A 144,179-nucleotide genomic window follows, 5' to 3' on the forward strand; every position below is an offset into this window, starting at 1 on the left:
CTCAGGAAAGGAGCTTATCAAGGCATCAAGCTCATTGATGAACTCTCCGAGGGAACCTGGAGGGCGATAAATGATAAGGATGTTAAGCTTGAAAGGGCTGGTAACTGTGACAGCATGGAATTCAAAGGAGGCGATAGACAGATGGGTAAGGGGAGAAAGAGAGAATGACCACTTGGGAGAGATGAGGATCCCGGTGCCACCACCCCGCTGACCAGAAGCTCTCGGGGTGTGCGAGAACACGTGGGCAGACGAAGAGAGAGCAGTAGGAGTAGCAGTGTTATCTGTGGTGATCCATGTTTCCGTCAGTGCCAAGAAGTCGAGGGACTGGAGGGAAGCATAGGCTGAGATGAACTCTGCCTTGTTGGCCGCAGATCGGCAGTTCCAGAGGCTACCGGAGACCTGGAACTCCACGTGGGTCGTGCGCGCTGGGACCACCAGGTTAGGGTGGCCGCGGCCACGCGGTGTGAAGCGTTTGTATGGTCTGTGCAGAGAGGAGAGAACAGGGATAGACAGACACATAGTTGACAGGCTACAGAAGAGGCTACGCTAATGCAAAGGAGATTGGAATGACAAGTGGACTACACGTCTCGAATGTTCAGAAAGTTAAGCTTACGTTGCAAAAATCTTATTGACTAAAATGATTAAAATGATACAGTACTGCTGAAGTAGGCTGGCTAGCAGTGGCTGCGTTGTTGACTTTGTTTGAAAGTGTAGCTGGCTAGGTAACCTCGATAGCTGGCTAGGTAACCTCGGTAACTGGCCAGATAATTAGTCTAAACTACACAAATGTCTTAGATAGAAGGACAGCAAAGACAACTATGTAGCTAGCTAACACTAGCTAGCTAACACTACACTAATCAAATCGTTCCGTTGTAATGTAATAGTTTCTACAGTGCTGCTATTCGGTAGAAGTTGGCTAGCTAGCAGTGTTAGCAGTGTTGACTAGCAGTATTGACTAGGTAGGAGAACGGCAGCGCGGCGGACGAAAATAGCTGGCTAGCTAACCGAAAATTACTCTAGACTCCACAGTTATCTTAGATACAAGGACAGCAAAGACAACTATGTAGCTAGCTAACACTACACTAATCAAGTCGTTCCGTAGTTCCGTTGAATGTAATAGTTTCTACAGTGCTGCTATTCGGTGGCTAGCTGGCTAGCTAGCAGTGTTGCATGTGTGCACTTAGTTTGTTTTAGCTTCACTTTTGTTCGTTTAGTAAGTGTTTGTTTTTCTTCATTAAAGGAAGATGTCTTTTTTCCACGCTGCGCCTTGGTCCACTCATTCGTCTCATAACGATTGTGACATAGACAGAGCTATGGATGCAAGGATTGACAATCCATGATATCAAAAGTATTGTTTTAACCATGTTATGAGGCTATACAGTGGTTGTTTACATTTACAATGTTTACAAACATTGGAGAAAAACAAGCTTATATTTTGGGTTCTCATGGAGTGTGACAGTTAAATTAGGCTCATGAGGCATTTATAATTTATAATTCTTCAAGAACCAATGGATATATATATATAATTCATAAATCCAAAAATGGATGTAGCAATTACAGATTGAAACTTTAAGTCTATCAAAACGATGCGAGTTTAAGCATGTGTCCATTAGGCCTATGGAGTTATTTATTTTATCAGCATGAATTAGATTGAGCAATAATAGCCCCACTTTTATTCCCTAGGCTGGGATCCGCACTATGCTGCTGTTGCAAGAGTGCATTTTTCCCTGGCTGTCCACTGGTTTCAAAAACAATGATTGACAGGCAGCTTCAACTTCTTGAATTGAACCATCATTGAGTTCAAATACACATGTAGATTTGTAAACAGCCACCAACAACAACCTCAATCCGTGAGGCGCAAATAGCTAAATGAGAGCAGCAGTGTGATTCACATCAATGCGCTATGTAGATATCAATAATAAATCATATCCGTGTGACCGTAGGCTACACCACTGCTGTCATCCTTACCTCCAAGCGTTTATTCAAGTTGGATAATATTTGGATGCCAACAGCAGTCGTACCATTAAAAGACATAGCTTGGACTGTTGCCTACAAAAGCCTATTCCTGCTCTTGTCCAGAAATTGATCAAACACATTTGGTGTGTCACAGTGGTCTCTGACTTGTGGTCAGACTCGCTCAGGTGGAACAAACTTAAACTTGCACCTTTTTTCAATGCTAATTTGAATGTCAATAAGAAAGCAGAGAAGGTCAAAGAATTTTTCGCAAGCATCCTTTCTGAATTTAAAAAAAACCTCGAAGTAACCATCTAGTTTTTCAAAAGTATCAGTAATCTGATTACAATATTTGTGATGGTAACGGATTACAGTTCCAATTTTTTTGTAATCCCTTACATGTAATTACATGTAATCCGTTACTCACCGACACTGCTTGGGAGCCAGGCCCACCCACTGGGCGGCCAGGCCCAGCCAATCAGAATGAATTGTTCCCCACAAAAGGGCTTTATTACAGACATAAATACTCCTCAGTTTCATCAGCTGTCTGGGTGGCTGGTCTCAGACGATCCCACAGGTGAAGAGCTGGATGTGGAGGTCCTGGGCTGGCGTAGTTACTAGTGGTCTGCGGTTGTGAGGCCGGTTGGACGTACTGCCAAATTCCCTAAAATAACGTTGGAGGCGGCTTATGGTAGAGAAATCAAATTAAATTATCTGGACACAGCTCTAGCGGACATTCCTGCAGTCAGCATGCCAATTGCACGCTTCCTCAAAACTTCAGACATCTGTGGCATTGTGTTGTGTGACAAAACTGCACATTTTAGAGTGGCTTTTTATTGTCTTCAGCACAAAGTCCCATAAGTTGGTAAAGGGTAACATACTCAGCATTCTTATATACACTACCGGTCAAAAGTTTTAGGACACCTACTCATTCAAGGGTTTTTCTTTATCTTTACTATTTTCTACATTGCTGTTCTTGCCATAATATGGACCTGTCTTTTACCAAAATGGGCTATCTTCTGTATACCCCCTACCTTGTCACCACACAACTGATTGGCTCAAACGCATTAAGAAGGAAAGAAATTCCACAAATTAACTTTTAACAAGGCACACCTGTTAATTGAAGTGCATTCCAGGAGACTACCTCATGAAGTTGGTTGAGAGAATGTCAAGAGTGTGCAAAGCTGTCATTAAGGCTATTTAAAGAATCTCAAATATAAAATATATTGTAATTTGTTTAACACTTTTTTTGGTTACTACATGATTCCATATGTGTTATTTCATAGTTTTGATGTCTTCACTATTATTCTACAATGTAGAAAATACACTGCTCAAAAAAATAAAGGGAACACTTAAACAACACAATGTAACTCCAAGTCAATCACACTTCTGTGAAATCAAACTGTCCACTTAGGAAGCAACACTGATTGACAATAAATTTCACATGCTGTTGTGCAAATGGAATAGACAAAAGGTGGAAATTATAGGCAATTAGTAAGACACCCCCAATAAAGGAATGATTCTGCAGGTGGTGACCACAGACCACTTCTCAGTTCCTATGCTTCCTGGCTGATGTTTTGGTCACTTTTGAATGCTGGCGGTGCTTTCACTCTAGTGGTAGCATGAGACGGAGTCTACAACCCACACAAGTGGCTCAGGTAGCGCAGTTCATCCAGGATGGCACATCAATGCGAGCTGTGGCAAAAAGGTTTGCTGTGTCTGTCAGCGTAGTGTCCAGAGCATGGAGGCGCTACCAGGAGATAGGCCAGTACATCAGGAGACGTGGAGGAGGCCGTAGGAGGGCAACAACCCAGCAGCAGGACCGCTACCTCCGCCTTTGTGCAAGGAGGTGCACTGCCAGAGCCCTGCAAAATGACCTCCAGCAGGACATAAAAGTGCATGTGTCTGCTCAAACGGTCAGAAACAGACTCCATGAGGGTGGTATGAGGGCCCGACGTCCACAGGTGGGGGTTGTGCTTACAGCCCAACACCGTGCAGGACGTTTGGCATTTGCCAGAGAAGACCAAGATTGGCAAATTCGCCACTGGTGCCCTGTGCTCTTCACAGATGAAAGCAGGTTCACACTGAGCACATGAGCACATGTGACAGACGTGACAGAGTCTGGAGACGCCGTGGAGAACGTTCTGCTGCCTGCAACATCCTCCAGCATGACCGGTTTGGCGGAGGGTCAGTCATGGTGTGGGGTGGCATTTCTTTGTGGGGCCGCACAGCCCTCCATGTGCTCGCCAGAGGTAGCCTGACTGCCATTAGGTACCGAGATGAGATCCTCAGACCCCTTGTGAGACCATATGCTGACACATGCACATTTGTGGCCTGCTGGAGGTCATTTTGCAGGGCTCTTGGAGTTACATTGTGTTGTTTAAGTGTTCCCTTTATTTTTTTGAGCAGTGTAGTACAAATAAAGAAAAACCCTTGAATTAGTTGGTGTTCGAAAACTTTTGACCGGAAGTGTACTTCTTATATATACTCGCTCATCTGAATAACATATATTTATTTACCTGGCCAACAACTGCATGTGAGCTATAATCAGAGAGAGGGGAACCTGATGCAGTAGACAACCTCTGCCTTCACTAAGCTGGGATTTTTCACTTAGTGCTGACATCATAGTTTGGGAGGTCTCCTTTTTAGAGCGCATTGTACTTTCCTCAGTCTAGACATAAAATAATGTGGTATTTGTTACATGTGTACTGTTATTATGTACAGCGTTAGGCGGTGTTTACACAGACCAATTATGATATTTTTTTTCACTAATTTAGCTTTTGACCAATCAGCTCTTCTGCCCATAATTGGAATTGGGCTGCCTATGTAAACAGAACCTTAGACTTTGGCCAACGGTAGGCCTAGGCCTTTATATACTTTTTAATATTTACCTGTAAACCATGATAACATGGGAGATTATAGCCTTGCAGTCCACCTTTTTGGTGTTTTGTACCTGTCACACCCTGATCTGTTTCACCTGTCTTTGTGCTTGTCTCCACCACCCTCCAGGTGTTGCCAATCTACAACATTATCCACAGTGTATTTATGCCTGTGTTCTCTGTTTGTCTGTTGCCAGTTCGTGTTTCCTGAAACCTACCAGTGGTTTTCCCTTGTTCCTGTCTGCTCTAGTTCCTGGTTTCTACAGGCTTCACACAAAGAGTTGCCTGTATTTTGGGACTACTGGTCAGTTCCTCTCCACCTGTCCACACAAAAAAACAGGCTCACTGGTAGGAGTGAGTTCTCTGGTGGGCCATACGGATAACTTTTCCTCTCCCCTTACTCGCACCCCTTTTCATGCCATTTTGCTGTGGGAGAACCAGTCAAAATCTCTTTAAGGACGCTATCCTGGCTTCCGAGCTGGACATCCCCACTCAGCCCCTCTCCATTCCCATGGATGTTAGAGCACTGGATGGGCGCTCTATAGGCCGGGTCACCCACAATACCACCCCCATCAACCTACGTGTGTCAGGGAACCACAGCTAGTTGATCCAATTCCTGCTCATTAAGTCTCCACAGGTTCCCGTGGTATTGGGATTATCCTTGCTCCAGTGACACAATCCCCTCATTGACTGGTCTGCTGGTGCCGTCATGGGCTGGAGCCCGTTCTGCCACGCCCATTGCCTGAAGTCAGCGCAGCCTGCCCTGGGACGTCTTCCTTGGGGCTTGGCAGTTGCCCCGGACCTCTCCGCCATACCTGCAGTGTACCAGGACCTCTGGGAGGTGTTCAGTAAGGCCCGGGCCACTTCTCTTCCGCCGCACCAACCATATGACTGCAGGATTGACCTTTTCCCAGGCACCACTTCGCCCCAGGGACGACTGTACTCTCTGTCGGGTCCAGCAACCAAGGCTATGGAGACCTACATTGAGGACTCCCTAGCTGCAGGGTTCGTCTGTCCTTCTGCCTCCCCTGCCGGCGCAGGGTTCTTTGTGGAGAAGGACACCCAAGAGCACGTGCTCCACGTCCGATAGGTTCTCCAACGCCTCCTGGAGAACCAGCTTTCTGTAAAAGCAGAGAAGTGCGAATTCCATCGCTCCACCATCCCCTTTCTGGGTTACATCATCGCTGCAGGGAGTGTACAGATGAATCCCGGAAAGGTGAGAGCGGAGGTGGATTGGTCCCAGCCTACGTCCAGGGTGCAGCTGCAATGTTTCCTGGCATTGCCAACTTTTATCGCCACTTTATCCAGGGTTACAGCACCCTGGCATCCCCCCTGTCTGCACTCACCTCTCCCAAGGTTCAGTTCACGTGGTCCCCAGCTGCTGACCGGGCGTTCCGGGATCTCAAACACCGCTTCACCACAGCTCCTATCTTGGTTCATCCTAACCCATCCCGCCAGTTAGTGGTGGTTTCCGACGCTTCATATGTTGGAGTGGGGGCTGTCCTGCCCCAGCGTTCTGCCCTGTACTTCAAGTTACATCCCTGCACCACCTTCTCCCACCGCCTAAATGCCATGGAGAGGAACTACGATTTGGGGAATCGTGAGCTTCTCGAGGTGAAGATGGCATTGGAGGAATGAGGTCGACTGGCCACAAGAACCTGGCATGTCTCTGCATATCTCTGCTGTTCGTCTTCTGTTGCCCCGTACCCTCCATATGCATCCCACTTTTCATGTTTCCAGAATTAAACCCATGTCTCACAGCCCTTTGTCTCCTGTTTCCCCTGAGACTGCCTGCCATTCTGGACCTTTTGCACCCTATCTGGATTACTGACCTCTGCCTGCCCTTTACCTGTCGTTTTGCCTGCCCCTGAACTAGTAATACATTGTTGTTACTTTGACACTGCCTGGGTGTTATAGTACTAGTTTCTGTCTTTGTACAAAGCCATGGCCTTCAAGCTAGGGAAGATGGCAAAACATTTAATAATAATAACTGGTTGGACTTACATGGCACTTTTCTAGATACCCAAAGCTCTTTACAGTGTATGGTGAACCTTACCCCACTTATATACTCTTGCAATAAGTGCCATGGGATTTTTAGTGACCACAGAGTTCAAACACCCATTTAAAGTCCGATCTTACCTTTTTATGAGAAATTCCAAATGTTAGTAATTCAACATTATTAAATCAAATTCATGTTGTAGAAGTGTATGGTATAAATTACCGGTAGCGGTGCGTGGATAAAAACACTAGGTAAGCCAATCCAGAAAAAAAGCCATATTACAACCTGTGTTGTGATAATTGCATTATTTGCTCTATAATTACTTCATATGCCTTGTACTTCACATCGTTATATATAGGCCTAAGGCCGAGACAATAAGAAGACAGTGACATTCAACCACATTTGTTTCATTACAAAAACCAGAGAGTAACATCTGTCCGGGGAAGTCCACAAAACATATTGCGTCTAACAAACACATGACCTACAGCATGGTCAAGCAAGGTAATGTTTCCAACATTTTCGGACTACTAAACAACTATTGATTTAGAACCATTTAACAGGAGCTGCCTCCATTATTCCAGCACCATTTCAACTTCAACATTTCAATATCGAATCACCTATGCTTAGTCTAATACACTGATAACTAAAAAATACCAATCAACGTAAGCTAAATATGATGTGGCTGTCCATGGCACTGATTTCTCTGTGTGTGTGTGTGTTTGTGCAAGTTGAAAAAACATGTTCACTCTCCCTACTTAGAGAAACGCCAATGCCATCCTCTTTCATATTGTTTAAATGGTCTATGACTCATCCAGTCATAGACCATTTAATGTCATACAGTACATGCTTTTATTTTTCGTTGTCCTAGGCTACCTGGGAAAAATATTTGCTCTAGCATAACATCCATTCATGCGCAAGGTTAGCTAATTAACCTTAGCCTTCTACATCTAGCTACATATTGAACTTCCATCCTCTCAGGCCAGGGGCACAACAATGTATGAATTAATGGCTGGATCAGAATCGCCTTTATAATCATTGGTCAATACGGATAATTAAGTAAAACCAAATCCCTATCCCCATCCATAGCTAATTTTAAGAAAGGGCCAATTTTAACTAGCCACCGGAGGATCACAAAACGAAATGCAACAATTCAAGTTTTTCTGTCAATGACGTATGCTCTCAATGGGATTTGATAGGATTGACGCCAAATCCAACCTGGCTTCCCTTGACCCTTTTTTTTGGTGCGCCAGAACCATTCACTGTTGAGCTACATTTTCTTAGAAATATAACATTGCTCTGTGCTTCTATAAGCATGCTCTTCATATAGGCTATGGGTAATTTGATTGAGACCACACTAAATAGCCTATAGCGCAGCTAGTATTGTGCGCCCAGCAGAGAATCACAGATGAGGAACAGCATCTGGAACACATCGATATATAGCCTAATAAGCAACTAATTATAAAACACTGAGAAATATTGACATTTAAAAACTACAATCTGTCTCCTGAATTAGCCTAGTGCACATATGCGCCTAGCTGGCGAGCTGACTATGTTAGTTTTTGTCCTCATTGCCAAACTTGATAAAAACTGCACGCTCAACTTCAAAACTCCGTTGCTAGTTATACAATCATGTAACTAAGAAATTAGCTTGAAAGTAACTTCAATTATGTATTGTTTTATTAAATAGTCATTACTGGGTCAAGATACACTACATGACCAAAAGTATGCTCTTCGAACATTTCATTCCAAAATCATGGGTATTAATATGGAGTTGGTCTCCCCCTTTGCTGGTATAACAGTGCGCACTCTTCTGGGAAAGCTATCCACTAGATATTGGAACATTGCTGTGGGGAGTTGCTTCCATTCAGCCACAAGAGGCTAAGGGGCCTAGCCCGAACCATGAAGAATAGCCCCAGACCATTATTCCTCATTCACCAAACTTGACAGTTGGCACTATGCATTGGGGCAGGTAGCGTTCTCCTAGCAGTCGCCAAACCCAGATTTGTCCATCGGACTGCCAGATGGTGAAGCGTTTCCACTGCTCAAGAGTCCAATGGCGGCGAGCTTTACACCACTCCAGCCGATGCTTGGCATTGCGCACGGTGATCTTAGGCTTGGAAACCATGGAAACCCATTTCATGAAGCTCCTGACGAACAGTTCTTGTGCTGACAGTTCTTGTGCTGACGTTGCTTCCAGAGGCAGTTTGGAACTCGGTAGTGAGTGTTGCAGCTGAGGAAAGACTATTTATACACGGTATGCACTTCAGCACTCAGCGGCCCTGTCTGTGTGTAAGAACCGATGCAGATGATGAGAAGCAGGTACAGGAAGTGAACATTTAATTAAGAACAGACATGGAACAGAACAGGAACAGCGTCAGAACAAGGTAACAAAACGACATACGACAATAAATGCAGGAGCGGGGAACAGGGCTAGGGAACAGACAGTTTTAGGGGAGGAAATACACAGGTGATTGAGTCCAGGTGAGTCCAATGAATTGCTGATGCCCATGACGAGGGAAGCAGGTGTGCGTAATGATGGTGGCAGGAGTGCGTAGTGCAGGGCAGCCTGGTGCCCTCGAGCACCAGGGAGGGAGAGCGGGAGCAGGTGTGACACTGAGTTTGTATGGCCTACCACTTCGCAGCTGAGCCGGGGCAGCTCTAGCGAGGTAGAAATTTGACAAACTGACTTGTTGGAAAGGTGGCATCTAATGACGTTGCCACGTTGAAAGTCATTTCAGCACCGGCCATTCTACTGTCAATGTTTGTCTATGGAGATTGCATGTGTGTGCTCAATTTTATACACCTGTAAGTGAGGAGTGTGGTTGAAATAGCCGAATCCACTAATTTGAAGGGGTGTTCACATCTCTTTGGCCATGTAGTGTATCTGTCATAAGACGACGGTGGGCAAGGATATCATTGCTACTTAACACGGATCCAAGTTCAGTTTTGAGATCCAAAGGTGTCATTAGCGTAGAGTTAGCTGGACATATCTGACTGGTCTTGGAACTGTGGCAATGGGTAGCCTCTCTATCCCAACCTCTGTGATATGTAGTGTTTTTGCCAACACAGCCATATATGTAGAGAAGGGGGTAGCTGCAGTATGGGCGAGTGGGTGTGTCGAAAGGAAAGTAGTGGGTGTGTGGAAAGGAATGGGTGTGTCAAGTGCTCTGCTATAGGTTAGAAGGTTTTGATTGAGCTGTGTTTTTTTTCTTTTTCGTTTCTTACCACGCAACTACTGTACATTGAGCTCATCTACTCGGAGAGTTTGGACTTCTGTTTTTAAGCCAGAGGATGAGTCTAAGTCGTATTTCACTGTTAGTTTTACACAAATAGTTTAAAATATTCAGTTATAAAACTGACAATTGTTTATTTTTTATTAAAACTTCTTGACGCACGGATCCCATTAGCGGGATCATTTTCGTAAACAACCGCTGAATTGTAGACCGCCAAATTCCCCCAAAATTGCTAAAAATATTTATATTCATGAAATCACAAGTGCAATATAACAAAACACAGCTTAGCTTGTTGTTAATCCACCTGTCGTGTCAGATTTTGAAAATATGCTTTACAGCGAAAGCAATCCAAGCGTTTGTGTGAGTTTATCGATCACTAGACAAAACATTAAGAACACCTAGCAGCAATGTATATTGGTCACGAAAGCCAGAAAAGCAATAAAATTCATCGCTTACCTTTGATGATCTTCGGATGTTTGCACTCACGAGACTCCCAGTTACACAATAAATGTTCCTTTTGTTCAATAAAGATTATTTTTATATCAAAAAACCTCCATTTGTTTGAAGCGTTATGTTCAGTATTCCACAGCCTTAGGCAGGTCATCTAACGTTTCCAAAACTGTCAAAATATTGTCTGTGAGTATAACAGAACTGATTTTGACAAAAATTCCAAAAAGTATCCGTAAAAGCTTGAAACTATGTCTAAAGACTGTTCACACCATAAGGAAGCCATTGGAAAAGGAATCTGGTTGATATCCCTTTAACTGGACGAAAGGCAGGCAATGGAACAGTGATTTTTCAAAATAAGAGTCACTTCCGGGTTGGATTTCCTCAGATTTTCGCCTGCAAAATCAGTTCTGTTATACTCACAGACAATATTTTGACAGTTTTGGAAACTTTAGAGTGTTTTCTATCCTACTCTGTCAATTATATGCATATTCTAGTATCTGGACCTGAGAAATAGGCAGCTTACATTGGGAACGTTATTTTTCCAAACATAAAAATTCTGCCCCCTAGCTTCAAGAGGTTAAACGTATTTATGATGGGTGTAGGCCTACTGTTACTTCATGCGTTGTATGCATGTACTGTCGTGGAACTATACAGTCAATCATATTTCTCAAATACCGGAGCCTGTGAGTTCAAATATACTTTTATTACAGCATAATAAAAGCCGAGCTGGTTCATGAAACAACTAACTTTCCAGTCTTGGCACATACTTCTAAAATACTTTTCCTCCTTACGTCACACCCATAGTAACTCCGCTTAATGACTCATCCCCTCTGGCATTTAGCCACCGTTATCTTATTGCCTTGCACTACGTTTAGTTTGGTTTCATATTAGTGCATGGAAACTGTAGAGCCACACAAATAGTTAAAAAATACAAACATGTCCCCTCCTTAAGACAGGTTCATGCATGCATGTTTACTGGCTAAAGTTAGAATTTAGCTAACCACGGTTGATGGTCATCAGCTATCCTTTAGCTCGAAAAGCTATCGCCAGTTTTGTTCAACGCGACTCAGACCAGAACATACCGGACCTATTTTTCTCTCCATATCCCCGGATTTCTACCGCAAGCTCTGGACATCTGATGTTTGCTCCGGGATTGACGTAAGCCAATTATTCCGGAGCTAGCCAGCTGAAGAGTTCCATCAGCCACTCCTGGGCTACAATCACCTATCCGGACCCGTTTTACTGCCGATGCGGAGCCCCACCGGGCCTTCACGACTGGACTACCGACGTTATCTGCACGAGGGAGTTATCCAACTGGCCCCTCCGTCCCGACGTTACCTGAACGCCCATCTGCGGCCCGCTAATTGTTAGCTGTCTAATCGGCTGCTATCTGAATAGGTCTATCGAACAATTTTTCTTGGGTCACTATAACTATATCTATTTTGCCAATTGGATTGATCCCCTCTACCACACGGAACCCACTAATCTACCAACGGAAACGCACGAGGTGGCTAAAAAAACAGACCTCCATCCTATGCTAGCTTGCTACCGGTGGCCCGGCTAGCTGTCTGAATCGCCGTTACCCCAACCAACCTCACTACTAACTGGACCCTTATGATCACTCGACTAAGCATGCCTCTCCTTAATTTCAGTATGCCTTGTCCATTGCTATTCTGGTTAGTGTTTATTGGCTTATTTCACTGTAGAGCCTCTAGCCCTGCTCATTATACCTAATCCAACCTTTCAGTTCCACCACCCACACATGCGATGACATCACCTGGTTTCAATTATGTTTCTAGAGACAATATCTCTCTCATCATCACTCAATACCTAGGTTTACCTGGACTGTACTCACATCCTACCATACCTTTGTCTGTACATTATACCTTGAAGCTATTTTATCGCCCCCTCCTTTTACTCTCTGTTCCGGACGTTCTAGACGACCAATTCTCATAGCTTTTAGCCGTACCCTTATCCTACTCCTCCTCTGTTCCTCTGGTGATCTAGAGGTGAATCCAGAGCCTGCAGTGCCTAGCTCCACTCCTATTCCCCAGGCGCTCTCTTTTGATGACTTCTGTAACCGTAATAGCCTTGGTTACATGCATGTTAACATTAGAAGCCTCCTCCCTAAGTTAGTTTTACTCACTGCTTTAGCACACTCTGCCAACCCGGATGTTCTAGCCGTGTCTGAATCCTGGCTTAGGAAGACCACCAAAAATTCTGAAATCTCCATTCCTAACTATAACATTTTCAGACAACAAAGAACGGCCAAAGGGGGCGGTGATGCAATCTACTGCAGAGACAGCCTGCAGAGTTCTGTCCCACTATCCAGGTCTGTACCCAAACAATTTGAACTTCTACTTTTAAAAATCCACCTCTCTAAAAACAAGTCTCTCACCGTTGCCGCCTGCTATAGACCACCCTCTGCCCCCAGCTGTGCTCTGGACACCATATGTGAACTGATTGCCCCCATCTATTTTCAGAGCTCGTGCTGCTAGGTGACCTAAACTGGAACATGCTTAACACCCCAGCCATCCTACAATCTAAGCTTGATGCCCTCAATCTCACACAAATTACCAATGAACCTACCAGGTACCACCCCAAAGCCGTAAACACGGGCACCCTCATAGATATCATCCTAACCAACTTGCCCTCTAAATACACCTCTGCTGATTTCAACCAAGATCTCAGCGATCACTGCCTCATTTCCTGCATCCGTAATGGGTCAGCGGTCAAACGACCTCCACTCATCACTGTCAAACGCTCCCTGAAACACTTCAGCGAGCAGGCCTTTCTAATCGACCTGGCCGGGGTATCCTGGAAGGATATTGACCTCATCCCGTCAGTAGAGGATGCCTGGTTGTTTAACCTGTTTGGGCTGCAGCCCGACACCGGTACACTTATGACAACATCCAGCTCAAGTGCAGGGCGCGAAATTCAAAAGATATTTTTTTTAAATATTTAACTTTCACACATTAACAAGTCCAAGACACCAGATGAAAGGTACACATCTTGTGAATCAAGCCAACATGTCCGATTTTTAAAATGTTTTACAGGGAAGACAAAATATGTAAATCTATTAGCTAACCACGTTAGCAAAAGACACCACTTTTCTTACTCCATCAGTTTCTTACTCCATCAGTAGCTATCACAAATTCGACCAAATAAAGAAATAAATAGCCACTAACCAAGAAAAAACTTCATCAGATGACAGTCTGATAACATATTTATTGTATAGCATATGTTTTGTTCGAAAAATGTGCATATTTCAGGTATAAATCATAGTTTACATTTCAGCTACAATCAGAAATTGCACCGAAAGCAGCCATAATATTTACAGACACCAACGTCAAATACCTAATTACTCATCATAAAACATTTCTGAAAAATACATAGTGTACAGCAATTGAAAGACAGGCATCTTGTGATTCCAGACAACATTTCCGATTTATTAAATGTTTTACAGCGAAAACAAAATGTAGCGCTATATTAGCGTAGCCACAATAGCCAGAAACACTTGGGCGCCCACGACCAGTTCACATGCACGACAGATATTAGAAATAGCATCATAAAAGGTTTCTTACTTTTGGTGATCTTCCGTCAGAATGTTGGACAAGGTGTCCTTTGTCCAGAACAGTCGTTGTTTTGATCTGGAACGGCAAATATCCCTCTTCATTTAGCATGCACCCTAGCCGAGTGGCACGGATCTCTCCAACGACAACAAAGTCAGAGAATGGAACACGGCAAAACTCCCGAAAAAATTTCAATAATCTGATTAAACTATATTGAAAAAACATACGTTACGATGATATGGTCACATGTATCAAATAAAATCCGAGCCGGAGATAGTTGTCGTCCATAACGGCAGCAAAACAGAAGGCAATCCCACTGTCCAAGTCGCGCGCTTCAGAGTACCGGAAATGACGGTCACGTCATACAAAGAGCTTTTATTCCAATTCAGATGAAGATAAACACAAAATTTCTTCTCTCACAGCCTCTTGACACCCAGAGGAAGGCGTATGAAGTGTACGTAGACTCTTACGTATCATGACCATGTATAGGCAGGAAGTTGAACAGAGCATATATTTCTGACATTCCACTTCCTGGTCAGGAAAAGTGCTGCAGAATGAGTTCTGTTTCACTCAGAGAAATAATTCAAACGGTTTTAGAAACTAGAGAGTGTTTTCTATCCAATAGTAATAATAATATGCATATTGTACGAGCAAGAATTGAGTACGAGGCCGTTTGAAATGGGCACTATTTAACTGGCTACTCAATACTGCCCCTTGCAGCCATAACAGGTTTAAAGAAAATGCCTTCCTCACCATCTTAAATAAGCATGCCCCATTCAAGAAATGTAGAACCAGGAACAGATATAGCCCTTGGTTCTCTCCAGACCTGACTGCCCTTAACCAACACAAAAACATCCTATGGCGTTCTGCATAAGCATCGAACAGCCCCCGTGATATGCAACTTTTCAGGGGACCTAGAAACCAATATACACAGGCAGTTAGAAAAGCCAAGGCTAGCTTTTTCAAGCAGAAATTTGCTTCCTGCAACACAAACTCAAAAAGTTCTGGGACACTGTAAAGTCCATGGAGAATAAGAACACCTCCTCCCAGCTGCCCACTGCACTGAAGATAGGAAACTTTGTCACCACCGATAAATCCACTATAATTGAGAATTTCAATAAGCATTTTTCTACAGCTGGCCATGCTTTCCACCTGGCTACCCCTACCCCGGTCAACAGCACTGCACCCCCCACAGCAACTCACCCTAGCCTTCCCCATTTCTCCTTCTCCCAAATCCAGTCAGCTGATGTTCTGAAAGAGCTGCAAAATCTGGACCCCTACAAATCAGCCGGGCTAGACAATCTGGACCCATTCTTTCTAAATATTATCTGCAGAAATTGTTGCAACCTCTATTACTAGCCTGTGTAACCTCTCTTTCGTGTCGTCTGAGATTCCCAAAGATTGGAAAGCAGCTGCGGTCATCCCCCTCTTCAAAGGGGACACTCTTGACCCAAACTGCTACAGACCTATATCTATCCTACCCTGCCTTTCTAAGGTCTTCAAAAGCCAAGTCAACAAACAGATTACCGACCATTTCGAATCCCACCATACCTTCTCCGCTATGCAATCTGGTTTCAGAGCTGGTCATGGGTGCACCTCAGCCACGCTCAAGGTCCTAAACGATATCTTAACCGCCATCGATAAGAAACGATACTGTGCAGCCGTATTCATTGACCTGGCCAAGGCGTTCGACTCTGTCAATCACCACATCCTCATCGGCAGACTCGATAGCCTTGGTTATTCAAATGATTGCCTCGCCTGGTTCACCAACTACTTCTCTGATAGAGTTCAGTGTGTCAAATCGGAGGGCCTGTTGTCCGGGCCTCTGGCAGTCTCTATGGGGGTGCCACAGGGTTCAATTCTTGGACTGACTCTCTTCTCTGTATACATCAATGATGTCGCTCTTGCTGTTGGTGAGTCTCTGATCCACCTCTATGCAGACTACACCATTCTGTATACTTCAGGCCCTTCTTTGGACACTGTGTTAACAACCCTCCAGACAAGCTTCAATGCCATACAACTCTCCTTCCGTGGCCTCCAATTGCTTAAATACAAGTAAATCTAAATGCATGCTCTTCAACCGATCGCTGCCTGCACCTGCCCGCCCGTCCAACTACTCTGGACGGTTCTGACTTAGAATATGTGGACAACTACAAATACCTAGGTGTCTGGTTAGACTGTAAACTCTCCTTCCAGACTCACATCAAACATCTCCAATCCAAAGTTAAATCTAGAATTGGCTTCCTATTTCGCAACAAAGCATCCTTCACTCATGCTGCCAAACATACCCTTGTAAAACTGACCATCCTACCGATCCTCGACTTCGGCGATGTCATTTACAAAATAGCCTCCAATACCCTACTCAATAAATTGGATGCAGTCTATCACAGTGCCATCCGTTTTGTCACCAAAGCCCCATATACTACCCACCACTGCGACCTGTATGCTCTCGTTGGCTGGCCCTCGCTTCATACTCGTCGCCAAACCCACTGGCTCCAGGTCATCTACAAGACCCTGCTAGGTAAAGTCCCCCCTTATCTCAGCTCACTGGTCACAATAGCAGCACCCACCTGTAGCACGCGCTCCAGCAGGTATATCTCTCTGGTCACCCCCAAAACCAATTCTTCCTTTGGCCGCATCTCTTTCCAGTTCTCTGCTGCCAATGACTGGAACGAACTACAAAAATCTCTGAAACTGGAAACACTTATCTCCCTCACTAGCTTTAAGCACCAGCTGTCAGAGCAGCTCACAGATTACTGCACCTGTACATAGCCCATCTATAATTTAGCCCAAACAACTACCTCTCCCCCTACTGTATTTATTTATTTTGCTCCTTTGCACCCCATTATTTCTATCTCTACTTTGCACATTCTTCCACTGCAAATCTACCATTCCAGTGTTTTTACTTGCTATATTGTATTTACTTCGCCACCATGGCCTTTTTTTGCCTTTACCTCCCTTATCTCACCTCATTTGCTCACATTGTATATAGACTTATTTTTCTACTGTATTATTGACTGTATGTTTGTTTTACTCCATGTGTAACTCTGTGTTGTTGTACGTGTCGAACTGCTTTTCTTTATCTTGGCCAGGTCGCAATTGTAAATGAGAACTTGTTCTCAACTTGCCTACCTGGTTAAATAAAGGTGAAATAAAATAAAAATGTAGGACCATAGCAACAGTCCTTGGCACTTTATAGAAATAACCAAACATGTCATCCTTCTAACTCCTCTGAAAGGGACACCTATGTTCTGGAAAAGACCCAAGAGGTGTAATTATAGCAACAGTACATATTAGGCCATAACACAGTTACAGGAATAACCAGTCGTGTCCACTTCCCAGACAGGTGCATGTCTAATGGTGTCTTATGAACCAGAGCACAGATAGAGAGCCCTAGTTTTGCTGACTATCCTGAAATGTATAATGGCCACACATGTTTTGGAAAATTCTCAATAGTACTTACTGTAACTCATACTGATATTGGCCACTAGGTATCTACATTCCACGCTGTTGCCGGACAGTAGTGCTTGTTAAGAGTGAGAAAAGGGCACTTACTCGTAGTTGGAGTTCATGCCCTCCCCATTGAGTAGTAGACTGTATGTAGGCTATGTGTCAAGGTGACATCTAGATGGTTATCCCTATTAGTTCAATCGAGCACAGGATTAACTGAATGACAACAGAAGTAGAATACCAAATGGAAGTTTATTGAATAGTTTGGGGTAGACCTCGTCTCAGAGGATTGCTCCTCAGAGCCAGATGCTGATGACAGGTTGCCCTGTGCTGGGCAGCTGGCACCGAAACCCCCCCCCCAACTGGGAGAACAGGGATCTGATGACGGGCCTTCAGGTTATATATGCTGGTGTTGGCGGAGAGGTGGAATGTTGTTGGAAGACTGTTGCTGCAAAACAAAGTGAGACAAGGGGTGAGCTGACATACAGTATAAATACTCCCCTAGATTTATGCTCATTGGTTGGCAGAAAGGGAAGTTATAATTGCACGAGGGAGCCCATAGTTTACTCAGCAAGCGTGGTGGAAATGCCTTAGTGTGCCATGCTCATTGGCTGAAGTTAATAGGTAAATTACATTCTGCCCACTTGCTAATGGTAAAGAAGAGGAGAGGTGAGACGCTATCCTGAAAAGGTAACATTATTAACACAACCATATAAATACCTGCTTCGCTGATGGGGTAACATGGACACTCCTATATCAATACATGCTATGCTTATGAGGTACCATTATAAAACATTACTATGGATACCTGCTATGCTAATGAGGTACCATAATAAACACTACCATATAAATACCTGCTATGCTGATACGATAACATAAAAACTACCCTATAAATACTAGCTATACTGATGAGATAACGTTATAGACACTACCTTATAAGTACCTGATATTCTGATGAGGTATCATTAAAACCACTAAAATACAAATACCTGCTATGCTGGTGAGTGAGATAGGAAGTGATGTGAATTAATGAATGAAATGACGATCCATTCTGACCATCCTTACTGATTAACTTTAGTAACTACATGTATTTCTTGTGTTGGCTGATATCTTATTTGAAATAAAACCGTGTAAGAGAAAGAAATGTTCACGTAAGCTATCGCCGGCGACATGACAGTGATACCCAGTAGGAAGCACTTCAAGTCGCCAGGCAGGCCGTAACAACACCGGTGCACTGATCGCTGGCTCATCGACTCGTTGTGCAGCCTAATCAACCACGCAAAACGTTCTTGAGTGGCAACAAATCTGCACAATTAGCTGATTCTCTTTCCATACACCCCCGGTCGCCATATTGGGCTGCAGCTACCCATACTTGGATATGTACACAGTCTTGTACCCAGGGGTAAAAGTAACTGGCACGGCGACCAGGCAAAATAAATAGTGGGGGTACGCCGTACTGGTAAAACAAGTGCCTATCAAAATAATTCGAACAAAATGTCAAGTAAAATGTACGCTATTACACCACTTTTATCATTACCGCATGTCAGAGGGATGAAAAATTTCGAATTTCGAATTTTTGGGGGATTTAACACATTAATGCTTATCATAAAAAGAAGTGATGCAGTCAGTCTCTCCTCAACTCTAAGCCAAGAGAGACTGGCATACATAGTATTTATATTAGCCCTCTGATTACAATGAAGAGCAAGACATGCCACTCTGTTCTGGGCCAGCTGCAGCTTCTTAATAGGGAGCGCTGTTTTCACTTTGGGAAAAAATCGTGCTCAATTTAAACGGCCTCGTACTCTGTTCTAGATCATACAATATACATATTATTGTTACTATTGGATAGAAAACACTCTGAAGTTTCTAAAACTGTTTGAATTATATCTGTGAGTAAAACAGAACTCATTTGGCAGCAAACTTCCAGACAGGAAGTGAACATTCTGAAAATGGGGCTCTGTGTCAGGGCCTGCCTATTCAACTGGCTTATATTTATGGATCTGTATGCACTTCATACGCCTTCCACTAGATGTCAACAGGCAGTAGAAGGTTGAATGGGGTGTCTAGCTTGATGTGAGGCCGAATGAGAGCTTTTGGAGTGACAGGTCCATTCTTTTGTCAGTTTTCAACGGCGCACAGGGGAACTCCACATTGTCTTCTGAAATGCGTTACGTATACACGACGAAATGCTCCGGCTCTGATTTTATTGGATACATATGAGAAAAACATCATAAAGTAGGATTTTCAACCGAGTTTGACCAGTTTATTCGACGTTTATTGGGAATTTTGGAATTTTTCGTTCCAGGCGCAACGATTTCTTGGACACGTGAGCTCCACATGGCTAGCCAAAGTTACTAATTCGACAGAAAAAATGGACATTCTAAAACCAAACAACGATTTATTCTCGAACTAGGACTCCTTGCACAACATTCTGATGGAAGATCATCAAAAGTAAGAGAATATTTATGATGTTATTTCGTATTTTTGTGTTTTATGTTGGCTCCAACAAGGCGGAGAATTGTAGGGCGCTGTCTCATAATATTGCATGCTGTATGTTGTACTAAAGTAATTTAAAAAAAAATCTAACACAGCGGTTGCATTAAGAACCAGTGTATCTTTCATTTGCTGCACAACATGTATTTTTTAGTAAAGTTTATGATGAGTTCTTTGGTTAGATTAGGTGACTGTCCAAAATATCTCCGGACATTTTGGTGCATTGTGGCTACGTATTCACAATGTAAAACCACGATTTGCAGCTCTAAATATGCACATTTTCGAACAAAACATAAATGTATTGTATAACATGATGTTATAAGACTGTCATCTGATGAAGTTGTCCAAAGGTTAGTGATTCATTTTCTCTCTATTTCTGGGTTTTGTGAAAGCTATGTTGGCGGTGAATAAATGGCGTTGTGTGTTTGGCTATTGTGGTGAGCTAATATAAATACATATTGTGTTTTCGCTGTAAAACATTTTAAAAAACGGAAATGATGGCTGGATTCACAAGATGTTTATCTTTCATTTGCTGTATTGGACTTGTGATTTCATGAAATTATATTATATGATATCCCTGTCCCGTTAGGCTAGGCTATGCTAGTCAGCTTTTTTGATGAGGAGGATCCCGGATCCGGGAGGGTGACTCGTTAGAGGTTAACTAGGTCTTTCTTAGCAGCACCTGACCACATGGCTGGACAGTAATCAAGATAAGACAAAACTAGAGCCTGCAGGACTTACTTTATGGAGTGTGGTGTCAAAAAAGCAGAACATCTTTTTATTACGGACAGACCTCTCCCCATCTTTACAACCATTAAAACTATATTTTTTGACCATGACAGTTGACAATCTCAGGTAACACCAAGTAATTTAGTGTTCTCAACTTGTACCAAATACAATGCTTTTAATTTTAGAGATGTTCAGGACCAGTTTATTAGTGGCCACCCTTTCCAAAACTGACTGCAACTCCTTGTTAAGGGTTTCAGTGACTTCATTAGCTGTGGTTGCTGACACGTATATGGTTGAATCATCAGCATACATGGACACACAGGCTTTGTTTAATGCCAGTGGCATGTCATTGGTAAAATAGAAAAAAGTAGAGGGCCTAGAGAACTGCCCTGCGGTACCCCACACCCTACATATTTGACATTAGAGAAGCTTCCATTAAAGAAAACCCTCTGAGTTCTACTAGATAGATACACCTGTTCGTCAAACATCTCATTCCAAAATCATGGGCAGTAATATGTAGTTGGTCCCTCCGTTGCTGCTATAACGGCCTCCACTCTTCTGGGAAGGTTTTCGACTAGATAATGGGACATTGCTGCGGGGACTTGCTTCCATTCAGCCACATGAGCATTAGTGAGGTCGGGCACTGATGTTGTGCGATTAGGGCTGGCTTGCAGTCTGCGTTCCAATTCATCACAAAGGTGTTTGATGATGTTAAGGTTAGGGCTCTGTGCAGGCCAGTCAAGTTCTTCCACACCGATCTCAACAAACCATTTCTGTATGGACCTCACTTTGTGCCCGGGGCATTGTCATGCTGAAAGAGGAAAGGGCCTTCCCCAAGCTGTTGCCACAAAGTTGGAAGCACAGAATCATCTAGAATGCCATTGTATGCTGTAGCGTTAATAGTTCCCTTCACTGGAACTAAGGGGCATAGTCCGAACCATGAAAAACAGCCCCAGACCATTATTCCTCCACCACCAAACTTAACGGTTGGCACTGTGCATTCTCCTGGTGAAGAGTGATTCTTCACTACAGAAAACGTGTTTCCACTGCTCCATGGTGGAGATCTTAGGCTTGTGTGCAGCTGCTCGACCATGAAAACCTATTTCATGAAGCTCCTAACGAACAGTTCTTGTGCTGACGTTGCTTCCAGAGGCATTTTGGAACTTGAAAGTGAGTGTTGCAACCAAGGACAGATTATTTTTTTATGCGCCACACACTTCAGCACTCGGCGGTCCCGTTATGTGAGCTTGTGTGGCCTACCACTTCGGGGCTGAGTTGTTGTTGCTCCTAAACATTTCCACTTCACAATAACAGCACTTACAGTTGATCGGGGCAGCTCTAGCAGGGCAGAAATTTGAGATGTGATGGTATGGGGGTGCTTTGCTGGTGACACTGTCAGTGATTTATTTAGAATTCAAGGCACACTTAACCAGCATGGCTACCACAGCATTCTGCAGCGATACACATTCCCATCTGGTTTGCACTTAGTGGGACTATCATTTGTTTTTCATCAGGACAATAAACCAACACACCTCCAGGCTGTGTAAGGTCTATTTGACCAAAAGGAGAGTGATGACCTGACCTCCACAATCCCCCGACTTCAACCCAATTGAGATGGTTTGGGATAAGTTGGACTGCAGAGTGAAGTAAAAGCAGCCAACAAGTGCTCAGCATTTGTGGGAACTCCTCCAAGAATGTTGGAAAAGCATTCCAGGTCAAATCAAATCTTACTAGTCACTTGCGCTGAATACAACAGATGTAGACCCTACAGTGAAATACTTACTTACGAGCCCCTAACCGACAGGGCAGTTAAAAAAAATACAGATAAGAATAAGAGATAAAAGTAACAAGTAATTAAAGAGGAGCAGTAAAAAATAACAATATATACAGGGGGGTGCCGGTACAGAGTCAATGTGTGGGGGCACTGGTGACAACAGAGGCGGCAGTGGTGTGGAGAGGGGAGGGCAATGTGAATAGTCTGAGTAGCCATTTGACTAGATAATCAGGAGTCTATTGGCTTGGGGGTAGAAGCTGTTTAGAAGCCTCTTGGCCTTTTGGACCAAGACTTGGCGTTCCGGTACCGCTTGCCGTGCGGTAGCAGAGAGGACAGTCTATGACTAGGGTGGCTTCAACACTGAGTAATGGCACTCAAGCTGCTTGATTTGGATTACAGGCACATTTTGTCTGAATTTAAGGCCTGTGGATCTCAAGCCTAAACCTCCTGCACCCTGCTCTCTGCCCCCACTCATTTGGGCTGCTCAATTGGCCTACTCAGTTATTGAAGGTGGATTACTGCCATCTGCTGGAACATAAAAATACTGTCGCTGTACTTCATTACATTTCCACTCCTGTAAATGTACTGTTGATCATAAACAGTCATATTTAGTATCCATCAAAGCAACATTCGCAATGCAAATTAAGGGCATTCCATTAATTTGGACATTTTCTCCGTACTTGAAGGGTGTCATTTCCAATGCTACCGAGTTGCAAACACTGATTGGCTGGTGAGTGTTGAGACATTATCTTCTCTGTATCAATCTGAAAATCCAGAGGTATTTGGGAGTAGGTCCTCTGTTATCCTGGTCAAAAATATTCTGGTAGAAAATTTCCATTACTGTATCCTATGGGAGCAGCCAGAACATTTTGGTACAGAAGTTGAAAATAGGTGTAAAAATATGACTGAGTTTCCGAAACAGGGGCACAAATGAGCAAGATTTACTACCAAAAAATAGCAAACATACCACATTTGTACACTTTGTTGAAATTAAGAGATGGAATGGTGTGTTTTACTTTGTTTAACCCAGAGCCAAAAAAAACTACTGGCAGCGTGGGTTTGGTGGGATTGGTGCCAACAGCAAAGCAACTTCCCCTAATGTATCATGGCGAGAAAGACAGAGCATGTGGCAGTGGAGGAATCATTCAAATTATGTGAAAGGGACGCACTATTCTAACACACAGGTAGCAAGTAAATAGCCTGAAGTGGACACCAATTTAGAGGCAAACTATGTGAAAGTGTCTAGGAGTCATCTATAGGCAATATACCACACAACATGACAAAGAGACACACCTTGAGATCATCATGCCAAACAGGAAGTGTAAAGTAGGTGCTTTCCTTGAAAGACTGGGAAGGAGAGGTGAGTCTCAGCCGAGGTCCAAGCATTCTGATATGTTCTGTCCAGTTGTCCCTCAAACAGAGCTGTAGGTGCCATCACCCAGCCTACTGGCTGAGTGAGTGAAATGTGAGCATGGCAGAGAGAGAAAGAGAGATCATTGCATCACTGTTCAGCATTTTATTTAAAAAATGGTGTAATACTGTTCTAGAGTTTGATTGTCTCAGCATGGCAGGGTACTGCAGGGTTAGAAAGATATGCAAATTGCAGTCATCAGGCCAGGCTTTTTGCTTCTCATCAGGGTGTTGTAGGAGGAAGTAGTGTAGGACCTTGAGAGTTTCTGGATAGGGCTGAGTGACTGGACTGTTGGAATGGTCCTGTGAATGAGAGAGGAGAGAGTGTAGGGGGAATCCGTAATCAAGTAATATCAGACTGGATCTGTAAAATTGATTATCAGCCCCCTGAAAGGTGGTATGTATACATTCAGAAAAGAAGGTCAATTGTCCTAGCGATTCATGCAGTATCCTCACACATAGCCTTTTCTATATCTGCCTTTCTGTAAGCAGACAAGGAGGTTTGTGAATTCTACCCACACCAATAAAAAAGCTGATTTTAAAAACTTACTGCATTGGCTGATGTAACTGAATGAAGTTCATGATGATCTGTTCAGATGCCATACTGTGCTCTTCTCCTGCGGGCATATTATGAACCCACACACACAATATCAGCATTGAATGTAGTTTAACTGGATATTGTTGTCTTTTATGTGAAAGAAATACATATGCAAAGGCCCAGACAGGTAACCATTTACAGTAACTGCAGTTAATTATTAACCTACTCAGTTAATAAGCACCAACATCAGCCAGCAAGAAGATCTAGTGAAGTTAGCTGCAAAAAGTAATGTAGAAATATCACCTTTCTGCAGCAGGTACACCTCTGGCTGGGCAGCTTCATCTTGTAGCAGGTTGAGGGACAAATTGACTTTCACTAGCTAGCATAATGATAGACAGAAGCCAAGTAGGGCTGGCTAGCCAGCCTGCTAGCTAGTCGGTTAGCCAGCTTACTAGCTAGTCAGTTAGCCGGCTAATGCTAACGTAAACTCACTCACTTTTGTACATTGCCTTGGTCCGTACAATTTACCTTATTTTAGCGCCCCAAAAACATAATACTTCCAGATCAACTGTAATGTCAATACCATTGTAAAGCACAATTTCTCCCCTTTCAAACAGAATCAATTACATGACCCCACGCTGCCCGTTTCTGCATGATTCAAGAAGGCAATGAGCCCCGTCGGGTCTTTTTAAAAATGGCGGGTGGGGAAGCGAAACTAAGCGTGATAGTGAGAAGGAGAGATGTTGTGTTCGAAAACTGCTTTTTTTCACTTGATCTGTCCAACTTATCACCTTATTGCCTCTAAAATGTAAATAAAACACTATAAAGAGTTTATATAATGTGTCATTACATACCTATTTGAAGGTTTGTGTCGAATTTGAATCGGGTTTTTAGGGCGGTGCTAAAGTGATCTTAGAAGTAAACAGCGGCTTTGAGAATGATGATCGCATGCAATGATGACGCAAAAAATTACTATCCCCCTTACCCCCGTCACTGTCCATTTCTTGTTTTTAAAGGATGAGAGAAGTGCTACGCCTGGTGGAGAGAGATTGTAAGACAGAAATATTTGCTTTATGCGTGCTGTACGTTACGGCATGACACGTCACGATGTAACGGAGGGTCCGTTTTTTTCTACTTTTCTCCAATACTATAGAGCCATTACCATGTCGATCAACGCTTGAATAGAAACGTAGTTCACACCCCCGATTTTGAAGTCAACACAGTCGCTACAGTCCCATTAGTTTTCTTTGTAGCCTCGTTTGAATGTTGCGATTGCGCACATTTGTATGGAATGGGGTGAGTTTACGTTAGCTAGCCAGGTAGTGCAAGCCAACTTTGTTCAGTTGTTGTTGAGTTATACGTATTTATCTTAGCTAATGTTCCAATTTGTATCATCCTGTCACACAATTGTCTAATCCAACATTGCAGCTTAACCCAGACTGTAACCAAACACCCATTATGCACAATCAATATTCTATTAGAGGGCATGTACTGTATGAACAGAATGGAAAACAAAATATGGGATATATTTTGTCGCTATTTGTTTTCTGTTAATCAATGCCACATTTGCACACCATAAACGAGAAAACTAGTTGATTTCCGATTTTCATTTATAAAATTCTGAAACCAAACACAATACATTACCCATTTTTCCACTGATTTGAATGGAATAACCAATGAATGGACAATACACAGACCTTTCCACCAGACACTGGAAGATGAATTCCCCTTTTAGCAGGACAATAACCTAAAACACAAGGGCAAATCTACACTGGAGTTGCTTACCAAGAAAAGAGAGAATGTTCCTGAGTGACAGAGTTACAGTTTTGATTTAAAATCTACTTGAAAATCTATGGCAAGACCTGAAAATGGTTCTCTAGCAATGATCAACAACCAATTGTACATAGCTTGAAGAATTTTGAAAATAATAAATGGGAAAATGTTGCACAATCCAGGTGCGGAAAGCTCAGAGCCTAACCCAGAAAAACTCACAGCTCCCAACAGTGATTCTACCAACTATTGCCTCTGAGGTGTGAATACTTATGTAAATTAAATATTTCTGTATTTAATTTTCAATAAGTGTGCAAAAATGTCTAAAAACATGTTTTCACTTTGTCATTATTGCTTATTGTGTGTAGATGGGTGATATTATATATTTTTTATACATGTTTAATTCAGGCTGTAACGCAACAAAATGTGAAATAAGTCAAGGGGTATAAATACTTTCTGAAGGCACTGTAAACCTTTTTTCTCCACTTCCTGTCTGAATGACGTGCCCAAAGTAAACTGCCTGTAGCTCAGGCCCTGAAGCCAGGATATGCATATAATTGGTACCATTAGAAAGAAAACACTTTGAAGTTTTTAGAAATGTTAAAATGATGTAGGAGAATATAACACAATAGATTTGGTAGGAGAAAATCCAAAGAAAAACCAACCAAAATCTTTTTTTGTTGTTGAGAGACCGTCCTCTTAGAAATGCAAGAAAAAGGTCATATTGAAAATTAGCTCCCTAGATGCAATTCCTATGGATTCCACAGGGTGTCAGCAGTCTATGTTCAAGGTTTCAGGCGTATAACTTCAAAAACGCATAAGAAATATCAGTTTTAATAGAGGGACACATTCTTGGAAATTCGTGTTTGCGGGCGCCATGAAGACATTATGCACCTGCTGAAATCGGTTTCCTATTGAACATACTTCTTTCCAAAATAAATATTATAATTTGATGACATTTTAGGGTATCTGAGGAGTAAATAGAAACTTATTTTGACTTGTTGAAACAAAGTTTAGCGGTAGATTTTCAGATTCCTTTCTCTGCGAGTTCAACGAGTGGATTACTCAAATCGATGGCGCCAACTAAACTGACTTTTTGGGATATAAAGAAGGATTTATCTAACAAAACGACACTACATGTTATAGCTGGGACCCTTTGGATGACAAATCAGAGGAAGATTTTCAAAAAGTAAGTGAATATTTAATCATTATATGTGAATGTATGAAACCTGTGCCGTTATGGGACACCTAGCCCTAAGCACTGTAAGATAGAAAACAACTGAAGTCAAAAACCTAAAGATGGTTAGGTAAAGATGTAATCTCTTCATTTGTGTCCTATTTCCTTCCCATCGATGTATGCTCTAGGGCCCACATAGTAAGTTCTCTTTCCCTCCTTGTGGGCGCTCTCCACAAGAGGCCAAAGAGCGGCTCTGGCCTTTTTGTCCATTATGGTTAGATCCAGCAGGTGGAGGGGGGGGGGGGGGTATTTTACTCTGCTAATAACAGGAGTAATAAAGGACTTTTCTGATTTTTTTTGTATTCTTTGAGGAGAGCTCTCATATCACATCTGACATAGTCGTCATCATCATGGCAAACCTTCAGTTGGAAAAATATAAAATGATTGTTGCTAGGCTACCAGTTACAGTGCTTATAGCTTGCGGATTGATCACACCTTTAAAAATTATGCCTAGTGTCTGCAAGAAAGATATGGATTTAATATTTGTCAAATTATTGTGCATGTCCTCAAAACTCAAATAAGCATCAGGAATTGTTCTTATTTAGCATATCAATATCCTGATATGGACCTCAGTCACGCTTCCTGCCATCCAGGACCTATATAAAAGGCAGTGTCAGAGGAAAGCCCATAAAATTGTCAGAGACTCCAGTCACCCAAGTCATAGACTGTTTTCTGTGCTACTGCATGGCAAGCGGTGCCGGAACGCCAAGTCTAGGACCAAAAGGCTCCTTAACAGCTTCTACCCCCAAGCCATGAGACTGCTGAACAATTAATCAAATGGCCACCGGACTACTTACATTGACGACCCCCCCCCCCAACCATTTGTTTTGTACACTGCTGCTATTCGCTGTTTATTATCATGCATAGTCACTTTACCCCTACTTACATGTACAAATTACCTCAACTAACCTGTACCCCACACATTGACTCGGTACTGGAACCCCCTGTATATAGCCTCGTTATTGTTATGTTATTGTGTTACTTTTTTATTTTTATTTTTTACATTAGTTTATTTGGTAAATATTTTCTTAACTCTTCTTGAACTGCACTGTTGGTTAAGGGCTTCTAAGTAAGCATTTCACGGTAAGTTCTACACTTGTTGTATTCGGCGCATGTGACAAATAAAGTTTGATTTGAAATGTACATAGAAGCTATTCCTAAGGATGTGTCTGAGACTCCTTTTGTGTCTGTACAGGCAGACGAGACCACTGACATCTCCTATAAATCACTGATGGTAATAGTGCTGCGCTACATGTTACCGGACAACAGTGTGTGTGATAGGGTTTTGTAGAGGTGAAGGACAAAACTGGTGTTGGCCTTTCCAACACCATCAAACAAGTCCTAGCGCCACTGAATGTCAAGGAGAAGCTGATTGTACAAACCTACGACAGAGCAGCGATGATGAGTGGTAGTGTACGTGGTGTCCAAACACTACAGAAGGATTTCGTTTCGACCACAGAACTCCAGTGTGCTACCATGCCAAGGCCTGTGGGCAACCAGGAGAAGATGAAAAGGAAGCTGCTCACTGTCTACCGGCATCCTGAGCTGCACACTGGAAACACAGCACTTTCTTTATTGAAATCACTCTATGAGAACAACCTGCAGGAGGCCTTGTCGATGACACTCCGATGACAACCGCAGAGTCAGATATAAACTTTTCCACCCTTAAAAGGATAAAAACCTTCATACGCAACTCCATGGGACAGAAAAGGTTAAAAGCATTGGCCTTGCTGTCAATCCAGCATGACTTCATCCAGAGAATGCCAGACTTTGATGACAAAGTCATGGAGAAGTTTGTTCACAAGAAGGACCGCCATGTCAACTTCCTGTTCAAGTGAGCACAGCACAACAATGGTAAGTCCATAAATATGTCTAGTATGCTGCTGCATAAGTGATGTAATATTCCAGAGATTTCAAATATACTGTAGCTAAGAAATCATGCAGCGCCGTGTGTCACAATCTCAGATTTTAGAGAAACAACAAATGTCGGTACATATAAGTGTCTTATATCAGCTGTAAGCTTAAATTCTTGTTAATATAACTGCACTGTCCAATTTACATTAGCTATTACTGCGAAAAAATGCCATGCTATTGTTTGAGGAGAGCTCCTAACAACAAAACACTTTTTTCACCGCAATAGGTTTGATAAATTCACCTCTGAAGGTGAAATGTGTACTTACATTCTGAAATCTTGCTCTGATTTATCATCCCAGGGGTCCCAGAGATAACATGAAGTGTCGTTTTGTTAGATAAAATCCTTTTTCATATCCTAAAAAAGGTCCATATAGAATGCACGATCGATTTTGTATTTCCACTCGTTCAATTTGCAAAGAAAGGAATCTGTGAAAATCTAACCCTACATGTTGTTTCAACCAGTCAAATTACGTTCATATTTATTCCTCAGAGATCCTAGAACGTAACCAGACTTCACTATATCATTAGGAGTGTAGTATATCCTGTAGGACACCAACTTTGGTCAGGGAGCGACACCTTCATGGCGTGCCGATGACAAGGGCGGTCTTCACTTGATTGACTGTAACTTTGTCAAATAAGCACCAATCGGAGTCAAAGCTAGCTATGAGCTGGGCTTTACGGGAGTATTCGGAAACCCCGTATCTGTCGCACAATTTTGCTGCTAACCTTGTGCGAAAGCAAGCCTTTTCCTTTTGGACAAAAATTGCAAGAACATGGAGAGTTATGAAGTTATTAAAACTGGGTGTTTTGCAAATCTTGAACTTACAATGTGGCTACTAATACTGGAAAAGCTAAATCAAAGTCCAAGTATAAAAAAAATGTAATGTAAATGTGTCCTTCACGATTTCCTCAAATGTACCTGGGTGAGTTGACACTAAATGTCATGTAGCTTGCTCATACTTCAAGTTATCAGTCTGAAACACAATCGGAATTACAACCAGAGTGATGGCTAGATTTGGGACCTTTCTGTTGCATTTCAAAGATGGTGGTAGAAAAAACAAATAGAAAAACTTTATTATTTTTTTGCATTTTCTTCTACCAGATCTATTGTGTTATATTCTCCTACATTCTATTCACATTTCCACAAACTTCAAAGTGTTTCCTTTCAAATGGTACCAAGAATATGCATATCCTTGCTTCAGGGCCTGAGCTACAGGCAGTTAGATTTGGGTATGTCATTTTAGGCTACTTTTTTTTTTTTAAAGGGGGCTATCCCTAAGAAGTTTTAATTTAGCCTACTGTTCGGACTTGGTGTACAGGGAGAATACTATAAGAAGGCCCATTTTCTGAATTACGTTGCTGTCCATTTCAAAAGTTCTGAACGAATAGGCATATAGCCTACTTTTCGGACTTGGTTGTGCACTTCTAGCCTATATCCAGTTTTAGAGAAATGTAATAATTGAATATTGTAACAGCTTCCAATCCTAAAAAACTGAAATGAGTTACCTCGTGTTCTATGGGGAAAATGAATGTGGAAGGAATAGGGCTTTGGGATAACCACCAAAAATAAGGTCTGAGGTTAACACAGGTGTCACGCCCTGACCATGGTTTGCGTTGTTTGTTTCTATATTTTGTTTGGTCAGGGTGTGATATGAGTGGGTATTCTATGTTGTATGTCTAGTTTGTCTGTTTCTATGTGTTTGGCCTGATATGGTTCTCAATCAGAGGCAGGTGTTTCTCGTTGTCTCTGATTGTGAACCATATTTAGGTAGCCTGTTTTGTATTGTGGGTTGTGGGTTATTGTTCCTGTTTTATGTGTACTTGTGTTCACGTTACGGGACTGTTTCGTCTTCGTTTGTTTGTTTGTTTTTTTGTTTTTGTTTTGTTCAAGTATTCTATTAAAATGAATACTCACCACGCTGCATCTTGGTCCTCCTCTCTTTCGCCCGACGAAGATCGTGACAGAATAACCCACCACAACCGGACCAAGCAGCGTGGTAACGGGCAGCAGCAGCAACAGCAGCAGCGGCCGAAATCTCAGGACTCCTGGACATGGGAGGAGATTTTAAACGGAGAAGGACCCTGGGCTCAGGTTGGTGAATATCGCCGCCCCAAAGCAGAGCTGGAGACAGCGAAAGCTGAGAGGCGGTGGTATGAGGAGGCAGCACGAAAGCGCGGTTGGAAGCCCGAGAGGCAGCCCCAATAATTGATTGGGGGGGAACACGGGGTGTGTGGTTAAGTCAGATAGGAGACCTGAGCCAACTCCCCGTGCTTACCGTGGAGAGAGGGGGACCGGGCAGGCACCGTGTTATGCCGTGAGGCGCACGGTGTCCCCGGTGCGTAGGCAGATTCCGGTGCGGTACATAGCAGCGCCTCGTATCGGCCGGGCTAGAGTGGGCATCGAGCCAGGTGCCATGAAGCCGGCTCAGCGCATCTGGTCTCCAGTGCGTCTCCTCGGGCCGGGGTACATGGCACCAGCCCTACGCATGGTGTCCCCGGTTCGCCAGCACAGCCCAGTGCGGGCTATTCCACCTCGCCGCACTGGCCTGGCTATGGGGAGCATTCAGCCAGGTAGGGTTTGGCAAGCTCGGTGCTCGAGACCTCCAGTGAGTCTCCACGGTCCGGTCTATCCGGTGCCTCCTCCACGTACCAGACCTCCGGTGGCAGCCCCACGCACCAGGCTGTCTCTCCGTTTCCTTCCTCCAGGTGCTCCCGTCTGTCCAGCGCCGCCTGAGCCGCCCTCCTGTCCAGCACCGCCTGAGCCGCCCTCCTGTCCAGCGCCGCCTGAGCCGCCCTCCTGTCCAGCGCCGCCTGAGCCGCCCTCCTGTCCAGCGCCGCCTGAGCCACCCTCCTGTCCTGAGCCGCCCGTCTGTCCTGAGCTGTCCGTCAGCCTGAAGCTGCCAGAGCCGCCCGCCAGTCAGGAGCTGCCAGAGCCACCCGCTAGTCAGGGGCTGCCAGAGCCGCCCGCCAGTCAGGAGCTGCTAGAGCCGCCCGCCAGTCAGGAGCTGCCAGAGCCGCCCGCCAGTCCGGAGCTGCCAGAGCCGCCCGCCAGTCCGGAGCTGCCAGAGCCGCCCGCCAGTCAGGAGCTGCCAGAGCCGCCCGCCAGTCCGGAGCCGCCCGCCAGTCAGGAGCTGCCAGAGCCGCCCGCCAGTCCGGAGCCGCCCGCCAGTCCGGAGCCGCTCCTCAGTCCGGAGCCGCCCCTCAGTCCGGAGCCGCCCCTCAGTCCGGAGCCGCCCCTCAGTCCGGAGCCGCCCTTCAGTCCGGAGCCGCCCCACAGTCCGGAATTGCCCCTCAGTCCGGAGCTGCCCCTCAGTCCGGAGCTGCCCCTCAGTCCAGAGGCGTCCCTCAGTCCAGAGGCGCTCCTCAGTCCAGTGGGGCCTTTTATTAGGGTCCTCGGTCCAAGGTCAGAGGCGAGGGTCGCCGCTCTAAAGAGGCCAATGAAGAGGGCAATGACTATGGTGGAGTGGGGTCCACGTCCCACGCCAGAGCCGCCACCGCGGACAGATGCCCACCCAGACCCTCCCCTATAGGTTTAGGTTTTGCGGCCGGAGTCCGCACCTTGGGGGGGGGGGGGGGGGGTACTGTCACGCCCTGACCATAGTTTGCGTTGTTTCTTTCTATGTTTTGTTTGGTCAGGGTGTGATATGATTGGGCATTCTATGTTATATGTCTAGTTTGTCTGTTTCTATGTGTTTGGCCTGATATGGTTCTCAATCAGAGGCAGGTGTTTCTCGTTGTCTCTGATTGTGAACCATATTTAGGTAGCCTGTTTTGTATTGTGGGTTGTGGGTTATTGTTCCTGTTTTATGTGTACTTGTGTTCACGTTACGGGACTGTTTCGTCGTCGTTTGTTTGTTGTTTTTTTGTTTTTGTTTTGTTCAAGTATTCTATTAAAATGAATACTCACCACGCTGCATCTTGGTCCTCCTCTCTTTCGCCTGACGAAGATCGTGACAACAGGCTTAGGAGATCTTATACGTTTTGTTCCATGAGATAATTAATATCAGTCAGTTAACATAACCTTTATGAATTATGAAGCCTTTGTGCTTTTTTTGATTACATCAATGCTTCAAAATTCACAAAAATATATTTAGCTGATGGAGATTCTCATAGAACAAAACTTCTAAGATTTCCTTAGCCTGTATTTACCACAGACCATATTTTCTGAGTTTATCTAAAAACTACAAAAAATGTATTTCCTGATAGGCTTTGTCCCACAAACCATAGCAGAGTTAGTGTTTACAAAAATACGCCATTACTATTTTCCTCTATAGTAGTGTTGTATTAACTAGGCTCTATGCCCCTGTCCTATGTGTGTATGAACCAGTGATGATTCACTCACCCCCTACGATATGTCAGCTGACCAGGAGAAGAGCTAAGCTGCCCTGACTCGCTACCCCCGAGACTCTCTAGTGGGTAAGATACAATATACAGGTCTCTCCATGGGTGGGAGATGGACATTTTAGCGTATTAACGCTCTATTTATTTTACTGACTTGTTGAATGATTGATCCATTCATCCTTCCATCCCTCTCGCTCTCCCCAGCCTTCCTCTCCTCTGAGGACCCAGTGAGGGTGGAGCTCAGTCAGAGAGCTGTCTACAGCTAGAGAGGTGAGATGTCACACATGGTTTAGATTACAAATATTTATATCCCCTTAGCGAAGCGTTTCCCAAACTCGGTCTTCAGGACCCCAAGATGTGCACGTTTTGGTTTTTGCCCTAACACTACACAGCTGATTCAAATGATCAAAGCTAGATGATTAGTTGATTATTTGAATCAGTTGTGTAGTGCTAGGGCAAAACAACTAAACGTGCACCCCTTGGGGTCCCGAGAACTGAGTTATGGAAACCCTGCCTTAGCGGTTCATCGCGTAAGCAAAAGGGAATATGTTCCATTATCTATGTTAATTTACATCAGTGCAAATTGTTCACTGATATTCATGTAATTTCTCACCCCTTTTCACTTTATGAAAGTTTATTTACCCTCAGGCACACACATTTGTTCTTTGTTATTATGAAAGTAATTTGTTTAGAATGTACTTTTCCACACTCATCCACCCCATCTCTTTATATTGCTTATGAATATTCAGTGGCCTGATTGCGTCCAGACCGTCAAACTCCGAACACAATGCCCATAAATACCCAATACCAAGTCCTGGCAAATCTGAACCTAATGTGAGCAGAATGTGACTTTCGTGCGTCCAGAACTAATGCAGCTTGGCGTGATCGGATGACAGAAGTCGCATTTAAGTGCCGGGTGTAACAGAGGCCATAGATGAGCCCTATCCATTACTTTGACAGTTTTATATAATATAACTAAATGTGTTTATTTTTGTGTTGCAGGGGCAGCTGTGGGAGACCACCTCAACCATGCCCCTGGTAGAGCAGGGGCTGGTGTTTACCATGCCACCTTCAGCAGGCTTGAAAAGTGGTACTGTTTGTCTTTGTTTGATCCATTTGTTTGTTTCATTTTTCAGCTGTTGAATCCTTTGAAGTGTTGCTGATTTCCAAAAATGTAATGTTCAACAAAAATACATTGGATTGGTTGAAAATACTAAACTTATATACCATGCACAAACTTGACATACTGGTTTTCATACTAAGATGGACCAAGATATGTGTTGTGTGGATTGGATATGTGATTTGACGCAGGCAGTGAGAAAAGACAGCCTGCTCAGGTACTCCCTCTCCTTCCCAAAGGCCAAGAAGGGTGGCTACACAATTCAGCCAGTGAAGACTAAAACCACCTACGGTAAGATTTCTTTATATTCTATCAAGTCATTTAAAAAAAAATTTAAGTCTACCAATATTGCTGAAATTCCTGTTTATTATTTGTGTCTTTACAGACTACGCAGCCAAAATAGTTAAAGCTATGGTTTGGCCCCCTGGAGGAGGAGTCAGACCCCAAGATCCTGGAATCACCTCCACCACTCTGTAGCCAGTTTCAGCATCCCATGAAGGACCAGGCAGTGAGGGAGTATGTACGTCGTTTTAAGGCTGCTGGCACACCATGAGCACCTGTCTTCACACATTTTAAATGACATTCGAGTCATTTAGCAGACGTAGTTCTCCAGACCGACTTACATTAGTGAGTGCTAAGATTGTTTTCTTACTTTTTCATACTGGAATTTCGAGTCTTCGGCTGAAATGTAGCAGTTTGCACTAATCGTACAGTGGGTGCAGTGATGTCTTTATTGATTCGTCTGGCTTTGTGGATGGTTCTGGATTTGTGGAGTGATGAGATGCCTTGGCACTTGACACTGCAGACCTTGCTCGAAATGTTGACTGTTTTGTGAATTGTTGGTGTTCGTTATTGACAGTGAACCATACCAGTTGTAGCATCCTGTCCTCGTCCCTTCTACTTGTCCTGCCTGTGTGACTGAGCCCCTGATTCATCAGGGAGTACCTCCACGTGTGGGGAATGCTGATTGGTAATATGGTGTCGTGGAAATTCACAACTAAGGACTCAATCTCAATATAAATGAATCAATCTTTATTATCACGGCCGGAGAGGTTCACAAACTCAATCCAAGCTTATTAATGAAAACACTGAAAAGGGTGTTCCCTCTCAGTCCTTTTATACTGCTATACAAACAAGTCATATAAGCATGATATACATTATTCATTATTAGCATTGGTTCCTGCATGTGACTGAACAATGTTATGGGCGTACTGCCAATTGGTCTGAGGAGGAGGTCACATTCACCTACACGAACCAAGGAGATGCTGTTTGCAATTCAATGCTAGCTCTTCAGACAACATTTTCCCCCACAATGACTTGCTATTTTGCTACTGAGAATACACATCTGCCAGAGTAGATCTGTACCTGCCATTTGTTTTTTTTGTTTTTACACAGAGTTCCCCCTCTGCTCATGTTTACTACCCATTACTGAGCTGAGATAATTGGATAAAAGTAAGGAGCACTTTTATTCTGTAACAGGACATTGGGCTCCTTGAGCCTTCTCACACCAATCGCTGCACGTCTCTGCTGCTGCGCCAAGCCTTCAGTGGAACTTGTTCATCCATAAAGAAAATGTTTTAAAAAAAAAATAGATACAATTATTGTATTTCTAAATGTTAGTTAATATACAATAACAATAAAAATATCATTATTATGGGTACTGTGACCACTAAGTGAAATGTGACAGACCAATGACTAAAGTGATGCACCAGTATTGGTATAACCTATATATTTAAAAAACTTAATAAAAAGGTAAAACGTTCTTGAATTATTTTTATGGTACTTGAATCCCATATAGGGCATGTTATCCTAATTTGGGAACCTATTTCTTATCCCATTGACTGCACACACTGGAATTGGCACATGGTTGTACCACCCCAGATAGCCCCAATTCCAGCTGATGAACTGCCTGAAGGCAACTGTCTGAACTTTATAAAAAGGGAAAAGTGTACTACTATTGGTAGGGGGAGTGGTGTAACATTATTTGATTTCATTATTGCATTAGATTTGTGAAGATTCTATTTATAAATGAATTAACTTGTGTTGAGTATGGATTGTCAGGTTCTTGGGTGTAATCCTGCCGGTATGTATTGTAGGCTGTGTGCAGCACATTGACATCCAGACAGACCGTGGGGAAGCTAGAATATTGCTTTATAAAACCCTCTCCTTCCTCTGTCATCGTGGACCTGGTATTCCTGACAGCACACAGACTCCATGGCTGTTGGCATGGCAATACACCTGCTGCACGAGCACCTACAACAAGTTATTTTTACATGATTCAGCCGTAGTTATGAAGGACGTGACATTATAGGGTGTATTCTCAGTAGCAAACTAGCTAGCCATTTTACCAATAAACAATCCCTACATGTGGAGCTGCATCCTACACTACAAGTTCAGCACCAGCGCTGGTCTTCACTGATGTAAGGTTAGCTGGCTAGGCTAGCTAACTGGCTCAAATGGCTAATGTTAACTGGTTGGCTAAGATAACGTTAACTGCATATAACCTAATGGTTAGATGTGGCTATGTATTTCCATAAGTTTACTTTAATGTAACTGTTAGCTAGGTGTTGATAGCACTTCATGAGTTGGCCAGTTGCTAACGTAATGTTAGCATGCTGGTGTAACGGTCTTTATATGTACCACAGGAGAACCAAGAAATGAAGAGCGACACCACGGCTGTCTTTTTGGCTTTCATGTTGATCTGCAGTAGTATTGTGAAAGACAGGACAGGAACACATCAGTCTCCAATGCACCATGTGACAAGTTGTTCTTTCTCTCTGTGTTTTTTTCGGACACAAATCACATTCATACATTCACATTCATACATAGTATAACATTATAACCAGTCCTTAATACAACGAATGTATAATCTTAATTCTTAGACAATATAACCATACCTGCAATAGTATTGTGAAAAGACAGGACAGGAACACATCAGTCTCCAATGCACCATGTGACAAGTTGTTCTATACAGGAGCATGAAGAAAGGTAAAACACATATCCTGTCTCACATCCCCAATACATTGCTAGGTGATTTCAGTGTTGACAGTACCAAAATACAACAACTCATCTACAAAAACACTGCAACACAAACAAGTTACAGCGTGAAATCGCCTCTATCTCATTCAGACCTTAGAAGGCCAAAACTACATCTCCCATAATGCAACGCCAGCACGAGTCGGCAGCTCAGCTAACCGTTTGCATCACAGAAAGGCATGCTAGCTAGCAACAGCAGCACTTTTAGCACTCTGTAAACTATATTAAATAAAACTCTGAAAGTTACATGTTTCAATAGTCTCACACTCCCTTATAATAATATCTACAGCATTAACCTTGGGATGTTTTATTTATTTCACGTTATGGACTTCTACAAAGGATAATCTGCAGCACATACCTTTCTCAGTGTTTTCTCGGACTGAGTCCCGTTCGGGTAGTACCAGGGTGTTAGTAGGGGACGCAAGCACCCAGATGAAATAAAATACATTTAATGAAACAAAACCCGAAGATGTTAACATCATTCAGCTACTGTAGCTGCCTACCTAACATCAACAGGCAGCACCAGTAGCGCAACAATTAAAAATAGACACAAAAAGTAAAGCTCCTGGCGATCATAGCGATCTGACTCCCTCCCCCCTTCTGTCTGAACTTGGAATATTCCTGTTCACGGGCTTTGGCCACTGACCCTCAACCTGGTTGTTCTGTTCTGCGTTGTGTACAATTCTAATAATTTGAAGTTTGATGGAATAACCTTTTTAACTCTCCTACACTGGTAGGGCTAATGTTAGCAGGCTTGTAGGGCTAAAGTTAGCAGGCTAGTAACCTTGCAAGCTGATTTGTAACAATATATTCATCAATTATTTGCTTGTAAATTGGCTGAACATATATTGAAATCAGTAGTGATGAGTGCAAACGATTTAGTTTAATTTGAAGTTATTTTGGTTGGAGTTTACATTATAGGGAATAGAATGGCTTGCCGGGTCCTCCATATTACATCGCCCCACAGAAAAAAAATTCTGGCATGACTTAGGCATTCTTCGGAATTCTGATCAGTTTTATGTAATAACTTGGAAATTAGAAAAAAAGTGACGTGTAAATTTGCAAATGGACTTTTAATGCGTATACTAATGCAAATCAATATGTTACGTGGTTGTGTTTATGCTACCTACACTTTAACGTTGATGCTTTACATGTCACGGAATATAGCTAAATGTAAGGTTTTTGTTGAGATCTCTCTATGCGTGTGAGTGAGTGAATATTCAGAATATTCGAGAAATACTCAGCACAACACTGGAGGGCAAAGCCATTGTGGCAAGCCTCGAGAGGTTTGGAGAAACGTGAGTGTTCTAGTTACTTAATTAATGACAGACTTGTCTTCAAGGATGCTTGGTGCACCCAAGGATGACACCACCGTCCTTCTACTGGTTTCCTTGAGGAACGCTTCAGGAACCTGAGAAAGCAGCTTTAGAGACCAGGACCAGCTGCAGCAGCCGCCGAAGATGACAGACCAAGCAGGAGTCCTTACTTGTCTAGTAAATGCTTCAGTATATGGATATATGTACACACACACCCTCCCGAGAGGGTAAGATATTAATAGACAGACAAGATCGTCTGTGTCCATTCTGTTGTTGTTATCGAGAGCTTTAATTGATTCAAATAGATGTAATGATATTAGGCCACATTTTAGTTTGATCGTTTCCTAGATGGGCTACAGCAGTGATCACCAGTGATCTCCAAGGCATTCCTGGTTGATCACCAAACAATTATTATTTTTAAACTACGATAAAGCCTTGCATTTCTATTTTTATTTATTTGTCTCGCGCTGTTGCCGATAGGTGCACTCGATTCAGCTGCCCTAGGCACCGGGTAGGCGAAGTGTTTCCATTTCATGTTTCTGAAGATTCAAATTCTGCCTTCCCGGCGGTCCAGGAGAGCAAACCAAGTGCACTATATGCCTATGCAGGCCAATCGGTTGGCCGTGTCAGATTACCAATCGGTTGGCCATGTCAGATTACCGTGTCTGCAGTAACGTAACAGGCCTAAAAGAAAGTTAAGGCAAAGTTGATACTGTGAGATTTCAAAACCATGACTAGAGAGAGACTGTCAAGAAATACAGCAACGACCTACTGTTTTTATAAGTGAGGTCATGTTTAGGTTATTACTCAGCACTGTCAACACTTTTTATTCAACACTTTTATAAGCCATAAAACGTGCGTTCTTCCTACATCCACTGGTGCTATAACCAGCACTGCAGTTGTAATGAAAGAGTAGGAATGTGTCGACAGGCTTGCGTTGTTGTTATTATTAGCGCCTTGGGTCTTTTTTCATATCAAGGAATATTTCACTTTCTCTGTTCATAGGAGCAAAACATGAATTTGTGCATGAGGCAGAAATAATGCGGTGCAACGAGAGTTTCTCCATCAGCTGGAAGACTTCCCTTTTTGGTCAGTGTCAGCGGAGGAAAGGGAGAGCAGAGTAAGGTTAAGAGGCGGACCCTCAGTCTGCTGCTCTCTCCCTCAACTAAGATTGACCATCAGAGGCAGGCACCATCAGCCCAGTAAAATAAAAATGTGTGTATTTGACAAATAAAACAGATGGTATACAAAATCAAATCAACCCCCCACAAAAATCTACTAAAATGTAAGGGGGTGAGTATAATTTGTGTAACGTTCCAACAGGAATCTGTTCCAAAAGCTTTGTAAATAACAAGGTTGCCAACAAACAACGCATACAACGTTGTATAGCGGCAGAATAAGATACCAGGTAGGTGAGTGGGAAATTTTGTTGAGTTTTTCACTCATCCACATTTATTCTGAAAAATGTCTGTCCTCACTCTGGTAGCCTCTGGAAAAACATTAAGAATGAGCTACGTGTTGATTTGATGCCTATTCGGCAGCTAGTTAGCTAGGTGAATTGATCATGCTACTTTGTATGCGTTGTTTGTTGGCATCCTTGTTATTTACAAAGTTTTTGGAACAGATTCCTGTTGGAACATTCCACAAATTCTAGTCACCCAATGTAAGGCTCTGAAACACAAATGAAAAGCTCAGCTTTGGACAGCTAACAAAGTCTCAAACTTTCAAGAAAAGAAAGGTCAACGCTTAGTTCAGTTCTGAATCCAAGTAAGAAGTCCAATTAATCCAAATGGGAAAAAATGAAAATAAGGGTTGATCTTACCAGTACAGTTGATCGGTTCAGAAGAATTATCCAAAGGAAATCCACAAAGCCAAAACCCCCCCAAAACAATGAATGGACAATGGAATTAGCCTTCCAAAACATTGTTCTTTCCTGGTGGTGTCAGACAATCCACAGAAAGGAAAACCTCTTCTCAATGCTCCAATACAAGTCTGAGACAAGTCTCACCTGTCCGGCATCAAAGAAAACTAGGTCTTCTAACTAACAAAAGTTCCCTAGTCACCAAAATCTTCTTATTCTTTAAAGTTTTATGGGAGACTACACCTATTGGTGTTTTGCTGCCACCTAGTGTACCGGGTATTAAAAAAAAAGAAATCCATTGTGGGAAGAGGGGCGGGGGACCAGACACCAAAATCTTTCTTCTCCCACCTCTCTCCTGTCAAAATGCCCACCCCCCCCGGACTTGACACACCCACTTCTTCTTCGGTGAGGGTTAACGGCAGTTGGCATCCAGGAAGGTTGCATTACCGCCCCCAACTGAACTATAGTATAGATCCATACTAAATGGGAACTGAATTATAGATATATATCCTTTAATGACTCTACCAACTAACCCGATACTTATTAAAACCAATCACTTTATTGCACTACTTTAACCCTATCTGATCCTATCCCAGGCCAATGGCTGAGAGGACGGGACACTACCAGTCAACACACTAACTCTTCTGAAGTAAAATCTCATACCCCTAAGTACTTTTCTGCAGCTGCCACCACATCTATTTTGTGTGATTTGTTCCATTTCTGCAGTACAGTTGATAACCATTGCTATGAACGCTAAGAAGGCGACCTTACTGAAGCATACAGTGGCTTGCGAAAGTATTCACCCCCCTTGGCATTTTTCCTATTTTGTTGCATTACAACCTGGAATTAAAATAGATTTTGGGGGGATTTGTATCATTTGATTTACACAACATGCCTACCACTTTGAAGATGCAAAATATTTTGTGTGTGAAACAAACAAGAAATAAGACAAAAAACTGAAAACCTGAGCGTGCATAACTATTCACCCCCCCCCCCCCCCCCCCCCCCCCCCCAAAGTCAATACTTTGTAGAGGCACCTTTTGCAGCAATTACAGCTGCAAGTCTCTTGGGGAATGTCTATATAAGCTTGGCACATCTAGCCACTGGGATTTTTGCTCATTCTTCAAGACAAAACTGTTCCAGCTCCTTCAAGTTGGATGGGTTCCGCTGGTGTACAGCAATCTTTAAGCCATACCACAGATTCTAAATTGGATTGAGGTCTGGGCTTTGACTAGGCCATTCCAAGACATTTAAATGTTTCCCCTTAAACCACTCAAGTGTTGCTTTAGCAGTATGATTAGGGTCATTGTCCTGCTGGAAGGTGAACCTCCGTCCCAGTCTCAAATCTCTGGAAGACTGAAACAGGTTTCCCTCAAGAATATCCCTGTAGAATATCCCTTTAGCGCCATCCATCATTCCTTCAATTCTGAACAGTTTCCTAGTCCCTGCCGATGAAAAACATACCCACAGCATGATGCTGCCACCACCATGCTTCACTGTGGGGATGGTGTTCTCGGGTTGATGAGAGGTGTGGGTTTACGCCAGACATAGCATTTTCCTTGATGGCCAAAAAGCACAGTTTTTGTCTTATCTGACCAGAGTACCTTCTTCCATATGTTTGGGCAGTCTCCCACATGCCTTTTGGCCAACACCAAACGTGTTTGCTTATTTGTTCTTCAAGCAATGGCTTTTTTCTGGACACTCTTCCGTAAAGCCCAGCTCCGTGGAGTGTACGGCTTAAAGAGGTCTATGGACAGATACTCCAATCTTCGCTGTGGAGCTTTGAAGCTCCTTCAGGGTTATCTTTGGTCTCTTTTGTTGCCTCTCTGATTAATGGCCTCCTTGCCTGGTCTGTGAGTTTTGGTGGGGGGCCCTCTCTTGGCAGGTTTGTTGTGGTGCCATATTCTTTCCATTTTTTTAATCATGGATTTAATGGTGCTCCGTGGGATGTTCAAAGTTTCTGATATTTTTTTATAACCCAGCCCTGATCTGTAGTTCTCCACAACTTTGTCCCTGACCTGTTTGGCGAGCTCCTTGGTCTTCATGGTGCCGCTTGCTTGGTGGTGCCCTTGCTTCGTGGTGTTGCAGACTCTGGGGCCTTTCAGAACAGGTGTATATATACTGAGATCATGTGACAGATCATGTGACACTTAGATTGCACACAGGTTGACTTTATTTAATGAATTATGTGACTTCTGAAGGTAATAGTTTTTTTTTTCATTTCACTTCACCAATTTGGACTATTTTGTGTACGTCCATTACATGAAATCCAAATAAAAATAAATTTAAATTACAGGTTGTAATGCAACAAAATAGGAAAAACGCACAAGGGGGATGAATACTTTTGCAAGGCACTGAATACACATCAATCATGGCCTATCCCTCTGTGCTGGCACAGATCTACTATTCACAGGGGTCCTCTCACAATCCCTCACCCTTGACCCATCCTACTCTACTTTCTTCACTGCCTCAGCACACGTCACCTTCTGCACTACTCTGACTCGAGCTACCTCAATCTGATTCCTCTCACACTGGACACTTCCGATCCCCAGTAACATGTGCACCCTTACAATTGACACACACAACTTTTTCCACCAAAACTACATAATCCTCTATCCCATGCCCTCCTGCACACTTCCTACATCTTGGAATCTCCCTCCAACACACTGCTGTGACATGACCATGGAATGTCTGTGTATGTCTGTGTATGTTTTGTAGCCTAACATTACAAGTGTGATTATGAGATAGAAAGAGTGATTTTTTATGAGAGAAGAATGGATAAAAAAAATATATAAACACATGAGTCGCTACAATACTATAGTTATCCCGTTTCACATTGGATTTATTAACTAAAAAAAGGTTAAGACGTTTTTAATTTTGGTGCCGCTCTGCACACACAAGCTTATTAGCTAGCTCATCCATTTCTATGAGCTAGCTCATCCATTTCTATGAGCTAGATCTGGTCCTACTCTGGGACGTTCCTCCATAGTAGCTGCTCCTCCGTAGGTCTTTTAATTATGTAATTCGGTGAAGTTATGATATTCTAATAAAAGCAAAGATACTGATAAGGTTTCCCTTTTGTCTGTGGTAATAGTCTAAATGTTGTGATGCCCAGCGCTTCAAGGCCCAGCTGCATCCCTGTAGCAGATAAAAGTGGCCTCTCACTAAAACCAACAGCCTACGATAGCCATCTACTGGCTGTGGTTAATCTCTGACACACAGGTGAACTCCTTTTACAGGTGAACTCCTTTTCTTTCCTAAATCCCTTTCCTCCTTTTCTTTCCTCCTATCTAAGCTCCCCTTCCTTTCCTCCTTTTCTAGCACCCTTTCCTCCTTTTTTTAACTTGATCCCTTTCTTTAATCATGCTAGCTCCCTTTCCTTTCCTACTTTACTTCCCTCCTTTGCTTTCCTAGCTCCCTTTCCTCCTATCCTGTCCTCCTTTAATATAACCATTTCCTTCCCTAGTTTCCTTTCCTATCTTCCTTTATTTCTTTCCTTACCTAGCTCTCTTTCCTCCTTTCCTTTTTCTCTTCCCTTTCCAAGTACCTTTTCTTATCTCCTTTCCATTCCTAGATCCTTTCCTTTCCTCCTTTCTTAGCTTCCTGTCTTTTCCTAGCTTCATTCCTCCTATTCTTTCTGAGCTTCCTTTACATGCTCTCTTTCCTTACATAGCTTCCTATCCTCTACTCGTTTACTAGCTCTCTTTCATGTCCCCCTTTTTTTTTTCCTACTATCCTTTCTGAGCTTAATTTCCTTTCCTCCTTTCCTTTCAAATCAAATCAAATCAAATCAAATCAAATTTTATTTGTCACATACACATGGTTAGCAGATGTTAATGCGAGTGTAGCGAAATGCTTGTGCTTCTAGTTCCGACAATGCAGTAATAACCAACAAGTAATCTAACCTAACAATTCCACAACTACTACCTTATACACACAAGTGTAAAGGGATAAAGAATATGTACATAAAGATATATGAATGAGTGATGGTACAGAACGGCATAGGCAAGATGCAGTAGATGGTATAGAGTACAGTATATACATATGAGATGAGTAATGTAGGGTATGTAAACATAAAGTGGCATAGTTTAAAGTGGCTAGTGATACATGTATTACATAAAGATGGCAAGATGCAGTAGATGATATAGAGTACAGTGTATACATATACATATGAGATGAGTAATGTAGGGTATGTAAACATTATATTAAGTGGCATTGTTTAAAGTGGCTAGTGGTACATTTTTACATAATTTCCATCAATTCCCAATATTAAAGTGGCTGGAGTTGAGTCAGTATGTTGGCCGCGGCCGCTAAATGTTAGTGGTGGCTGTTTAACAGTCTGATGGCCTTGAGATAGAAGCTGTTTTTCAGTCTCTCGGTCCCTGCTTTGATGCACCTGTACTGACCTCGCCTTCTGGATGATAGCGGGGTGAACAGGCAGTGGCTTGGGTGGTTGTTGTCCTTGATGATCTTTATGGCCTTCCTGTGACATCGGGTGGTGTAGGTGTCCTGGAGGGCAGGTAGTTTGCCCCCGGTGATGCGTTGTGCAGACCTCACTACCCTCTGGAGAGCCTTACGGTTGTGGGCGGAGCAGTTGCCGTACCAGGCGGTGATACAGCCCGACAGGATGCTCTCGATTGTGCATCTGTAGAAGTTTGTGAGTGCTTTTGGTGACAAGCCAAATTTCTTCAGCCTCCTGAGGTGGAAGAGGCGCTGCTGCGACTTCTTCACAACGCTGTCTGCGTAGGTGGACCAATTCAGTTTGTCCGTGATGTGTACACCGAGGAACTTAAAACTTTCCACCTTCTCCACTACTGTCCCGTCGATGTGGATAGGGGGGTGCTCCCTCTGCTGTTTCCTGAAGTCCACAATCATCTCCTTTGTTTTGTTGACGTTGAGTGTGAGGTTATTTTCCTGACACCACACTCCGAGGGCCCTCACCTCCTCCCTGTAGGCCGTCTCGTCGTTGTTGGTAATCAAGCCTACCACTGTAGTGTCATCCGCAAACTTGATGATTGAGTTGGAGGCGTGCATGGCCACGCAGTCGTGGGTGAACAGGGAGTACAGGAGAGGGCTCAGAACGCACCCTTGTGGGGCCCCAGTGTTGAGGATCAGCGGGGTGGAGATGTTGTTACCTACCCTCACCACCTGGGGGCGGCCCGTCAGGAAGTCCAGGACCCAGTTGCACAGGGCGGGGTCGAGACCCAGGGTCTCGAGCTTGATGACGAGTTTGGAGGGTACTATGGTGTTAAATGCTGAGCTGTAGTCGATGAACAGCATTCTCACATAGGTATTCCTCTTGTCCAGATGGGTTAGGGCAGTGTGCAGCGTGGTTGCGATTGCGTCGTCTGTGGACCTATTGGGTCGGTAAGCAAATTGGAGTGGGTCTAGGGTGTCCGGTAGGGTGGAGGTGATATGGTCCTTGACTAGTCTCTCAAAGCACTTCATGATGACGGAAGTGAGTGCTACGGGGCGGTAGTCATTTAGCTCAGTTACCTTAGCTTTCTTGGGAACAGGAACAATGGTGGCCCTCTTGAAGCATGTGGGAACAGCAGACTGGGATAAGGATTGATTGAATATGTCCGTAAACACACCAGCCAGCTGGTCTGCGCATGCTCTGAGGACGCGGCTGGGAATGCCGTCTGGGCCTGCAGCCTTGCGAGGGTTAACACGTTTAAATGTTTTACTCACCTCGGCTGCAGTGAAGGAGAGCCCGCAGGTTTTTGGTAGCGGGCCGTGTCAGTGGCACTGTATTGTCCTCAAAGCGAGCAAAAAAGTTATTTAGCCTGTCTGGGAGCAAGACATCCTGGTCCGCGACGGGGCTGGTTTTCTTTTTGTAATCCGTGATTGACTGTAGACCCTGCCACATACCTCTTGTGTCTGAGCTGTTGAATTGCGACTCTATTTTGTCTCTATACTGGGACTTAGCTTGTTTGATTGCCTTGCGGAGAGAATAGCTACACTGTTTGTATTCGGTCATGTTTCCGGTCACCTTGCCCTGGTTAAAAGCAGTGGTTCACGCTTTCAGTTTCACGCGAATGCTGCCGTCAATCCACGGTTTCTGGTTTGGGAATGTTTTAATCGTTGCTGTGGGTACGACATCGTCAATGCACTTTCTAATGAACTCGCTCACCGAATCAGCGTATTCGTCAATATTGTTGTTGGACGCAATGCGGAACATATTCCAAACCGCGTGATCGAAGCAGTCTTGAAGCGTGGAATCAGATTGGTCGGACCAGCGTTGAACAGACCTGAGCGAGGGAGCTTGTTGTTTTAGTTTCTGTTTGTAGGCTGGAAGCAACAAAATGGAGTCGTGGTCAGCTTTTCCGAAAGGAGGGCGGGGGAGGGCCTTATATGCGTCGCGGAAGTTAGTATAACAATGATCCAAGGTTTTACCCTACGGCTGTGATTATAATCGAAGAGAATTCCCTTGGTAGATAATGCGGTCGACATTTGATTGTGAGGAATTCTAGATCAGGTGAACAGAATGACTTGAGTTCCTGTATGTTGTTATGATCACACCACGTCTCGTTAATCATAAGGCATACACCCCCGCCCCTCTTCTTACCAGAAAGATGTATGTTTCTGTCGGCGCGATGGCTCCCTTTCCTTCCTTTCTTTCCTAGCTTCCTTTCCTCCTTTCCGAGATACCTTCCTTCACTATCTCAATTTCCACCTTTCTTTTACTATTTTCCTTTCCTCCTTTCCTAGCCCCCTTTCCTCCTTTCCCTTCCTAGACCCCTCCTTATACACCTCTCGCTCTCGTCCCCACCAGTAGAATCTTGCGCCATGCATTTGTCTGTCCAACACAAAACACTAAACCTGCTTTGGAGCAAGCTTCTCTATCCACGCTAATTGGTGGGTTCATTTAATAAGCCTGGCATAAGCTTGGCATAATGGTTAAGGTGTTGGCTTGACAGTTGCTGGACCGGGGTTCAAGTCCCAGTCGGGGCTACCATCTGAATTCGCTACATTGGTATCGGAAGTGGGATGGCGTCCGTCAGGCCATCAGAGAGTTGTTTAGGCCTACACGTGAGGGACTTGGTATAGAGAAGTGTGTGGACACGCTCCCCCAAAGGGTAAAGGAGCGACAATAACCCAAAAGCTAGCGACCATGTCAAGAGATTCAGATGTCTTGCCGTTACATTGGTGTCGGAAGTGGGATGGCTACCATGAGCCCATCCCACTTCCGCTTCTCTATACCAAGTTGCTCACGTGTAGGCCTACATGCTTCTCCGATGGCCTCACAGACGCCAATATAGCGAATTAAGTTGCTGGCTTGACAGTCGCTGGGCTGGAGTCCCGGTCAGGAATTCACAACACTATGTTGAGAGGAACGAGAGAGGAACGATATTAACCTTTATTTTTGGGTGGTTCGAAACAGTTCAGAACTTTATTATGCTGGTCGGAACATGAGAACGGAACAAAAAAACTGCTTCTGGTCAGAACCAAACGATAGAAAAATGATTTTGGTTCCAACCAATCGTTACAATATTTTCCTTCACAAGCCCAAAATTTAGTCCCGCCCTACCCGTCCCGTGTCATTGCCTCGCTACCCAAACTCCTTGCTCCGGCCAAATGCTATGCCATGCCCACGGACGTTAGTTTCTTCTAACGTTTCTTCTTCCATTCTAGACCGTCTGATTGGTCCCAGAAACCGATGGGCTGAGCCAGAGCAGGAATACACGTGGGTAAAGTGGCATTTTTAAAATTCGTCATTGTCATTGATACTCTGATTGCTGAGACATGATCCAATCGCTGATGTATTTTTTATTATATTGAATCAAATATTGCAATCAGACATCATTGAGTTCAAGAATTGACATAACATAAAATACTAACATGACAACATAAAATAAAATGTGACAATGACAGTGATTCAGAAATTAATTTGTTATAATATTGGACTGTAGACATTTCAGAGACTTAAATAAAAACAATATCAAAAACACTTTAAAGCAGGGGGTTGATTTAAAAACATTTCGTTTTGTGGATATCCAATTTACCAACCAAAATCATGACATTATTTAAACATTTCAAAGAATTCAGAGGTTTTACTCAGTATGTACTCCTCCATATCCAACATGCACAAATGTAATGTGAGGTTGGGCTGCCATATCTCTCAAAAATCTTATAGTGTACAAACAACTGTAAAAAAAAAAATGTGTCAGCGTTTCAGGATAATCATTGCAGAAGCTACACTTGTCATCAATGTCTGTAAATCTTCGCACCATTGTGTTGGAGGAGTACATATTGTGCAAAATCTTTAGGTGCACCTCTCTTATCTTATTAGAAATACAAAATGTAAAGGGACAAAGCTAAGCCATTCGCCATTGAATGTGTGGTAGTTGTGAATTCCAAAAGGATTTCCCTCTTGGTGAGATCTTTCTTTTGCTATAAAAATATGATCTTATATGTTTTTTTGTACACTTGGGACTTTTGATATCAATACCATTAATACACAGACTAGGTTCTACTCTAAATGTATCTTGAAAACACATATGACTTTTCATTAGCTGGGAAATATCTGAGGGAATAGCATTAACCACAGAGCGATAATCTTTGTATTGAACAGGAAAGGCTTTGACTCTTGAGAAAACCTCATAACTTAACATTTGGCCGCCTCTAATGAAGATGTCACTTACAAATATTATATTTTTCTTTATCCAATGTTGCATAAAAAAAACATTTTGTTTTTAACAGTGATATATTTTTTCCCACAGAATAGCTTAATGAGGTGAAACGTCAAGCACAAAACACAATTTCCATGCCATAAGTGCTTGCTGATAAAATGTTGATAATTGTAAACCCCAAATGTTCTTAAAATGAGGAATAAAGAATCATAACGATTCAGAAGATTCTATGCATTTGTTCAACTACTTAATCTTAAAGGTATTATTCATATTCACAAAATCCAGGTCTTTGTTTTGTACAACATCCCTTATTTTTACATCACCACAAACGACTTAATTGATGGCAGTCTGACTGAAGTACGTAGCGAACGATAGAGCAGCGGAATAACTCCGTTTCAGCCAAACCGCGTCAGTCAGTAGTCTTCGTGCATCACAAACAGTAACCTTGAACTAACTACAGCAACTCGCAGTCAGAAATAACGGTGGAGTGACCACACTAGGGGTGTGTTCAGGTCCATTAAATGTTTGCTACGTTGAGTTACGTTTTGCACTGACACGTTTCCCCAAAACGTTCTTCAACGTTCTTGAACATACTTTACGTACGTTTTCTCCATTTGGTGGGGGTCCATGCTATTTGGGATCCTTGGGACATCTCTACCCAATTGAAGTCGAAATGTACAATGGTTATGGTTAGGTAAGGTTTATGATTAGGGTTAGGATAGGGATTAAGGTTAGGTTTAGGGTAGGGACGGCCAAAGGACAGCGCTAACGGTTTGGTGGGTGTGCCGGGGTGTGGCTTGAAGGAATGAGTGACGTATTCAAAGGCAGCTGCCATGCTGATAGCGTTCTCCCACTCCTCACGTTTTTTTCAACTGATCGTTCAGAACAACACAGTTTACGTTTAATTGAACGTTCCACACTGTTTTTTCTGTGGCCTACTGAACACGGTGCACAGATCCACAAGGACATGATCGCCGCTGTTCTAAAAAAGACCCATCTACGTCTTCTATAGAACCTAGGCTTTCGTACGGACATCACTAGGGGTAAGGTACATTTTGTTATTGTATTCATTTATGATTGGTTGTAACGGTCCATGTTTACGATATGCTTTTCGTTACATTGTCTGGGACTGTATTTGGGTTTTACTGTAAATTAGCTCACACATTGTTGCCGGTAAGCGATACAGATAACTTTCGCCTGTGTATAGCCCATGTAACCCGAGCCTCCTGCATCGCTGGCACCGCTACTGAAGGGTGCTAATATTGAGTTTTAGCATACGCCACATATCTCAATCCGTTTTTTTTTTTACACACACACAGCTTATGTTTTATTATTTTGTTTAAAGGCTAGAAATAGGAAGTCGTGGCGATTTCTCGAGTTTGGATAATGATATCACATATACCCCCACCTCCTCCCCCTCTTCCCAAAAAGAAAATAATATAAAATGAGTTGTAAAATATTCTTCTCCACCCCATGGCTTCACAGGCCATATGAATAATTGGTTAGCAGTAGCCTATGAGGGCCTATTTATGCAAGGCGAGAATTTACACCATAGATTAGATTTATACTGTATAGCCGAGTTTACTAATGGCTTTGAGTTTGTCTATCCTGTCTAGAGGGAATGGTTTATGGTTTTGGGGGAAAGTTTTGTGACCTATTATGTGGTTTTGAAGTTGAACAAGGAGAAAATTCGGTTCTAAGGTCAGCCAATAGGCTCAGCAGTTTGCATTATGCAGTTTAGTAGTAGTAGTACTAGTAGCAGCCTATACGATTTGGGATTTCCATTGTACAAGTTATTGTTAAAAGATGTCTGACGTTGTGTTTTTGTTAACATTTTAAGACCTATTGTTACAAGTTAACCCCCTGATTCTCTCAAAGTGACCCAGGAGTCTAATATTTTCTGCGGTGTTTTTCCATGGTCCTTATGAATAACTAATGAACCCATCTTGGACAGGATGTGTTATCCTGGGGACTGGGTGTGAACTATCCAGACATGCATGTCTCCCAAATGGCACCCTATTTCCTATATATTGTACAATTTTTTTTTTTCCTTCTTCACCAGGGCTCTGCTCAAAAGTAGTGCTATATATAAGGTATTTGGTTCCATTTTGAATGCAATCATAGTCTGTTTTGGGCAGTCCAAGTGACTCCAGTGTGTGTTAGAGATCTGCAGAGTTTCCTGTCAGGAAGAGCCAGACATAGGATAAGGCCCGGGCAGCCAGGCCAGCTCACTGTGGTGACAAGGCGAACAACTCATCTAGGCAAGGGAGGAACCATTTTCTAAAAATGAGCTAAAGACCCGCCCGTAGTTAAATTAAACCCTCATACAGTTATTTCTTTGATAGAGTATGCTGTTTGGTACAGTTGCATTACTTAACCACCCATTGAGACTTCATATAGAGTTGAAGTTATGAGTAATATAGACACTTCAGGTTCAATAGGTGAATGTTTACGTCGCCCATCCTTCTTGCCGAGGTACATTCAATATTTCCATGAGACCCAGGAACTCCTCAAAGAAACAATGTTGTGATTGGCAATTAGAGATGTTCGTAGTACTGTATAGTCTCCACAGTGAAATTATGAGAATCTGTCTGACTTTCAGACAAAGTTGTATGCTGACCAACCCTGGTTAAAGATGGTGGTTTGTTACTGGCACGGTCTAATTTAAGATTAAATCAAAAAGTCCAAATCAAATTGTATTTGTCACATGCGCTGAATACAACGGGTCTAGACTTACCGTGAAATGCTTACTTATAAGCCCAATGTTGAATTTTTTTTCAAGTAAGAAAACATTTGCTGAATAAAAATACAATTAACTAAAGTAAGAAAAAAGTAACACACTAAAATAACAATAACGTGACTATATACAGAGGGTACCGAGTCAATGTGCAGAGGTACAGGTTAGTTGAGGTAAATTTAGGTAATATGTACCTGTAGGTAGAGTTAAAGTGACTGCATAGATGATAAACAGCTAGTAGCAGCAGTGTAAAAAAGGGGGTCAGTCCAAATAGTCCGGGTAGCCATTTGATTAACTGTTTAGCAGTCTAATGGCTTGTGGGTAGAATCTGTTAAGGAGCCTTTTGGACCTAGGCTTGTCGCTCCGGTACCACTTGCCATATGGTAGCAGAGAGAACAGTCTATGACTTGGGTGGCTGTAGTCTTTGACCATTTTTTGAGCCTTCCTCTGACACTGCCTGGTATAGAGGTCCTGGATGGCAGGAAGCTTGGCCCCAGTGACGTAAAACAGTGCAGCTGTGTTATTGTAAGTACTAAAATATTTAGCTGTAGCTCCCTTGAGACATGTTTTGATAGAGGTTGTTTAGTGCTGAAGACTGTGTATACACATTAATTAAGTGATTCCATACAAACATTTGTATCTAAAAGAATAATTGAGAAATAATTAATAAAAATTGGCATATTTAAGACATTTTGGCCTTACCCATGCCTCCTTTAAGACTCCATAATGTTTCATATGTAGGTGCTACAAAGCAAAAATGTGTGTTATATGAAGAGCTCTATTCTCATGTCATCTGACCATTGATAAATGGCATTAGCACTTGGATTGGAACCAGTGCTATGGTCAGATGACATGAAAATTGAGCTCTTTGGCCATGCATACAAGTGGTAGGTTTGGCGTTGGAAAACAGAAGCATATGCATAAAAGTACATCATACCTGTGGTGAATCTTTGATGTTATGGGGCTATTTTTGCTTCCACTGATCCTGGGGCCCTTGTCAACGGCATAATGAACTTTACCCAGTACGTGGACATTTTAGCCAAAAGCCTGGTTGCCTCTGCCAAGAGGCTGACACTTTGCCGAAAGTGAACCTTCCAGCAAGAAAATAACTCAATCCGTAAAGAAATGGTTAATTGACCACAATCTACATTTTGCATTGGCCATCTCAGTCTCTGGACTTGAACCTCATTGAAAACCTGTGGTTTGAAGAGTTTAGTCCATAAGAGCAGACAAAGGATATCAAGGATCTGGAAAGATTCTGTATTGCGGAATGGTCTAAGATCCCTCCCAACATGTTTTCCAATCTCATAAAACATTTTAGGAAAAAGGCTGTGTCATTATCCTCTCAAGGGGAGGGTCCTATAGAGTATTGAAAACAGCGGTGGCCATCATTTTGACCCCTATCTTTTTATTACTTGTTAAACAAAGTCTCTTGCTCTGAGCAATTATATTAGTATTAAATATTATAATTTCCCAATTTTTTATTTATACAATAGCTTAATGTTTGTATTTTTTTAATACAGATTTTTTTTACTCATCTTTATCAAGGGTGCCAATAATTATGGAACTGACTGTATGTTAACCATCTCATTGGTTTTAGGGTAAAAATGGGTGAAAAAAAGACAATCACGAAATTCCTTTACATTGCTGGCTTTTTGTAAATCCAATCAGTTTTCCACATTAGTTCAACATCACCACATTGCATTCTATTGTCGAAAGGACATTGATTCAACCAGTTTGTGCCCAGTGGGTTCCCGGTTAACAATGAGCAATTGGGAGGCCGGCGTCCCTCCACAGTGGTCGCGTGACATGCCACAGGTTTTTTGACCATCGCCTCACTCACGGGCCACCCGCATCACCCCTGGTGAGACAAAACCGCAACTCGTCAGTGAAGAGCACTTTTTGCCAGTCCTGTCTGGTCCAGCGACGGTGGGTTTGTGCCCATAGGCGACGTTGTTGTCGGTGATGTCTGGTAAGGACCTGCCTTACAACAGGCTTACAAGCCCTCAGTCCAGCCTTTCTCAGCCTATTGCGGACAGTTTGAGCAGTGATGGAGGGATTGTGCATTCCTGGTGTAACTCGGGCAGTTGTTGTTGCCATCCTGTACCTGTCCCGCAGGTGTGATGTTCGTATGTACCGATCCTGTGCAGGTGTTGTTACACATGGTCTGCCACTGCGAGGATGATCAGCTGTCCGTCCTGTCTCCCTGTAGCTCTGTCTTAGGCGTCTCACAGCACGGACATTGCAATTTATTGCCCTGGCCACATCTGCAGTCCTCATGCCTCCTTGCAGCATGCCTAAGGCACGCTCACACAGATGAGCAGGGACCCTGAGCATTTTTCTTTTGGTGTTTTTCAGAATCAGTAGAAAGGCCTTTTTAGTGTCGTAAGTTTTCATAACTGACCTTAATTGCCTACCGTCTGTAAGCTTTTAGTGTCTTAACAACCATTCCACGGGTGCATGTTCATTAATTGTTTATGGTTCATTGAACAAGCATGTGAAGTTATTTGGATTTTTACGAATTATCTTTGAAAGACAGGGTCCTGAAAAAGGGATGTTTATTTTTTTGCTAAGTTTATTTAAATGTAATATAAGTGCCTTGTGTTATAATTCTGAGCGGAGGAATTTAGAAAATGCTGCTGTCACGTCAGATTATTATGGTCGCAACAACACCGTCAAAGTTCAATGTCTCTTGCTTCTTCCCGGGAAAAAGCAATGGCTATATACAATTCTGAGCACACTTACAAGTCTCTCCTGGAGCTCGGTGTCCTGGTTCAGCCTGGTCTCCATTGGCCCATTGTTGATAGGCTAACAAGGTATTCATGTTATCCATCTCAAGCATCCGATACCACCCAGACCTACGGTATCAGTCAAAAGTTTCGACACACCTACTCATTCAAGGGTTTTTCTTTATTTGTACTATTTTCTACATTGTAGAATAATAGTGAAGACATCAACACTATGAAATAACACATATGGAATGATTTAGTAACCCCAAAAAGTGTTAAACAAATCAAAATATATTTTAGATTTTTCAAAGTAGCCACCTGTTGCCTTGACAGCTTTGCACACTCTTGGCATTCTCTCCACCAGCTTCATGAGTTCCCACGTATGCTGAGCACTTGCTGGCTGCTTTTCCTTCACCCTGCGGTCCAAGTCATCCCAAACCATCTCAATTGGGTTGAGGTCAAGTGATTGTAGATGCCAGGTCATCTGATGCAGCACTCAATCACTCTCCTTCTTGGTCAAATAGCCCTTACACAGCCTGGAGGTATGTTTTGGGTCATTGTCCTGTTGAAAAACAAATTATATTCCCGCGCAAACAAGATGGGATGGCGTATCGCTGCAGAATGCTGTGGTAGCCATGCTGGTTAAGTATGCCTTGAATACTAATTAAATCACCGACAGTGTCACCAGCAATGCACCCCCTCACCATCACACCTCCTCCTTCATGCTTCATGGTGGGATCCACACATGTGGAGATTATCCGTTCACCTACTCTGCGTCTCACAAAGTCACGACAGTTGGAACCGAAAATCTAAAATTTAGATTCATCAGACCAAAGGACAGATTTCCACCGGTCTAATGTCCATTGCTTGTGTTTCTTGGCCCAAGCAAGTCTCTTATTATTGGGTTTCTTTGCAGCAATTAGACCATGAAGGCCTGAATCATGCAGTCTCCTCTGAACAGTTGATTTTGAGATTAGTTTGTTACTAGACTTCTCCAGCATTTATTTGAGCAGCAATTTCTGAGGCTGTTAACTCTAATGAACTTATCTTCTGCAGTTGTTCTTGCCATAATATGGACTTGGTCTTTTACCAAATAGGGCTATCTTCTGTATACCACCCCTCCTTGTCACAACACAACTGATTGGCTCAAACGCACTCATTAAGAATGAAATAAATTCCACAAATTAACAAGGCACACCTGTTAATTGAAATGCATTACAGGTGACTGCCTCATGAAGCTGGTTGAGAGAATGCCAAGAGTGTGCAAAGCTGTCATCAACGCAAAGGGTGGCTACTTTGAAGATTTTCAAATATAAAATATATTTTGATTTGTTTAACTTTTTTAAATTTATTTTTTGGGTTACTACACGATTTCATGGTTTTGATGTCTTCCCTGTTATTCTATAATGTAGAAAATACTAAAAATAAAGAAACCCATGTGTGTGTGTGTGTGTGAGACAGTTAATCACTGTCACACTCCTGAAAACAATTATACACCAAAAATAGATGTGCAAGTTTTGTTGTCACGTGCTTGCTCACTCCTTAGCACCTTAACTTGCTGGAGTCTTTGGCAGGAAAACAGGGCAGAAATGCAGTCATTGGATTTCTGCCCTGAAAAATAAAACCAAGGTTTAAAAGTTACCCTCGTGGAAAATGTGTTTACTTTTCAATACAATTACATATTGTTCAAAACTGGACAGATAATCATAGTCTCATTTAGGTTGTGAATAGCTCATAGCTGTCATCCACATGCTGCTGTGGTGAATATGATGCTGTGGGTGTCCAGTCTCCTTTTTGATAGACAGATTACATGAATAAAGGGTCTTGTTTCTCTTCTGAAATTCCATCAGTATTTAGCAGGACAGAGTACATCTGAAAAATATATTTTGTAGGGAATAATGCTTCTCTTTTATTCAGACTCTTTGCCCCTTGAAGTGGCATCTGTGTTATAGGGAGACGACTAGTTCTAAGAAGAAATAATATGTTGTTAGCTAGCATCTAACATTAGCAAGCTACCTAGGTAAGTAACTCAGCTAGCATGGTCACAAGCAGATGGTAAGCCAGCCAATTTAACACAACAAAACAATTCTAAAGGCTTTGCATTCCAATCTGGCACATGAACAAATTAGTAAACTAGAAACATTTTCTAATGCTCTGGATGTTTAAATATAAAACATTTTACCAAACAATTATACAGAAAGACAAACCTATAGGTACATCTCCAGCAAGTTTTTACAAAAACAACATGAATCGCTCTCAATGACTCAATCCAGGCCAGCAAACATGATGCCACTATTAGACATTCGGTATTTCAAAACGTTCGGTGGTGATAAATACAAACAATTCAACTGTTCTTTAGTTCCAAAAGCCTACCGTTGCCATTTTTCTATAGCTACTACAACGTTGATGACATTGGGCTTTCCAGCTTCTTCTTTGAGGGTTTAAGAGGTGCTGCCACCTACGGTAAGTAGTGTGCATTTCTCTTTTGGTAAGGTTGTAGGAGATTACAAACTGGGTGGTTCGAGCACTGAATGTTGATTGGCTGACAGCCGTGGTATATCAGACCGTATACCGCGGGTACGACAACACTTATTTTTACTGCTCTAATAATGTTGCTGTTGTGTCGTGAGTAGGAACTGCCCTTAGCCATGGTATATTGGCCATATACCACACCTCCTCGTGCCTTAGACTATAGCAGCCTATGGATATCTAATGCAAGTAACATTTACTTGGCAAAGGAGGGTAAAAAGGGAGTAGTTTGAGTTTACCCTCCACGATCTGTGGTCACAGAACAAAAGGCTATGGGTTCCTAAAGTTTTAACAATGCAGGCTATTCATTTAAATTTACATTACAAGTTGCAACGTTGACTGTGGCTTCTATTTGAACATAGGTTGAAGCAATAAACAGGTAATCGAATTAAATGTCAAATCAAATCAAAGTGTATTTGTCACGTGCTCCGAATACAACAGGTGTAGACATTACAGTGAAATGCTTACTTACAGGCTCTAACCAATAGTGCAAAAAAGGTATTAGGTGAACAATAGGTAAGTAAAGAAATAAAACAACTGTAAAAAGACAGGCTATATACAGTAGCGATGCTATAAAAGTAGCGAGGCTACATCCAGACACCGGTTAGTCAGGCTGATTGAGGTAGTATGTACATGTAGATATGGTTAAAGTGACTATGCATATATGATGAACAGAGAGTAGAGGTAGCGTAAAAGAGGGGTTGGTGGGTGGCGGGACACAATGCAGATAGCCCGGTTAGCCAATGTGCGGGAGCACTGGTTGGTTGGCCCAATTGAGGTAGTATGTACATGAATGTATAGTTAAAGTGACTATGCATATATGATAAACATAGAGCAGCAGCAGTGAAAAAAGAGGGGTTGGGGGGGGGGGGGCACACAATGCAAATAGTCCAGGTAGCCATTTGATTACCTGTTCAGGAGTGTTATGGCTTGGGGGTAAAAACTGTTGAGAAGCCTTTTTGTCCTAGACTTGGCACTCCGGTACCGCTTGCCATGCGGTAGCAGAGAGAACAGTCTATGACTGGGGTGGCTGGGGTCTTTGACAATTTTTAGGGCCTTCCTCTGACACTGGAATGTAGGCTATGTATTAATGGCCTCAATACAATAGACTTGAATTGGCTTCATGACTACATACAATTTCACCCTTAATGATAGTGATCAATACTGTGTGAAGTGGTTTAGGGAGTGGCATCTCTAACAAAGCAACTGGAACAGTTGCTAGGAACAGTTGCTATTGCCTTTAAATATAGCTTAGTAAATACAACTAAAGCTATTAATGGCTATAAACTGTAAATGATTAGTTGTATCACTTTTGTCATCCTCAATTATTTTCAATGCGCTGTCTGTTTATTTTAAATGGGCAAATCAACTTTAAATCACAATGTAGGGGAAGGTTTATAGATCACAACAAAAACAGTTTGTAGCCTCTGGCTGGCTGTAGTTAGCTGGAAGTTGGCAGGCCTAATTTGAGAGTCAAGAGATTCCTGGCTATTGTCTTTCGAATTACCTCATGGCTAGATGGTTTGCCTAGGGCGTATAGCTGTCCTCAGAGTGGAGGCTAAACGCCAGAGATTCAAAAGTGGCCTGCCGATGGCTTAGCGGTCTTCTGAATGGAGGCTACCAGCTGGAGATGCAAATCATGTCTTGAGCGGCAAACTCCACTCGCTCGCTGGCGGTAGGAGTTTAGAGCCATTGGCATAGCAACAGCGGGAAATAGCAAGCGTGGGAAAAGTTTTTGGTGTCTGGGTTACCATTCTGAGTTGTATTGTTTTACATTTGCACAAAAGTGCAGACAGAATAGAATCATGCTCATACTGTAAGAACTTTCCAAATACAGTAAATACATTCTCTTGGGAAAACCATTTGACATCCCCTTTGTCTTGTTTTTGAAGAATGTTCCTCTCCCACTGACAAGACCAGATGGATACCCAATAGGTGCTATTTAAGGGGGTGATCTTGTGGTTGTGGATGGCACTCCTCAGAGAAATAGAATCACAATAGTGATCCAAAATAGTGATTCTATTTCTATGGTATCCTGTCTAGAACATCAGTCAGTTGTATATGGCATTTCCCGCAGTTAAGCTGAAACTTAGTACACTCTGACGTAATGGGCTGTATACAGTAAATGACACATTATATGGTAGGCCTATTTGTGTTTACAAAAGCATTGCTGTTATATTTCATCATTTGTATAGAATTCAGAGTGATACCCGTAGTAAGCAGATTGCTAAAGCTGACCAGAGGGAGAGAGACGAAAAGACTGAGACGTGCAACATCAGTGTAGAAAACCCTCTCTCTGGCCCTGAGAAATCCCCAAGATGTGCCCAACTGCACCAAGTAGGCGCCCCATCCCCGCTTGAGCCTAAAGGGCCATAAACTTGCATTTCACACCTCTGTTGCTAGGCCAGGTTGCTAGGGTTGCCTTATCAGACCATGGGGTCAGCCAATCACAGGCAGTCATCTGGGATCACAGATACCCAATTCCTGCCTCTCATCTTCAGAAAGCAGTGGCAAAGTGAGGAACTCTCTGAAAACTTCTGCCCTGCACAACAACAGCGGGGCCACAACCAATGGACCTTTCTCTTGAAGCCCTGGAATCTGAGAACACACGCTAGTGTTAGTGCATCCATGATATAGTAAGTGGACTTCACTGGGTTTGGGTGTATTGAAACCTGCTTGTTTATGTTTAGACCAGCCAGTACATTGCTACTAAATGCCTCAAGATGGCCGCTGTGTTATGTAACCTAAGATGGCCGCTCCCGTGCAGGGCTGTGCACAGACATTTTGGGGGGCATGTGCTGAAACAAAAAAAAGGGCACCGAATATGTTTTCTCCCCGCAACCACGGTCAGACTCATTGGGCAATTATTACAAGAGGGTAAAGCAGCACAAATCTGAGTAAAGTATTTAGCAAACTATTTTCAACTAGAATAAATGCTGCACTTATTAACAATGACAACATAACTCCAGTTAAAGAAATACTGCAGCCTACTATTACTAAATCCAACCCAACTCCATTTGTTACTACCATCATGTTTCCCAGTGGATGACCCCCAAAAAGGAGTGGTACAAAACATATGACCCCCATTGTCTGTAGCTTAAAGCTGCCCATACCATAACCCCACAGCCGCCATGGGGGAGTCTCTTCACAATGTTTATCAGCAAACCACTCGCCCACACAACGCCAAGCATGTAGTCGGCGGTTGTGAGGCCGGTTCGACGTACTGCCAAATTCTTTAAAATGACTTTGGAGGCGACTTGTGGTAGAGAAATGAACATTACATTTTCTGGCAGCAGCTTTGGTGGACATTCCTGCAGTCAGCATGCCAATTTCATGCTCCCTCAACTTGGCACATCTGTGGCATTGTGACACAACTGCATACTTTAGTGGCTTTTTATTGTCCACAGCACAAGGTGCACCTGTGTAATGATCATGCTGTTTAATCAGCCTCTTGATATGCCACACCTGTCAGGTGGATGGATTGGCAAAGGAGAAATGCTCTCTAACAAATAATGTAAATAATTATGTGCAATTTGAGAATCTTTTTGTGCATGTTAAACATTTCTGTGATCTTTTATTTCAGCTCATGAAACATGGGACCAACACTACATGTTGTGTTTATATTTTTGTTCAGTGTACAAAGACCAGGGAGCTTTTTGAAAACCTAATAAAGAAGGGCAGTGATTGATAGATGGGTAACAATAACAAATCAGACATTGAATATCTCTAAGCATGGTCAAGTATAATAATTATTCTGTGGATTATGTATTAAACAACCCAGACACATCAAAGATAGTTGTCCTTCTGAACTGAGCTGCAGGACAGGAAGGAAACTGCTCAGGGATGTTACAGAGTTTATTGGCCGTAATGGGAGAACTGAGGATGGCTCAACAACATTGTGGTGACTCCGCAATAATGACCTAAATGACAGAGTGAAAAGAATACAAATATACATACAAATATTCCATAACATGCATTTTGGGGGCAAATCCAACAGATCTTTGAGTAACTGCCTCCTTATTTTCAAGCATGGTGGATGCTGCATCATGGTAAGGGTATGCTTGACATCTGTAAATACTGGAGGTTTTCAGGATAAAAATAAATGATGGCGCTAAGCACAGGCAAAATCTTGGAAGAAAGCCTGCTTCATTCTGCTTTACACCAGAGACTGGGAGAGGAATTCACCTTTCAGCAGGACAATAACCTACAATGCAAGGTCAGATCTACACTGGAGTTGCTTACCAAGAAGACGGTGTGTATGTTCCTGAGTGGCCAAGTTAAAATGTTGACTTAAGTCTGCTTGAAAATATATGGCAAGACTTAAATGTCTGTCTAGCCATGTTCCAACATCTTGAAGAATCTTCAAAATAATAATGGACAAATATTGTACAATCCAGATTTGCAAAGCTCTTATAGTCTTACTCTAGAAGACCCACAACTGTAATCAATGCCAAAGGTGTTTCTAACATGTATTGGGTCAGGGAGCTGAATACATATGCAATGACTATTTTAGTTATTTAAAGATGAACTATACAGAAATTGCTTTGCCATTTCGTGGTTGCTTAAATTCTAATAGTTTGTCTAATTTATAGTGTTGAGAATCATTGTACCATCTAAACCACCATGAAATACACATTTTCCATAACCAAAAATATCTTATTTTCAGCTGTTTGAAGCTGGTGTTCAAAACGAAAGTATAAAAGGCAAAGATGATACTTAAGAATGGGAAGTATAGAAATGTGGCACATAGAACAGATCTCCCGCTTCTTAGACATTTCAATGAGAATGCCACGTCTTTAAAACACATTTTTTATGAATTGGTCTGGTTGCTCAAACAGTTACATTTTGCAGCTAAAATTTGTATTAATCTTTAAAAAAGAAAAGATCTCCCACTTTGACATTAGAGTATTTTGTGTAGATTGTTGACAAAAATACCAATACATTTTTATCCCACTTTACTTCATATGTTATTGTGTTATAATCTGAATACTTGGAGTCCAGAACAAGCAAAATCATACGGCCTACTTGTAGTGGAGGGTGCAGAATCGGATGGAAAGCATGTTCCGTCTGCACCGCACCATCATTTTTTGGAGGGCAGCCTGCATGCAGAGCGCTCGTTGCCAGCCGGGTAGCCCTGTTCTTCCTCACAAATATCGTAACATATTCTGCTGAATTTATTACATTTTCATCCCGTAATATTGAAGGCAGTGCGATGTTACAGCTGCTTATCTTTAAACATATATCGCCAATAGGCACCCAAACTAGGCCGATCTGAAATATGAAAATGTTCACTCAAATTGTCCTGGTAAAGATGAGTCAGTAGTAGATGCTAAACTTTATTTTGTATGGATGATAAACGGAGGTCTACTCTGTTTTAGCCAGGCAAAACTGGAGGGAAAAAACCCCAGTTATTTTTGGTCAGTAATCTGGATAGTAATCTGGTCTGCCTTTGCTTGCCAATGCTGATTGGTCATTGGTTAACAATCAAGACGTGCAAGTATTTGGTTCTGAAGTATAGATGAGAATTTAACGACTACCTGCGGGCAGGGGGTTCAGAATGACAATGACAATTGTATACAAAAAACATTTTGGGGGAAATTGTACTACCAGGGCATTTTGTAGAGCACATGCCACTTCCAGTCTACAAAGGTAGTGCCTGATCTGTGCCTGTTCCCATGGCCTTGTTATTGTATACTGTGTGCAGTGATAGCCTTTTTGGTCACTGTACATTGCCCTGCTGGCCATCACTGTTAGCCTTGCAAATTATAGCTTCCCTGTATGCCTTGTATTGTGCCTAGCCTACAAAACCCTAGCCTAGCGTGCTAGCCCACTGCTATGTTTATATTGAGTGCTATGTTTAGCCTATTCTACATACTCTCTATCTTTTGTTTTATTCGAGAAACCACTATCACTTCTACTAGTCCCCTCTTGCTATGGTGGTGTGTCTTAAAGCGGCAATATGTAAGATTACCACACCTAAAAGAGGCGCCAGGACGTTTGTACCTATATTAAACTGGCACCTCTTTCAGAGACCACCACCAGTTGGTGGTGCTCTTTTTCAATCCGGGATAGTATAGGCATATTTTTTTATAAGGCCTTGATGATGCTAAAGCATTGCTCCATTTACATTCTCTCGTGGCCAGATCTCCATAAACATAATTGGTACTGTGGGATAACAAGCAGCAGTAATTCCGATGTTGGGTTTTTCGTCACTGGTTATTTGGAAAAATCACGATTTTACAGGTGTTTGCGTCTTTCAAATTTCGGAAGGGGAGGGTACATTCGGCCATTAACTTGCAAATAGAGAGGGTGGAGCTCCTCGTGCCGGTTCCACTCCTCGTTCTAGCGTCTCTTCATCTCTTCTCTCACGTGTGGATCCAGAATTTAATCAAGCAGCTGACCAATCATGTGAGACTTAAGTCTGGGTTAACTGAGATTACTCCATATATTATGCTGCTTTAGACTGATTCAGTTATCCATCCTAACAGGCAGATTGTTTTGTCTATGCCAGCCACGAAATTGATCTTAACCAACTGCCTCAAAAGCGAGGCTTTCCTCTGTGTATTGGTACATCAAACCAGTGAGTTTTTGTTGTTGTTGTACATTCAAATCTTTAACCATGTCACAAAGGGAATTATACACCATTAGTTACAATAGTTTTTTTGTCATGTTTGACAGCATGATAGGAAGGAGAGTTGAAATCCATCAAATCCCACACCGAAAGTAAACTTTGATTTACAGTTCCAGTGAAAGGTCTGTTGTATGATCCTAATTGAATGTAAAACAAACATGGCCATATTGGGGCCTGCTGTATTTTGGCAGGGCTGGTTTGTTTGACAAACAATAGACAGACTGGTTGTACGGAAGGCAATGTTTAACGCCAACTTCGTTCTTAGTGTCGTCTTGTGAAGGATTTCCCCCTGCATTGTCAACTAGTCTGGAAGCTGGCCATATTGAACATCTATGGCGGGCATCCTCCAGGAATGTGACAAGGGGATTTAAATGGAGGCTTAAGAGCACAATCCTTTATTCGTTTTTCAACCAAAAGGAAGCCCTGCCACTTGCTCTAAAGCTAAGTGATGGGGATGGAGAAATGTCACCACTCTTAAATTCATAAATGCAGTTATGTTTGTAATAACTGGCACATATAAGGACTAAACATATTTTTAAGCTATACATTGTTTACAAACAATCCCTACATTTCATCTCTGTCCCAGCAGGAGCCATGATTCCTGTGACGGAGTTCCGACAGTTTTCGGAACAGCAGCCACAGTTCCGGGTTCTGAAGCCCTGGTGGGATGTGTTCACAGACTACCTCTCTGTGGTCATGCTAATGATCGGAGTGTTCGGATGCACCCTACAGGTCAGTAGCATCCAACAGCTTCAAAAGCTCTTCCATAAAAAGCCTGACTATCTATGAACTAACAATTGTTCCTAAGAGGTGCATACATGTTCTAAACATTTTAGAGCATAAGCTTATACCCAGAAGACAAAACTGAGTAAGTTTTACTATTGTAGTTCAGTCTGCCTTGTGTTCTGTGTACAGAACAGCCATATGTTATTTTATATTTTGTTTCTTTAAAACTATAATACCAGTCGAAAGTTTGGACTCACCTACTCATTCAAGGGTTTTTAATTGTACTATTTTCTACATTGTAGAATAATAGTGAAGACATCAAAACTATGAAATAACACATGGAATCATGTAGTAACTGAAAAAGTGTAAACAAATTAAAATACATTTTCTATTTGAGATATTTCAAAGTAGCCACCCTTTGCCTTGACAGCCTTGCACATGCTTGGCATTCTCTCAACCAGCTTCACCTGGAATGTTTTTCCAGCAGTCTTGAAAGAGTTACCACATATGCTGAGCAACTGTTGGCTGCTTTTCTTTTACTCTGCGGTCCAACTGATCCCAAACCATCTGAATTGGGTTGAGGTCGGGTGATTGTAGATGCCAGGTCATCTGCAGCACTCCATCACGCTCCTTCTTGGTCAAATAGCCCTTACACAGCCTGGCAGTGTTGAGTCATTGTCCTGTTGAAAAACAAATGAAAGTCCCACTAAGTGCAAACCAGATGGGATGGCATATCGCTGCAGAATGTTGTGGTAGCCATGCTGGTTAAGTGTGCCTTGAATTCTAAATAAATCACAGACAGTGTCACCAGCAAAGCACCATCACACCGCCTCCATGCTTCACGGTGGGAACCACACATGTAGAGCTCATCTATTCACCTACACTGCGTCTCACAAAGACACGGAGGTTGGAACCAAAAATCTCAAATTTGGATTCATCAGACCAAAGGACAGATTTCCATCAGTCGAATGTGCATTGTTCGTGTTTCTTGCCCCAAGCAAGTCTCTTCTTCTATTGGTGTCCTTTAGTAGTGGTTTCTTTGCAGCAATTGTACAATGAAGGCCTGATACACACAGTCTCCTCTGAACAGTCGATGTTGAGATGTGTTTGTTACTAATCTTGAACGCTGAAGCATTTATTTGGGCTACAATTTCTGAGACTGATAACTCTAATGAACTTATCCTCTGCAGCAGAGGTAACTCTGGTTCTTCCATTCCTGTGGCAGTCCTCATGAGAGCCAGTTGTATCATAGAGCTTGATGGTTTTTGCGACTGCACTTGAAGAAACTTAATTTTCCGGATTGACTGACCTTCATGTCTTAAAGTAATAATGGTCTGTCATTTCTCTTTGCTTATTTGAGGTGTCCTTGCCATAATATGGACTTGGTTGTTTACCAAATATGGCTATCTTCTGTATACCACCCCCTACCTTGTCACAACACAACTGATTGGCTCAAACACATTAAGAAGGTAAGAAATTCCATAAATTAACTTTTAACAAGGCACACCTGTTAAATGAAATGCATTCCAGGTGACTACCTCATGAAGCTGGTTGAAAGTGCAAAGCCATCAAGGAAATGGGTGGCTACTTTGAAGAATCTCAAATATATAAAATATATTTTAGTTATTTTTGGTTAATACATGAGTCCATATGTGTTATTTCATAGTTCTGATGCCATCACTATTATTCTACAATGTAGAAAATAGTCCAAGTAAAGAAACCCTGGAATGAGTAGGTGTGTCCTAACTTTTGACTGGTACTTTATGTATAAACTCACCTCAACCACTCCAGTACCCCTGTACATTGACTGAGGTACTGGCACTGACCTGTATATACTTGCATTCTCGTGTTCTTTAACTCTCATCGTAGTCCTATTCCAAAACGATATATAATAATAAAAAATATATACAGCTCTGGAAAAAATTAAGACACCACTGCAAAATTATCAGTTTCTCTGATTTTACTATTTATAGGTATGTGTTTGGGTAAAATTAGATTACATTTTTTTATTTTTTTTATTCTATAAACTATTGGCAACATTTCTCCCAAATTCCAAATAAAAAATATTGTCATTTAGAGCATTTATTTGCAGAAAATGAAAACTGGTCAAAATAACAAAGATGCAGTGTTGTCAGACCTCGAATAATGCAAAGAAAATGTCATATTCATTTTTAAACAACACAATACTGTTTTAACTTAGGAAGAGTTCAGAAATCAATATTTGGTGGAATAACCCTGATTTTCAATCATTGCTGTCATATGTCTTGGCATGCTCTCCACTAGTCTTTCACATTGATGTTGGGTGACTTTATGTCACTCCTGGGGCAAGATTTCAAGCAGCTCGGCTTTGTTTGATGGCTTGTGACCATCCATCTTCCTCTTGATCACATTCCAGAGGTTTTCAATGGGGTTCAGGCCTGGAGATTAGGGTGGGCATGGCAGGGTCTTGATCTGGTGGTCCTCCAGCCACACATTGATTGACCTGGCTGTGTGGTATGGAGCGTTGTCCTACTAGAAAAACCAATCATCAGAGTTGGGAAATTAGGTAATTGAGGTAATATGTACATGTAGGTAGAGTTATTAACGTGACTATGCATAGATAACAGATTAGCAGCAGCGTGGGGGGAGGGTGGCAGGCAATGCAAATAGTCTGGGTAGCCATTTGTTTAGCTGTTCAGGAGTCTTATGGCTTGGGGGTAGAAGCTGGATAGAAGCCTCTTGGACCTAGACTTGGTGCGCCAGTACCACTTGCCGTGCGGTACCAGAGAGAAGTCTATGACTAGGGTGGCTTAAGTCTCGATGTCGCAGATGTAAAACCTTTTGAGGATCTGAGGACCCATGACAAATCTTTTCAGTTCCTGAGGGTGAATAGGTTTTGTCGTGCCCTCTTCATGACTGTCTTGATGTGCTTGGACCATGTTAGTTTGTTGGTGATGTGGATGCCCAGGAACTTAACCTGCTCCACTATAGCCCCATCGATGAGAATGGGGGCATGCTCGGTCCTCCTTTTCCTGTAGTCCACAATCGTCTCCTTTGTCTTGATCACGTTGAGGGAGAGGTTGTTGTCCTTGCACCACACGGTCAGGTCTTTGAGCTCCTCCCTATAGGCTGTCTCATTGTTGTCTGCAAACTTAATAATGGTGTTGGAGTCGTGCCTGAACGTGCAGTCATGAGTGAACAGGGAGTACAGGAGGGGACTGAGCATGCACCCCTGAGGGCCCCCAGTGTTGAGGGTCAGTGTGGCGGATGTGTTGTTACCTACACTTGCCACCTGGGGGCGGCCCGTCAGGAAGTCCAGGATCCAGATGCAGAGGGAATAGTGTTTAGTTCCAGGGTCCTTAGCTTAGTGAGGATCTTTTTGAGCACTATGGTGTTGAATGCTAAGCTGTAGTCAATGAATAGTATTCCCACATAGGTGTTCCTTTTGTCCAGGAGTGAAAGGGCAGTGTGGAGTGCAATAGAGATTGCATCTGTGGATCTGTTGGGGTGGTATGCAAATTGGAGTAGGTCTAGGGTTTCTGGGATAATGTTGTTGATGTGAGCCATAACCTGCCTTTCAAAGCATTTCATGGCTACAGACGTGAGTGCTACGGTTCGGAAGTCATTTAGGCAGGTTACCTTCATGTTCTTGGGCACAGGGACTATGGTGGTCTGCTTGAAACATGTTGGTATTACAGACTCAGTCAGGGAGAGGTTGAAAATGTTAGTGAAGACACTTGCCAGTTGGTAAGCACATGCTCTGAGTACACGTCCTGGTAATCCGTCCGGCCCTGCGTCCTTGTGAATGTTGACCTGTTTAAAAGGTCTTACTCACATCTGCTGCGGAGAGCGTGATCAGTCTGGACCAGCTGATGCTCTCATGCATGTTTCAGTGTTACTTGCCTCAAAGCGAGCATAGAAGGTATTTAGGTCACCTGTTAGGCTTGGGTCACTGGTCAGCTCTTGGCTGTGCTTCCCTTTGTAGTCTGTAATAGTTTGACGCTTGTCGGATTTGGCAGGGCTTGTAGAGCCGGTTTAGTATGATTTGATTTTAGTCCTGTATTGATGCTTTGCCTGTTTGATGGTTCGTCGGAAGGCATCGCGGGATTTCTTATAAGCCTCCGGGTTAGAGTTCCACTCCTTGAAAGTGGCAGCTCTACCTTTTAGCTCAGTGCGAATGTTGCCTGTAATCCATGGCTTCTGGTTGGGGTATGTACGTACAGTCACTGTGGGGACAACGTCATCTATATACTTATTGATCAGGCCAGTGACTGATGTGGTGTACTCCTCAATGCCATCGGAAGAATCCCGGAACATTTTCCAGTCTGTGCTAGCAAAACAGTCATGTAGTTTAGCACATGCTTAATCTGACCACTTTATAGACTGAGTCACTGGTGCTTCCTGCTTTAATTTTTGCTTGTAATCAGGAGAATATAATTATGGTCAGCTTTACCAAATGGAGGGCGAGGGAGGGCATTGTATGCATCTCTGGATGGAGTAAAGGTGGTCCAGAGTAAAAAAAAAAGAAAAAAAAGAAAAGTGTTTTAATATATTTTAGATTTTTTTCCCCTTCTGGTTGCAGATTTAACATGCTGATAGAAATTAGGTAAGACTGATTTAAGTTTCCCTGCATTAAAGTCCTTGGCCACTAGGAGCGCCGCCTCTGGATGAGCGTTTACTGTTTGCTTAAGGCGGAATACAGCTTATTGAGTGCGGTCGTTGTGCCAGTATCGGTCTGTGGTGGTATGTAGACAACTACAAAAATACAGATAAACGCTCTAGGTAGATAGTGTGGTCTACAGCTTATCATGAGATACTCTACCTCAGGCGAGCAAAACCTTGACCTCCTTAGATATTGTGCACCAGCTGTTTACAAATAAATAAGATACCGTAAGTCATTAGGGACACAAAGCTCTAGAACTATGTGTCCTGTCCTGCAGTGACAAACAACCTGGTGTTGGGTTCATGTAAGTTGCAGTCTGGTGGGAGTATACAAATGGAAAGGAAAGAAATTCCTGCATAACACACACGCACCATACTAAAAATGTCCTCCTACCTTCCTCACCCGCTCTTTATAAACACATGGGATTTGTCCCAAATGGCACCCTATTTCCCATAGTGCACTGGTCAAAAGTAGTGCACTAAATAGGGAATTGGATGCCATTTGGGATGTAGTCATGATTCAAGTGGCCCATGGCCTGTCACTTTAATGTTCTTCACAACTCAGACCAGCTGTAGAGGGTGGAGCTTGATTTGCTGATTCTTGGTTTGTGTCCCAAATTAACCCTATTCACTACATTGTGCACTACTTTGGACCAGGGCCCATAGGGGCTACATCTCTGTATAAACCTGTGTAGATTATGACTAATCATTTTTTGAAACCCCAAACACCATTGACAGGAACTATTTATTAGGGTGGGAATATCCCCTGTTCTCCCTTGAGCCGAGGGAGGGGTCTTTTCGAAAGACAGACTGAGTGTTTAGAAATGGTTGCTTTCAGAAATGGTAAAAACCAGCCTGGCCTCAGAAATACGCAACATACTTTTGGTCATGTAGTGTATGTGTAGTATGTGGACACCTGCTCGTCGAACATCTCATTCCAAAATCATGAGCATTAATATGGACTTGGTCCCCCCTTTGCTTCTATGACAGCCCCACTCTTCTGGGAAGGCTTTCCTCTAGATGTTAGAACATTGCTACGGGGATTTGCTTCCATTCAGCCACGAGCATTTTTGAGGTTGGCACTGATGTTGGGCAATTAGGCCTGGCCCGCAGTCGGCGTTCCAATTCATCCCAAAGGTGTTTGATGGGGTTGAGTTGAGAGCTCTATGCATGCCAGTCAAGTTCTTCCACACCGATCTCGACAAACCATTTATGTATGGACCTCGCTTTGTGCACGGGGGCATTGTCATGCTGAAACAGGAAAGGGCCTTCTCCAAACTGTTGCCACAGTTGGAAGCACAGAATCGTCTAGAATGTCATTCTATGCTGTAGTATTAAGATTTCCCTTCACTAGAACTAGCCCGAACCATGAAAAACAGCCCCAGACCATTATTCCTCCCCCACCAAACTTTGCAGTTGGCACAATGTATTTGGCCGGGAAGCGTTCTCCTGCCATCCTCCAAACCCAGATTTGACTGCCAGATGGTGAAGCGTGATTCATCACTCAAGAGAATGTGTTTACACTGCTCCAGAGTACAATGGCGGCAAGCTTTTAAACACTGCACCCAACGCTTGACATTGCGCATGGTGATCTTAAGCTTGTGTGCCGCTGCTCGGCCATGGAAACCCATTTCATGAATCTCCCGATGAATAGTTATTGTGCTTACGTTGCTTCGAGAGACCGTTTGGAAGCAGGTGTAGTGAGTTATGCAACCGAGGACAAACTATTTTTATGCGCTACGCTCTTCAGCACTTGGCAGTCCCGTTCTGTGAGCTTGTGTGGTCTACCACTTTGCGGCTGAGCCGTTGTTGTTCCTAGACATTTTCACTTCACAATAACAGCACTTAAAACTGCCTCAGGCAACTGGATCAGGACAGAAATCTGACGAACTGACTTGTTGGAAAGATGGCATCCAATGACGATGCCATGTTGAATGTCACTGAGCTCTTCAGTAAGTCCATTCTACTGCCAATGTTTGTCTATGGAGATTGCATGGCAGTGTGCTTGGTTTTATATACCCCTTCACCATGCATGTGGCTCAAGTAGCTGAATCTGCTAATTTGAAGGGGTTTCCACATAATTTTGTTTATATAGTGTATTAGTGAGAACCTCCAAGATGTATGATATGCACCAATGATCTAGCTACTGTACTTTAGACAAACTACAGTAGGGAGGTTGGTCGGGGATCATGGGTGGGCGTATACCACGACCGTCTAGCAAACCAAAGGTTGCGTGTTAGAGTCACTAGGATTTTTAGCTAACCCTTATTCTAACTTTAACCGAATTCAGCTAACCTGCTATGCAAATTATCCTAACTTTGGTCATTTTCATTATCCTAACCTTTTACGTTAATTATCCTAACCTTTGTTATTAATTCTCCAAACCACCAATGTAATTCTCCCCGTAGCGCTCCTTTTGTTAAGATTCAACAAGCAACCAGGTCTCAGAGAAAGATGTATAATACTGTACGTCCTACAATATTATCTCGTTCTTATATTACTTAATTCCTTTTATTTTTGGGGAATTGAACGTTTTTTTATTGTTTGGTATTACTGCACTGTTGGAGCCAGGAACATAAGCATTTCCCTACACCGCGATCTGCCAAATATGTACAGTAGTAGTCAAAAGTTTGGACACCTTCTCATTCAAAGGTTTTTCTTTATTTTGACTATTTTCTACATTGTAGAATAATAGTGAAGACATCAACTCTTAAGTAACACATATGGAATCATATATTAACCAAAAAAGTGTTAAACAAATCTAAATATATTTTAGGTTCTTCAAAGTAGGAACCCTTTGTCTTGATGACAGCTTTGCACACTCTTGGCATTCTCTCAACCAGCTTCATGAGGAATGCTTTTCCAACAGCCTTGAAGGAGTTCCCACATATACTGAGCACTTGTTTGGTGCTTTTCCTTCCCTCTGCGCTCCAACTCATCCCAAACATCTCAATTGGGTTGAGGTCGGGTGATTGTGGAGGTCAGGTCATCTGATGCAATACTCATCACGCTCCTTCACAGCCTGGAGGTGTGTTTTGGGTCATTGTCCTCTTGAAAAACAAATGATACGCCATCCCATCTGGTTTGGACTATCGCTGTGGAAGCCATGTTGGTTAAGTGTGCTTTGAATTCTAAATAAATCACTGACAGTGTCACCAGGAAAGCACCAGGAAAGCACCATCATATCTCCTCCTTCATGGTGGGAACCACACATGCGGAGATCATCCGTTCACCTACTCTAAGTCTCACAAAGACATGGTGGTTGGAACCAAAAATCACATTTGGATTCATCAGACCAAAGGACAGATTTCCACCGGTCTCATGTCCATTGCTCATATTTCTTGGTCCAAGCAAGTCTCTTCTTATTGGTGTCCATTAGTAGTGGTTTCTTTGCAGCAATGTGACCATGACATCCTGAACAGTTGATGTTGTCTGTTACTTGAACTCTGAAGAATTTATTTGGGCTCCAATCTGAGGTGCAGTTAATTGATGATTTCTGAGGCTGGTAACTCTAATGAACTTATCCTCTGCAGCAGAGGTAACTCTGGGTCTTCCTTTCCTGTGGTGGTCCTCATGAGAGCCAGTTTCATCATAGTGCTTGATGTTTTTTTTAACTGCACTTGAAGAAACGTTCAAAATTCTTACTGTTCTGCGTTGACTGACCTTCATATCTTAAAGTAATGATGAACTGTTGTTTCTCTTTGCTTATTTGAGCTGTTCTTGCCATTATTTGGACTTGGTCTTTTACCAAATAGGGCTATCTTCTGTATACCAACCCCTCCTTGTCACAACACAACTGATTGGCTCAAACGCACTCATTAAGAAGAAAATAAATTCCACATTAACAAGGCACACCCGTTAAATGAAATGCATTCAATCAAGTTTCAATCAAGTTTATTTTATATAGCCCTTCTTACATCAGCTGATATCTCAAAGTGCTGTACAGAAACCCAGCCTAAAACCCCAAACAGCAAGCAATGCAGGTGTAGAAGCATGGTGGCTAGGAAAAACTCCCTAGAAAGGCCAAAACCTAGGAAGAAACCTAGAGAGGAACCAGGCTATGAGGGGTGGCCAGTCCTCTTCTGGCTGTGCCGGGTGGAGATTATAACAGAACATGGCCAAGATGTTCAAAATGTTCATAAATGACAAGCATGGTCAAATAACAATCAGGAATAAATGTCAGTTGGCTTTTCATAGCCGATCATTAAGAGTTGAAAACAGCAGGTCTGGGACAGGTAGGGGTTCCATAACTGCAGGCAGAACAGTTGAAACTGGGACAGCAGCAAGGCCAGGTGGACTGGGGACAGCAAGGAGTCATCATGCCCAGTAGTCCTGATGTATGGTCCTAGGGCTCAGGTCCTCCGAGAGAGAGAAAGAGAGAAGGAGAGAATTAGAGAGAGCATACTTAAATTCCCACAGGACACTGGATAAGACAGGAGAAGTACTCCAGATATAACAGACTGACCCTAGCCCCCCGACACAAACTACTGCATCATAAATACTGGAGGCTGAGACAGGAGGGGTCAGGAGACACTGTGGCCCCATCCGATGATACCCCCGGACAGGGCCAAACAGGAAGGATATAACCCCACCCACTTTGCCAAAGCACAGCCCCCGCACCACTAGAGGGATATCTTCAGCCACCAACTTACAATCCTGAGACAAGGCTCCTGAGACAATAGCCCACAAAGATCTCCACCACAACACAAACCAAGGGGGGGCGCCAACCCAGACAGGAAGATCACGTCAGTAACTCAACCCACTCAAGTGACGCACCCCTCCTAGGGACGGCATGAAAGAGCACCAGTAAGCCAGTGACTCAGCCCCTGTAATAGGGTTAGAGGTAGAGAATCCCAGTGGAGGGGAACCGGCCAGGCAGAGACAGCAAGGGCGGTTCGTTGCTCACCTGCATTCCAGGTGACTACCTCATTAAGCTGGTTGAGAGAATGCCAAGAGTGTGCAAAGCTGTCATCAAGGTAAAGGGTGGCTACTTAGAATCTCAAATTCAAAATATATTTTGATTTAACACTTTTTTGATAACAAAAATGGAATCATGTAGTAATTTCATAGTTATGTCTTCACTATTATTCTACAATGTAGAAAATAGTAAAAATGAAAGGAAAACCCTTGAATGAATAGGTGTCCAAACTTTTTACTGGTACTGTATAATGTGACCAATAACATATGATCAGTTAAGTCATCCAATTGGATGCTATTGTATGACCGGCTAAGATGTATAATACTATACGTCCTGTAACTTGTATGATATTGTACGACCACTATTCCATTCATAATGTAATCTATCATACTAAATGGAGGGAACATGTTTACTTACCAAATCCTAAGAATTTCGCTGAGACAAGGTTCACAAAACACCACCCATCCGATGACTTCCGAGAACTGCAGCCTTGTAAAAGCAGACTGTTTTTATTTTTTACTGGCCCTAATTAATACATTTCCTGTCTCAATTTAGAATTGTGGGGGAAACACTGGCCCTGCTGAAGTGGAAACTTTTTTATTTTAAACCGAGAGAAGCCAATGTATAGCTCTACATACCAGCTACCACATATAGGGAATGGAGAGGGAGAGTGAGACAGCTGAAGGGGGGATATATAGAGGGAGAGCGAGGGCGAGCAAGACGAGCGAAGCGGAAGAGAGAAAGAGAGCTGAGGGGCATGGAGAAAGGGAGGAGTGTGAAACGGAGTACATGAGGGAGTAAGAGGGGGACAGAAAGGAGGGTGTAGAATTCTGCTAATCCTCTCTAGAGACTGTACTTAGGGAGTGAACGTTATTTAGAATAAGGGATTCATGGAGAAAATTTGACCTCTCTGAAATGTAAACGGATGGCCCTCCCTTCAGCAAAGTATATTTGACCTAAACTCTCCCTTAACGCTAAAAAAACAAGTGACCCTCCCCTATACCCCAAATTATTAAAACAAAGTGGATAGCAGATAACATGTTTACCCTCACTACTTGGACAGACCAGAGCCTTAGATATGCAGTTTTAGAAACTGTTCTTCATCCTGTAAGCATTAGATGACGACAAAGGAATTTTGATAGTGCACAGGGCTACGGGCCAGAAGGTTCGCAGAGCACCGTGGTCTGACAAAAGTAGGGTATAAAGATCTCCTTTATAGCTAAAGCTTTGCATGAATCGATCAGAAGTATTTGCAGGTCAGAGTAAAAAAAAATGTCTTTCTAATTTTACATATTAGCAGATTTTTTTTGTTTTATACCACACAAATTACCAAAATGACAGGCAAAGAATGTGTGTTTATCTTATCATATTTCTCCAATGCCAAATCTTGTTTGCAATGAAACTGTCCATGTTTGCAAATAATAAAATCTGAGACTTCATTAGGACTCTGAGCATGGTGCTTTCAAAAGTTAGGCCTACCTTTCCACCCCAGACAGAGTAGGCTTACCGACGTAGAAAAATGTTAGCTTTAACTGCTGGCTAGTCTTCTTCCGTGGTTTAACCAAATGAGAGCAGTGTTTCCCTAAAGGCTGTCTGGGTTTAAACCTCTTCTATTGTAGGCCTACAGAAAGTGACTAGCTTAATCAAGTGATAGTGACAGAATTTGATTACTTCCCAAGCAAAGACGGCCTCTGTATGTCAAAGAAATTAAACCATGATATCCCCCATATGCATCGGCGTCGCGTCTTTCCCGGATATTTTACAGCTTGTTTCTAGCGTAAAGCATTGCGGTTGAGGTCGGGTGATTGTGGAATGGACATCACTCTCCTTCTTGGTCAAATAGGCCTTACACAGCCTGGAGGTGTGTTTTGGGTCATTGTCATTTTGAAAAACAAATTAGCGCGAACCAGATGGGATTGCGTATCACTGCGTAATGCAGTGGTAGCCATGCTGGTTAAGTGTGCATTGAATTCTAAATAAATCAGACAGTGTCACCAGTAAAGCATCCCCACACCATCACACTTCCTCCTCAATGCTTCACGGTGGGATCCACACATGCGGAGGTCATCAATTCACCTACTCCGCGTCTCACAAAGACATATCGGTTGGAACAAAAAATCTCAATTTGGATTCATAAGACCAAAGGACAGATTTCCACCGGTCTAATGTCCATTGCTCGTGTTTCTTGGCCGAAGCAAGTCACTTCTTATTGGTGTCCTTTTACTAGTGGTTTCTTTGCAGCAATTAGACCATGAAGGCCTGAATCATGCAGTCTCCTCTGAACAGTTGATGTGTCTGTTTTCTTGAACTCTGAAGCATTTATTTGGGGTGCAATGTCTGAGGCTGGCAACTCAAAATAATTCATCCTCTGCAGCAGAGGTAACTCTGGGTCTTCCTTTCCTGTAGCGGTCCTCATGAGAGCCAGTTTCATACAGCTTGATTGTTTTTGCGACTGAACTTGAAGAAACATTTAAAGTTCTCGACATTTTCCGGATTGACTGACCTTCATGTCATTTCTCTTTTCTTATTTGGGGCGGCAGGGTAGCCTAGTGGTTAGAGCGTTGGACTAGTAACCGAAAGGTTGCAAGTTCTAATCCCTTGGCTGACAAGGTACAAATCTGTCGTTCTGCCCCTGAACAGACAGTTAACCCACTTCCTAGGCTGTCATTGTAAATAAGAATTTGTTCTAGTTAAATAGATAAAGGTAAAATTAATTTGAGCTGTTCTTGCCATAATATGGACTTGGTCTTTTACAAAGTAAAGCTATTTTCTGTATACCACGCCTACCTTGTCACAACACAAGGAGTTGAAGTTAAGAAATTCCACAAATGAACTTTTAACAAGGCACACATGTTAATTGAAATGCATTCCAGGAGACTACCTCATAAAGCTCATTGAGAGAATGCCTAGAGTGCAAAGCTGTCATCAAGGCAAAGGGTGGCTACTTTGACAAATCTTAAATTATAAAACATATTTTGATGTAACTTTTTTGGTTAATACATGATTCCATATGTGTTTTCATAGTTTTGATGGCTACTAATAGTAATAGTGCCTACTAATATAGTAAAACATTAAGAAAAACCCTGGAATGAGTGTCAACGTTTGACTGGTACTATATACACTACCATTCAAAAGTTTGGGGTCACTTAGAAATTTCCTTGTTTTTGAAAGAAAAGCACTTTGTTTTCGTCATTGATCAGAAATACAGTGTAGACATTGTTTGCAATTCATCTGATCACTCTTCATAACATTCTGGAGTATATGCAAATTGCTGCCTCAGTTTGTATGATGGCAGACTGAAAATTAATATTTGTGTCATTCTCAAAACTTTTGGCCACGACTGTAGACACTAATGTACTTGTCCCTTTGCTCAGTTGTGCCCCGGGGCCTCCCACTCCTCTTTCTATTCTGGTTACAGCCAGTTTGCTCTGTTCTGTGGAGGGAGTACACAGCATTGTATGGGATCTTCAGTTTCCTGGCAATTTCTCGCATGGAATAGCCTTAATTTCTCAGAACAAGAATAGACTGACGAGTTGCAGAAGAAAGTGCTTTGTTTCTGGCCATTTTGAGCCTGTAATCGAACCCACAAATGCTGATTCTCCAGATACTCAACTAGTCTAAAGAAGGTCAGTTTTATTGCTTCTTTAATTAGACAGTTTTCAGCTGTGCTAACATAATTGCAAAAGGGTTTTCTAATGATCAATTAGCCTTTTAAAATGATTAACTTGGATTAGCTAAGACAATGTGCCATTGGAACACAGGAGTGATGGTTTCTGATAATGGGCGTCTGTACAGCTATGTAGATATTCCATAAAATATCAGCTTTTTCCAGCTACCAATAGTCATTTACAACATTAACAATGTCTACACTGTATTTCTGATCAATTTGATGTTATTTTAAAAGGACAAAAAGCACATTTTTCTTAAACAATCATTTCTAAGTGACCTCAAACTTTTGAACGGTAGTGTATCTCCTAATAAGCAAACCCAAATGGAATCTGCGGAATTCTTCTGAAAAGAAGTTACCGCCTCCAGTGCGGTAACAATTTTTTAAAATCTAATTTTATTCGTCACATGCGCTGAATACAACAGATGTAGACCTTACTGTGAAGTGCTTACTTACAAGCCCTTAACGCTATTTCTTGAACTGCATTGTTGGTTAAGAAAATATTTACTAAATAAAGAAGAAACAAAACAATAACGAGGCTATATACAGGGGGTATTGGTACGGAGTCAGTGTGTGGGGTACAGGTTAGTCGAGGTAATTTGTACATGTAGGTAGGGGTGAAGTGACTATGTATAGATAATAAACAGCGGGTAGCAGCAGTGTAAAAACAAAGCGGGGGGTGTCAATGTAAATAGTCTTGGCAATTTTTTAAATAAACATTTCAGCAGTCTTATGGCTTGGGGGTAGATGCTGTTAGGAGCCATTTGGACTTGGAGCTCCAGTACCGCTTGCCGTGCGGTAGCAGAAAGAAAAGTCTGACTTCAGTTACTGGAGTCTTTGACATTTTTTGGGGCCTTCCTCTGACACCGCCTAGTATATAGGTCCTGGATTGTAGGAAGCTTGGCCCCAGTGATGTACTGGGCCGTACGCACTACCATCTGTAGCGCCTTAGTCTGATGCCGAGCAGTTGCCATACTAGGCGGTGATTCAACCGGTCAGGATGGTGCAGCTGAAGGACTTTTTTGAGGACCTGGCCAAAAGCTTGTTGGTGTTGTCCTGCCCTCTTCACGACTGTCTTGGTGTGTTTGGACTATGATAGTTTGTTGGTGATGTGGACACCAAGGAACGCTACAGCCCTGTCGATTTTAAATGGGGGACCTGTTCGGCCCCCTTGAAGCGAGCATAAAAGGCATTTAGCTCGTCTGGTAGGCTCGCATTACTGGGCAGCTCGTGGCTGGATTTCCCTTAGTAGTCCATAATCGTTTGCAAGCCCTGCCACATCTGACGAGCGCCAGAGCCGGTGTAGTAGGATTCAATCTTAGTCCTGTATTGACGCTTTGCCTATGATGGTTCATCTGAGGGCATAGTGGGATTTCTTATAAGCGTCCGCTCCTTGAAAGCGGCAGCTTTATTCCGGTGCAGATGTTGCCTGTAATCCTTGGCATCTGGTTGGGATTTGTACACACGGTCAATGTGGGGATGACATCGTTGATGCACTTATTGATGAACCCGGTGACTGAGGTGGTATACTCCTCAATGCCATTGGATGAATCCCAGAACATATATTCCAGTCTGTGCTAGAAAAACAGTCCTGCAGCATCTGCATCGTCTGACTACTTTTATTGACCGAGTCATTGGTACTTCCTGCTTTAGTTTTTGCTTGTAAGCAGGAATCAGGATAGAACTATGGCTATCATCATCACCATAAACATCAATGCCTTTCTTAAATCAATACACAGAAGTATATATTAAGTCAGATTAGCCAAATGGAAGTGTGTGTGTGGAGTAAAGGTGGTCTAGAGTTTTTTTTTTTTTTTTTTTTTTTTCCTCTCTAACTTGTCTCTTGTTTTTGATAGCCAAAGTGATGTGGTGGAGCTAAGTGAGCTAGCTAGCCTAAATAAAGTGATGTAGCTGGAGTAACTTGGGAAGCTTGCCAGGCTAACGTTAACTAGCTAGCTAACTTGCCACTGTGAAGATACAGACAAATGTAATGGTCAAGAACAGATATTAGCTAACTAGAACAAACCTCTTAGCTAGTTAATATATCTGTAGCTAGCTAAAGCATCAACGTTTACCTGGCCCACTAACCCTCCTATTTTTGTGTCGGTGTGACCGCTTGTGATCCACCGCAGTTTGATGCGTATTTAGTCCATTGAATGCTGACAGACTTTGCAGAAAAGTCTGCATCCTCGTACAGTTCAGCTGGAAACTCCCTGTCCCTGGCTGTTATGGTCACCAACTGTTTACTCCTCAGCTCCTCTGCTGTAAATCTAGGCATTTTTGTTAAATATTTCTCCCCTCAGACAGCTGTCATTCATTCACGGAGCTGTCTGCATCCTGCATTTCTCACTCACACAGGGGAGGGGCTACAGTGGGGAGAGTGGGCTACACCTCTGGCTACATTTTTCGGTGATTGAAATTAGAGGTCGACCGATTAATCGATTTAATTAGGGCCGATTTCAAGTTTTCATAACAATCGGAAATCGGTCATTTTGGACGCCGATTTTGCCTATTTTTTTTTTTTTTAACACCTTTATTTAACTAGGAAAGTCAGTTAGGAACACATTCTTATTTTCAATGATGGCCTAGGAATGGTGGGTTAACTGCCTTGTTCAGGGGCAGAACGACAGTTTTTTACCTTGTCAGCTCAGGGATTCAATCTTGCAATCTTACGGTTAACTAGTCCAACGCTCTAACCACCTGCCTCACGAGGAGCCCGCCTGTTACGCGAATGCAGTAAGAAGCCAAGGTAAGTTGATAGCTAGCATTAAACTTATCTTATAAAAAACAATCAATCAATCAATCATAATCACTAGTTATAACTACACATGGTTGATGATATTACTAGTTTATCTAGCGTGTCCTGCGTTGCATATAATCGATGCAGTGCGCATTTGCAAAAAAGGACTGTTGTTGCTCCAACATGTACCTAACCATAAACATCAATGCCTTTCTTAAATCAATACACAGAAGTATATATTTTTAAACCTGCATATTTAGCTAAAAGAAATCCAGGTTAGCAGGCAATATTAACCAGGTGAAATTGTGTCACTTCTCTTGCGTTCATTGCACCTAGAGTCAGGGTATATGCAACAGTTTGGGCCGCCTGGCTCATTGCGAACTAATTTGCCAGAATTTTACGTAATTATGACATAACATTGAAGGTTGTGCAATGTAACAGGAATATTTAGACTGATGGATGTCACCCGTTAGATAAAATACGGAACGGTTCCGTATTTCACTGAAAGAATAAATGTTTTGTTTTCGAGATGATAGTTTCCGGATTCGACCATATTAATGACCTAAGGCTCGTATTTCTGTGTGTTATGTTATAATTAAGTCTATGATTTGATAGCGCTGTCTGACTGAGCGATGGTGGGCACCAGCAGGCTCGTAAGCATTCATTCAAACAGCACTTTCGTGCATTTTGCCAGCAGCTCTGCTGTTTATGAAATCAAGCCTATCAACTCCCGAGATTAGGCTGGTGTAACCGATGTGAAATGGCTAGCTAGTTAGCGGGGTGCGCGCTAAAAGCGTTTCAAACGTCACTCGCTCTGAGACTTGGAGTAGTTGTTCCCGTTGCTCTACATGGGTAACGCTGCTTGCACTTTTACTTTCTTCTCCAACACGCATTATTTAAACCAAATTGAACATGTTTCATTATTTATTTGAGGCTAAATAGATTTTATTGATGTATTATATTAAGTTAAAATAACTGTTCATTCAGTATTGTTGTAATTGTCATTATTACAAAAAAAAAAAAAAATTGGCTGATTAATCGGTATCGGCTTTTTTGGTCATCCAATAATCGGTATCGGCGTTGAAAAATCATAATCGGTCGACCTCTACATCAGTGAAAACCAAAGGATCTTTTTTTTTTTTTTTTTCAAGTCAATTTTATTTAACTTTGCTTTCAGCTGGCAGCTTATTTGTACCTTTTTAGAATCCTATGCATTCTATTCGGAATTCCGCGAATTTTCATCAGAATTTTGCGTGCGCGGATTCCATGTGGGTCTACAAATAGTCTAAATTGAAATATTTCAATGTCATAAAATACAAATTACATGACCCTTCCCCGGACTTGTTCTAAAAGATACTTAACCCTCCCCCTGACTGAAATTGCAAAGCATGACCCTCACATTTTCCTCCAGGTAACTATTGTGTAAATTTCAATCTCTCCCGTAGCAGGTTTGACTTTTTGCATATCTCCTGTTCTGCCCTGTACTGCTGCAGCACAACCCCAAGAGTAATTTCCTCTGGCCCATAAACCACATGGTATTTAGGCTAAGTCACTAGTCTGGATCATAGCAAGACAAGTACATCTTTACGAAGCTGAAGGAAAAATGATCATTTAGTTTTTGTTTGGATCAATGATCAATGATTAATCTATTTCAATAAAGAAAAATACTTGTAATGTTGTAAGTACTATATGAATAGTAAAACAAATATTGTTTTAAAAGGTGCAATAGCGGGTTCTTGTCAATATGGGGGCGGTGTTTTCACTTTGTAAAAATTCGTTCCCAAATTAAACTGCCTCATACTCAATTCTTGCTCGTACAATATGCATATTATTATTACTATTGGATAGAAAACACTCTAGTTTCTAAAACCGTTTGATTTATATCTGTGAGTAAAACAGAACTCAAGTTGGAGCAAACTTCCTGTCAGGAAGTGAGAAATCTGAAATCGGGCGCTCTGTTCCAAGGTCAGTTTATTAATTTGCATGTATTCTATTGGTCGACATGCACTGCATACGCCTTCCCCTAGATGTCAGCAAGCAGTGAGAATTGGAATGGAGTTGCTAGGCAGATCTGAGGCCATATAAAGGGTCTTGAAACGTGGGGTGCACTCTTTTCAACGTTCGCCATGACGCGAGACAGACCTCAGGATGGCATTCTGGAAAGCTCTCGTTATAGGCTTTAGATATATCCGGCTCTGATTTTATTCGATATAGGTGTTAAAAACGTCATAATGTAGTTATTTTAAACCGAGTTATATCATTTTATATCAGCATATTGCGATTTTCGGAATTTTCTTTGTGCTGCGTAATGAAGAGTTGGACACGTCTGGGCCACATAGCTAATGTTTGCTGCTAATTCCTAAGCTGAAGACTACATTCTACAACCGGAGCAATGATTATTCTAGACAAAGGACAACTTTACCCAAGATTCTGATGGAAACTCATCAAAAAGTAAGAACTATTTATGATGATAATTCGTTGTTCTGTTGAAAAATGTTGTCCTACTATTCCGCCATTAATTTCGGTGCGGTCTCGCTTTAACGCACGCTGTATGTCGTAGTAACGTTAATTTTAAAAATCTAACACAGCGGTTGCATTAAGAACTAATGTATCTTTAATTTGCTGTCCAACCTGTATTTTTTTGTCAAGTTTATGATTAGTTATTGATTAGATTAGGTGCCTCTCCCAAGATTTCTCCCGACATTTTCTTTGCAGCTTGGCTACTATTCTCATTGTATAACCACGATTTGTGCCGCTAAATATGCACATTTTCGAGCAAACAATATATGTATTGTGTAATATGATGTTATAGGACTGTCATCTGATGAAGTTTTGAGAAGGTTAGTGAAAAATGTAATATCTTTTGCTGGTTTATTCGCTATCGCTAACGTGCATGAATCAATGCTGCTGTGTGGTTGGCTATTGTAGTAAGCTAATATAATGCTAAATTGTGTTTTCGCTGTAAAACACTTAAAGAATCTGAAATATTGGCTGGATTCACAAGATCTTTGTCTTTCATTTGCTGTACGCTGTGTATTTTTCATAAATGTTTTATGATGAGTATTTAGGTAATTCACGTTGCTCTCTGTAGTTATTCTAGTTGCTTTGGTGAGAGTTGTGATGGTGGCTGCAATGTAAAACTATGATTTATACCTGAAATATGCACATTTTTCTAACAAAACATATGCTATACAATAAATATGTTATCAGACTGTCATCTGATGAAGTTGTTTCTTGGTTAGTGACTATTTATATCTTTATTTGGTCGAATTTGTGATAGCTACCTATGCAGGAAAAAAATGGTGGGGAAAAAAAGTTGTCTTTTGCTATGGTGGTTAGCTAATAGAAATACATATTGTGTCTTCCCTGTAAAACATTTTAAAAATCAGAAATGATGGCTGGATTCACAAGATGTGTATCTTTCATTTGGTGTCTTGGACTTGTGATTTCATGAACATTTTATTATATGATATCCCTGTGGCTTTAGGCTAGGCTATGCTAGTCAGCTTTTTTGATGGGGGGGGATCCCGGATCCGGGTTTGTGACTCGTTAGAGTTAAAGCATAACAAATAATTTGGTGGTACAGTATTGCATTAGGGAGTCTGTCTCCCTCTTCAGTCTGCGGTAGTTAAAACATTAACTGGTTATTTCCTTTGTGAGTCACATCTCTACCAGCGAAGTCAGTGCAGGAAATGAGACAGATATTCCCCTCTTTCTATTATCACTGTAACAGACTAGTTTCGATCTTGCGTGCTTGCTTGCTTATTTGTTCTTTGTTTTATTTCAGGTGATGCAGGACAAAATCATCTGCCTTCCCCAGAGAATGTCCATGCCGAACCAAACAATACTCTTACCAAATAAAACCGAGCTGGTCTCACCCGCTGTGCCACAGGACGTGCACGAGATGATGGGCCTGAAAACCAACCTGGACCTCCAGCAGTACAGCTTCATCAACCAGATGTGCTACGAGAAGGCTCTGCACTGGTACGCCAAGTACTTCCCTTACCTGGTCCTCATACACACCCTGATCTTCATGGTGTGTAGCAACTTCTGGTTCAAGTTCCCAGGCTCCAGCTCTAAAATAGAACATTTCATCTCCATCTTGGGAAAGTGCTTTGACTCCCCCTGGACTACCAGAGCTCTATCTGAAGTGTCTGGAGAGAACCCAGAGGAGAAGGTATTGTTTGTATATGTGTGTGTACATGCCTGAAATCATTTTTTTTGTCCAGGACTAAGCTCAATCTTCGTCCGAGAAACCTAACCTATATTGTACTATATACATTTTAAATATGTCAAATAAAGTGCATTCATTCATTCAAGGATAAGAAGTGCAGTGCCAGCAGAGCGATCCTCAACGTGTCTGTAGAGGGGAACCTGGACAACCTGGAGAAGACCCAGTCCCTCAAATCCATCCCAGAGAAGATTGTCGTGGACAAGCCCACAGCTAGTGCCCTGGAAAAGAAGGAAGGAGAGCAAGCCAAAGCTCTGTTTGAGAAGGTGAAGAAGTTCCGCCTGCATGTTGAGGAGGGGGACATCCTCTATATTATGTATGTTCGCCAAACTGTTCTCAAAGTGATGAAGTTCCTCCTCATCATCGCGTATAACAGTGCGTTAGTCTCTGAGGTGCAGATCACAGTGAAGTGCAATGTGGACATGCAGGACATGACGGGATATAAGCATTTCTCCTGTAATCACACCATGGCCCACCTGTTCTCCAAGCTGTCATACTGTTACTTATGCTTCGTGGCTGTGTATGGAATCACCTGCCTCTACACTTCCTACTGGCTCTTCTACCGCTCGCTGAAGGAGTACTCCTTTGAATACGTACGGCAGGAAACGGGAATCGATGACATCCCAGACGTGAAGAATGACTTTGCCTTCATGCTGCACATGATCGACCAGTATGACCCACTATACTCCAAGAGGTGTGTTGTCTTTGTAATTGTAAAAGTAATTTAGCTCTTCATTGCTATTGATAAGTAAGCAATGCCTCCAATTGTAAAAGTTTCCTTTGCCCATCCTTGGACAATAAAGTCATCTTTGACGACTTCTCTCTTTCTCTCTCTTGTTCTCAGATTCGCAGTGTTCCTATCGGAGGTCAGTGAAAACAAACTAAAACAGCTGAACCTGAACCATGAGTGGACGCCAGAGAAGCTGCGTCAGAGACTGATGACCAACCACAACAACAGACTGGAGCTGCAGCTTTTCATGCTGTCTGGGCTTCCAGACACCATCTTTGAGGTGACAGAGCTCCAGTCCCTGAAGCTGGAGATCATCAACAACGTAACCATCCCAGCCTCAATCGCCCAGCTTGAAGACCTTCAGGAGCTTTCTCTGTATCAGTGTTATTTAAAGATTCACGCCACAGCCACCTCCTTCCTCAAGGAGAACCTCAAGGTATGCTATTCTACCATGTGCTATTCTCGTAGTCTTTTCGTATCGGATATTTATTTTTATTTCTCCTGGCGTTGTATTGGGTTTTTGTCTCGTACAGTATGTGTATTTTGTCCGTATTTGTTATTGACATTACATTTCCTCCTCCAGGATTAATAGGTGGAGTAGTTCTGTATGTAATAAAACCCTTTTGTGGGAAAATGAATTCTGATTGGCTGGGCCTGGCTCCCCAGTGGGTGGAGACAAATTAAATTGACCTCCAAGGCCCACTCATGGCTGCGCCCTTGCCCAGTCATGTGAAATCCAATTTATTTAAATTGACTGATTTCCTTCTATGAACTGTAACTAAGTAAAATATTTGAAGTTGTTGCATTTTATCTTTTTGTTTATCTAAGGTCCTCAGGGTGAAGTTTGATGACAGCAGAGAGCTGCCTCATTGGCTGTACCACCTGCGGAATCTAGAGGAGCTCTACCTCATTGGCTCACTGAGTCCTGACGCTTCTAAAAATGTGGTTCTGGAGTCCCTGAGGGAGCTGAAGAATCTGAAGACCCTGTCACTCAAAAGTAACTTTACAAAGATCCCCCAGTCCATTGTGGACGTGTCCAGCCACCTGCAGAGGCTGTATGTCTACAACGACGGCACTAAGCTGGTGATGCTCAACAATCTGAAGAAGATGGTGAACCTGACTGAACTGGAGCTGGTGCACTGTGACCTGGAACGCATCCCACATGCTGTCTTCAGCCTCACGAACCTACAGGTATGATATGCATTACTTTGACTGCCTGCTATCTGAGTGGTCTACAATGTGGTTTTTAAATATGTAAGGAGTTATTCCTTTCAGCTCCTAGTGGAGAAAAGGGCTTCAATGGTGAAATTCCAGCGAACCCTGTTCTGGGTGGTTTTCTTGACCTCAAATATGCAATATGTATTGCCAATTCCTGTAATATTGTGGTGTTATACTTAAAATAAAATGTTCTAACTCTACAGGAGTTGGACCTGAAAGAAAACAACCTGCACTCCATCGAGGAGATAGTCAGCTGCCAGCACCTCCGCAAGCTGACGTGCCTGAAACTCTGGCACAACAGTATCTGCTACATCCCAGAACACATCAAGAAGCTGGGCAGCCTGGAGCGCCTCTACTTCAGTCACAACAAGATCGAGATCTTGCCCTCGCACCTCTTCTTATGCAACAAGCTTCGTTACCTGGACCTGTCCAACAACGACATCCGGTTCATTCCGCCGGAGATCGGTGTCCTACAGAGTCTTCAGTACTTCTCTGTCACATGCAACAAGATTGAGAACCTCCCAGACGAGCTGTTCTTTTGCAAGAAGCTCACAACCCTCAAGCTGGCCAAGAATACGCTGTCATTGCTCTCACCAAAGATCTCATACCTGGTTCTATTGACACACCTGGAACTGAAGGGCAACCATTTTGAACTCCTGCCTCCAGAGCTTGGGTTCTGCCGGGCATTGAAGCGCAGTGGCCTAATGGTGGAAGACGCTCTGTTTGAAACCTTGCCATCGGAAATTAGAGACAAAATGAAGACTGAGTGAAATGTCTTACAGTATCTGTGCAAAAGGCCCTGCGATAGACTAGCGTCCCACCCAGGGGGTATACTTCAAGCTGCATTAAACTATATAAAAAAGTGATAGGACAGGAGCCAATGGGTTATTCTGGCTCGGACAAGCCAACTTACTTGACTGTTCAAAAAGAAAAAGCCTGTCTGGCAATCCTAGTCAACCAAAATGGTCGATTTTACTGTATTACACATCACGATCAAAATCTAAGCACTGTACCCTAAGTTTGTTATAGGGGGCAGATGTGATAATCATGGGTGAATGTTTTTAGTATTATGTCGAAGTCTTACTTCATGACAGAAGGGAACATGGCATTGTGTTGTAATTAAATGGTTCTTAACAATAGGATTAGTCACATGCAAGGTGTACTTGTACCCAGGCTAACATTTGACTCCTTATACCCTGCCATATGCCACACAAGGTTTGGCATGACATGGAGTGGCAAGGAATGGAAGGATAGCACAAACATATCTGTTTTCTTCTGTTACATGTAGTTGCTAGTTGACATATGTTAATCACTCGTTGCACCTTTTCTGCATGTTGCTTATGTTATGCTAATTAAGGCCTGCTTTTTATGGCTATTGCATTGCTGCTTGAATACTTTTCATTCGTTTTTTATATTTTTTATATTGTTTGCCTGCCATGTGCTATGCTATGTAGCCCCTGCTAGCCTAGCCTGCTCTAGCTTTGGCCTTCTGTGCCACATGCTATTGCAACCCCTTTTCCATTCGATTTGTTGTATTGCTGCTATATTTATGTACAAGCTTTATTCATTTACGTTGCATTTGTATATTGTCATTGCCATTTGAAATTCATACAAATTAAGTCTGAGTTATGCACATTATTACCTGTTCTTATTTGTACCTTTGTCTCCTTTGTAGATAAACTATGCATACATACATGCATGCATGCATACATACACACCTTTTGTGTGTGTGTGTGTGTATATATATATGTGTATATATATATTGTATGTATGTGTGTATATATATATATAATATATATTGTATGTATGTATGTATATATAATATATATATATACATACATACAATATATATATATATATATATACATTATATATATATATATACATACAATATATATATTATATATATATATATATATATATTGTATATATATGTATTATATATATATATTGTGTATATATATATATATATATATATATATATATATATTGTATGTATGTATATATATATATATATTATATATATATTGTATGTATGTATGTATATATATATATTATATATATATATATATATACATATATTGTATGTATGTGTATATATATATTGTATGTATGTATGTATGTATGTATGTGGACACCCCTTCAAATTAGTGGATTCAGCTATTTCAACCACACCTGTTGCTGACAGGTGTATAAAATTGAGCACACCGCCATGCAATCTCCATAGACAAACATTGACAGGTGGCCTTAATGAAGAGCTCAGTGACTTTCCAACATGGCACAGTCATAGGATGCCACCTTTCCGACAAGTCAGTCAATTTTCTGCCCTGCTAGGGCTACCCCGGTCAATTGTAAGTGCTGTTATTGTGAAGTGGAAACGTCTAGGAGCAACAACGGCTCCGCAGCGATGTGGTTAGGCCACACAAGCTGACAGAACGGGAGTGCTGAAGCGCGTAGCACGTAAACATTATCTTTCCTCTGCAACACTCAATACTGCACACAAGCCTAAGGTCACCAAGTGTCGGCTGGAGTCATGTAAAGCTCGCCACCATTGGACTCTGCAGCAGTGGAAATGCGTTCTCTGGAGTGATGAATCATTCTTCACCATCTGGCAGTCTGATGTATGAACCTGTGTCTAGAGGATGCCAGAAGAAGCCTGAATGCATAGTGCCAACTGTAAAGTTTGGTGGAGAAGGAATAATTGTCTTGGGATGTTCTTCGTGGTTCGGACTATGCCCCTTAGTTCCAGTGAAGAGAAATCTAAACGTTAAAGCATACAATGACATTCTAGACGATTCTGTGCTTCTAACTTTGTGGCAACAGTTTAGGGAAGGCCCTTTCCTCTTTAAACATGACAATGCGCCCGTGCACAAAGCGAGGTCCTTACAGAAATGGTTTGTCGAGATCGGTGTGGAAGAACTTGACTGGCCTGCGTAGAGCCCTGACCTCAACCCCATCGAATACCTTTGGGATGAATTGGAACTCCGACTGAGCCAGGCCTAATCGCCCAACATCAGTGCCAACATCACTAATGCTCTTGTGGCTGAATGGAAGCAATTCCCCACCGCAATGTTCTAACATCTAGTGGAAAGCCTTCCCAGAAGATTGGAGGCGGTTATAGCAAATGTGGGACCAACTCCATATTAATGCCCATGATTTTGGAATGAGATGTTTGACAAGCAGGTGTCCACATACTTTTGGTCATGTAGTGTACCAATAATTGTTGAGACTGGCAACAACTGTTCACCTAACTCAACCATGTGCTGTAATTCAACTAATCTGAACCTGTTCAATGCCATGTACCAGCTTCATCTGAATACACATATACTTTATCTCTGCCTCTGTCTGCTCCTTCACCACAGCCCCACAGTAGTTGACCATTATCCATTCACCAGTCCTACATCTCTATTCTTTACAGAGATATTGAATGTTTTATCCTGAAGCGCCTCATCCTTAAGTGCCTGTCTAAACGCAAATACGCCTCCCTTTCTATACGATTTTGGAATATAACTTTAATTTAAGCAAGATAGAATCTTTCAAATACAAAAGATATTAGTGTGAGTAGTTTGGCAAAGTTGCACCCGGCTGTTTTCACATGCCGCCTTGGGTACGACACATCCTCTCACCTTTTGCTTTCATTTCCATTCAACTATTCCATTCCACATTTCCTGTTTCTCAAAATCTAGCCGGGTGCAGCTTTCCTAAACTGCGTACAGTATGTGTTGTTTTTTTGTTTTTGAAAAATAATTTCTCGCTTATGAGCGTTAACTTACAAATGTTTTCAAAATGGTATCGTGTGCGAGGTGTATTTGCGTTTAGACGGAGCATTTGGGCAAAAATCCCCTCAAGTGGCAGACAGCTTTGTGAAAGACAGTATAATGTTTAACATTCACTATTTATTTGAATGGGCTAGCTCGGTCCTTGAGTTTGAGTGTTTGCATTCTCCATCCCTCTGCTGTTTACCAAATCAGTGGCGGCTGGCCACTTTGTTTGAACTGCAGATTGCTCCTTTTAAGCTCAAACAACATTTGATCAGGTCACGTTTAAACACGTTTAATCATTTCAACCCATGACTTACTTTTTTACATTATAGAAACACTAAAAAGGAAATATTGAATCTGATCCACTGTTCTCTACTCAGGTAGTCTATATATTATGTTGAAAGTTATTTATAGAACAGTGTAGTCTATAAGTAAAATGTGGACTCACTCAGCTGTAGCTGTTCTGTCAATAGCCTGTGGCAATACTATATTTATCAGGAAGGTTAGCTTGTTTCAGTTAGTCAACAGCTTACACAAGCTAAAACAATTGTTGCCAAGTTGTAAGTAACGTATCTTTATTACAATCCACAAAACACTTTGCACATGCCTTATAGACAGATTTATACTTTTTGGTCCTCAGAGAGGTAAAAAAAAGTCCACGCCTTACACTGCAATGTCTATCAGAGCTGTAGATCACTGCAAAGGTGCCATGGTCAGCTGCTATCTTAATGTATTAAAACAGTACCGTATCTACATTTATGTAGGGCTTTATAGTCTAATGCGAAATAGTACCCCCCCCCCCCCCCCCCCCCCCCCCCCCAATGAATACATCTGGTGATGAAAGATGATGAAAAGGTATATATTTTGTACATTCTTTTTTAACGGATCGTATTTGCTGTGTTTGGTTCTTGATGAATAAAAACAACCAGCTGCTTTAAATGAGACATTTTGTAGTCTGTCTTATCCTATACCTGTACAGTGTGTTGCATCCCATTTCATGTACAGTTGCAGTTTTGTTTCCCTCAGAGGAAATAAACTGTGTTATTGTATGTGGAATCAAAGTTGCACCCTAGGTAGCAGTGATGTGCTTTGAATACAGCCATGTTCAAGTGTTAGAGGGAAACTATAGTCTGTCACCCCATCCTACCTGTTTAGATCAACGGGGCAGACTTTGGTCTATGCTTTACTAGCCTTGGATGCCCAAGCTTTGCTGTGAGGTTAAAGCTTGTGACAGAGGCTAATACTGTATAGTCACTGTCTCACTTCTCAGCAACCTGTCTGTCAGGATATAAGTTCTCCTCACTTTGTAACAGCTTGTAAAGGGAGCTGTCTGACATGAGCTACTGTATCCCAAATGGCACCATATTTCCTATATTGTGCACTAGTTTTGACCTGGGCCCATAGTGCTCTGGTTAAAAGTAGTGCGCTATATAGGGAATAGTGCTCCATTTGGGATGCTACCATATACAGGTAACTGGCCAAATGAACACCAACATAGTGTCTTAATAGGGAGTTGGGCCACCTCGAGCCAGAACTGCTTCAATGCACCTTGGCATATATTCTACATGTGTCTGGAACTCCATTGGAGGGATGTGACACAATTTTCCAAGAAAAATTCCATAATTTGGTGTTTTGTAGTTATCGGTCGTTTGTAAACGAAAGGCTGTTTTTGAATGGATTTTTTGGGGCGAATGTAGGGAATCAAATTGTTGAAAGAGCCCTTCGTTTGTCTTCCTGATTTGCATACTGTTACTATTGCTTTTTGAGCTCAAAGCAATGATTATATCCAAGATGGCGTAGCAGTCAGACGTCTTTGTCTTGTCTCGTCCCATGTGTATATCTTTTTATATATTTTTCTTCACATTCTTTTTAATATTTTTCCTAAACCTCTACTTCAAAATACACCAATGTGGTGTGGATCTGTTTTTTTTCTAATGTATTTCTATTTACCTCCGAACTGGAATACCTCAACTGAAGCTAACTAGCTATCAGCTATCAGTCAGCTAACCTTTAGCTCGGAAAGCTCTTGCCAGTTCATATAACGCGTTTCAAAGCAGAGCATATCGGACCTATTTTTCTCTCCAAATCCCCGGATTCCTACCGCAAACTCTGAACCCTTTCATCTGGATCATGGCAGCCCAGGCTAGACCCATGTCCCGGCTAGGGCTCCTGGGCTACTCCTGAAGCCCACTCCTCGGCTACAATATCCGGACCCCTTCTACTGCCGGTACGGTGCACGGAACCCCGCCGATCCTTCACGACTGGAATACCGACATAATCTGCCCGAGGATCCCAACAGGCCCCTCAGGCGCGACGTCCCCTGAAGGCCCATTCTGCTAACCGCGGCCTGCTAGCTATCTATAGCATATTGGACTGTTAGCTGATCCACTGGACAGTTTCTTGGACCACTATACCCATTTTGCCAATTGGACTTGGACCCCTCTGCTACTTGGAACCCTACTAATTCCACGACTGGTCTATTGACGTCACCGCACGAGGAAGCAAAAACAGACTTTTCCCCCATTGACGTCCCTCTCAGGCCCTTATGCTAGCTTGCTATCCCCGGCCTACTAACTGCTAGCTTGCTATCCCCGGCCTGCTAACTGCTAGCTTGCTAGCAACGGCCTGCTAACTGCTAGCTTGCCAGCCCCGGCCTGCTAACTGCTAGCTTGCCAGCCCTGGCCTGCTAACTGCTAGCTTGCCAGCCCCGGTCTGCTAACTGTCTGAATCGCCGTGTCCCCAGCCAGCCCAACCACTCACTGGGCCCATACGATCACTTGGCTACGCATGCCTCTCCCTAATATCAATATGCCTTGTCCATTACTGTCCTGGTTAGTGATTAGTCTTATTACACTGTAGAGCCTATAGCCCTGCTCAATATGCCTTAACCAACCATGTTGTTCCACCTCCCACATATGCGATGACATCACCTGGTTTAAACGTCTCTAGAGACTATATCTCGCTCTTCATTACTCAATGCCTAGGTTTACCTCCAATGTACTCTCTTCCTACCATACCTTTGTCTCTACATTATGCCTTGAATCTATGCTGTCGTGCCCAGAAACCTGCTCCCTTTACTCTCTGTTCCGAACGTGCTAGACGGACAGTTTTTATAGCCTGTAACCCTACCCTTATCCTATTTCTCCTCTGTTCCACTGGTGATGTAGAGGTTAATCCAGGACCTGCAGTGCCTAGTTCCACTCCTACTCCCCAGGTGCTCTCATTTGTTGACTTCTGTAACCATAAAATCCTTGGTTTCATGCATGTTATCATTAGAAGCCTACTCCCTAAGTTTGCTTTATTCACTGCTTTAGCACATTCTGCCAACCCGGATGTCTTAGCTGTGTCTGAGTCCTGGCTTCGGAAAACCACCAAAAACCCTGAGATTTCCATCCCGAACTATAACATTTTTCCACAAAGATAGAACTGCTAAAGGGGGAGGTGTTGCAATCTACTGCAGAGAGAGCCTGCAGAGTTCTGTCTTAATATCCAGGTCTGTACCCAAACAATTCAAGCTTCTACTTTTAAAAATTCACCTTTCCAGAAACAAGTCTCTCACCGTTACCGCTTGCTATAGACCACCCTCTGACCCCAGCTGTGCCCTGGATACCATATGTGAATTGATTGCCCCCATCTATCTTATGAGCTCGTGCTGCTAGGTGACCTAAACTGGGACATGCTTAACACCCCGGCCATCCTACAATCTAAGCTTGATGCCCTCAATCTCACACAAATGATCAATGAACCTACCAGGTACAACCCCAAATCCGTAAACACGGGCACCCTCAAAGATATCATCCTAACTAACTCGCCCTCCAAATACACCTCTGCTGTTTTAAACAAAGATCTCAGTGATCATTGCCTGCATCCGTAATGGGTCAGCGGTCAAACGACCTCCACTCATCACTGTCAAAGGCTCCCTAAAACACTTCTGCGAACAGGCCTTTCAAATTGACCTGGCCAGGGTATCTTGGAATGACATTGACCTCATCCCGTCAGTAGAGGATGCCTGGTTATTCTTTAAAAGTGCCCTCCTCACCATCTTAAATAAGCATGCTCCATTCAAAAAATGTAGAACTAAGAATAGATATTCACTCCAGACCTGTCTGCCCTTGACCAGCACAAAAACATCCTGTGGCGTTCTGCATTAGCATCGAATAGCCCCCACGATATGCAACTTTTCAGGGAAGTTAGGAACCAATATACACAGGCAGTTATGAAAGCGAAGGCTAGCTTTTTCAAACAGAAATTTGCATCCTGTAGTACAAACTCAAAGTTCTGGGACACAGTAAAGTGTCCAGCTGCCCACTGCACTGAGGCTAGGAAACACTGTCACTACCGATAAATCCACAATCATTGAGAATTTATATAAGCATTTTTCTACGGCTGGCCATGCTTTCCACCTGGCTACCCCTACCCCGGTCAACAGCCCTGCGCTCCCCACATTCACCCAAACCTCCCCCACTTCTCCTTCACGCAAATCCAGATGTTCTGGAAGAGCTGCAAAATCTGGACCCCTACAAATCAGCCGGGCTAGACAATCTGGACCCTCTTTCTAAAATGATCTGCCGAAATTATTGCAACCCCTATTACTAGCCTGTTCAACCTCTCTTTCGTATCATCTGAAATTCTCATAGATTGGAAAGCTGCCGCAGTCATCCCCCTCTTCAAAGGGGGAGACACTCTAGACCCAAACTGCTACAGACATATCTATTCTACCCTGCCTTTCTAAGGTCTTTGAAAGCCAAGTTAACAAACAGATTACCGACCATTTTGAATCTCACCGTACCTTCTCCGCTATGCATTCTGGTTTCAGAGCTGGTCATGGGTGCACCTCAGCCACACTCAAGGTCCTAAACGATATCATAACCGCCATCGATAAGAGACACATTACTGTGCAGCCGTATTCATCGACCTGGCTAAGGCTTTCGACTCTGTCAATCAAAACATTCTTATTGGCAGACTCAACAGCCTTGGTTTCTCAAATGATTGCCTCGCTTGGTTCACCAACTACTTCTCCGATAGAGTTCAGTATGTCAAATCGGAGGGCGTGTTGTCCGGACCTCTGACAGTCTCTATGGGGGTGCCACAGGGTTCAATTCTCGGGCCGACTCTCTTCTCTGTATACATCAATGATGTTGCTCTCGCTGCTGGTGATTCTTTGATCCACCTCTACGCAGACGACACCATTCTGTATACCTCTGGCACTTCGTTGGACACAGTGTTAGCTAACCTCCAGATGAGCTTCAATGCCATACAACTCTCCTTCCGTGGCCTCCAACTGCTCTTAAATGCAAGTCAAACTAATTACATGCTCTTCAACCGACCGATGCCCGCACCTGCCCGCCCGTCCAGCATCACTACTCTGGATGGTTCTGACTTAGAATATGTGGACAACTACAAATACCTAGGTGTCTGGTTAGACTGTAAACTCTCCTTCCAGACTCACATTAAACATCTCCAATCCAAAACGAAATCTAGAATCGGCTTCCTATTCCGCAACAACGCATCCTTCACTCATGCTGCCAAACATACCCTTGTAAAACTGACCATCCTACCGATCATCGACTTCGGCGATGTCATTTTACAAAATAGCCTCCAACACTCTATTCAACAAATTGGATGCAGTCTATCACAGTGCCATCCGTTTTGTCACCAAAGCCCCATGTACTACCCACCACTGCGACCTGTATGATCTCGTTGGCTGGCCCTCGCTTCATACTCGTCGCCAAACCCACTGGCTCCAGCTCATCTACAAGTCTCTGCTAGGTAAAGCCCCGCCTTATCTCAGCTCACTGGTCACCATAGCAGCACCCACTGTAGCACGTGCTCTTGCAGGTATATCTCACTGGTCACCCCCAAAGCCAATTCTTCCTTCAGCCGCCTCTCCTTCCAGTTCTCTGCTGCCAATGACTGGAACGAACTTCAAAAATCTCTGAAGCTGGAGACTCTTACCTCCCTCACTAGCTTTAAGCACCAGCTGTCAGAACAGCTCACAGATCACTTCACCTGTACATAGCTCATCTGTAAATAGCCCATCCAATCTTCCTCATCCCCATACTGTATTTATTTATTTATCTTGCTCCTTTGCACCCCAGTATCTCAACTTGCACATTCATCTTCTGCACATCCTACCATTCCAGTGTTTAATTGCTATATTGTAATTACTTTGCCACCAGGGCCTATGTATTGCCTTACCTCTCTTATCCTACCTCATTTGCATATGCTGTATATAGATTTTTCTACTGTATTGTTGATTGTATGTTTGTTTATTCCATGTGTAACTCTGTGTTGTTGTATGTGTCGAACTGCTTTGCTTTATCTTGGCCAGGTCGCAGTTGCAAATGAGAACTTGTTCTCAACTAGCCTACCTGGTTAAATAAAGGTGAAATAAATAAAATGAATAAATATGCAGATAAGTTACTATATAATTCTCTAAGAGGGTGAATCCTCACTACAGAAACAATGTGGGGAGAGCGCGTACATTCTGGTCCACTCTCCTTTTTGCAGTGACTTAAAAATATGCAGTACCAGTCGAAAGTTTGGACACACTTACTTATTCAAGGGTTTTCATTTATTTTTATTATTTTACTTTTTTCTACATTCTAGAATAATAAGACATCAACACTATGAAATAACACGTAATCATGTAGTAAACCAAAAAGTGTTAAAAAAAAATCAAAATATATTTTGAATTTGAGATTCTTCAAAGTAGCCACCCTTTGCCTTGATGACAGCTTTGGACACTAACCATTCTCTCAACCAGATTCATGAGGTAGTTACCTGGAATGCATTTAAATTAACAGGTGCGCCTTGTTAAATTGTGGAATTTATTTCCTTAATGTGTTTGAGCCAACAGTTGTGTTGTGACAAGGTAGGGGTGGTATACAGAAGATAGCCCTATTTGGTAAAAGACAGGTCCATATTATAGCAAGAACAGCTCATAAGCAAAGAGAAATGACAGTCCATCATTACTTTAAGACCTGAAGGTCATTCACTCTGGAACATTTCAAGAACTTTGAACGTTTCTTCAAGTGCAGTCGCAAAAACCATCAAGCACTATGATAAAACTGGATCATGAGGAGCATCACAGGGAAGGAAGACCCAGGGTTACCTCTGCTGCAAGAGGATACGTTCATTAGTTACCAGCCCAAATATATGCTTCACAGAGTTCAAGTAACAGACACATCTCAATATCAACTGTACAAAGGAGCCTGCATTAATCAGGCCTTCATGGTTGAATTGCTGTAAAGAAACCACTAAAGGACACCAATGAAAAGAAGAAGAGACTTGCTTGGGCCAACAAACACGAGCAATGGACATTAGACCGGTGGAAATCTGTCCTTTGGACCGATGAGTCCAAATTTGAGATTTTTGGTTCCAACCGCTGTGTCTTTGTGAGACGCAGAGTAGGTGAATGGATGTTCTCCGCATGTGTGGTTCCCACCGTGAAGCATGGAGGAGGTGTGGGGGTGATTTGCTGGCGACACTGATTTATTTAGAAATTAATGCACACTTAACCAGCATGGCTAGCAGAGCATTCTGCAGCGATACGCTATCCCATCTTGTTTGCGCTGCTTAGTCCCACTATCATTTGATTTTCAACAGGACAATGATCCAAAACACACCTCTAGGCTGTGTAAGGGCTGTTTGACCAAGAAGGAGAGTGATGGAGTGCTGCATCAGATGACCTTGCCTCCACAATCACCCGACCTCTACCTAATTGGGATGAGTTGGACCGCAGAGTGATGGAAAAGCAGCCAACAAGTGCTCAGCATATGTGGGAACTACTTCAAGACTGTTGGAAAAGCATTCCAGGTGAAGCTGGTTGAGAGAATGCCAAGAAGGTGCAAGGCTGTCATCAAGGCAAAGGGTGGCTACTTTGAAGAATCTCAAATATAAAATCTATTTTGATTTAACACTTTTTTGGTTGTTACATGACTCCATATGTTATTTTTTTTAGTTTTGATGTCTTCACTATTATTCTACAATGTAGAAAATAGTAAAAAATTAAGAAAAACCCTTGAATGAGTAGGCGTGTCCAAACTTATGGCTGGTACTGTATATATTTTTTGCAGGTGATCTAATAATTTTGCCAGGTAAAAATGTATTTGAACGCGCATTGCACGATCTGACAATGGTAGCCTACTTGTTGGGCTTTACATTGGAGATTGCTTAATTAACTCAGGAACCAAACTTGTGTGGAAGCCCTTTCTTTCAATATACTATGTATCCCTCATTTAATCAAGTGTTTCCACTATTTTGGCAGTTACCTGTATATCACCCACACTCCATGGGAAGATATCAATTGCATTCTCCAGACGGCCTATCTCCTTGCTGCCTTCTCAAAACCCATTGGATGAGAAAGTCAGAGGTCCTGCCCCTCTGACCTTCTCATTCAATGGGTTTGAGAAGAGCGAGGACACGAGGAGTATGCAATTGAGATCTTCCCAATCTCTCATGCCTCCTCTCCTTGGTGATAAGCATGTTGGTGTGCACTTGTGCCTGATACTGGAGATAAGTCAAGGCGACCTTTTGAGAGGAGGTGAAAAATAGATGGGGGAGAAGTCAAGTGTATCTGTTTAGTTAGGGCAGGTGAAAGATGTGTCTGTAATTCACTGGAGGAGATGTGGTCATAGGTTTAGAATTACTAGATTCTTTTTCTACCGCTGTGTTACTGTGTAGTCACTATCTAGGGCTATTTGATCAGCCTCATCTGACAAGACCATATACATATCATTGACAAGACTGACTATTTTAAGTCAGTGGGACATGATGGAGGAGACAATGAACTGATCGGAGGTGCAGTGGCTACATGGCTACCGCACCTAACAGAAATAAATAGGACCGTCATTATACTGAATAGTTTTAATATTCATCCAACATAAAATAATTCATAACTTTGGCCTTTGTTTATTCAACAGAAGTGCTCCAACATCTCTGTTCCATGTTCCTGGCAAGCTGCCCAGTCCAAGACAACAGCTATATTTGTATTATGTAGCATTTGTTTGGCCCACAAATACAGGGCTTGTTCTATGAAGGGCATTTTACAGAGAACACAATGGCATTCTGAATGGCACATAGACACAGTACTTAAGATCATCATCCACAGAACAGATAGCTAATGTACTTTTATCGATTGTATGAGAAATGGTCATGTCTTCTTAAGAACCACCCCTCGCAAATTTTGAGAAGCACAGAATTCCAGTCCCCTAACATATATTTAAATAATTTCAAAGCTCTCTTTTGAAAGTATGTTTTTTTTCAAAATTACAAGTTAAATATTGACACCAACATGATGTATGGATGGTGCAATGTCTGACAGTACCTAAGAATATACAGCCAGTATTGGCTCCAGGAACCAAATGTTTAGTCTGTCATGAGGTCACGAGATTACACAGCAAGTAAAGCACAGCTGCTGTGATCTGTTACAGTATGTATGCCATTTCTGTTTCCACTTTTAGAGAGCTGTTTCAGAGGTCACAGTCAGTCATTATAACATGAAACTGATGTAATAAAATAATGCTTTGACATGTCACAGCTTGTCATGGACTGATCGTAGCTGATTAGGCTACTGGATCTGTGGAGGGTGCCAGAAGTGCACTTTTTATTTTGAGTGGTGTACCAAAATAATCCAGTGGAGTAAACTACTTTCCCTATATAGGACTAAAATAAATAGTTAACAAAATCTCCTATCAAACCAAAACATAAACAATGCAGCAATAGCTTTTCTGTAAAAAAAACAAATCTCATAAAGATATGTTAGTTAAAATGTAATACAACCAAGCTTTTATAATTTGTTTACAATCAATGGGTGGTTTTGCATAAGGATATTGTATAGATTGTGTGTGTGTGCCCTACAGGCTTTAGTTTACACTTCACACCTTTGCCTGACTGGCAGCAGAGTTGAGACTTGTCTTGTTTTTGAGACATGATTGGTTGATACAGTAATACCAAAGATGGTTCGGTAAAGCTATTGGACTAGCCTAGGATACATGTAATATTTATTTCCTGTGCGCTCTGTGTCCCATGCTGCAACCAACCTTCATGGCCGCAGCATGTCGCTATGGAGGAAGCAGAACCAAAGCAATTTTCTAATCAGCTTAGTGTCTGTTCAGCAATACGGTTGACTAGATGTTAAGCGTTTCGTCTTTGTTTACCTTATCGAATCATGGGACGTACCAATAATTATCATTTTTCGGCTGAAGTATCGAGGCAACGGGACACATAAATTAATTGAAGGTGCGTATGCGTAGCCTATCTCGTCTCAGAAACCGCAGCCAATAATGTTATGCAATGCCTTTCTGTATAAATAGCGGCACCATATGTATATATGTTGTCACAAAAGAATGTGTACCCACTCATTATGAAAAGCCGTACTGTAAGAGGCTACAATAAGGCTGCTATAGAGAAGGCTAGGCCGTGTTACATTTCAATATGTAACGTTAACACGCTGACCAGAAATCAAGAGTAGGCTAGGCCTACTGTAGCCTATACATTTTTTGGTTTTGTATAGCCTACTAAATCCAGGCCTGAACTCATATCCTTATCCTAACCATAACCCTTACCTAACCGTGTTAAATTGCAACGTCAATGGGGTGACGTCAGAGTTAGACGTCTCAAGGATCCAGTTGAGACTTTTCCGAGCAGAAATGCTGTGTCACATTTAGAGCCCATTCATGTGCGTCCCGTGCCAGTGCGCAGCCGATGATGTTGTGGGATAGCTATATCCAGTTTGACCTACTACATAAAACAGCGAGTTCTTTATCACACCGTGTTCTCATCTTTTTAATACGACACTAGCCTATGTTCAATCTAGGAGGTGGTGGGTAGCCTATGCAATTTCATATGACGTGTAGGCTACTTAATCATTTTTGGAACACAGTAGTAGCTGAAACTGTTCATAATATAAGGTCCATATAAACTATAGCGTAGCTGATGTGTAGATTACGCAGTTTTTTAGCCTTGACTGTGATATGGCAATGTAAACCGGGTATATTTTTAATCTCTGACGAGTCTACAGCATTTGCATGTGGTCCATCAATTTGAATACAGAAGCCTACAAGGGCATCTAGCTACCACAAACATGGTTTCTTTTGATTGTGGGCAGTGTTGCCAGGTCTAGTTACAATTTCTAGCCAATGACCTCTGAAAACTAGTCCCAAAAAATGTTTTCGAGGGCAAGAGAGTTGGAACATTTATCCATGAATACCTTTTTTGAAAAACATTAACGGGCGAATTAAGAAGGAATATCTACTTAATTTTTAACGATGTAGGCTAGGAAGAAAAATGTGGTTTTCCATCAAAATAATAATTCTTGTAAGTTTAAGAATATATTTCAAGAGAAAAGATAAATTGCTCTTATTAAACTCTCCAGATCATTTTCCATCAATGGATGTCGATTTAACTTGTTTTGACTGCTATGATTAAACAATAAGGCCCTAGGAGGTGTGGTATATGGTCAATATACCACAAAAACCTGAGGAGCCTTATTGCTATTATAAACTGGTTAACAGTGTAATTAGAATAGTAAAAGTTTTAATTTTTTTGTCATTCCCATGGTACCGATATACCATGGCTTTCAACCAATTAGCATTCAGGGATCAAACCACCCAGTTTATAATTGTAAATAAATCCTGTTTGTGCATGTGCATAACTATAATTCTGACAGGAGAGTTTGAATGATGAAAGTTGGACAGAGGATCTCAATCTCTGTGCAAAAAACACTTGGACGAACTTCAAAAAACAAATGTTAGGCTATTTTCTGGCAATTGTGCCTTCATTATGTGCCAGATGTTAAGACTACAAATCGTTATAAATGGCCTATTTACGAAATGTAATTGTTAGTACAATCGGCATAGGCTATTGACAAAAATCAGGGTTTATAATTGCAATTCAACTTTGCCAAGGTTTGCTGAGCTAGATGCAGGTAGGCTATAGCCCCTGAAAGGCCAACATCTCATTTCAGGGAAAAGTCCACAATGAAACTGACATTAAATGTGGAGAATGATACATTCGCGATAGAGCTGTGACCATGATCACAATTGATAACTTCCAATTTAATTAACTAAACATGGCCATTAACAATTGCATAATAATACAAGACTACAACTAAAATTTGAGTTAAAGGCTATTTATTACATCTGTTTGCCAGCTCCAGGTAGGCAACACAAGTGGCACAAATTGATTTGCAATGACTCCAGCGATATCGACATTTCAACATATTTATTGTACTGTATCATATGGTAGGCAACAGTATCTTACAATGGCATAGAAAAGAATAGCCTTTGATGGCCAACAAATGCAAATGTAGCCTATCAGTCTCCACATTTTAAATACATTTTAATTGTGGACTTTTTCCCATTTAAGAGAAGCACACGAGTGAGTTCCATAACTTCCATTTCAAATGTCCACTTGCACAGCGCTCCAGACCCTAGAACTGAGCATGAGTAAAACCCTTCGCTTGATACGGTTGTCCATAAGAAAAGTTGACATTTGAATGCAGTTTACTTAAATTCGCTCAGAGGTGGTTTAATCTAAAGAGCTCTAGTGTGCCTAAAGTCCTTTTCCAATGCTTTGTCACCGTTTATATCAGTTCTAGCGCATTTCGTTTTTTATGGAAAAGGGTGTCTCCTAAATAGCCTACCCACAAATGGTAAAAAGTTGTTACGATGTGCGAGTGTGCTACTCTTTCTCCTTGACAAAAGCTGCCTCTGCTGCAGCACTCTCAACCAGGGCTTTCAACGCACACACACTGCTCTGGCCCTTCCCACCACTCAGTCACTCAGTTACTCAGTAACACCCTGCTTACTACCTGATAGTCAGCAGCAGCAGGTTACAGTTAAATATATACAGTACCAGTCAAAAGTTTGGACACATACTCATTCCAGTATTTTTCTTAATTTTTACTATTTTCTACATTGTAGAATAATGTAGAACTATGAAATAACACATGGAATCATGTAGTAACCAAAAAAGTGTAAAACAAATCAAAATATATTTTATACATTAGATTCTTCAAAGTAGCCACTCTTTGCATTCTCTCAACCAGCTTCATGAAGAATGCTTTTCCAACAGTCTTGGTGTTCCCACATATGCTGAGAACTTGTTGGCTGCTTTCCCTTCACTCTGCGGTCAAACTCATCAGAAACCATCTCAATTGGGTTGAGGTCGGGTGATTGTGGAGGCCAGGTCATCTGATGCAGCACTCCATCACTCTCCTTCTTGGCCAAATAGCCCTTTCACAGCCTGGAGATGTGTTTTGGGGAATTGTCCAGTTGAAAAACAAATGATAGTCCCACGAAACACAAACCAGATGGGATGGCATATCGCTGCAGAATGCTGTGGTAGCCATGCTGGTTGTGTGCCTTGAAATCTAAATCAATCACAGTGTCACCAGCAAAGCACCCCCACACCATCACACTTCCTCCTCCATGCTTCACGGTGGGAACCACACATGCGGAGAACATCCGTTCACCTACTCTGCGTCTCACAAAGACACAGCGGTTGGAACCAAAAATCTCAAATTTGGACTCATCGGACCAAAAGACAGATTTCCACCGGTCTAATGTCTATTGTTCTTTGTTTGTTGGCCCAAGCAAGTCTCTTCTTCTTATCAGTGTCCTTTAGTAGTGGTTTCTTTGCAGCAATTTGACCATGAAGGCCTGATTTCATGCGGTGTCCTCTAAACAGTTGATGTTGAGATGTGTCTGTTACTTGAACTCTGTGAAGCATCTATTTGGACTGCAATCTGAGGTGCAGTTAACTCCAATGAACATATCTTCTACAGCAGAGGTAACTCTGGGTCTTCCTTTCCTGTGGAAAGTAATGATGGACTGTCATTTCTCTTTGCTGATTTGAGCTGTTCTTGACATAATATGGACTTGGTCTTTTACCAAATAAGGCTATCTTCTGTATACCACCCCTGCCATGTCATAACACAACTGATTGGCTCAAATACATTAAGAAGGAAAGAAATTCCACAAATTAACTTTTAACAAGGCATACCTGTTAATTGAAATGCATTCCAGGGGACTACCTCATGAAGCTGGTAGAGAGAATGCCAAGAGATGTGCAAAGCTGTCATCATGGAAAAGGGTGGCTACTTTGAAGGATCACAAATATAAAATATATTTTGTTTGTTTAACACTTTTTCGGTGACTACATGATTTCATATGTGACTCACCACTTGGATTCGGTCTTATGTAGCAACATTTGAAATGGTGTTTTACATTGGATGACAGTAGAGACTCAGAGCTACAAAATTGTATATCATACTGCATTGATGAGGAACAATGGGAAAGTCATTCTGCTTTGAAAGTTGGTAAACTTGTCAACTCTTTTGAGAAAATGGCCTTTGAATGTTTTGGTATCTAGTGAATAGCGCTTCTTTGTCTACACCCCTTCAGCATCGTTCACACCCTCTTAAGCTTTAGCCCCACCCATCTTGTTTCGCTCTCGGAGCGTTCAGAGCGCACACTTGACGCTCTGGCCGATGATTTGTTTATCTATGGATAACATGAAAACAGCCTAGTTTGCAGTTGTTAGCTAATTTGTACTATTTAGCTAGCTTGCTGTTGCTAGCTAATTTGTCCTGGGATATAAACGTTGAGTTGTTATTTTACCTGAAATGCACAAGGTCCTCTCTCTGACAATTAATCCATTATTATTATTATTATTATGTGACAATAATCTACACAAAATACACTAATGTCAAAGTGGAAGAATAATTCTAACATTTTCTAAAGATTAATAAAATTAAAATAAATATAATATAGACTTTGCATAAGTATTCAAGTCCTTGAGTCCATCATAAACTCAGCAAAAAAAGAAATGTTCCTTTTTCAGGACCCTGTCTTTCAAAGATAATTTGTAAAAATCTAAATAACTTCACAGCTCTTCATTGTAAAGGGTTTTAACACTGTTTCCCATGCTTGTTCAATGAACCATAAACAATTAATGAACATGCACCTGTGAAACGGTTGTTAAGACACTAACAGCATACATACGGAAGGCAATTAAGGTCACAGTTATGAAAACTTAGGACACTAAAGAGGCCTTTCTACCGACTCTGAAAAACACCAAAAGAAAGATGCCCGGGGTCCCTGCTCATCTGCGTGAACGTTCCTTAGGCATGCTGCAAGGAAGCATGAGGACTGCAGATGTGGCCATATGTCCGTACTGCGAGACGCCTAAGACAGCGTTACAGGGAGACAGGACGGACAGCTGATCATCCTCGCAGTGGCAGCCCATGTGTAACACCTGCACAGGATCGGTACATCCGAACATCACACCTGCATGACAGGTACATGATGGCAACAACAACTGCCCGAGTTACACCAGGAACGCACAATCCCTCAATCAGTGGTTAGACTGTCCACAATAGGCTGAGAGAGACTGGACTGAGGGCTTGTAGGCCGGTGATGTCTGGTGAGGACCTGCCTTACATCACCGGCAACAACGTCGCCTATGAGCACAAATCCACTGTCGCTGGACCAGAAAGGACTGGCAAAAAGTGCTCTTCACTGACGAGTCGCGGTTTTGTCTCACCAGGGGTGAAGGTTGGATTCACGTTTATCGTCGAAGGAATGAGCGTTACACCGAGGCCTGTACTCTGGAGCGGGATCGATTTGGAGGTGTAGGGTCCGTCATGGTCTGAGGCGGTGTGTCACAGCATCATCGGACTGAGCTTGTTGTCATTGCAGGCAATCTCAACGCTGTGCGTTACAGGGAAGACATCCTCCTCCTTCATGTGGTACCCTTCCTGCAGGCTCGTCCTGACATGACCCTCCAGCATGACAATGCTACCAGCCATATTGCTCGTTCTGTGCGCGATTTCCTGCAAGACAGGAATGTCAATGTTCTGCCATGGCCAGCGAAGAGCCTGGATCTCAATCCCGTTGAGCACGTCTGGGACCTGTTGGATCGGAGAAATGTCCGTGAACTTGCAGGTGCCTTGGTGGAAGAGTGGGGTAACATCTCACAGCAAGAACTGGCAAATCTGATGCAGTCCCTGAGGAGGAGATGCACTGCAGTACTTAATGCAGCTGGTGGCCACACCAGATACTGACTGTTACTTTTGATTTTGACCCCCCCTTTGTTCAGGGACAAATTATTTAATTTATGTTAGTCACATGTCTGTGGAACTTGTTCAGTTTATGTCTCAGTTGTTGAATGTTATGTTCATAAAAATATTTGCTGAAAATAAATGCAGTTGACAGTGAGAGGTGTTTCTTTTTTTGCTGAGTTTACATTTACCTTTGACAGCAATTACAGCTGTGAGTCTTCTTGGGTAAGTCTCTAAGAGGTTTGCACACCTGGATTGTGCAATAGTTGCCTTTTATACAACGGTTGGGTCTATTCCTGAATGCTGATTGGTTAAAACTTAATTTATGACGTAAAAATACCTATTTACTCTGGTCCATCTGACTGCGCAATCCACTGTCTCATCAGCCCAGCAAGGCAATTTATGAACTTGATCTCCACATTAAAAAGCATCTAGACATTATCTCACATTTCTTTTCGACTAACATTTAGTTTTCAACAGCGGAGATTTGTATAAACCTTATTGTTTCAATATTCAATTTCGATCAACAGCTGTCACATAGTAATGCACGTGTCGGGATGAGACAGACAGGCAGGCAGTTTTTCTCAACCTGTTGAAGTCATGAATCAGCATAATTTTAATGGAACAGTGCCTTCGGAAAGTATTCAGACCCTTTGACTTTTTCCACATTTTGTTAGGTTACAGCTTTATTGTTTAAATTATTTTTTCCCCCTCATCAATCTACACACACCATAATGACAAAGCAAAAACAGGTTTTAGACATTTTTGCTAATTTAAAAAAGGTAAATATGATATTTCATTTTTTTATTCAAGTATTCAGACCCTTTACTCAGTACTTTGTTGAAGCACATTTTGATTACAGCCTCGAGTCTTCTTGGGTATGATGCTAAAAGCTTGGCACACCTGTATTTGTGGAGTTTCTCCCATTCTCTGTAGATCCTCTTAAGCTCTGTCAGGTTGGATGGGGTGCGTTGCTGCACAGCTATTTTCAGGTCTCTCCAGAGATGTTCATTCGGGTTCAAGGCCGGGCTCTGTCTGGGCCACTCAAGGACATTCAGAGACTTGTTCTGAAGCCACTCCTGTGTTGTCTTGGCTGTGTTCTTAAGGGTCGTTGTCCTGTTGGAAGATGAACCTTCATAGCCAATCTGAGGTCCTGAGCGCTCTGGAGCAGGTTTTCATCAAGGATCTCTCTGTACTTTGCTCCGTTCATCTTTGCCTCGATCCTGTCTAGTCGCCCAGGCCCTGCCGCTAAAAAACATCCCCAAAGCATGACGCTGCTGCCACCACCATGCTTCACTGTAGGGATGGTGCCAGGTTTCCTCCAGACGTGACTCTTGACATTCAGGCGAAAGAGTTCAATCTTGTTTTCATCAGACTAGAGAATCTTGTTTCAAATCATCTGAGATTCTTTAGGTTCTTTTTGGCAAACTCCAAGTGGGCTGTCGTGACTTTCACTGAAGAGTGGCTTCCATCTGGTCACTCTACCTTAAAGGCCTGATTGGTGGAGTGCTGCAGAGATGGTTGTTCTTCTGGAAGGTTCTGTCATCTCCACAGAGGACCTCTGGAGCTCTTGGTCACCTCCTTGACCAAGGCCCTTCTCCCCCGATTGTTCAGTTTGGCCGGGCGGCCAGCTCTAGGAAGAGTCTTGGTGGTTCCAAACTTCTTCCATTTAAGAAATATGTTTGCCACTGTGTTCTTGCAGACCTTCAATGGTCAGAATTTTTTTGGTACACTTCCACAGATCTGTGCCCCGACACAATCCTGTCTCTGAGCTCTACGGACAATTCCTTTGTCCTCATGGCTTGTGTTTTGAACTGTGGGACCTTATATAGACAGGTGTGTGCCTTTCCAAATAATGTTAAATCAATTGAATTTACCTCAGGTGGACTCCAATTTTTGAAAACATCTCAAGGATGATCAATGGAAACAGAATGCACCTGAGTTCAATTTTCGAGGCTCATAGCAAAGGGTCTGAATACTTATGCACATAAGGAGTTTCTGATTTTATTTTTTATAAATTTCAAAACATTTATAAAAAACGGTTTATGCTTTGTGTGTACATTGCTCAGGATTTTTTTATTTAATCATTTTTGGAACAAGGCTGTAATGTAACAAAATGTGGAAAAAGTCAAGGGGTCTGAATACTTTCCGAAGGCACTGTATATACAAAACAATATCAATAGAAAATAGGTAAAACAAAGAAAATCGTTATCATATTAAAGTTCCAGAGTGGGATCTCTGCTACTTTTAGAGTTAGGATCCGATTTGTAAGTATTACCAACAGAGTGAATGTGAAAATGGATTCAAAATGGTCGCCCTCTGCTGGTGATTTGTAGGATGTGCTATAATACAATTGAAATGAGGGCTGTGATTGGTTACATTGCCTACTATGCCAATTTCTTTGTATAACATGGGCCATAACTTTTAAGAGTAACTTTAATTAAAAATATTTTTTCTCATTGAAATCAAATGTTTACGGCTTAGTTATAGTGAAAGATGTAAATTCTGGTGTTCATTTTGACCGTTCGTTGCAAAGTGATATATTTAGGTATTTTTGTAGTAAATCTAACTTTTTTTGCCCCTAGAGGTTCAACTTTAACATTGAAATAATGATGTAGTCATCTCAAGGGAGAGGTTCGGTATGAAATACACTCTCTTCTTGATGTGCTGGGTGGTACCACCTCAGGGCTTACGATAAAATCAGGTGACAGTGTGCCTTATTCGGCAATGGTCTTGGTAAGTGGAGTGCTGGAATCCTGCTTTTTTTTACCACGCTGCTTGATGAACCTAACCTTTCGTCCACAAAGCAAAAATAATAACAAAGGTACTGGGGTAGATACTGCCATTTTTCCCCCTCATCTTCAATTCACTATTTAATGAATATGTCTGTTTTCTGTTGCAGTGATGTTTACTCTCACAGAGGTAGCCGCCCTGAATGACATCCAGCCAACTTATCGGATCCTGAAACCATGGTGGGACGTCTTTATGGACTACCTGGGTGTTGTCATGCTGATGCTGGCCATATTTTCTGGAACCATGCAATTAACCAAAGACCAGGTGGTTTGCCTTCCCGTCCTGGAACCAGCTCCAGAGGACCCCAGCAGCTTCACGACACCGCAGCCAGAGGAGGGGTCTGGTTCTGGGTCAGGGAACGGAGTAAGCAGGGTGACTCTAGCCGCCGCGCCCCTAATGATTAACGATCTACCGGATAGTGTTGTTCATGAGATCCACTTCACACAGTTTGGTGGTGTTGGACAGCAGCCTCCGCCAACAGGCGTCAGGACAAACCTGGACTTTCAGCAGTATGTTTTTGTCAATCAGATGTGCTACCACGTTGCCCTGCCGTGGTACTCAAAATACTTCCCATACCTAGCTCTCATACACACCATCGTCCTTATGGTCAGCAGTAACTTTTGGTTCAAATATCCAAAGACTAGTTCGAAAATAGAGCATTTTGTGGGCATTCTGGGGAAGTGTTTTGAGTCTCCTTGGACGACCAAGGCATTGTCCGAGACGGCATGTGAGGACTCAGAGGAGAATAAGCAAAGGCTCACTGGTGCCCATTCCCTACCAAAACATTTCTCAACCAGCAGTGAAGAGGGAAGTCCTAACCAGTCCACCCCGATGCTGGCTAAATCTGGGGTCAAGTTTACTGCTGATAAGCCTGTTATTGAAGTCCCATGCATGACCATACTGGACAAGAAAGATGGAGAGCAGGCCAAGGCCTTGTTTGAAAAGGTTAGGAAGTTCCGTGCCCACGTGGAAGACAGTGATTTGATCTACAAGCTCTATGTTGCTCAAACTGTGATCAAAACCGTGAAGTTCATTTTGATCTTGTGTTACACAATGACATTTGTTGCTTCAATTGACTTTGACCATGTGTGTGAGCCTGACATAAAACATTTAACCGGATACTCTAAATTCCAATGCACACATAACATGGCATTCATGTTAAGGAAGCTGCTTGTCAGCTATATTTCCCTCGTCTGTATATATGGCCTCATCTGCATATACACTCTCTTCTGGCTGTTTCGACGACCTCTCAAGGAGTACTCTTTCGAGAAAGTCAGAGAGGAGAGTAGTTTCAGTGATATTCCTGACGTGAAGAACGACTTTGCGTTCCTCTTGCATATGGTCGATCAGTATGACCAGCTGTACTCAAAGCGTTTTGGCGTCTTCCTCTCTGAAGTCAGCGAGAATAAACTGCGAGAGATCAGCTTGAATCACGAGTGGACCTTTGAGAAACTGAGACAGCACGTAACCCGTAACGCTCAGGACAAATTGGAGCTCCATCTCTTCATGCTGTCAGGTCTGCCAGATGCTGTCTTCGATCTGACCGATTTGGAGATCCTAAAGCTAGAGCTGATCCCAGAGGCCAGGATAACAGCCAAGATCTCCCAGATGATCAACCTTCAGGAGCTTCACTTTTATCACTGTCCTGCCAAAGTTGAGCAGACCGCGTTCAGTTTCCTTCGCGACCACCTCCGGTGCCTTCATGTCAAGTTTACAGACGTAGCTGAGATCCCCACCTGGGTGTACCTGTTGAAAAGTCTGAGGGAGCTATACTTGGTCGGGAATCTGAATTCTGAAAACAACAAGATGATTGGTTTAGAATCTCTCAGAGACCTGAGACATCTGAAGATTCTGCATCTAAAAAGCAACTTGACGAAGGTCCCAACCAACATAACAGATCTCTCTCCACACCTGATCAAGCTGGTGGTACATAATGACGGTACTAAACTCCTGGTACTGAACAGTTTGAAAAAAATGATGAACCTGGCTGAACTGGAGCTTCACAATTGTGAACTGGAGAGGATTCCCCATGCTATTTTCAGTTTGACCAACCTGCAGGAGCTGGACCTGAAATCCAACAACATTCGCACCATTGAGGAGGTCATCAGCTTCCAGCACCTCAATAGGCTGATCTGCCTTAAACTGTGGCACAATAAAATCATCACCATTCCATTGTCCATAAGCCATGTCAAAAACCTTGAGTCCCTCTACCTTTCGCACAACAAACTGGAATCTCTGCCCGTACCTTTGTTTAACCTGCTGAAGCTGAGGTATCTGGACGTTAGCCACAACTCCATAGTGGTGATCCCTCTGGAGATCGGCTTCATGCAGAACCTCCAGCACTTTGCCATTACAGGAAACAAGGTGGAGGTGGTACCCAAGCAGCTGTTCAAGTGCACCAAATTGAAGGCACTATGTCTGGGACACAACTGTATCTCTGTCCTTCCAGAGAAGATTAGCAATCTGGTGCAGCTAACAAACCTGGAGCTTAAGGGAAACTGTCTGGACCGCCTGCCAGCCCAGCTAGGCCAGTGTCATCTCCTCCGCAGGAACTGCCTGGTGGTGGAGGACCACCTCTTTGACTCACTCCCCCTAGACGTCAAGGAGAGTATAAATCAGGAAGCCAACGTTCCCTTTGCTAATGGGGTGTGAGTGTGGAAGGACAGTCACTTTACCCATACAGGAATGAGATTACAAAAATGTGGCAATAACTGTCCATACACAACTTTAAAAAAGTCAACTTTTTTAATTACAGCATGTGAACTGGAATAAAGGTTTTTGCTCAGGGCTGACTCGTCGAACAGATGATGTTTAAACTTATAGAAAATGGCACTGTGCTAACTATTTAGGAGAGTTGATTCCAGGTACTGTGGAAAATTCTAGAAGGATGGTCTAGATCCAGAATAATAGGTTAGTTCCATAGTGATGGGCTGATTCCAGAATAATAGACAAGTTCCAAAATGATGGGCTAGTTCCAGAATAAGGAGCTGGTTCCAGAGTGAGTTAGTTGTAGAATGACAGCAATGGTTGTGTTAGACACTAAATGATTAGTCAATGTTCTGAGGAAAAGGGATGCTCCTCTTAATGAAACAGAGTATGGTGGTGTAGAATTCATAGATACCAGGGATACAGTAGCCTCAAAGTATTGGCACTCTTGATAAAGATCAGCAAAAAATAATGTATAAAATAAAGAACACAAATACTGAGCTATATTGTATGCAATTTTTATTATTTTATACTAATACAATCGCTCAGAGAAGTAGATTTGGTTTAACAAGTAAAACAAAACAAATCTCAAAAATATAGGTGTCACAACTATTGGCACCCCCAAAGATTCTTATTTTACTTTTTAAAATGAATCTCAGTTTAAGGGACTATATTGTGGCCTTCCATGGCTTCTTGTGTAAAAATGAGATAACACAAATGTAAAATCCATTTGTCATCCATCATCGGGCTCCCGAGTGGCGCAGCGGTCTAAGGCACTGCATCTCAGTGCTAGAGGCGTCACTACAGACCCTGGTTTGATTCCAGGCTGTATCACAACCGGCCGTGATTGGCAGTCCCATAGGGTGGAACAATTGGCCCAGCGTCATCCGGGTTATGGTTTGGGCCGAGGTAGGCCGTCATTGTAAATAAGAATTTGTTATTAACTGACTTGCCTAGTTAAATAAATAAAAATGTAATAAAACTGCAAGTTCCCGAACATTTCTGGGGGGAATGGCCCTGGCCCTCACCCTCCGATCCAACAGGTCCCAGACGTGCTCAATGGGATTGAGATCCGGGCTCTTCGCTGGCCATGGCAGAACACTGACATTCCTGTCTTGCAGGAAATCACGCACAAAACGAGCAGTATGGCTGGTGGCATTGTCATGCTGGAGGGTCATGTCAGGATGAGTCTGCAGGAGGGGTACCACATGAGGGAGGAGATGTCTTCCCTGTAACCACAGCGTTGAGATTGCCTGCAATGACAACAAGCTCAGTCCGATGATGCTGTGACACACCGACCCAGACCATGACGGACCCTCCAACTCCAAATCGATCCCGTTCTAGAGTACAGGCCTCGATGTAACGCTCATTCCTTCGACGATAAACGTGAATCCGACCTTCACCCCTGGTGAGACAAAACCGCGACTCATCAGTGAAGAGCACTTTTTGCCAGTCCTTTCTTGTCCAGCGACGGTGGGTTTGTGCCCATAGGCGACGTTGTTGCCAGTGATGTCTGGTGAGGACCTGCCTTACAACAGGCCTACAAGCCCTCAGTCCAGCCTATCTCAGCCTATTGCAGACAGTCTGAGCACTGATAGAGGGATTGTGCATTCCTGGTGTAACTCGGGCAGTTGTTGTTGCCATCCTGTACCTGTCATGCAGGTGTGATGTTCGGATGTACCGATCCTGTGCAGGTGTTGTTACACATGGTCTGCCACTGCGAGGACGATCAGCTGTCCGTCCTGTCTCCCTGTAGCACTGTCTTAGGCATATCACAGTACGGACATTGCAATTCATTGCCCTGGCCACATTTGCAGTCCTCATGCCTCCTTGCAGCATGCCTAAGGTACGTTCACGCAGATGAGCAGGGACCCTTGGCATCTTTCTTTTGGTGTTTTTCAGAGTTAGTAGAAAGGCCTCTTTAGTGTCCTAAGTTTTCATAACTGTGACCTTAATTTCCTACCGTCTGTAAGCTGTTAGTGTCTTACTGACCGTTTCACAGGTGCATGTTCATGAATTGTTTATGGTTCATTGAACAAGCATGGGAAACAGTGTTTAAACCCTTTACAATGAAGATCTGTGAAGTTATTTGGATTTGTACGAATTATCTTTGAAAGACAGGGTCCTGAAAAAGGGCCGTTTCTTTTTTTGCTCAGTTTACCTGCTGTAAAATATGATGGTAGATATTTTATGATATGGGGCTGTTTCACTTACACTCGTCCTGAGGCCCTTGTTAAGGTCAACGGCATCATGAACTCTTCCAAGTACCAGGACATTTAGCCAAAAACCTGGTTGTCTCTGCCAGGAGGCTGAATTTTGGCCGCAAGTGGATCTTTCAGCAAAACAATGACCCCAAGCATGCATCAAAATACACAAGGAAATGGTTAATTGATAACAAAATCCACATTTTGTAACGGCCATCTCAGTCCCTGGACTTGAACCCCAGCACAGACCAAAGGATATCAAGGATCTGGAAAGGTTCTGTGTGGAGGAATGGTTTTAAGATCCTTCCCAATGTGTTCTCAAATCTCATAAAACATTATTGAAAAAGGATAAGTGCCCTTATCCTTGCATGGGTAGGGTGCACAACGTATTGGAAACGGGTGGCAATCATTTTTACATATCTTAATATATATATTATTTTAGCTTGTTAAAGAAAATATTTTTCTCTGAGCAATTGTATTATTATAAAATATAATTTTCCAATTGTTTTGAATAGGCCATACAATATTGTTCAGTATTTGTATTATTTATGTGATACTGTCTTTTTTGCTCATCTTTATTAAGGGTGTCAACAATTTTGGTGGTGACTGTATATCAGGGTTGGGCTCAATTCAGAATTTAATTGAGAATACTTTATAAATTTCAATTCCTGAATTGAAGCAGCAAACAGGATAAGAATTGCAATTTGAATTACAGGAAATAGAATTGAATTAAGTGAAATTCTAAGAAATTCAAAAGGCAGTTGCAAAGAAAAAGACATATCTCCAACTGGCCAATAAAAAGAAAAGATTAAGATGGGCAAAAGAACGGGCACTGGACAGAGGAACTCTGCCTAGAAGGCCATCATCCCGGAGTCGCCTCTTCACTGTTGATGTTGAGACTGGTGATTTGCGGGTACTATTTAATGAAGCTGCCAGTTGAGGACTTGTGAGGTGTCTGTTTCTCAAACTAGACACTCTAATGTACTTGTCCTCTTGCTCAGTTGTGCACTGGGGCCTCCCACTCCTCTTTCTATTCTGGTTACAGCCAGTTTGCTCTGTTCTGTGAAGGGAGTTTACAGCGTTGTATGAGATCTTCAGTTTCTTGGCAATTTCTTGCATGGAGTAGCCTTCATTTCTCAGAACAAGAATAGACTGACGAGTTTCAGAAGAAAGGTCTTTGTTTCTTTTGAGCCTGTAATCAAACCCACAAATCCTGATTCTCCAGGTACTCAACTAGTCTAAAGAAGGCCAGTTTTATTGCTTCTTTAATTAGAACAACAGTTTTCAGCTGTGCTAACATAATTGCAAAAGGGTTTTCTAATGATCAAGTAGCCTTTTAAAATGATAAACTTGGATTAGTTAACTCAATGTGCCATTGGAACAGGAGTGATGGTTGCTGATAATGGGCCTCTGTACGCCTATGTAGATATTCCTTTAAAAATCAGCAGTTTCCAGCTACAGTAGTCATTTACAACATTAACAATGTTTACACTGTATTTCTGATCAATTTTATGTTATTTTAATGGACAAAAAAGTCGCTTTTCTTTAAAAAGCAAGGACATTTCTAAGTGACCCCAAACTTTTGAACGGTAGTGTATCTGGAAGTGTGACTTGTCAGATTCAATGAAACTCATGTTCTATGACTGAGTTGAATTTATTCGAATTGCACTGAATTAAATTATACTTCCTGTCACTCAAACTCTAATTCTACATCCTGTGGAGTGTGGCTATATTCAATTAAAATGTCAACTCATGAGTTGAATGGGAGTCAATTCCAAAATTCTGAATTGGGCCCAACCCTGGACTGTGTATGAACTGATGAGCTTTTATCTTTTGTTATTTTGTTTTATTTACTGTATGTTTTATAGCAAAATGTCTCTACCTTTTACCTGAATCCAGGATGTAGCAGCTTAGGGATTCCTCTCACGATTTTTACGTCATTCTTTTGTTGTCATTATTTAGATTATAAATACCTGTGGTTGTTTGAAAGGAATCTCCAAACTTACCGACAAGTGTGACAACCCAGTCAACAAGCATGCCTATGCCCGTACTATATCTGCTGTGGTAAGAACCACATGTTATAAGCAGACCAAAGCAAGGAAGAGTTTATCAACAAGGATAATTATAAAACACTATTGTATGTGATATCCGCTCTGCAGCATTGATGTGCATCAACAATATGGTCTTGGCTACTCACTTAATGACATTGTGCATGTGTATGTTTGCTATCCTATCCTTTTACTCATAAATGTGTCAGTAAAGTATTTAACTCTTTCAATAGACATTTTCAACATGTCCGTTCCCCTGTGATGCATTCAGAATGAAATATACCAGAGGTTCCTCTGTTATCTGATTTCCCCTATGTCTCAATTTCACAATATGTTTGAAGTATTTTTAACTTCACTGGTATGGTTGTAGGCTACCAGAGCATGTGATGCAGGCCATGCCAGGTCATTTTGAACTGTTTTGCACCTTTCAATCAGTCAGAAGTATCATATTCCTGCCTTCCATTGGTGGCACACATCTAATTAATTTAGTCATATAGTGCCTATCTTTTCCATTCATTTAGGATTCAGACCTGCAGATATCTCCTAATGCTTATAGGCTGATCTACACAGCAGTTGCTGTTGAATATGAATTCACCTCAGCCTGACACCACTTTTTTGTTGCATGGAATCATCTGACAAACTTAGATTTGCGGTAAACTTTTATTTAATTTGACATTTAGTTCAACCAATGAAAAATGCTACCATCTGAAATGCTACAGTGTTCAGTCTCGACTAGTTAAAAGATTATAAATGTTAAGGTATGACAATTGTAACTCAATAAAGGAGTTGCGTTGTCTTGCACAGTAAACCAATTGTGTCATGTCTTGCATGGATTTGATGACGAGCTCATGGGATCATCAGTTGTAGATTGCACTTGCAAGGTATAGATTTGAATTATTTGAACCCCAAAATTAAAGTGTATCACTTTGGTCTCAGAAACTATCACAATGTGAACCATCAAAATATTAGAATGATCAAATAAAAGCATGCACATATTTGATGCATTATTGATAGACTGCAATACTTTTAAAGAGTGTTAATATATCACAAACTGATGACATTATTCCCATTTCCAAATGATGACTATTTTCTCTCATGATTGTTTTGAATTTGTTTTGAGAGAAATGTGTGTTTCTTATTTTATATTCATTTCTATATAATTTTGTTTTTAGCATGTTAGAAGAACGTGTTTTCAGCATTGTAGAAATCATGAGAATAATGTGTAGAGAGACTGTCTAACCGAAAGATTACTATGAGGGATACGTGTGATTCACTGTTGTAATGCGCCCTCACCACCATCTCTAGTCAAAGCATGATTTCTGACTGATAATGCTTGAAAATCCATAAATTGTGTGCGTGTGTGGCAGGGAATTATTACTTAAGTTCCAATATAAAAATAAAAAAAACATTGTTTTGTAAACAACAAATAATAAGGGGGTCTCATATGAAGCCATTGTCCTTTTGTTTTTGTTTAGTACGGTATAACGTTAGTTTTAAAAATGGAGGATTTCCACAGTTTCTAAATAACAAGAACAACATGTTTTTCATCTTTATGATTCTTTTTAACGTTTCGATAGAATATTTTGTATTTTAACCATCTGATATTCTAATGTTTCTCTTCTATATCTACTAAACTAACACAAGCTAAATTTGAGTCGACTTGTGTCGACTCACTGGGATTCTCTGCCTCTAACCCTATTACAGGGGCTGAGTCACTGGCTTACTGGTGCTCTTTCATGCCGTCCCTAGGAGGGGTGCGTCACTTGAGTGGGTTGAGTCACTGACGTGGTCTTCCTGTCTGGGTTGGCGCCCCCCCTTGGGTTGTGCCGTGGCGGAGATCTTTGTGGACTATACTCGGCCTTGTCTCAGGATGGTAAGTTGGTGGTTGAAGATATCCCTCTAGTGGTGTGGGGGCTGTGCTTTGGCAAAGTGGGTGGGGTTATATCCTTCCTGTTTGGCCCTGTCCGGGGGTATCATCGGATGGGGCCACAGTGTCTCCTGACCCCTCCTGTCAGACTCCAGTATTTATGCTGCAGTAGTTTGTGTCGGGGGGCTAGGGTCAGTCTGTTATATCTGGAGTACTTCTCCTGTCTTATCCGGTGTCCTGTGTGAATTTAAGTATGCTCTCTCTAATTCTCTCTTTCTTTCTCTCTCTCGCTGGACCTGAGCCCTAGGACCATGCCTCAGGACTACCTGGCATGATGACTCCTTGCTGTCCCCAGTCCACCTGGCCGTGCTGCTGCTCCATTTTCAACTGTTCTGCCTGCGGCTATGGAACCCTGACCTGTTCACCGGACGTGCTACCTGTCCCAGACCTGCTGTTTTCAACTCTCTAGAGAGCAGGAGCGGTAGAGATACTCTAAATGATCGGCTATGAAAAGCCAACTGACATTTACTCCTGAGGTGCTGACTTGCTGCACCCTCGACAACTACTGTGATTACTATTATTTGACCATGCTGGTCATTTATGAACATTTGAACATCTTGGCCATGTTCTGTTATAATCTCCACCCGGCACAGCCAGAAGAGGACTGGCCACCCCTCATAGCCTGGTTTCTCTCTAGGTTTCTTCCTAGGTTTTGGCCTTTCTAGGGAGTTTTTCCCAGCCACCGTGCTTCTACACCTGCATTGCTTGCTGTTTGGGGTTTTAGGCTGGGTTTCTGTACAGCACTTTGAGATATCAGCTGATGTAAGAAGGGCTATATAAATACATTTGATTTGACTTACACTACCACCAAAAATATGTTTAGGCACACTACATACAGAGGCAATAAAAAGTCTACACCCCCCTTGGATTTCTTCACATTTTGTGTTATAAAGTGGGATTAAAATGGATTTAATTGTCATTTTTTTGTCAACGATCTACACAAACTACTCTAACGTCAAAGTGGAAGAAAAATTCTAACATTATTTTTAAGATGAATGAAAAATAAAACATAAATGAGTCAATAGATGTTAGAAACACCTTTGGCCGCAATTACAGCTATCTTATTGGGTAAGTCTCATCAGAGCTTTGCACACCTGGATTGTGCAATTTATCAGAATTCAAGCTTTGTCAGGATGTTGGGGATCATGGCTAGACAGCAATTTTCAAATCTTGCCCTATGTGTTCAAGCAGATTTAACTAAATACTCCAGTGTAGATCTGGCTTTGTGTTGTAGGTTATTGTCCTGCTGGAAGGTGAATTCCTCTCCCAGTGTCTGGTGTAAAGCAGACTGAATCAAGTTTTCCTTTAGGATTTTGCCTGTGCTTAGCTCCATCCCATTTCTTTTCATCCCGAAAAAGTCTTTGCCGATGTCAAGAATACCCATACCATGATCCAGCCACCATGCTTGAATATAAGGAGGCAGTTACTCAGTGATGTGTTGTTGGATTTGCCCCAAACATAAGGCTTTGCATTTAGGCAGAAAAGTGTATCCCTTTGCCGTTGTTTTGTTTTTTTGCAGTATAACTTTAGTGCCTTTTTGCATACATATGCATGTTTTGGAATATATTTTTATTCTTTATATTTGGATTCTTCTTTTCACGCTGTCATTTAGGTCATTATTGAGGAGTCACTACAATGTTGTTGATCCATCCTCAGTTCTCCCATCACAGCCATTTTACTCTGTAGGTTTTTTTAAATCACCAATGGCCTCATGGTGACATCCCTAAGCAGTTTCCTTCCTGTCCTGTAGCTCAGTTCAGAAGGACGACTGCATCTTTGATGTGTCTGGGTGGTTTATCATCCACAGCATATTTATTAACTTGACCATGGTTAAAGATGTACTCAACGTTAGATGGTTTATTGTTACCCATCTACCAATCACTGCTCTTTATGAGGCTTTAGAAAAGCTCCCTGGTCTTTGTAGTTTAATCTGTGCTTGAAATTCAATACTTTACTGAGGGACCTTACATATGTTGTATGTATAGGAGACAGAGGAAGGGGTAGTCATTCAAAAATGATATCAACCCCTATTATTTCACACAGTGAGTTCATGTAATTTGTGATTTGTTAAGCCAAATTTGACTTCTGAACTAATTTAGGCTTCCCTAAAAAAAGTAATGAATACTTTTGCAACAACTATATTTTAGTTGATAAATTATTATTTTGTAAACATTTTAAATGACAGATTAATGACAAAAAATTTCAATTAAATCTATTTCAGTCCCACTTTGTAACACAAAATGTGATAAAAAGTTCAAGGCGGTGTAGACTTTCTATAGGCACAGTACTTCCTTCCTGACAGACCATCCCAGGATATGCATTCACAAATCCTATGTGTGTTGACAACTGTACATTGTGGAATATTGTTATTATACAAACCACACTGTTTACTTAACAATGATTGATGCCATTAGGATGGTTGATAACAGTGATCCCTGCAGGACATTCAAACAACTCCTGATCAAATTCCTCGGTTACCTGTAAATAAAATGTTCAAATCATATATTACAGGCAAGTTATCTTTTTTTGATGAACAATAAAGACAATGATATCCATTTTGTACCTGTTTTATCTTTGACAGTTACCAACATTACTTTTTTATTATTTCAGTATCTGTTTAAATGTGGTTCTCGGATGTGCTCTTCTGGGCCATGTTCAGTACGCAAAATGTTCTTAAACGTTGCAGATAGGAATACAACAAATAGAGCCGATGTGAGTCCTTATTCTACATGTCAGAGATCCATGTTTGTTCTACATAGAAATGTGCTATCTAAACATTCCAAAACATTGAGTCTTGCTGAACGCGCACCCTGCTTTCTCTTGGGAATGGGGATGCAACGTATTAATATCCTATTGGAGGCTGTGATGTCACCTGACAGCCTTAGGACCAGATGGTAGGTCTAGTGGTGAACGGTCTTGGAGTGCCATTGTGTGGGAGGACAGTGTTACTATAGCTTATTTCCTCATAGATAAGCCTGCATACATAGCAAAACCACTTACTTTCTAATAATTAAATGGATCTTACTTCACACTGGCGCTACTGCGAACTATTATTTAGATACTTTTTTCCCGGGTATAATAAGTAATATTCCAGATATAATTAGCTAATAATGCAGTCAAAGTAGCGGACGTTCAAGTAACTGTCCAGTGTTTCCAGATTTTTATGAAATATAACCTATAATTACTTACAATATGAGTGAAAAATATTTACCCAAAAAATTTAATTGACCAACCTATAGTATTTCTCTATTTCTCAAATTGACTGTAGCTGGCTAATTAATTTGATAATGCTTTTTGATACACCGAGGTTTTATGCTGTTTTAGTTCATACAACTTGTCACGCTGTCACCTATAGTAAAAACTGATGACCAACATGGGGGTAAACAATAAAATTGGCCATGCTCTCTTGTCCTACCAGATCTGCGATGAGAAGGTTTTAGCTAGTGTATCCCTCTGTCCTTCAACTCTTGTTGTAAGTAGTTGTCTGGTTTGTCAGGTCCCAGGATCCCATGATTATTTATTTGCAAGTTAATTGCAATTGTCTTTTTGTTTTCGCCCTATCTGTACCTGATAGAGTAGATCTAGTCTCACGTGCGGAAGTAAGCCTTGTGGCGCAAGAGACTCAGAAGTTCTGATTGAACGTACGCACATTTGAGAGCCCCAGGACGATCCATTTACCTTGTGCTGTTCTAATTTATGCTATCAAATCCTGCAATTTCATTAGAGCAGTTCCCCCTCATAGCAAATAGCTGGCAAAACAATCCAAACAATGTTCACATGGCCTATGCGCCCACGGAGGCGGAGCTGCCTCTGCTGGCAGTCACTGTGGGGCAGAGTAGTAACTGAACAGCTTGTTATGAACAATATATTTTTGAAACAGGAAAATATACGCATTTACTGTACTTTTATGAGCATTTAAATCATAACCCATGAATTTTTTTTTTTTTTTTTATATATAAAAAAAACATTTACTTTTTTGGGGGGACTAATCACAAGTGGGGCGCCGCCCCTAACGCCCTAATGGGCAGGGCCGCCACTGTGTGGTAGTATAGTAGTGTATTTAGCCTATGTCCCAAATGGCACTCTAAACCGTTTATAGTGCACTACTTTATACCATAGAGAAAACCCTGACTACTCGCTCTAGATGTGATTGGATAGGAAGACCGTGTCTGTGGTTGCACACCTGTTTGCCCCTAACTTGAGCAATACTACATGTAGGGGTTTTATGTCAAATAAATGGGGACAGTTTCCCGGGCATAGATTAAGGGCTCTATTCGCTCAGATCCGCTTTAGCCGACATCCGCATAGCTGTTGTTTTGGTGGTGTTGAAGGTAGAACTGGATTAGAGCTGTCAAATCCAATATATACATCATTATTTCTATATAGCCTACACTTTCTTGGTCTAAACTTCTAACTTGAGTGGGGCAGGTGTGACAATGATTGCAAGAGCAGCTGCAACACAATTCCACCTCCAACAACGCTGGTTAATGCTTGATCTGATTGAAACTAGGACTAAACTTAGTCCTGGACTAAAATGCTTGAGATTTCTATGGAGAATCTCCATTGAGCATGCTTTTTCCGACTAGGCCTTTCATAGGAATTGTGGAAGTATGGTTGCAGTGCTGCATGCATCCCAAATAGCTCCATATTACCTTTATTGTACTATGGGCCGCAGTCATTAGTAGTGCACTATAAAGGGAATACCTAGGGTGCCATTTGGGATGGAGACATGGCTTGGTTTTGAAGGGGAATTTGGATGAGTGTGTGGCCTGATGCTCCCTCTCTGCCCAGAGGTATAAGGAACAGATCTCCTGTGATGGCCTCTTGTAAGCACTTGCATAGCTGATGAGCTGTAATTATGTTTTAATGATTTCTGTAGGGCATCTTTCTCCCCCCTCTGTGCAAACCCCCTCCCCTCACCCCTCTCTCTTACCCCTACAAATTAAGACAGAGTATTTTGAAAACATTTGGTGTTGAAACTCTCTATGTGCATCCCAAATGGCACTTTATCCCCCCTTGTAGTGCACTACTTTTTTACCAGAACCTTATGGCCCCTAGTCAACTTAGTGCACTAAAAAGGGAATAGGGTGGCATTTGGAACCCTACCCCTATGAAGTCCACCATGGCACCCACAGTTGGTTGGTTGGCAGCTTTGATGTCTCCAGTCTGCTGCATACTGGCCACAGCGGCCTGATAGTTTAGTGCCACAGATCACCCTGATTTGCTATAATTGGAACAACTTGTTTTAGAAAAAGGGCATCGGATGACTTTGACGGCTGTGTTGCCCCGTTAACGCCCCCAGCCACTGCTAACCACCCTCTCCTCCTCCCCTTCTTCCGATCGCGTGCCCAGGGCATCATGGGTAGCCTTGTCCCTCATTAAGGAGACCGTGGCTGTAAAGTGACAGATGTCCTGATGCGATCTGGCTGCCTCTGGCTGCCTCCGTCTTTCTTGTTAGTAGACACGGTTACTGAGGGTGTGGGAACTCATGGTTTAGGAGGGTGTGGGGACTCACAGAGAGACCAGGGTCCTCTAATAACTGTTAAATATATTATTTGGAGGGCAGGATGGCAAGGTGGGTTGAAGGAAGCTATAACTCCCCTGGTGATCCCCTTACATAGTGAAAGACTCAGAGCACTTCATCTCTATCTCTATGTTCCAAATGGCACCCTATCCCCTGTTGACCAGGGCCCATAAGTCGTGCACTATGTACGCCATTTGTGACGCAACCTATACCCCTAGATTGGAAGATGTATCCCCCTCTCCACTCCTCTCCTCTGCTTTCTCCTCTCTTCTCTCCCCTGTGGTGCTGGCCCTGATATTCTGGGGTTCACGGACGTTGAAGCGTTTATAAATCTCAATTTTGGACCTGTGTTGCCCCCCTGCTTGGCACAGGATAGATGAGGGTTGGGGTCCTGGGCTAGGCTACGTCTCCCATGCTGTCCTCCCTCTTTTCACACCCTCCCCCTTCACCAATCCTCGGAGACTCTAACCCTTTTAGCTTCCTCTACAGGTAAAATTGCCAAGGACCTTGTGAGACCTGGGTTCCCTTGGAGGTAAAATCTATAATGAGGTTTTGATTTGAGCTACGGGTCTTGAAAATGTACTTTAGCTTATCCACACGCCTGCTGCCTCACAGAAGGTCAGAAAAAGCCTGGATGGACACTCACAATATCAGCTGCAACAGTGAGGGAAACGGAGAGAACAACAAGAAACAGTAATAGTCCAAAGAGAGCGACCTGTAGACACTTAATTTTTCTAAAACAACTTTTGAAACGTGCTCTGCTGCTTCTTAAACGTTCACACTTTCAAAATTAATTATTCACACAGCGTTATTGAGTCATAGGGCCTGGTATTAAATCTGGTTATCTTGTTGCTCGAACACCTTTCCATAGTCCAATCTGTCTTGTTGCTGTGTTAAATCTGAGATAAATATTTGGTAGTTAAGTCATACATTTTACAGTAAGGGAAATCATTTCCAATTTAAGATCATCACAATAATCTGGTGCTCTCTAGCATGGATAGCAGGCCTTTCACAATCTTCTTCTTCTTCTATGATATCATGGCGGTCTGCAAACAATCATTTAAGCGCATGCCTCCACATACTGTGCTGGAATGTACGATCAATCATGATCTGCCCAATTCTGTATTACCATGAAAATACAATTCAAAACCAAATAAATCCCTAACTTCTGTTTTACGGCCTCTGCATAAAATACATCATGACTGATCCTATATCTCTGAGCCTCTCTAGCCTCTCTTTGTACCTGGTATCCACCAAATGCTGCATTGTGTATCCCCCACAATTACAGCACATAACCTTCACATTGCTTCCACATTTACCGTAATGAATTCAACATCTTCTCTTGCTGAGCCTGGCTACCACACAATATTAACAATCTACCATTTCCAATAAACCAGGCTAATTTCACTTCACCTACCTCTTTCTCTACGGCATTAGTTAGTCAGATAGGGTGTAAGTGAGGCCCTGTGGTCTCATCAAACACTATCACCACTTTCCAATCCAACACATCACTACTCTTGCTTCCTACCTTGGCCCTCTTTATGGTTTCTTTACTAGAAGCTCCACTGCTTTCTATCTCATGATCTCTCTTCTTCCTATGTCTTTCCACTACCGACCATTCTGGTCCTTGACCCTCATCCTCCCGCTCCATACCATCATAACTGACACCCACATTGTTTTCATTCCAGCGCAGCTGTTGCTTCACCAACTTTTTCTCCTTTTCCTCCATTTTGTCCGCACTGCTCTCCGCCATTTCCCATTCCCCGAACTATGGATCAACTCTACAGGCTTCACCAATCATGGAACCTCTGATTACTATTATTTGACCGTGCTGGTCATTTATGAACATTTGAACATCTTGGCCATGTTCTGTTATCTCCACCCGGCACAGCCAGAAGAGGACTGGCCACCCCTCATAGCCTGGTTCCTCTCTAGGTTTCTTCCTAGGTTTTGGCCTTTCTAGGGAGTTTTTCCTAGCCACCGTGCTTCTACACCTGCATTGCTTGCTGTTTGGGGTTTTAGGCTGGGTTTCTGTACAGCACTTTGATATATCAGCTGATGTAAGAAGGGCTATATAAATAAATTGTATTTTATTTGAGCCTCATGCGACCAACGTACACAACTCCCTCGTATACCGTCAACCGTCAGCCGGCCTTTCACAATACTTGTGAACCGTGTTTTTGTTATGTTCTAAATCTACAGCTAGATGGCGCTCAAACCTTAATATTAGAGTGACTCCTGATTTAACTGACTGAACAATCAACATACAGCCTACAGTCAACCTGAGCTTCATCAAATTGTATCATCTATATTGCTTGTAGTGAATATATAATGTGGTTTGAATCAAATGTATTTTGACATTTCATTACAATAATTCAAAGTCCTTATTCTTATCATATTTGATAACACTCATTGCTATATCTGCAATGTATGCATTGAGTTCTTCTACCAAAAAATAGTAACATTCATCACCATATATTACACTTAGTCAGAAGGGTTTCACTGCTATTATTGTCCCCAGAAAATAATAATAATATGCATTTTGAACCCGAGAACCTTATTACTCACAAGACTTGCTAAGATGTTTGCTGAGTGTCAATTTCTGAATGAGAAATTCCACACAATTCAGTACCACTTTATTGATGTATCCTCCGCTGACTTTATTCAATTATTCATAAATCAACCCCTCAAAAAAAACACTGTTTGCTCTGCCTAAATCTGTTTGATATCAAAACAGGGAACCAGAAAGCCATCGCAGCTATAATCTTACTTAATCATCTAATTTAATGCACTTAGTGTCGTGTTGTTTAATATTCTAATTAAATGTCTGTGCCAAAAAAAAACAGTAGCCCCATGTCCCACTTGTCATTGGTGGTGGCCTGGGTTTGTCAAAATGATGTGATTGGTCAGATTGTAATTCCTTCCAATTAGAATTCTTTGGGACCTAATGCGATGTGACAGTTGAGTTGTGGATCTGGCAGACAGGACCAAACTTGGGGAGTTTCTCTCTAAATACTTAACATAGCAATGAGTTAAACATCCCCAGGAGGCTTAGTAGAGGTTCCCTTTGAACAAACACCTCAGGGAGACTAAACTGGGACTGAACCAGCACCTAGAGGTCTTAACAACCAGTGATGGGACTGCTACACCAACTACACGTATGTGTCCAAAATGGCACCCTATTCCCTATATATTTCACTACTTTTGACCAGAGCCCTATGGGGACCTGGTCAAAAGTACTGCACTATAAAGGGAATAGGGTGCCATTTGGGATGCAGCATGGTCTTATCAACCAGGACTGTTTTGGTTGATCAAATAGTACAATTAGTAATTTCTCCTGCTACTGCAGAGGAGAGAAAAAAGAATGGGAAGAAAAAAGAAAGAGAGAAGGGAATATGTTTAAGAGTGAATCTTTATCTGAGCTTAATTTCCCATGCTCTAGCAGAGTGGAGGATTTCTCCCCCCGTACAGATCTCTTTGTCAGATCCTACCTACCCAGGATAGACCCAGGGGCGCTCAGAGAACATACACATCACCTAGATTTGCCTTCCAGCTCTCTTCACTTCTCTCTAGTGATTGCTCCGCCTCTCTCTCTCTCTCTCTCTCTCTCTCTCTCTCTCTCTCTCTCTCTCTCTCTCTCTCTCTCTCTCTCTCTCTCTCTCTCTCTCTCTCTCTCTCTCTCTCTCTCTCTCTCTCTCTCTCTCTCTCACTTTCACTCACTCTTACTTTCTCATTCTCTCTCTCTCTCCTTCTCTCTCTCCCTCTCTCCCCGCTGGCTTCTTTGTGTAGAACGAGACGAGCAAGCATTTTGGAAATCAAATCTCAGTTTGTCTGAGTAAAACTGGAGCAGACTTCAATTTGAATATATTTACTGCAACATAATTGTTCTAAGCACATATACACACACACAACCCCCATCCTCCCCTAGCTACCTAGCTTTCTCTCCAACGACAATGCAAACCAGGCATCACAGTTAGTAAATGAAACACTGTATGAATTTTTGTAATGTCTCCTGCAATGCACCTCCATATCAGACCAATATGTGAATAACTGCAGAATGGGAAAAAACAATCACCTTAGTAGCTTGTCTATGATTAGTCAAGCTACTTACCTCACTACAATTTCACCCTCACTGTTGCTTTTATCTGGAATTGCAGTGACCTTCCAGCCTTAATGGCCTGTTAATAATCCTGTTAATTATGATCCTTACTGTCACACTTTGATGACATGCTAATCATGACATGCTCTTTTTCTGATGACCTCGTCACGTTAGCTACAAGAGAGGACTAGGTAGGACTAGAGGACATGAAAACAACCTCTCCCTCAACTTCAACCAAACGAAGGAGCTGATCGTGGACTTCAAGAGACAGCAGAGGGAGCACGCCCCCATCCACATCCACGGGGCCTGTCCTATTTCACTATTTCTGTACATATACTATTCTTCAGATATACCACATATTCTATCCATATACTGTCCATAGTGTCTATACATCCTCACATATATATCTAGAATTATATTATTTAACTTTTTAGATTTGTGTGTATTGTAGGACATTACTGCACCGTTGGAGCTAGGAACACAAGAATTTCATTACACCCTCAATACCATCTGCTAAATATGTGTATGCAACCAATAAGATTTGATTTGACTGGAGAGGGTGGACATGGGAGAAGGTGATGGCAGGACACATGAGTTGAGTGGTGGGATAGGGAGGGGTGATGTTGGAGGCTTGGGTGGAAAGGTGTGGAATGTGTGTGTATATCAATGTGTTTATTTGTGTGGGTGTGTGCCTGCTTACATGTGCATATATACATGTGTGTGTGTGTGTGTGTGTGTGTGTGTGTGTGTGTGTGTGTGTGTGTGTGTGTGTGTGTGTGTGTGTGTGTGTGTGTGTGTGTGTGTGTGTGTGTGTGTGTGTGTGTGTGTGTGTGTGTGTGTGTGTGTGTGTTTCTGTGTGTGGATAGGGATGAGGTAGAGGGGTGTATAGAAGGTTGTGAGGAGTCCCCCAGCTCTCCTCCTGTGATGACCAGTGTCCATCAGCGTGGTCTCACGGGTGCCACGGAAACAGCAGCGCTGGCAGAAATAAAAAACACACCCTGGGAAAGTGCTTTTTTTCCCACCAGACACATAGTGATGGATCAGCCTGGCCACAGCACACAATGCATTTGTGAAGAGAGGAGGGGGGGGGGGGGGGGACAAGGTCTGGCAGAAAAACACTACCACTTTCCTCCTAGTTGGCTCTAAAATATTAAACAGCTCAATATTTATTTCATTATTCCAGACTCTGGATTCAGAGATCAACAATGGACACACACAACACAACTAAAGAATTGACACAACACAACAAAAAATGACTAACTGGAAATTTTATAAACCATATTATTTAATAACACAGACATAGAGTGACAAATTAATATTCAAATATTCATCTATTTTATAATATCTACATACAACATTCCATTTATCTAATATTGTTCATCTAATCTGATAGACTATTACTACAATTAATTCCATCGAATGACCACAGATGACATTGGGGTCTCATTTGTGTAGTTGTCCAGTGTTTGTGTGTGTGTGTGTGTGTGTGTCTCCTTACTCTCCCTCTGCTCTGAGCTATGAGAATGGGCAGCCTGGGTTCACACTGATTGATGGAAGCTTTATTTTTTTGAGGTGTCCAGAGAGAAATAAAGAGAGAGAGACCTGCGTGTAGCAGACTAAATCAGCCGAGAGGGAGAAAAATAACCACTGCTTCCTCCAATAATTGTCCCTGTTTCTTTTGAAGGAGAGAAATCATCTTATTCAACCAATAGCTTATTTAGGGATTTCTCCGCTTTCCATCTAGGGTTGTTTTAATTAATACATGCCTTTCTTAAATTAGTCCTCTGAGGAGCTATAACTCAAATTCTTGTATTTATGGAAGTAATGGATTGGAAAAAGTTCTAAACTGAAATAATTACGCAGTCCAACACTTTGCTTTGAGTATAAACTGCATTGGAAACCCGATGAAATATAAATGTGGGTAGGGTGCATAGATATTTAAATATTAACCACTCTGTGTTAGTCTAAAACCCCAGTAAAGCTGCTAGTCAACTGCAATAATTGCTTTGCTGCAAAACTTTGCACTGATTTTATTGATTTGTAGTTTGCAGTGTACACAGAAGTTTTGGCCAGAACAATTTAGATATTTTTCAAAGTACTAAACTATGCAAATGAACTATGCCCAGGTCAGTTTGAGGTAATAATGCAGCAGGTACTGTATGTGCATCTAAAAGAACAACCCAGGTTGTTGACGTAACGGGAAATGTACACCAGTCCAGGCCATAAAGAGGAGACCCTTTGGGGACTGAGCCTGTATCAGGAGATTGCATATTTCTACGCTAAAGAAGCTATTTAAACCCACTAAAGCCTGAATTAATTAAGACACTGTGGGCTCTATTTCCGTCTGGTGCTAAGGAGGCGTAGGCATAAGTGTCAAACGCATGTTAGTTTGCAATTTCGTCGTGTAAAAACTGTCACACTGGCATTCTCCAGCCCTAACACAAGGTTTGTCAATTTACCCATAGCAGCGGGAAGTAGGGGTGCTGATGGTGCTGCAGCACCCCCTGGCAAAACATTTGTATGATTTTTTTTTTCTTCACAAAAGCAGTACCCTGAGCCTTTACTAGTAATCGCGGACCGATATGGACGTCTGTAACGAGGGGATTTTTTTTTTCAGCATCTCAACTATGGCAATACAGGTAGTTAGATACTGTTCTTAATTATCTTGCAGGATTCAATAGTTGGATTTGTAAGAGTTGTTGCCCTGTCCCTTTCTCTGCGATTGTCATTCTTATGGAATCCAGAAAGAACAAAACCCTGTCTTCAAACATTTACATCAAAAGGTGCAATGTTATGGACAAAGACACAAAACATCCACATCATATAAAAATAAAATATTGATCAAATAACATGGAAAACAACCACTTTTTGTGTGCAAAGTATTTCAAGAAACTGGAAAACATATCAAGTATTTTTATATTCCACAAGTATTATCGTATTATCATACAGTTTTGTACAGATAATTATCAGACTCAAGTTAGAATTGCTGGTAAACAGTCAAATACATTTAGTTGTCTAGTCTAGTCCTGTATTAGCGGACCGATATAGACGTCTTCAGTGTGGGCAATTTTTTGGGGCAAATTGCAGCACCCCAACCCCCAAACTAGTTCCCGTGGCTATGGAGGAGGCTAGATCACGTGGGACCTTTCTAGCAAATGAGAGGGCAGATACACGCATGAACAAGTGGCAATAGAGATAGATAAAGGACTCATCTTTGTATCTGTGCCATTATATCGTCTGTGACAACATGGGCAGCGCCATTGAGGCTATCTCCATTTTAAAGTAGTACATTTTCTTATTCTTCATTGGCTGATTGCTCCCAACTCATAGGAATCCCCACCCAGTTGACTACTTTAAAATGGGGGAGCCGTCAATGGCAATGTCCATGTTAAAACTGGTTAAATCCATGATGAGTCCTCTGTCTATCTTCATGACAACAGGCACAACTTCGATATCATTTTTTTTTTTTTCAAAGTTGCCAAAACGCCACATGCGTCCACTCATATCAGTGTATTTGTAACTTCCTAACCATTACGGAACTTCCATTCGAACAAATAAGCCTCACGTTGCAAATTAGTAATACATTTTTTGTTGTTGACCGAATTCGACACTCATTGACCTCCATACAACATTTTTTATTTTCGTGGACAGATTTTGGGTGGAGTAAAACCTTTCGCTTCACCTCTTCCTCTCTGCTATAGCCTATGTTTAACAATGTATTTCCATATTGAAGCAATGCAATTAGAAGACTGTGGACTGCAAAAATGTTTTGGAACATATTTAGCAAATATGGAGCGGGATATTTAATGAACTAGGCTATAACGGGCTAACATTCGAATTGGAGTTGATGACAACGCAATACATGAAAGACTGTAAATACACAACTTGAAGCAACCACATATTTAGCCATGGAGCACGTTCTGATTGGCCAGTGAGGGGCCACGTCTCGACACACCCACAACTTATATATTCATCAAAACCCTGCCATTTCCCGCCACCACCAGCTACTGCACCCATCATTTTGGTTGCAGCAAAAATATTTCTGACACACCCCTGAACCTATACCTCTACTGCCAGCTCTAAGATTTACTATTGCGTTAGGTTTGTTAAAATAGAGCCCTGTATGTTTTTCCAAGGCTTAATTTAGCTTTCAAAAAGTTTATTGGTTGCATACACATTTTCGAAAATGTTGTAGCGGGTGCAGTGAAATGTTTGTGTTACTAGCTCCTGACAATGCAGTAAAAATGTCAAACAAGTACACAAATACCAATGAAAAAACTAGAAATCACGACTGTGAGAACAAATCCAGTTAACAACACAAATAACACTGCACTCTTCGAAAAATACGTGCTAAGAAGAACCATATACTGTTCTTCGGTTTGTACCCATTGGGAAACCCTTTTTGGTGCTTAGAACTCTTTGCAGTGTTCTACCTAGAACCCTCTATGTAGGATTCTTAATAGAACCCCCTGCAAATAGTTCTACCTAGAACCCTCTATGTATACCCTATATGAAGGGTTCTGCCTAAAACCCTCCATGAAGGATTATACTGAGAACCCTTTTATCTATGAACGGTTCCACCAGCCTTATTAACCTTTAAAATTAAATGATTTATCCCAATACATGACATATACCATAAGGCCTTTCTTTGAGGGCCTAGTAATACCCTAACACAGTAGTGTTAGGAAACTCCTGGCCACATCAGGCCTTCAACTCACATTATTCTGGCTTGCAAAGTGATGTTTAATTCCTATTGGAATCCAGACAGAGTTAAGATATCCAACAAGTGGAATTTTTTATCACCCGCAACCTGCATTCAGACTGACTGCCAGGGAAGGGAAAATGTAATATTGAGGCTGCCTCCATCATCTAAACTGGAACAACCATCTCAGTAATGGGTGCAATAAGTCAGACTATTAACAGATTGGATTAGTTTATCCTTGTGTAGCATAAAATAATCAACCAATTAATGTACATGCAAAAACACAGATATTAAAACAATTTAGAAAATCACCCTGCAATAAAGCATGATGGGAAATATGATATATGGCTGTTTGAGAAGGTTTGAATCCTAAGCAACCTGCATACCCATTGTTTGCATACCCAAGTACAATACCAACATACAGTAGCTACTGTAGTACCGTAGGTCAAAGGTGTGTGCTGGACAACCTTGGTAGAGCATTGGGTAGGCTTTGTGGTGCTCATGTGAATTTCCTTTATTTTTTTCGGCTTTAGACCAATCCCTTCCTCTCACTTAAAATGTTGTTCTTTGTTTTTAAATTCCATGTTTTTTATACAAAATTATACAACAATTCCACAAAGGTGTCTTTCAAAATTGTAATTGGAGCTTCAAAGGATGTTTAAAAAATCTGTGTTTTGCCTCACATGGGGGCGGCAGGTAGCCTAGTGGTCAGAGTGTTGGACTAGTAACTGAACGGTTGCAAGATCGAATCCCCGAGCTGACAAGTTACAAATCTGTTGTTCTGCCCCTGAACAAGGCAGTTAACCCACTGTTCCTAGACTCTCATTGAAAACAAGAATTTGTTCCTAACTGACTTGCCTAGTTAAATAAAGGTTAAAAAACATAATTTATTCTTCAGAATCCAGTATATACAGTAAATAAGAACCCAGTATATAAATATGCGGTGTGTATAAACAGTGAAAGTCAAATGTAATGTACAGTAGATATAGATATATTAAAATTAGCTATATGTAGAATACAGTATATGAATACACAGTGTGAAAAACAGTATACAAGAAACGGTCCACTGTGTAAAGGGATAGGTCATGTAAATTACAGAATCACATATTAGTTTCCCTACCCTGTAAGCAGTCCATAAACCAAGGCATAACAGCAATCCATGCCCTGGTCTAGTTTCCCTGGCACTGCTTCCACATGCCAACTCTTTGTGTGTGTGTGTGTGTTTAGCCTCATCGGTAAAAATGGCCTTTTAGTTTCTAAGCATGCTTTTACTGCACTTGAAGAGTTATTTTTGTTGATGAAAAAGATATGCCGCCTTGGTAGGAACCCCCGGCTATTCATGAGGTTGTTTAATACCTTTCCCCTCAGTAAAGTATACTCGTGATGAAGAGAGAGTGGGGCAGAGAGACAAAGAGGGGGTGGGAGAAAGAGACACAGAGCTATGGAGAGAGTGAGAGAGAGAGAGAAGAGTCAGAGTGAGAGAAGTGAATAGAATAGAAAGGGTAGAAGAGAGCAAGCGAGAGAGCGATTACATGGTGGATGGTGGTTAATCCCATCCATTCTGCAGTAGAGAAGGAGTGTTTGTCCAAAGTTTAAGAACATTGACAATCCTGGACTGGTTTCATCAATGCATCACTTGATTCACAGATACAGTACAGAGGCCTGACTTGTTAAACAAGTTGTATGTTAACAACTTGTATTAGAACTGATCAATCCTTTATGGATGCAGACGCTTCCCATCTCTTTGAAGTGAATGCCTTGATTAGCCAGAATACAAAGGAATTAAGCAATTGGTCCAACAAAGTGTCGAGTGTTTGGAGCTATTGGTGAAGTTAAGCTGCTTTTCCATGTGACTACGGAAGTTTAAAAAAAATACAAACACAGAAAACCACACACGAAACAAACGATCACGCAAATAAACCTACAAATCATCACCCAAATGAGGGCAGAACACCCTTGAAGAATAGCACCATTAAGATTAAACAAATTGGTTTCAACCTAGTTTGTCTTGAGGTGACAGGGAGGGACTACACATGACTATCCCTCTCTCTCTCGGGGCAGACTTCCATTTAAGCGGGTCAAATATTGTTCTACTTATTATTTAGGAGGATTCAATTAACATGAACTAAGTGTTAATTGATATGTTGCTTCTCCAGGGAGTCTGTGTGTAGGTGCTGGGAGTGGGACACTGGGACACCCTGCAATTTACACACAGATTGATCTCAATTAGTAAGAGTGTTTGGCCTTGTGGAGTGGATTCATAAGAAGAACATGAAAGTTGTGCCACTGAAAATAACAGGGAATAGAGAAAAATGATTCAAAGTGAAGCTAATTGTTGGTGTTTTCAAACCTCGACATGTGAATAGCTGTTTGAGATGGTTAGAGCTCTAGAAAGATTGTACGGTGGATGTATGTATCCCAGGTGGGATATTGTTGTTATCTTGCCCTTGTGCCAGATGTTTTCTCCTGAATTAGCTAGCTTTGCTTCTTCCCTGGATGGGGTGGGGGAGGGAACGATATTTCCTGACACAGAACTAGAGTGCAATCTGTGAGCAGATAAAAGAAGGTGATATCATAATGTTGACATAGATCAGTTTTGACCATCGATCACTAACAATCTAGTTGATGGATCACGGTTAGAGAAGAAAATAAATGTGCTGTTATACTGTAAATTGTATGTACCAAGGTGTTTGAAAGGCGGTCTGAAAAAGTCTGAATGTACAGTGCCTTCAGAAAGTATTCAGACCTATTGACTTTTTCCACATTTTGTTGTGTTACAGTCTGAATTTTAAACGGGTTAAATTGAGATATTGTGTTGCTGGCCTACACCGAATACCCCATGATGTCAATGTGGAAATATGTTTTGAGAATTCTCTTACAAATGAATGAAAAATGAAAAGCTGAAATGTCTTGAGTCAATAAGTATTCAACCCCTTTGTTAAATAAGTTCAGGAGTGTTTAACATGATATACTCTGGAGTTGCTTACCAAGACAACATTGAATGTTCCTGAGTGGCTTAGTTACAGTTTTAACTTAAATCGGTTTGAAAATCTATGGCAAGACTTGAAAATTGCTGTCTAGCAATGATCAACAACCAACTTCACAGTTTGAAGAATTTTAAAAATAATAATGTGCAAATATTGTACAATCCAGGTGTGCAAAGCTCTTAGAGACTTACCCAGAAAGACAGTAATCCCTGCCAAAGGTGATTCTAACATGTATTGACCCAGGGGGTTGAACACTTATCTAATCAATATATATTAGTGTTTTAGTTTCATTATATTCTACAAATGTTTTAATTTTGATTGTAGATCTTTGACAAACAATTGAAATTAAATCCACTTTAATCCCAATTTGTAACACAACAACATGTGGAAAAAGTCAAGGGATGTGAATACTTTTTGAAGGTACAATATAGTATAGAGTTTTTCCAGCCTCTTGCTGAATGACATCATCCTCTCAGAGCTTCCAGTATTATTTACCGCTGTGACTTTAGGGAGAATGGGCCCAATAGCAGTACCATAGATCACTGCTCTATTTGATCACTATTACGTCATTTAATTTTTTAAAGGATGTGGACAGGAAATCACATTGGAGGTGAATGCTTCTAATTTACAAGATCCCCCCTAAGCACCTTAATCACCTAACTGGATGGCTTCTTTCCTCTCCGTTTTTTAAAAATATTTTATTTATTTAACTAGGCAAGTCAGTTAAGAACAAATTCTTATTTACAACGACAGCCCAGGAACTTGTTCAGGGGAAGAACAACAGATTTGTACCTTGTCAGCTCGGGGATTCAATCTAGCAACCTTTCGGTTTCTGGCCCAACGCTCTAACCACTAGGCTAACTACTTGCACCGCCTCTTATGACGCTGTGGAGGCCCGTGACAAAGAGTGCCTACAAATGGCACCCTATTCTCTATAGTGCACTACTTTTGACCAGAGGCCTCTGGTCAACAGTAATGCACTATATACTGTAGGGAATAGGGTGCCATTTGGGACGCAAACAAAGCGTTGGGTAATTATAGCAATAATGTGGCGGTGGATGTCGTTGATGTCATTGATAAAGATTGGTAGCTAGGCAGCTCTCGTGGTGTGTGTCAGGCTAAGCAGCCGAGTGGAGCAGCTGAGGAACGTCTCTACCCGTCCCCTGAATCCCTCCACCCGACACCCTCCTTTCATCTTCACAACTCAGACATGAAAAATTCATCCAAGACCTCCAGAAATATTTATCGGGAAATCTTAGCAGGGAGAACTCGTGGCACTGGAAAATGTATGTCCTCCGTTGACCTACAACAGCTGTGGACCCCTTAATTCATTTCATTGGTTGCATTATACAATAAATGAATTCATTCATTCTTTATTTTACATACAGAAGTAGATACAGCTCTCTCCTGTGGGACAATTGCTGTTAGTCTAGAGGCGTCCTTTATCATACAAATAATTTCTCACAAAAGACTACCATGGATTTGATACATTACTGGCATATTTTCAAGCTTTACATGAGATGAGTGTGACCATACACAGACAGGCATGTGTTTTTATACACCATACAGATGTATGACTTTTTATTATGCTTTACATGTGATTATGGGGTTGGATTATCTTCAGAGTGTGACCATACCACTGGAGGCTGCTGAGGGGAGGATGGCTCATAATAATGTCAAGAATGGAATCAATGGAATGGTATCAACGACGTGGTTTCCATGTGTTTGATACCATTCCCATGACTCCATTCCAGACATTATTATGAGCTGTCCTCCCCTCAGCAGCCTCCACTGAACCATGCACACAGTCAATTATGTATTGTTATTATGTACTGTATAAGGGATTGCATGGCTCAGGCCGGGTGAAGGTTAATGGAGGTGTTGATAACTTTAGCTTCTTCTGCTCTGGGATCGTGAAATCCTAGACCACACATAATAACATATACACACGCACAAGCACACGCAAACACACATGCACACACACAGGATAAGAGATTGTTAAGTTCACATGGATACTGTCATCCTCATTATAGAACAACACGGAGATTACATAAAACTCAACAAGCCCATAAGAGACGTTTAGCTCCTAGCGACTCCTGTGTGCAGAAGTATCCTTCCTTCCCCATTTCCCGTGCTGCTCACACACTACACCGCACCGCACAGAATTACAATCAACTCAACGATTGGCTCTGACAGGCTATAGCATAGCGGTGTCTCTGTCTGAGATTCCAACATAACACATTCCCTCCCTAATCGATATCAAAAACATGGGAAGACATACCAGACAGCCAGGCGAAAGCAAACAAATGTGCATCTGTTCAGTGAGGGTAGAGAATTAGAACGTGGTTATGTCTTCCTCTGCTTACCTGTCGTTATCTGCTTCAGTTCTCTTAATGATAGCTCCTCTATTCTTGGTCACATCACATTTGTTTTATACCAGTCCCTTTGAACAGCTGAAAGATATTGAGCCCCGTTTGATCAGGCATATCCTTCAGAATTCCACATTCAGAAATGAGCCCCCTCAAAATACCTCTGCTAGGTCGTCTCCTCCTTTTCTGCAACTATTTGGTTTGTTTACTATATACACACCAACCGAAGCCAGGAAGAAGGGGGCGAAATTAAACAGAAAGAAGAGAAGAAAAAAAAACATGAGATACAGAAAGAGAAAATTAGAGACATGGGAGAGCCTGGGAGAAAGGAAAGAGCCTGCGTGGGTTGTGTACATTTTCTTCATTAATTTTTATACATTTAACAAAGAGAGAGGAGTTGAAGGAAAAAAATAAAAGAGAAATATTTCCACAAGACGCAATGGCGGCGCGCCTGCCTGTCTGCTTTTCTTTTCTCTTGTTCTCTTCATTTTCTTTGAAGGCGGCATGCGTTTTCTAATGATGACCCTTGGCATGCTGAGACACCTGGGACTTCCCCCAGCCGCCACGGAGCCACGGAGGACAAGTAGGGAGGCTGATCAAAATTAGCCCATTCTCATTTCAAACAGAATTTGGCCCAGCCACTGATCACAGTGAAGCACATAGAGAGCCTGGGCCCCTCATGGTCCTGCAGAGCTGGAGTAGAGAGACATGCACCAACTAGAGAGAGGAGAGATCTCCACCTGGTTGGTGGGAGTGGGAGGCCCTCCCCTGGAGATGGTGGCGTTGTGGCGGGGGAAGCAGGGGGAGTAGGTGGAAGATGACACAGTGACATGGCTGTGGGACGCCAGGGATCTGGATGTTCTTTGGCTGTTATTCCCTGTTAAAAGATTTAAAACATCTGGGTATGATAGGTCCCTTTGATGTTTGCTAAGCATAAAGCCAGGGTATGAGAGAAAGACTGATAGAAAAAGAGAAAGAGAGGGAGGCATGGAGGGAGGAAGGAAGGGGTGAGGTGGTGAAGGGGGGAGGCATGTTGTTAATAGGCAGTCATCTTTTTCAGAGCCACAAAGGAGGAGGGGTAAAGAATGGTTAAGGAGGGGTGAGGATTGTGGAAGAGGGTGGATGGAGGGTAGGAGAACCACAGTCTCAGTGCAGCCACTCCAACAAAGGAAATATAAAAGCGGTGAGGTTGAGGCCGAGGCCAAGGCTGACTGGGGCAGAGAGAGAGACTACTGGCACAGAGTAGAGAAGAAGAGAAGTTGTACTTCTAACCACTACTGCAACTTTTGCCATTTTAAATCCTACTTTGACTTTCATTTTAGAAGGATTGGTGGTAGTAGTAGTAGTAGTAGTAGTAATAGGAGAGAGATAGATAGAGAGAGAGAGAGAGAGAGAGAGAGAGGAGCCTGACACCTCATGGGAAGCTCACGTCTCGCCTCCCTAAGGTAAACTATTCACCTACCCAGGCTTTAGGCAAAGAGTAGATACGTCTTCAATTAGCCAGTCAGTAACAGCATGACCCTCACAGATACACAGAAGTCCTCTCATTCCTCTGTTTCTATAACTCACAACTGAATACTGCTTGTCTGTTTTTTCATCATTGAGTCAATCTGAGAGTATGTTCAAACCCCCTAGCCTGTGTGTGTGTGTGTGTGTGTGTGTGTGTGTGTGTGTGTGTGTGTGTGTGTGTGTGTGTGTGTGTGTGTGTGTGTGTGTGTGTGTGTGTGTGTGTGTGTGTGTGTGTGTGTGTGTGTGTGTGTGTGCCATATTCCTTTCCTGGTGCAGTGTTTGGGAGACAGATGGAAGCCAGTCTCAGCAAAGGGAATAGCAAAGATCTGAAAGCGTTTTAGCAACAATTAAAATCTTTGATGGTTTAAGTTGTTTAAGTTGTTCACATCAAAAGCGACAACCCCACTGTTTAATTTTCTTTTTATGACACAGAGTATAAAAACAGATCTGCCAATTGTCAGCAAACACAGAGCTTGGTAGATAAGAGGAAGAAGACTGTGGGGAAAGCACTGTGGAAAAGGATTAAGAAAAGCAACCAGAACAAAAGGTGTCTTAACTGCAATTGGGCTTCAATTGGGAAAGTCTGTTGATACAAACAACTTAAGCAACACAAAGATTAGCAAAAATCAATACAAGCCAAGAAATATTATTTGTATAAAATCTGTTTCCATTAAATGATATGCACATTAAAAACAACAACATCACATACACTACATGACCGAAAGTATGAGGACAGCTGCTCTTCGAACATCTCATTCCAAAATCATGGGCATTAATATGGAGTTGATCCCCCTTTGTCGCTATAACAGCCTCCACTCTTCTGGGAAGGCTTTCCACTAGATGTTGGACCATTGCTGTGGGGACTTGCTTCCATTCAGCCACAGAGCATTAGTGAGGTCGGGCACTTCAATTAGTGAGGTCGGCGTTCCAATTCATCCCAAAGGTGTTCGATGGGGTTGAGGTTAGGGCTCTGTGCAGGCCAGTCAAGTTATTCCACACGATCTCGACAAACAATTTCTGTATGGACCTCGCTTTGTGCATGGGGGCATTGTCATGCTGAAAGAGGAAAGGGCCTTCCCTAAACTAGTGCCACAAAGTTGGAAGAACAGAATCGTCTAGAATGTCATTGTATGCTGTCGTGTTAAGATTTACCTTCACTGGAACATAAGGAGCCTAGCCCGAACCATGGAAAACATTTCCAGACCATTTTCCTCCTCCACCAAACTTCACAGTTGGCACTATGCATTCGGTTAGGTAGCGTTCTCTTGGCATCCGCTAAACCCAGATTCGTCCGTCGGACTGCCAGATGGTGAAGCGTGATTCATCACTCCAGAGAACGTGTTTCCACTGCTCCAGAGTCCAATGGTAGTGAGCTTTACACCACTCCAGCCGACGCTTGGCATTGCACATGGTGACCTTAGGCATTTTAGCACTCGGTGGTCCCGTTCTGTGAGCTTGTGTGGCCTACCACTTCGTGGCTGTGTCGTTGTTGCTCCTAGACATTTCCACTTCACAATAATAACACTTAGAGTTGGCCGGGACATCTCTAGCCAGGCAGAAATTCGATGAACTGACTTGTTAGAAAGGTGGCATCCTATGACGGTGCCACATTGAAAGTCACTGAGCTCTTTAGTAAGGCCATTCTACTGCCAATGTTTGTCTATTGAGATTGCATGGCTGTGTGCTCGATTTTATACACCTGTCAGCAACGGATGTGGCTGAAATAGCCGTATCCACTAATTTGAAGGGGTGTACACATACTTGTGTATATATATTGTATCTGTGGGTTCTGCAAATTCCCATTAAGAAATTATAATGTTGTCTATGCCTGTGTTGACGTAGTGAAGCTTGATTTCCACCCCTCTCTTCTGATGTCCTGTTGAGATTTATTCATCTGTTAATTAAGCAATCTAAAGCACACTGAAGTGTTGTCAAGCCTGTATAAAAAAGGCAGAGATAGACATTGGAGTGATTATTACACCAGTTAGGGCTGGGTGGCCATGTTGTTTTATTGGGCCTAATCTTCTTCGGGGAGTTGCTTGCCAAAGAATTTATAATCTGCATAACATTAGAGGACAAAAGTGGATGAATCCCAAATAACACCCTATTCCATATATAGTGCACTAAATTTGACCAGAGCCCTATGAGCCATGGTCAAAAGTAGTGCACTATATAGGGAACAGGGTATCATTTAGGATACATTCTCAGACTGGCTAACGAGCGGTTCCTCTGACCTATTTCCTGCTCTCCCTCCATTTTGGGCATGTTCATTAGGAAGCTAATCACAGGAGAGGCTTCTACTATTTTTCCCGTCCGTACGCTGGATTAGTGGCGTCAGGGAGGTTTTCTGACACTGCTCTGCGCCAGGGGATCACTCCTCTTCAAGACATCACTTTCCTTCAGAAACCTTGAGTCTGTCTATCTGCCTGCCGCAGTCTGACGACCCCCCCCCCCCCCCAACCCCCCTCTGTCTCTCTCTATGGGGAGAGAAATTAATTCAAACAACTACCGTTTTAATTGAAGACACCATCAGCCACGGAAATATCAGTAACATCAGTAGGACCGGAAACATCCTTACATCCATGCATTTTCAAACCCAGAATGTGTGACCGTTTCTTTTCTCTTCAGTTATATATCTGTATAATTAGGTTGGGTTTTCAAAAGGAGTTTGACAGTACTTTCCGCGGGCATAATTTGAACTTTAAAGGCGACCAGTGAAATAAAGTGTTTTCACAGCAAAGGGGCTTTGGAGAGATAATGCAAGATTTTTCATATAATATATACCTGGTCTAATTTACACTTCCTTTGTGAAAACATCTTCACAAAATCCCATTCCAGTGTGCTTGGGGTTGACGACCCTGTGCTCTGGAGATTTGCAGCTGCATGCTGTATGTTTACATTTGTCTAAAAGCAGTGTAAATTGAATTCTCCTGTATGTTCCCGACAGTGACTGCTGGTGTAAAGTGGCGTGTACAGAGTTGTACACTACACAGCCTTCCTCTGGGACACAAACCCTCCCTGTTGTTCCATCAAGCCTCCAAATGGAAGGAGGGAGAGATGGAAGAGAGGAAAAAATAAATCAATAAATCACATGCCTTCCATCCAGCAACCAGGAAAACACTGTACAGACCCAAATTAATTTGACAACAGGGATGAAAAATGGGAGAAAGCACCTCTGGATGTCTGTTTGTGTGTCTTTGTTCTTCACATGGCAGAGGAACAACGACCAAAAAGGGAGTAATTGAATGCAAAGTGCTCGTTTTCTACTCCGTCTTCTCTACTCCAGCCCACACCCTCGAGCCCTCGACCGCATCAGATCAGAAGGTGACATATCCAAAACTGTCACAAAATCACAAGAAAGGCAGTAATGGCTGCCAGAGACGTGGCAGCAGGGAGCAGTTCAGGGTGTTTCTAGTCTAGTGGGCTCTTTTTCTATCGCTCCCATGCCTATTGGGGTTGTAGGAGAATCTGAGAGAAAGCTAGTTCCGCTCTGCTCTGCTCTGCTCTTAGGCCTGCCGAATTAATGTGAAAGCGGCTAGATTTGATGTTGATGACTTAGTGACAGTTGGGATGAAGGATGGTGGTTAGAGTTGAACACGAGACTCAGGGCTGATCAATGGGTCCTTTCAGACAGACAGGCCTGTGCAGCCAACTCGCCAAGTTATAGGATGATGCATCTTCAAAAAGACCCCCCCTAACTCTCCTTTCTCACCCCTCTCCCCTTCTCCTACCCCACAACTCCCCCCATCTCTCACTGTGACCACCCCTTTCTCTCTCTCTTTCTTCCACCTCCAAAAGCATTAGATGACAAATCCATACCCCCAGTAAAGAGAGATATCGGCCTGCCGTCTAGTTCGTCTCCTACAGCACTGCACCAGCCAGCTGCATTTTCTGATAGACGTGCTGCTGAGCTAACATCAGGATCAAAGACCGTCAAAACAATAAGGAGATAACAGTGGTACAGAAGACTGCCCATCCACAGGAATATTCCTCTACCAGGGACGTTATGTCCATTTGAAGACAGTGATTTGTTTCTCTCTAACTTCTGGTAATTACTTTGATAAACTGACATTTTTGTCATCTGACATTTTTGTCATATCAAATACCTTGTCGCTCCTTGTGAAACGGAACGGAAACTTTGAACGGTAGTTAGGCTAGTTTTCCATCATCAAGGTCATGTTCTTCTGTCAAGAGAGATGAGATTCTCCTTAAAGGTCCTTAAAATGGCCTCCTGTATCTGGTCAAAAGGCCCTTCATCAAAGAGTTGTAGTAAAGGCCA

General features: G+C 42.2%; 2 protein-coding genes across 6 annotated transcripts; both read left to right on the plus strand.

The window, feature by feature from the left end:
• Positions 1-50,565: 50,565 nt before the first annotated feature.
• LOC120051877 (volume-regulated anion channel subunit LRRC8C-like) lies at positions 50,566-88,884 on the plus strand. Its single transcript, XM_038998761.1, has 7 exons — positions 50,566-50,751; positions 64,924-65,066; positions 84,814-85,203; positions 85,347-85,951; positions 86,102-86,423; positions 86,816-87,178; positions 87,409-88,884. The coding sequence occupies exons 2-7, from the start codon at positions 64,929-64,931 to the stop codon at positions 87,973-87,975; spliced, it is 2,385 nt and encodes a 794-aa protein (XP_038854689.1). The 5' UTR covers positions 50,566-50,751; positions 64,924-64,928; the 3' UTR covers positions 87,976-88,884.
• Positions 88,885-109,936: 21,052 nt separating this feature from the next.
• On the plus strand, positions 109,937-112,477 carry LOC120051878 (volume-regulated anion channel subunit LRRC8D-like). 5 transcript variants are annotated; one of them, XM_038998763.1, is made up of 3 exons: positions 109,937-110,135; positions 110,181-110,245; positions 110,291-112,477. In XM_038998763.1, the coding sequence occupies exons 1-3, from the start codon at positions 109,937-109,939 to the stop codon at positions 112,475-112,477; spliced, it is 2,451 nt and encodes an 816-aa protein (XP_038854691.1). The 5 variants fall into 5 exon arrangements, with proteins under 5 accessions (XP_038854691.1, XP_038854693.1, XP_038854692.1 ...); XM_038998765.1 differs by having other exon boundaries at positions 110,190-110,245; XM_038998764.1 differs by having other exon boundaries at positions 109,937-110,197.
• Positions 112,478-144,179: the final 31,702 nt, after the last annotated feature.

Source organism: Salvelinus namaycush, chromosome 8, assembly GCF_016432855.1.
Source record: "Salvelinus namaycush isolate Seneca chromosome 8, SaNama_1.0, whole genome shotgun sequence".
Taxonomy (NCBI): domain Eukaryota; kingdom Metazoa; phylum Chordata; class Actinopteri; order Salmoniformes; family Salmonidae; genus Salvelinus; species Salvelinus namaycush.

Coding starts and splice junctions, on each gene's coding strand:
- LOC120051877 (XM_038998761.1), top strand. CDS start 64,929: ATGATTCCTGTGACGGAGTTCCGACAGTTTTCGGAACAGCAGCCACAG. Junction 65,067..84,813: donor TGTTCGGATGCACCCTACAG/GTCAGTAGCATC, acceptor GTTTTATTTCAG/GTGATGCAGGACAAAATCAT. Junction 85,204..85,346: donor GAGAGAACCCAGAGGAGAAG/GTATTGTTTGTA, acceptor CATTCATTCAAG/GATAAGAAGTGCAGTGCCAG.
- LOC120051878 (XM_038998762.1), top strand. CDS start 109,937: ATGTTTACTCTCACAGAGGTAGCCGCCCTGAATGACATCCAGCCAACT.